This window comes from Paroedura picta, chromosome 16, assembly GCF_049243985.1.
Source record: "Paroedura picta isolate Pp20150507F chromosome 16, Ppicta_v3.0, whole genome shotgun sequence".
Lineage (NCBI taxonomy): Eukaryota > Metazoa > Chordata > Lepidosauria > Squamata > Gekkonidae > Paroedura > Paroedura picta.
The window spans coordinates 9,721,542-9,857,775 of NC_135384.1; the positions used below are offsets into that span (position 1 = coordinate 9,721,542).

Consider the following 136,234-nt stretch of genomic DNA (forward strand, 5'->3'; position numbering starts at 1 on the left):
ATTGGAACCCTGCACAAACTGCCAGGGGACACAGTTGGAGGAGGGGCATCCTTCTCCCCATGCCATGCAGGAGCGTTTTTCACTGTAGCCCTTCTCTTGGTATCCCAGTTTGCCATGGGCAAGGCTGAAAACTGAACCGGCCCCTCTTGGGAAAGCCAAGTTTTGATGTATTTCCCCCCTTCCTTTGAGGCGTCCTGCAGGGAGAAGCACTGCTTGCTCAGAGTTTGAGCTCCCTTGTCTGCAGAGAGCCCTCATGCCAATTCATGTGCCGTGCACGCGTGTCATCGTCTGTTTTCGAGAGCCTCCTTCTCTTTGCCTTCCTAGAGGCGTTTCCCGGCTTCCTCCCCCTCGTCTACTTTCTTCCTTCTCGCTGGCCGGCTTCGCGAAGCCCTTTTTCATCCGTGTGGTTCTTACCGGGATAAATTTCCAACGTCTCACCCGTGACTTTTGAGATGCTTCGGGCAGCCCTAAGCCCTCTGCGTTGGTTTGTTTTGCCACCGGTAGGCGTTTCATGGCTGTTCGCGGTTATTTTTATCTTGGCTCTGTCCCTTGTTTTGAATACTCCGAAATGTGCATCCCTAAAGAAACCGTGCACTGGGGGGCCTGTCCTTGTGCAAATGCACATGTGCGTGCCAGCGGGGCTGTGGGGGTTGTCAGTGGGAGACCCCTAATTTTTAATTTCAAGGGGTCCAGCCTTCTCATGCGCTGGGGAGTCCCCGCCAACACTCTTGTGTCTAGTTCCCTTCTTGCTCCTACCTGCCGGGACACGGAGCAGCTTGACTGAAGAGGGAGGGGCTCTGTGGTCACTCCCTGCCTCTGAGTTCTTATTTTGCTTCTTGGTTTCTCGGCTCTGAGTTATCAGCCTGGCCTGGGGGGGGGGGAATCTGCAGAGACCCAGAAATTAGAAGAGGCGGGTCAACCGCATCCTGCCCAGAGCATGAGCCAGAAGGGAAAGGCGCACGGGCAGCATTCTCGGCCTCTGCTTGGTGCTGCTGCTCCCACGTGGCTGTGGCTCCTCCCACCCCCTCCCTAGCATTCTGGCCTCCCACACCCATATTACAGTGGCCCTATGCAGAAGGGCACCGCTTTGCCAGGAAGCTGTGTTGGAAATGGAGAAACTGGAGACTGGAGCAGTGTAGGACTGCTGGAGGGGAGGGAACCCGCTACCTCTCACTCTTTGCTCACTTGTTCTGTATTTCCCTGCCCCCTTCCCCAAGGATCGTGCACATAATTCTTCCTGTCCCCACAACAGCCCTGCGTGGCAGGCGTGGCTGGGAATGAGTGACTGGTCCCGCCCGATGAGCTTTGTGGCCTAGTCTTCTGGCCTAATCTTCGTGCCTGGGCCTGAGTCTGGATCTTCACCTCCTGACTCAGCCCAAGGCCAAGCATATTGGCGGCTGAGGATCAGGGGGGTGAAGCTCCTGTTGAACGTCCCCAGAGGTCCCCTTCCAGCTCTCACCCCCCACCACCACCACCTGTTTTCTTTGAAGTTTAACTTTTGGGTCATCTTTGCTTCTGCGTAACGCTTCAGCCAGCCGCTAGTTTTATAGGGGGTGGATGATCAGCGCGATCCTTCGTCTGTGACGTTCTGTCGCCCTGATCCCCATTCTCGACGGCCAGATATTTCTCTGCTGCGTTTGGCTGGAGAACACGTAGTGCTCGACTCCCAAACCTGGTGCAGCCGCGCTGGAGAACGAAGTGGTCGAACGGACCTGACCACTCGGTAGCGTGCGGGGGAGATTCCTATCCCGAACGTTCCTTTGCCTCTCCAAACCAACAGAAAGACATTTTTCTGCAGAGGGAAAGCCAGCACGGCAACCTGAGACAGGAGATGGACCATTTCTTCTTGTTGAGCTGGTTTGGTTTTGTTCGTTAAATGCAAAGCGGCATCCAACGCTGGACTCGTGCAGCTGGTGCAGTGCGTTTTGCCCGCTCGTTTCCATGCTTGCTTTAGCCACATGTGCCCCGCTGTGGCTAGCATCGTTGATCCTGCCTTAATTTCCGGTGATCCTCCTCATTCCTATGGCGGACTTGTTTCTGAATGACGCTGCCTCAGTCTTGCGGATCAGTCCTCAAAAGAGAGAACTGTGACTGGTCCAAGGTCACCCAGCTGGCTGCCTGTGGAGGAGGGATAGGGAATCAAACCTGGTTCTGCAGATTAGAGGGCAATGCTACAACTTTCACTTAGCGCAAGCAGATGGGAGCAGTTGTGGCGCTTCTGCTTGTGCAAGGAATTGTGCATCCGTGGCCATCAGGCACAGGTGGCTGCCTTCCACCCCCTTCCCCTGTTTTCTCCCCATGACTAGGCTGTGGGATCTGCCAGCGAGTCTGTGTGTCCGTCAGGGCTGAGTTTGCACAGGGAGCTTCATGGCTGAGCAGGGATTTCCACCTGCCTTTGTTCAGCCCTAGTCCGGTTCATGCTCCGAAACGGTGTTTCCCACCGTCCACCCAAAATGGTGCAAACTTCTTTCATTCACTCATTAGCCTTTATTGGCATTCCGGAATATTCCAAACTGCATACAGGTGAAAGGCAGCACTGGTGAAAATCTGGAGAGACAGCGGCCCAACAGTTAAAACAAGGATACACTGGAAGAGCTTACTTCTGACTTTTAAGTACTTCCGCTAAATATTGCCCAACTGTGGCTGTGATCTCAGGTAAATGACCGTTTCGTGAATATTGAAAATCCCCTTTTCTTTTCTGTTTGGACTGAGTTTGTCGGGCAGGCCCACAAACAGCAGGCCTGCTTGCAAACCCGTTGTGGGATGCGGACAATAAGTAGCGAGTCAATAATTATTGATTCGACCTCTGCTGCATGCCCAGATCTCATCCTCCTGGAAAGCCATCTAAGGGAACAGAGTGATGGGAAGAACTTTACTTCCTAAATTTCGGGCTGCCTTTCGCAAGGACGTTGGCAGCCCTGTCTAAATGTAAACCATTTGTAGACACCCCTGCAACCAAACCAGGTGGGAGACGTCACACGTGCATAAGCTCCGGCTCTTAATGTCTGTTTTTTTTGTAGATGGAGCTAAAACAGGCCCAGCATAGCAGCTTCCTCTTCCCGGCCCTCCCCCACCCCCAGACAGCCCACCTGCTTCCTCTCAAGTTCTACTGTTCACTTCCCCATTTTCTCTGGGGGGTGGGGACGGGAGGGGAAACCACCACCATTGTGGGGGTCTAAGAAAGGCCTGGAAATCCAAACTTGTGAAAAGGGGTGCATGTATTTGGAGGGCAAGGAGGACTTTTGCTCATTACAGACCTCCATACCAGAGGCAGCTGCATTTCACAGCTTCCTCCACATGCAGCCAAATGGGTGACCTTGGACTAGTCACAGACTTGATAATGCTGTTCTCACAGATCAGCCCTGACAGGGCTCTCTCAGCCTCACCTACCTCACAGGGTGTTTGTCGTGGGGAGAGAAGGAAGAGGTGATTGTAAGCCACTTTGAGACTCCTATGGGCAGTGAAATGTGGGGTATAAAACCCAACTCCTTCTTTTTCAGGATTAGGAGCACAAGGACAAGTCCTTTTTCTCTTATCCCCCCCCCCCCTCATGTCGTCACCATCTAGCCTTGGGCAAATCTCACTTCCCTCTTTCTGTAAAATGGGACGAATAAAGAAACTGCCTTCCAGAGCCGTGGCAGGAAGGAGAGGTGTGGGTCCTTGCCGTTTCACAGACCACTGAAATAAGGCCGAGGCAGACATCTGACGCCTGTCCATGGCTGTGGTGGTTAAACTGAAGGGAACAATAAGTGACACGTCCTCAGCAGGACCACGCTTTGGAGACCAGCCAGGGAGATAAGCTGTTTTCTTCCCGCTCCCTGTGGGAGCTTCCCAGAACCGTCTGTCTGGCCCTTTACGGAAACAAGCAGGTGTGTTCTCCAGCCAAGCTGTCTCTCTGCATGGTGAAAGGAGGAGGGGGACAACATGCCGGCTCGCTCCTGGTCAGTGTCTCAGGAGGTGACTGCCATCGTGGCCCATTTGACTTTCTTTGTGTCGAATGGCCCATTCGACTTTCTTTCCTAAACCTGGGCCACCAGTGGCCACCCCTCTGCGCCTACAGTGGCACGGGGTCCAAGGATGAGGGCTGGACATTGCTTGGAGTGACCAAAGACCTCAAAGCGGCCGTTCACTTGATGGAACTTCATTCCGACTCCACTAGGCAATGCTTGTGTATTGAGATATTCCTCCAGAGTATCAGTAGCTGTCAGAAGCTGGCCACATTTCATGGGGAAAGAGCTATGAATGGCTGAAAGGGCAGGATGGTGAAAGGAAGCCTTGCTATTCAAAGCTGGCCTGCCTCTGAAGGCTGGGGATGGAGCTGTGCCTTATATGCCAGGGGTGGCCAAATTGTGGCTCTTCGGATGCCCATGGACTACAATTCCCATGAGCCGCTGCCACTTGGCAGGGGCTCATGGGAATTGAAGTCCCTGGACTTCAGGAGAGTCACAGTTTGGCCACCCCCTGTTATATGCTGTGTTTGTGGCCGTCCTGGACACATTGGGCAGGGCTGCCATTAGACTCAGGGTGTTGGGCTAAGCGACTGTCAGTCCGGCCCTGCAAGGCTACCGTTTTTCTCGTAATACTCCACAGGAGGGAGCAGGGACGGCCCCAAAGTGGGGGAGAGGGAGGAATATACACTTAATTTATTTAGGGATTAGGGATTTTTATACTGCTTCTCTCGGACTCTCCCGTCTCAGGGCGGTGTACGGCTCATTGGATACAACAGATAAAAAATACAAAATCTCAGCTGACTGACGTTAGCACCAACATAAAGCGCTGAAGTCAATAAAGTGATTTCCAGGCGCAAATTGGAGGAAAATAGGGGCAATGAACAGGGGGATGGGAGGTAGGCCTGGCGTTTAATATTGATGTCACCTTATGATCCTGGCTGGCCTCAACCACAGGCCTGGTGGAAGAGCTTCATCTTACAGGCCCGGCGGAACGTGGACAGTTCCGGCAGGGCCCTGATCTCTCGGGAGCTCATTCCACCGGTCGCGGCCAGGCGGATTTCGTGAGGGCCAGGGATCCTTAACTGACTGGTGTTACTAGACCTCAGAGCTCCCTAGGGAATGTTTGAAACCGGACAGTCCTTTGACCTCACCCTCGTTGGGTTAGATTCCCAAACCCTACAGTTTGAGTCGCTTCTGCCACTCATGAGGGGGATTCTGCTCCCAAGAAGCCCATTTGCTGTCGTTTCCTCGGTGGCTCTTTTTCAGCTTGGAGGCAGAAGGGACAGGAAGGCCCCCGCCCTCATCCAGTGGCACTGATCTGCATGCGATAAGGAGCCACCGGGGAGGGGAAGATAACGGGGATGGCGAGGAGACCAGCACAAAGGCTCCGGCTGCAGCTTAAGAGGAAGGGAGCATCGTGAGCTTGAGCCTCTTAGCTTGCTTGCCTCTGAACGGGTGAGGAGCCACCCCGCCCAGCTCTCCTGTTTCACGCTCACTGGCTTATCAAGCCAGCCCCGGCTTCCATCTCCTTCCTTTTGCACCCTGCTCTCTTCCCTTGCCTAAGCGAGCCCTTAGCTCTGAGTTCCCTCTTGAAGAACGCCAGCAGCCCCAATCACTTTCAGCAGCCCCAAGTCTCCCATTTGCGCCCCCTTGACCTACTAGATCCTTGCCCCCCACCCTCCGCCCCGCCTGAGGCTGGTTGTGTGCACATCTGCCTTCCTGCCGGGGTGCTGAGCTGTGACTTCTCATCGCGGCGTGTGTGCGTGGTGGTGGGGGAGCAGGCTCCAGCGCCGCATGGATTGCCTTATATGGGCAGAAATGCGCCGCGGGTGGGGGAGAGGAGGGCGAGGCTTCGGCGCCATGTTGAGAGCCAGGATGTGGTCGGCCTGTGGCTTTCGCCGCTTACAGAAAAGACGTTTAGTTGTGAGCCGGGAGGGAGGGGGGGGCAGTTGTCACCTGTGGGCGCCGTATGCTCGGTGACCCGTTCTGAAAGCCTCCTCACTTGTTTTCAGTGTGTGTGTGTATGTGGGGGGGGGGGCTGTGCATTGCAAAGGCCTTCCCTGAAAGACCACTCAGAGCCAGCGGGTGACAGATGACTCACACACAGGCCATTCGGAGACGGGCGCGTCACAAATGAGTTTCGATCGCCGTGTTTTGCTGGGCCGCGCGGAAGCTGCCTCTTGTGGTTCGTTCGGATTTTTAAGAAATTGTCTCGGTGTCGGTCTTGAGCGCGCCGCGTGGTTCGCTCCGGACCCAAACACAAATCGGGTTTGCCCGGGACTGTGCTCGGACTCAAACCTGCTTGGACGTGGCACACCTATTCTAATGGACCCTCTGGTGTGTTTTTCTGAATGACGGGTGGGGGCAGAATGTGGTATGAAGGCAGAGGACAAAGGGAGTCTTAGTGGGTCCTGTAATAGCTCACAGGGTCCTTGCAGACCTGCAATTACTCCTGGAGACCCCTCCCCAGTCCCAAAGATAGCCATGCACCTATGGTCCGTGTAACAAGTGTGTACGAGGTGGAGGGAGAAACAAAAACCCTTACATTTCTCTCGCACAGGGATGGGGAAAGGGGGAATCCGATGTTCTGGCCCTGGTCCCATGATGGAGAACTTCAGAGCCTTGGATAGCGTTGGTGGTGGTAGTTCTTCATCCTGCCTTGTATGTATTACTGAGTTCTGTTATTATTCCAGAATGGACTTTCGGCAGCAGGATCCAGCCATTCGCAAACTAGAGACATTTGGTTGCTTCAAGAGGAGGAGCTATGTGGCAGAGGGTGCCCGAGGGCCCTTGGGCATAAGGAGAGCCCTGCTGGACCAGGCCATTGGTCCATCTGGTCTAGCATCCTGTCTCACACAGCGGCCAACCAGTTCCTTTGGATGGCTTAACAGGCATAGAGGGCCTTCCCCTCGTGTTGTCCCGACACTGGTATTCAGAGGTTTATTGCCTCTGAATGTGGAGGTTCCCATGGTTAGTGGCCACTGAGAGAGCTAATTCCATGACTGTCTAATCTCCTTATAAAGCTGTCTGTCTTTTGGCAGTGAATTCCACATTTTAATCATTTTTTGCTACATAAACCAGCATTTCTTTTTGTCTACCCTGACCCTTTTGACCAACACTGGATGTTCTCGAGTTTTTCGCTCTTTCTGTCAACTGTCCACCCTGTGCGGAATTTTATAAACCTCTATGACGTTTCCCCCCCTAGTTGTCTTTCGCTAACTTTTTTTTTTTGTGTTCTGTGTTCAGTTTCTGAAGTTGGCGTAGGCTAATGTGGTTTAACCTTCCTGAGACTGAGAGGGGAAAAGATCTCGGGGTCCTAGTGGGTAGTTCAGAGAAAATCTCAACCCGGCATGCTGCAGCAGCGAAAAAGGCAAAAACTCAATTGATTGAAAATAAAATGACCGGTATTGTAATGTCCCTGCATGGGCGTATGGCGAGGCCTTATTTGGAATAATGGTCACCGTATCGCAAAAAAATATAGAGGAGGGCAACCAAGGTGATTAGGGGGTTGGAGTCCCTTCCCTTTAGAGAAAGGCCAAAGAGTTTAGAAAAGTGATGGCTAAGGGGGAACATGATAGAGGTTTATAAAATTATGTATGGGGTGTAGAGAGTTCATAAGAACTCCCTCCTGTCAAAATAACAGCTTGAAAAGGAGATCAGTGCCTGAGTGGAACCTCCATATCCAGAGGCACTAGGCCTCTGGATCCCAGAGCCAGCAGGCCATATCAGGGCTGTCCAGAATAGCTGGTTCACTGCTGTATAGGACACCATGCTGGCTTAGATGGACCATTGGTCTGATCCTGCGGGGATCCTAGTATGTTCTTACATTAACCTTGCAGAGCATGGCGGGGGGGGGGGGGGGGTCTGTGCATGAGTGTCTTTTTCCTTCCAGTGTGTAGCTGTCCTCTAGAAGAAGAATGACTTTTCCATTGTAGGGCCTTCACCAAAGAAAAACCATCAGCAGAGTGACTCTAAATCCAATATAAAACTGTAGAACAAATAAGTCCGGCTTACTGCTGTGGTCTAGCTTCCGGAGAATCACCCGGTCCTGTTCACAGTTGCGTTTGGTTCCATAATCAATGGTCATAAAGTTCCGTTTCATTGAGAAGTGACCCAAGCAGTACGTGCAGGGTGGTTTCTAAAGGGATGTTGCAGATGCTCAGCTAGCTCTTTGGCCAAGTCAGAGAAACGCGGCACGGCGAGGAGGGAGCCGACACCGTGATGGCTCCGCTCCCAGCCACTGGTGATGTGGGAAGCGACGGGGAAGCATCTCATGGGGCTGGCTTTTCTCTACTAGGAGTCTCAAAGCGGATTACAGTCGCCTTCCCTTTCCTCTCGTCCCCACAACAGACACCCTGTGAGGTGGGTGAGGCTGGGAGAGCCCTGATATGACTGCTCGGTCAGAACAGCTTTTATCAGCATTGTGGCGAGCCCAAGGTCACCCCGCTGGCTGCATGGGGAGGAGTGGGGAATCAAACCCGGCATGCCAGATTAGAAGTTGGGCACTCTAACCACTACACCCAGCTGCCTCAATTTATCCTACTAGCCACGGAGAAAGACCAAAAGCCCTGTTCACAGACTATAGTGAACACATGCGCATTGTGCCTGCATGTGCATAGATCTGTTTGTAAGAAAGAGCCAGTGCACATTCACTTTGTGAATGAAACCGGGGACCAGCATCTGGACAAATGTGGGCTTTGCATCACGTGTTCTAGACACGCTTTGAACATGAGACTTGCTCGATGCACTAGAAAGAACAAACATACCCTGTACACAATTGTACATGAGTTCATTGTAAAAATAGCACTTCTAAGGAAGGCCACAAAGTCTTGTCCCTTAACTGCTAGAAATCCTTCTGGTTTCTGATGTTTCACAAGGTCCCCCTTGCGCTTTTGAAAAAGAAAATGAAAGTTGAGCTTCGTTCCCAAAACCTGCACCCAAAATGAAATTCTGTGCTTGCCCGGTGTGATTATGATCAGTCTTTGGGCGAAGGACCGTTTCAAGTGCTTGTTTTCTTGTGTGCAGCTCAGCAACTGGTTTTCAGATAAAAACCGTTACAGGCACACAGCTGAAGCCCTATGGTGTGCATTTTGACTCACGCACGCAGGGGCCCAGCCAGTGCAAGCCAAGTACGGCATGCCCCCCTCTCAGACATTGTAAGCCGTTTCCCTCCCCCAACTGGGGCCACAGCTCCTGCCGTAGCTTTTCCGTGTCACAGTTGATCTGAAACTACACCGACGTCTTCTGCCCACACGGCCTTGCAGCATGAAGCTAACCGCACAGCCAAACGACCGGCGGCAGCATCACAAGGAGACCTGACAGCTCCCTCACCACAGAGGGCCTCAGCTCAGGCCGGGCTACTGCAGCCAGAAACCCAGCGTTGAAAATACAGAAGGGCACGCAGTCACCAAGACGGGCAAGGTTCTACACCGATCTTCTCCGCATTAATCCGTCCATGGGAAATAAATTCAGCCTGGCTCTGCAGGATTAAAAATCATTACGGTGCACTTTCTTTCTCGGTTTGCAGCACATTCCTCTCTTTTCGGTGTTCGATCTTAACCACCCAACAACCTTCCCCCGTCAGGCCCATTTAACGAAAACCCTAGCATTCCCTGGGTCAGGAAAAACCTTTACGTTGCCCGGGATCCTGGAGCATATGTAGTATGGAGCTAGACAGACTTGTGGTGTGTCTCATTAGGAAAGCCAGATTCATCTTAAGTCTTCCATTGCTTCTGCGTATTGACTTACACATTTGCATGTAGCTCTGCCATATTTCTACTCACCCCCATTTGCTTCTAATACAAACCGTGTGAGAAAGGAACATTTCGGATTTGAACTCGGGACCAAGTCGGACACTACCCACTACACCACAGTGGTTTTCCCATTGTCCGTTGCCTGAAAACTAGCTAGCACCCTCTGGCGGCCGGCCCCTCTCTATGCACCCCCTCAAGGGATGGGAGGGGGTTCCGCCCGGCTCCCACACCTCTCCGTTTCACTGAAAGCATCATTTTTTCTCACGGTCGTGCGGGCCGCTTTCAAGTTACTTGGCCTCTTCTCAAATGGATGTACATCATACCTTCAAGAAATGTAGTCTTAAAATCCTGCTGAGATTAGGTGGCCGGGATCCACCCCTCTGGCTGGAATGCATGTTTGCAAGTTGAGAACAGCACCTTGGGTGGTTTTGGGGGGGTGGAAGTGTCTCAAATGTCTGAAATTGGATTAAAAATGCTTTGCTTTATCTCTCCCAATCTATCATATTTTGTTAAAATGTTGGGGGAAAAAATCAAAGAGGTGTTTCTAACTTACCAAGGAGACAGGGACAGCTGCATAGCTTGTCTCTCTGTTCTAGCCCTGTCCCTTTTAGAAGAGGAAAAGTTGTTTTTTTAATATCCTGCTTTTCACTACCTGGAGGAGTCCCAAAATGGCTTACAATCCCTTTTCTTTGCCCCACAAAGATACCCTATGACAGGGGTAGTCAACCTGTGGTCCTCCAGATGTCCATGGACTACAGTTCCCATGAGCCCCTGCCAGAAAACGATAAAATTGAGAAGAATGACATAAGCTGCTTTGAATCCCCGCTTCGAAAATATGGAGAGGTATAAACATAAAAGTAGGTTGGGTGATGGGAAGGAGAGAAGGAAGCAAGAAAGGATGAGGATATGGTGGTTGCCAGGAGAAAGGGAAGAGAAAGTAATGTGGGAAATAAGATATAGGAGAACATTCTCCTCAGAGGTCCTTCTGGTGTCCCCAGCGGCAACAACTGCAAAACTGAGTCACAGTTTTCCTGGGTAAAGAGAATGCTGATTTTTTTTTGGGGGGGGGGGAGCAAGGTGAAGAAAGGTTGCCTGGTGGGCAGGAACTAGAAGGAAGCAGGAAAGAGAGGCTATGGGGGCTGCCAGGGAAGAGAACAGTAGGGGAGGAGAAAATGAGATACTCCACCTTCACAAGCCGCCTGCTTGTAATCTCTACTTGCTAAGAAGGGCATTTCTGAATCCAGAACTGAATTTACACACAAGCTAAACAAACCGGTGGGTGGAGTCTCTAAATACCGAAGAGCTGCTAAATTTCAATGTTACGATACACGTTTTTGAGTAAGCTTCGGGGTCTTTTCATCTTGGCACAGCCTGTTTTAGCTTTTGGCAGACTGCTACGGAAGCACCCTTCCCTGGGTTCTTTAATGGGGGGCAGAACCAATGACAACCAATTCAGTTTCTCTAGACTGCGCAGACATCCTGCAATGAACACCCAGACAAGAGCCTGGCCTTTTAAGGGAGCCCTCTCTCCATCACCTCTTTCAACACAGAGGTGCTCATGTATTGTTCAGAAATGACTTATGCCTCAGAGGATGCATTTAATCTTCCAGCAGCATTGGGAAAGGCCCCGGGGACACAGACTTGGTTTCGTCTCCCATGCTGGCAAAGTTAACGGATCAGCGTGCTTGAAACCCAGCTCGTTCTGAGCCCTGTATTTCCTCAGCATGGAAATACAAGGAGGTAAAAGGAACCGTTATCCTTTCAGATACACGGAACGCCCCATGCACTCTCCCACGTAAGCCCATTGCCAATACAATGTTCCACGTCAAGGAGAAACATTCCAGTTCTTAACACCTTTGGATGCTCTGCCAGTTTCCGGCTTACAGGGCATTAGCTGAGGAAGCTCTGAAACACCTCTCCCCTCATTGCATACAACGGTGGGACCGATTTCTATGCTTCAGCTCTGCAATCTGTGTGTGTGTGGCCCTGCCCGCCCTAGGCCTCTGACTCAGGACGTCCTACGTCTTCATTTGGCAGCATTCCTCCTCGAGAGAAAAGGAAACCCGATGAGCAAGAGGAAAAACACTACCCGTGAGCGGTTTTCAAGGCCTCATCCCGGAGCACGCCCTGTGCCCCCCCCCCCGCCTTTTCGGGTTTCATAGCGCAGGCCCACAACACAAGACAAAAGGGAGGGGGGGAAAAATCCAGCTGAACTTTTATTGTTTCCAAAATCAAAACATAGCTCTGTTGGATGAAATGAGGAGATGCTCTGAATCGGGAGGGGGGGCACATGTAGTCTTGCTTAGAGGGGGGTGGAATCGAAGGGGAGGAGCCTGGGCTGGAGGGGGAGGGGCAGCGCCAGAACTCTCTCCGCCCTGGAGGCTTCGGAAGGGCAAGGGAGGAGGAGGAAGGGGGGTGCCGTGGGACGTGCAGCTCATTCCGCCTCCGGGGACCGCTCATTGCACTGCTTGCTCGTTGGCGCTGCTGCTGGAGTCCTGGGGCTTCATCACGTCGGGGAGCTCGGGAGGGCTGGAGAAGGGCTCGATGCGGAGGGGCTCGAAGGTGTCGTCTGCGGGAAAGAGGAAGGGGGACGTGACGGCTGGCCCGTAGCCGCCCTGCTCACCACAACCCCTGCCGCGTCCCGCAAGCCCCCAGCCAACCGGCCCGCAATTAACGGATTGTTTATATTTGGATTTGTTTTGTTCTCGCTTTCTGGGGACTCGGGGGCGGCTGACATCAAGATAAAATCGCCTCCATCACATTAAAATACAAAACAGAGATTCACGTTGAATGAGGAAGTTATTACAACGAACATTAAGTACGCAGTTTGCCCATCCTGTCTTTCTTGGGAAAAGGTGTGTGGGGGGGATGACATCAAACCCTTCAGATGGGATATGGCTTGGGTGGCTTTCCGGCAGGGAGGCTGGTGGTTTCAGGTGTCATTTCAGGCCCCAACCGTAGGCCTGGCGGAACAGCTCCATCTTGAAAGCCCGGCGGAACTGATTAAGCTCCCGCAGGGCTCTGATCTCATTGGGGTGAGCGTTCCACCAGGCCGGGGCTGAGAAAGCTAGGACCAAAAATATAAATAAGTCCACCAAATATAAATATTGGAATTATATTAACATTGATTGTGCACAACTTATAAAGTTAAACAGTTATAAGCACAGAAGAAGCCCATAGCATAAGCAAACCATTGAAATTACAAAATGTGCATCATACACTGCTACATCTAACATGTTTTGACCCCAAAATGGTCTCCCTCAGAGGTCTAATCCTAAACATACATGTGATACAGAATGCAGCCAATGAGATATTTATCAATTACAAGGGACCTGATAGAAGAGCCTCAGGGGAGGGCGGTATATAAATATGCTAAATAAATAAGATGTCCATTTATCAAAGGAAAGTCTCGTTCTCCACAGCTGCTATAAGTTCTGGTACGTGTCAGTAGCTTCTGTGCAGGTATGAAAGCAAATGACTTTCTAAATCGTGCACAATAAATCTCAGTATCATTTGAATATTTATATCTGGCGGACACCTAAATTTTTGGGTCTCAATTACTGGTTGGTTAGGTGTGTTCTTTGTAACACTATCCCCTTTTTGGTTCTCTTGGGGCCGAAAAAACCCCGGCCCTGGTTGAGGGCATTTTAATCCCTTTGGGGCCGGGATTCTTGAGCAGGTTTCCCCTCAGGTGACCTTAAGACTCTTGGAGGGACATGCGGGGAAAGGCGGTCCCGGCGATAAGGGACCCAAACGATACTCCCAAAAAGACAAGACGCTTGCCTTTTAAACCTCTCTCCATCGCAATGCGGACTAGAAATTTAAGACTCTTAGACATGCAAGGGATAGGACCAGATCTCACAATCCTGGTGACAGCTGGACCTTCACGGCATGGTCAGAGTCCGGCATTAAATTCACGCTCCCGCTATTCCCCACCCCTGGGTTCCAAGTTTAGACTCCAAACGCGGTCAACTAGCATCCAGCCCGCAAGGACAGCGCAGTGCCGCTCACCACTCATCTTGAAGGCCAAGCCGACTGTAGCTGGAGCTTGGGGTCGCGCCGTCTGACTGGTGAAGCCACAGTCTCCGAGGGTTTTGCTGTCGTCCAGCAACTGGTCATCCTGGGGAGGGGGGCACATCACAGAGGGAAGTAAGAAGAAGAGGGCAGTTGACATGGGTTTGACCCCGCGGGTTATGAAGGCAGCTGCTTCTGAGCTGGCATGAGCAACACAGGAAAAGTGAATGGGCTTCGCTGCGATGGGGAGTGACACAAGACCACCCAAAACAGGCCTGACCAAGTGGGGAGGCTTTGGCCTTTCAAGTCCGTTGTAGCTCAGGTCGTATGAACCAGGCTGGGCCAGCAAGGATCAGCAGACCAAGATGCCCTCATGGCTTTGGCCAGAGGTGGCTCCTGCTGCATGGGCATCTCTGGCTTATAGGGCTTTGCTTGTGGTGGGTCTCACAGGTACCTAGGGCGTGTTTTTTAGTGGGGTGTCTTTCCGGTCCTCTTCCACGGTGGCCCAGGAGCAGGGGGGAGCTTGCATCATCCAGCTGCCCCATGTTTTTACTGTGGGGCCTGGGGGTTTGCAGCATTTGTGGTGTGAGTGGGCTGGGGAAAGGGGCCGCTCCTCTTCAGGCAGGGCGGGGGCTCCTGTCCAGCACCACAACACTGGCTCTCCAGTGTTCTCATGAGGATTTGCCTCTGGACTCACCACCAGGCCTTGCAGTGAGCACACACTAACTTGGAGCTTACTAGCTGCTGTCCTCCATCCCGTCTGTGTCTCAGGCATCTGGCATTCCATTTTACGGCACACCTGGCCTGGCTCAACACAGCCGAGCTTTATGTCGGCTCTGGCCCTCGTAATCCATGAGTTTGACACCTCTGCTGTACATGCTGGGTCTCTGGGCCCTTCTCCTGCCTACCTTGTATAGCCTCTGGTCTTCTGGGGGTCTCTTTAGAATCCCCTCCACGATTCTTTTCAGCTCGTACACCGTACTGGACTCCTTGGCATCTGTGAAGATGGTCGTCTTGTGACATCGGATCATTAGAAAGACGTCCTGTGGGGAGATACGGAAGAACCGGAATGGAGATGTCGGTAAAATGACCCTGACCGACTTGTCGCAAAAGCAGTTTTCGGTGAGCCTCTGGCACTTTACCCCCACCCGCCCAGTTGTGACCTGGAAGAAAACAACAACGCTCATTTGCCTGCAGGAAATTCTTGCTTGCTCCAAGCAATCAGGGAAGTGGCTACCCAAAAGCTTAAAACATCTTGCCTATCACCGGCATCCCTAAGATTCCTTAGTAAAGTTGGGGGAGACCATGAGGACACTTCCCCCAAAATGAGGGGAGGGAGGCTGGGGTGTGGCTGAGCGTCCATATTTATGCAAACTTGGCAAACCCTAAAAGAATGCAACAACCTGGTCTCCTCAAGCACGGACTGGATTTCATGTGTGCCCTTCTGGGGTGTGAAATGCAGTGTCCTGGCCACAACGACGGCACGCATGACATTTCCAACACAGTCATGATCACGGGTGCTAATTATAGCTTACATACAGCCAGTTTTTCTGCTGCAGCAGAAGGGAGAAAAGAGTCCACTCTGGCTACCAAAAAGCTGGGGGACCTACAAGATAGAGTCAGTTAAGAGTGGGGGCCTCAAATCTGGAGAACCAAGTTTGATTCCATGCTCCTTCTCCACATGCAGCCAAAGGGGCGACCTTGGGTTAATCACAGTTCTCTCAGAGCTCTCTTAAATCCAGCTACCTCACAGGGTGTCTGTTGTGGGGAGAGGAGGGAAAGCAAATTGTACGCCTCTTTGAGACTCCTTCGGGGAGTAGAAAGTGGGGTACAAAAAAACCAGTTCTTCAGGGACAAAAGACACACAAATTTGGGATGTAGTAAGGAGGGTCATGACTGGGGAAGGCACTGGCAAACCACCCCGTATTGAGTCTGCCATGAAAACGCTGGAGGGCGTCACCCCAAGGGTCAGACATGACTCGGTGCTTGCACAGGGGATACCTTTACCTTTAAGGAGGGGAACTGGGTGAGACTTTGCAAGAAAACAGGCTGCTTCCAAATCCTGAGGTTTGTTAGCCCTGTTTTGCAGAAAGTACAGGAAATAACTGTTTGGGGGTTGAACGTAACATAAGGGTTGGAAACGCAAATCAGCACGAACCAATCTTGACCTACACGCAAACCAAAACATGATCCAGCAACAAAGGCCTGTTCCAAATAAGCAAATCTGCAGTTTGGGTACACAACGTATCTCTATTTTTTTGCAGTATTATTTCAATTCCTAACTTCCAAGCAAAGTTAATATTGTAAAAACATTAAAATAGTTTCATTCCAATGTCCTTGTTCTTGCATGTAAGCCTCTATGGGGTACAATCCAGCGTGACAATAACAATAGGGCCCAGGTTGCACTCTTGTGCACAGTATGAGACGGCCGAGTTAAACTAAGTGGGTCTTACTCATGAGTAAGCCTACAGAGCACTGGGCTACAAGGGCCTTTACTAAACAAGCCCCAAGAGCATTCGCTCACCCTTTTATTTCTAAACCTACTTCTTTTAAATGGGTAAACACAGCATCTTTCCTTTGGGGGATTCACAATCTGAGAACAAAAGGACTCCATCAGAAATAAAGAATCCCTTCAACTGTAAGTGCAAAATACAAATTGCAGTGTTTCAAGCTCACCCAACTGTGTGAAGTTTCCAAGCTGATAGCCTGCTCTTTTTGAAAGGTAACCCAAAGATATTTTTGACCCTCTAATGAAAATCTTAGAAATGATCTTGAAAAGCCTCCTTAGAATCTGAGGGTTCCTTCAAGGCCAACTAGCCTTTCTCCCCATGCACAATGAAAAAAAAAAGGGGGGAAAGGCCACTCCTGTCTGAGGATTAGGTAATCCAGTTTACCAGAAATGAACTCTTCCCAGGTTCTTCGCCCAGGAGATTAAAAACATCTTCCTCCCCAAATTAACTGCTGGTTTGTGTTAAAGCCACAATGGGCAGAATGTCATTTTTTGCCTTCTCTTTGTCCCAGCAAAACATTTGAAAACCTGCTTGACACCCAGGAGCATGATATTCAATTCAACTTCCAGCTTACTCCAGTTTAAGTCTTCAACTACGGTTGTGGGTTTTTGCCACCAACGCCCAAGACAATTTATCCTCCCCATCGTTCTGTACTGAGTATCCAGCCCAACAAAGAGTTATAGAGAAGCTGTTTTGGCATGTTTTAGTTAGCTATGATAAAAGATATTACACAGAAGCATTAAAAAAGTCAATTCCTCCCCCATCTTGATAACTGCTGGATCAAAACAGACAGAAGCATTAAACTGAGACAGAGAAAGGCCTTGGTTCAAAAATCCCTATTTGTCAAGCTTCTGTTTGGGCGACCCAGGTTCAAATCCCAGCTCTATCATGCAAACCTTGGGCCACTCTAGGGTGGCTAGGAGGAGACAAGCGGTAGTGGGAGCTATGACATGCTGAGTGTCTCGGGCGGAAGGGTTTCAGAAAAATGTAATATAATAAATAGAACATGGGAGGGGGTGGGGTTTAATTCCTCCAAGTGCTCCTGGGGATGATAAAATAATCTTGGATAAATAAAATAGTAAATAAACTATAAATAAATAAATAAATAAATAAATAAATAATAAATAAAATACCATAATAATAAATAGTTTTTCAGAACCAAGTGTAAATGATATTCTGCCCTTGTGAATAAATCTCTAAATACTAACTGCAACAACGTCGTCCCAACTAACTCAAGGTAGCCTCAGCTTAATGCATCCTCGGAAAGTTACCCCCATCCTGCTCAAAATTCAAAGCATTCAAAGCCGGTCAAACTCTTTCAGGAGAGCTTCCGCACCCCACCTGCCTCGACTATCACAGCTCACTACTGCCGCCTCCAAATCTTCTGCCCGGTGTTGCCAGGCGAAAGGCCCAAGCAGTTCGGTCGAAGAAGCATCACTGAACTCACTTCCGGAACCCAAGGCGCACCCCTATTAGCACAGGCTTAGCCTACCATGTCGCATCCATCTCTTTGATTTTTCACCCTGCTCTGTCCTCCCCCCCAGAGGGCTACAGTGAGCAATCCCACACCCAAGGCCCATACTTTGCGCACAACCCCCCTGGCGTGTAGTCCATTGGTCACGACCACTTGGAACACACCCAATGACCCCACTGGTGGAGCAGCAACCCAAGGCAGGCAGAAGAGGGAAAGGGACCCAGCAGAACTGGGAACAGGCAAGACCCTGTTTGGGTGGGAAGGGGAATGGCCTTAGGGTGGGGAGGGAGGCTGAAGCAGGCTGACATGGCTTGGAAGGGGATGGGGGTAGAAAACAGAGGGTGGTAAGGCCGCCCAGGTGAAAGGGTGCCCACCCCTCCTTCTCCCCACCCTAAGGAAGATGTGGGGTGGGTGTGCATGGGGGGGGGAGAGCCAGGAGGGCGCCAAGGGAAGGAGGGAGCCCTGCCTGAATGAGGAGGCAGATGGGGGTGGGTGGGTGATGGGTGGGGGTCCCTGCAAAAGCACAGGCCAAGAGGAGGGGGGTTGGCAACGGGGGCGGGAGTCCCCCCCCCCAGGAGTCCCAGCGCTCCTCCCCTCGCCTCTGCCCCACTCACCATCTCCGCAGCTGCAGCCTCTGCCCAGACCCCCCAGAGAGGAAAAAGCGGCCGACCCCCCGGTATCCCAACATGCACCGCGACCTCCGGACGGCGCAACCCGGTTTCGCTGGAAGCCTCCGGCGGCGCATGCGCGCGCGCTCCGGAGCGCGCTGGTTGGTCGAGCGGGGGGAAGGAAGCGGAGGCGGCCGAGGGGGACGCGGAAGCGGACCATAGAGATGGAGGCCTCGGCGGACGGAACGGTCGCCTCCCGCGCCAATCCCCCACCCACCGTGTCTCCGCCATCTTGGGAAGGGCGGGCGAGGTTTCCGCCATGCTTAGGGGGCCAGCGGGCGTCGCTCGGCTCTGCGGCGCCGCCATTTGGGGAAGGTCGACGCTGGCAGCCCTCGACCTTCACCTTCGGGGGCCGGGACTTATTTTAATGTAATGTTTAACTTTATTGTATGTCACCCAAGGAGCCCTAAACACCAGAACCGCTTGAGGAAGCTCGTTTCCTTTTTGCGCCTGCTGGGGCGAGGAGTCTACCTGGCGGCTCACCTGGGTAGAGGGTCCAACACTGCAGGGCTGTTGAGTCACGGCCAGGCGCCAGCTTGAGAAGGGCCTTTTGGAATCCCAGCCCCAATTTTGCCCCCATGGGATGCCGAGTCGCCCCCCTTTCCCTTTTCTGCCATTTGGGAAAGAAAAAAGGCCCTTCTGCCACTCCCTGCCGATTCACTGCCGTGCAAAAGTGAAAAAGAGCCATTTTACGCAGCCACTTTCGAGCGCTGATTTTTGCCTTGGACTGTCCTGCGAGGGTGGCCCGTTGGAGTGCGCCTCACTCAAGGGGAAAGAGAGCCGAAGTGGCCAAACTCTGGCTCTCCCTTATCCCCTTAATCAGAGTCCGAAGGCCTTTGCTGGCATATAAAGAAAGATAACAGAAGAAGCGAATAAATTAGAAAGCATTCATTGTTCTGCAGGTACGGGACCTCATCGCCCGCTGTACAAACTTGGCAACCGAATCAATAACTTGGGAATTTTTGTTTCCAAACAGGAGAATGATCTTTGTCTCATCATCAAGTCGTCGTTGTTTAGAAAGAAGTGGGTTGACTAGCTGCCCAGGAATAATGGTGTGGAACAGACAATAGAAAAACACATGTGGGATGGTTTCAATGCAGCTGGAATTACAGGGTCCTATTCTTTTAGGGGAGGGTCTTTTTGTAAATCTCCCTTGAAGAACAGCTGAGGGGAGAGCGTTAATGGAGACATGTTGATTGTACACAGAATGTTTCCCGGGCCATTCAATCTCAAGTGTATACAAACAAATCCAAATTATTGTTTTTTCCCTATTTAACTTTGGAATCTGGTAATCATTTTCATTATGCTGTGTGGTAATTTACTCTCACACTTTGCCTGGAAGTATGAACTGATTACTTCCATTCCGTGACCCTGAATCTGAGGAAGTATGCGTGCACACGAAAGCTCACACCTTGAATAAAATTTTGCTGGTCTTAAAAAGTGCCAGTGGACTCTAAATCAGTTCTGCAGCTCTCCAGATGTCCATGGACTACAATGACCATGAGCCCCTGCCATGCTGGCAGGAGCTCACAATCATTGTAGCCCATGGACATCTGGTGAACTATGGTTTGGCCACCTCTGCTATAGAGAAATATGCCATCTGTTCCTATACCCTGCAATCAGTGCGGACAAATTCCTCCAAGTGGCTTCTGCTCTCATAAGGAAACTATGAACAAATCTGGCTTATGGCGACACCAATGAATTCATGATCTCCAAAACATCCTGTTGTTTCTCAGGTCTTGTGAACTGAGGAGTGTGGGGTTGCCAGCTCTGGGTTGTAAAATAGCTAGGGATTTTTGGGGGTGGAGCTAGGGGAAGGGAAAGCCTTCAATCAGGTATAATGCCAGAGTCCCCCTTCCACAGTGGCTGTTTTATTCAGGTGAACCTATCTCTGTCACCTGGAGATCAGCTGTAATAGCGGGAGATGTCCAGCCACCACCTGGGGGCTAATAGAGCAAAAGGAAATACAATGGGGAAATTATACCAAGTAACTTACACTGACTTATGCCGTGAATTGCCCTGAGCCCCAGAGGAGGGTGGTATAAAAATGTACATAATAACAACAACAACAGCAACAAAAGAGGATAACCCAATATCTAGGCAAAGGATAGAGCAATTTAATTTCTGTTACATTCACAATTAATTTTTTACAGTTAATTTTTAAAAACTAACAAAGAGCTTTAAAAATGCATTACGTAACATCTGGATTCATCTGCACCAGAATGAACGGACACAATTGCACAATCCATTTCTGGGGTGCCTGCAGAAGAGATGCCCTTGGTGAATTGTGAAGCTGCTGATTTATTGCACCAGCGATTCTGGCAAGCAGCAACCTGTTGTTGTTTACTAAAAGGATGTACTTTGTCCCAGGGCCAGAGTGTACCTTGTCCTGTGTCATTGCATTTTTGTGCTGTAGGACAAACACATCCCTGGTTCATTTCCCTGAATACAAGGCAACACAAAGGAATCAGGCAAAGTTTTTAAAAAACATCCCGAAATAAACCGACCTATTTCTGAAACTGACTAGAACAACTGCGAAGCTCTCTTTTCTTATTGCCACGTTCGAAACAGCAGTGGCCAAATTGTGCCTCTCCAGATGTCCAGGGACTACAACTCCCACGAGCCCCTGCCAGCATGTGTTCATGGGAACTGTAATCCACAGACATCTGGAGGGCCACAGTTTGGCGACCCCTGCGTGGATTCTCTGTTGTGTCATCAGCCACTGTGAAAAAACGGAAAAGTGTCACTATTAATGGACAGATACATTTCCAGTGATGGAACTTGAGAATAATTAAAAGAGAATCTGTCACTACACTCCCTTTGTCTCTACCCAGCTGTGGAGACATCCCCACAAGTGACTGGCTATTCTCAGGCCTGAGAACAGAACTCTGGTCACTTGTGGGATGCATCTGTTCATTCACCTGGACATGTTCTCACCTATTTTCCTGTTGAGAACCCCCTGAAACATTCTTCAGTCCTTGAGAAACCCCAGAAGTGGTGCGATCATGCAGAATATGGTTGGGAAGTACCTCTGTGTAGATGCCTACCCGGGCCCCCTCCCCTTCCCACCCCTACCAGGCCAGTCACTGGACATCTAGAGATGATGTTGACATAAATAAATGAGCCAATAAATGTTTAACAAATCGTAAAAGTATATAAAAACAATTCACTCCCATCCATTCGGGAAACCCTTCCAGGGCTGTCAAGAAACCCCAGGTTTTCGCGAAACCCTGGTGGAGAAAGCTGCTCTACAGCGTCCTTTGGGCCAAAACTCTGTGTAGTGTTCCACAGGCACCCAGGCGGTAAATAATAGTATTTTCCGCCATATGGTTTTATATTTTTGTCATTTTTATGGGTTTTAATAAGATTGCATGAGATGGTACTGGGTGTGCGTGTGACCCGCCACTGGCCGGTGTGCCGAGGGTGGTGAGTAACAAATCGACATAACAACAACAATAACAATAAATAACAATAACAATAACAGGGTTGCTATTACAAAGGACGCCATGGCAGTGAAACTGCAACAGGGCAAAAGCATCCCCAGGCAGCCCTGTGACCTGTGTCATTTGGAAGAACTGGACTCCACCCCGATGGTTCATGTCCCCTTCAAAATGTACACTTGTCCTTGCCCAGAAGCACAAGATTGACTGAGGGCAGAGCTGGCATGACTCAGACAATCTGGGGGATGCTGGCAATTCACGCTGCTGTTTACCAGCGGGATTCCAGGGAAACCTGTTCTTCCAGTGTTCGAGCTCTCGGTTACTCCCATGGGAGCTGTGTGGGGGCAGGGGAAGCCAGGAGGAGACTGGAGGGAAAACTCTGTTTACTCGGAAGGAGTAACTAGAAAGGACAGGGAGCTAAAGCCCTGCTCCAAGGAGCTTCCAAGCTAAAACTCAGGAGAGATGGAAATCCATCTCAGTTTTGTGTGCTTAGGCTTAGCTTCGGGAGGGAAAGGAAGCTGAGGGAGGGTTGGCGATCCCCAAGCGTGGCCTGTAGATTTTTTGGGGATTTCAATTAATCTCTTGACTACAGAGATCAGTTCCTCTGGAGGAAATGGCTGCTTTGAGGGGTGAACTGTATGTCATTATACTTTGTCGAGCTACCTCTCTTCCCCAGACCCCATCTTTACCTGCCTTCACCCCCTAATCTCCAGGAATCTCCTAGCTCGGTGTTCATAAACTGCAGGGTGGCCAAACTGTGGGCCTCCAGATGTCCATAGACTACAAAACCCATGAGCCCCTGCCAGGTGGCAGGGGCTCATGGGAATTGTAGTCCATGGACCTCTGGAGGCCCACAGTTTGGCCACCCCTGCAATAGGTTGCACAAGAGTTGGGAAAAGTGAGTTGTGAGGCGGGTCCTCAAACGAAGAGGGTCAGATGGTCAGTTGTGGTGGGGTGGTTTCACAATCTGATTTTGTTACGGGGGTTTTAATTTGTTAGCTGCCTTCGTGCCCCCCCCCCCCAAGGGCAGAATGACAGGATATAAATTTTGAAAATAAAAATGTCCGGAGCAAAATGACCTGTCTGCTCATTGAAGGTTTATTGGGATGTTATTTACCAGGTGTTGCTATTTTCTGCCATGTGGTAAAAGGCATCATCTGCCCAGCTTTGCACAGTATGTGTCTATCAAGCTGATGGGATATTTTTTCCCTGAAGAGGGGCTTGCGTTATGAAGAAGAGTTGGTTCTTATATGCTGCTTTTCTCTACCTGGACCTCTGAAGGAGGCTCAAAGCGGCTCACAGTCACCTTCCCTTTCCTCTCCCAACAACAGACACCCTGTGAGGGAGGTGAGGCTGAGAGAGCCTTGATATTACTGAAGAAGAGTTGGTTCTTATATGCCGCTTTTCTCTACCCGAAGGAGTCTCAAAGCGGCTTACAGTCACCTTCCCTTTCCTCTCCCCACAACAGACACCGTGTGAGGGAGGTGGGACTGAGAGAGCCCTGATATCACTGCTCGGTCAGAACAGCTTTCTCAGTGCTGACAGAGTGGTTCCTCAGTGGAACAGGCTTCCTCGGGAGGTGGTGGGTTCTCTATCTTTGGAGATTTTTAAACAGAGGCCGGATAGCCATCTGACGGAGAGGCTGATTCTGTGAAGGCTCCAGGGGGTGGCAGGTTACAATGGATGAGTAATAGGGTTGTGAGCGTCCTGCATAGTGCAGGGGGTTGGACTAGATCAGTGGTCCCCAACCTGCGGGCCGCGGCCCGGCGCCGGGCCGCAAAGGCCATGGCGCCGGGCCGCGGCTTCCTCTCCCCGCCCCCCCCCCTTGCAGTAAAAAACTTCCCAGGCCGCAAGCCTGCGGCCCCGGAAGATACTTACTGCGGGAGGGCGGGGAGAGGGAATCAGGGCCGGGCCGCGCCCGTGCAGGCCGCGCCTGCGGCCCGATCCACGGGTGCGGCCCGCGGGCGCGGCCGGGTGCGGCTCGCGGGCGCGGCCCGATCCGCGGGTGCGGCTCGCGGGCGCGGCTCGCGGGTGCGGCCCGATCCGCGGGCGCGGCCGGGCGCGGCTCGCGGGTGTGGCCCGATCCGCGGGCGCGGCTCGCGGGCGCGGCCGGGCGCGGCCCGAAGCGTGGGCGTGGCCCGCGCGGGCCCTGCGGGCGCGGCCCGATGCCCTGCCGGTCCCCAGCCTGATAAAGGTTGGGGACCACTGGACTAGATGACCCAGGAGGTCCCTTCCAACTCTGATTCTATGCTGTAGTGAGCCCATAAACATCTGGAGGATCACAGGTTGACTACCCCTGATCTATACGGTATTTGGGGAGAAGAGGGCGCTAACAGAATTAACTGAAGGACTCTTGAAAGCCAATGTTCCTTCCCCATGGGTAAACTTGCAGGTAGACTGTCACTGCCATCAGTAAATATGCATTCTCTAGTGAGGCAAATAGCTACCGGGGACCCTCACTGTTCAGTCCCTCTCCCTGTGGACAGAATTCCCCAACCAAATTAGGCCCATGTACACTTGACAATTAAGTTCCCAGCAAGCCACTCCTGTACATATTTGTCACACTGTGTTGAGCACATGGGGACATGAGGACTCTGCAATGTATGACACATCCCTTACATAAAAGAGCAGCCAGCTAAAGAAGAAAGGTTGGTTTTTATACCCTGCTTTTCTCTGTCTTCAAGACTCTCTAAGAGGCTTACAATTGCCTTCCCCTCCCCTCCACAGGCAACCTGTGAGGTAAGTGGGGCTCTGAGAGAGCTCCCTTTCATCCTCACAAACACCTGGTGAGGTTATAGTGAGGGAAGATGACTCATCCAAGGTCTCCTAGCAAACCTCATGGCTCAGGCAGAGCCAGGATTTGAACCTGGATCTGCCTCAAGGTAGGCCTCTTGTCCCGACACCGCACTGGCAGCATTAGCAAGGGTATGGATGCGCGCTTTAGTGAATCATGTGAAAAATAGCACCAAGAGAGAGTAGAAGGCGTGTGGGATCTAACTAATTCCTGCAGGTATTTTCCTCGAGGTATTTATACCCTGTATTGCATCTCAGTTTGCTCTGGAGGCCGCTGGCAGAATAAAAAAGCAAGGGAAAAAGTTTCAAGCGGCCAAAATATAAACAATTTTGACAACCCAGCAATGCCTCATCAAAAGGTACTAAAAATGGGAGCATAAAGGACTTGAAGGCTCAGTTAAGTGAAACGTTAACATTGGGGGGGGGGTATGGATGCCAGCCTCCAGGTGGGACATGGAGATCGCCTGGTTTTACAGCTCATCACCAGGCAACAGAGATCGGTTCCCCTGGAGAAAATGGCTGCCTTGGAGGAAGGTTTCCATAGCGTTACGCTGCACTGAGGTCCCGCCCACCTGAAATCCCGCCCACTCCCAGCTCCACCCCTGAAGTCTTGAGGTCTTGCCCAGCCCAGAGCTGGCAACCCTGTTAAATCTGTAAGTTGGAAGGAAGCCAGGATGCCGGGGATACGATCAGCTCTTTATTGTGATCTCAGCATGATGTTATGAGGCAAAATGGAAAGAGACCCCTGAAAAAACCCAGCTTATATACAACCACGAACAATGGATCTTCCCACCATTGTGTGCTATTGGTCGAGCCACCCGGGAAACACGCCCAATAGGACAAGAGACATCTGCTCGAGGGATCATGGTCTGAGGTGGCACCTTGCACATCTCTGAGAAGGATCTGTCCAGCTGCTGCTTGAAGACCGCCCAAGAAGGAGATCTCACCACCTCCTTGGGCAGCCGATTCCACTGCTGAACTACTTAGAATCATAGAATCATAGAATAATAGAGTTGGAAGGGACCTCCTGGGTCATCTAGTCCAACCCTCTGCACTCTGCAGGACACTCACATCCCAATTGCTCATCTGCTGTAACCTGCCATCCCTTTACTTGGACTGGGGAACATCCCCCCCCCCCGGATATCTAGCCAGTACTGTTTAAACCCATTATTGCGGGCCCTTTCTTCTGCTGCCAACAGGAATCGCTCTCTGCCCTCCTCCAACCTTTCAAATACTTCAAGAGAGCCATCCTGTCCCCCCTCAACCTCCTCTTCTCTAGGCTGAACCTTCCCAAATCCCTCAGCCCTCCTTCAGAAGGCTCAAAGCAGCTTAAAATCACCTACCCTTCCTCTCCCAACAACAGACACCCTGTGAAGTGGGTCAGCTCTGAGAAAACAGTGTGGCCCACGGTCACCCATCTGGCTAGGCTTCCTCTCCCCACAGTAGGCATCGTGTGAGGCTGAGAGAGCTCGGGGAAAACTGGATGGCCCGTGGTCAGATTAGAGGCTGCTCCTCATAACCACTACCCACCGCTGGCTCTCTAGGGAGGGATCTCAGCCAGGATGTGGTATCTCAGCCATAGAGTTGGTTGTCATTTTTCTCCAGAAGAACTCTCTAATCCGGATCGCAGTCAGAATGCCTGGAGAACTCCAGTGACCTCCCTCCTATACAGCAGCTTGGCTGGGCAGATCTGGCTCCTCCACGGAAGGCTCTGGCTGCCCTTTTCCCAGTCAGTCAGTCAGTCAGTCAGTCAGTCAGTCAGTCAGTCAGTCAGTCAGTCAGTCAGTCAGTCAGTCAGTCAGTCATAAAATGTATAAGACATATAAAAATAGGGTTTAAAATTTCAACAAAATAATAAAATGGGGTTACATGACCAAACAGATCTTAAAATGATTAAATAAACTATAAGAGATAAAATACAAGGTAGGCAGCATATTATAAAAACATCTTAGTTAAAACTCTGGCAACTAAAATGGTGACCTCTGGGTCTTTGTCAGAGAGCAGAAATTGCAAGGTCATAGATTTACTTACAGAGGGCTTGTTTCCCAGCAAAGCAACAAAGCTGTCATCCCGACACTGCTCATATAAGGGGCAATCTAACAAAATGTGTGAGACAGAGTCAGGGCAACCAGAACCACACGGACAGAGTCTCGCATGGTATGGGATATGGTGGAATCTTCCCTCTAAGACCTTTGAGGGGAAAGCATTCATTCGTGCCAGGAGAAAAGCTCTTCTCAGGGGTGGGACATCAAGGAGATGCAAATATGAAGGCATAATATTTCTCTGCATAATGATGCCAAAGAATGCTGGTGAGCAGACTCGAGGCTGGGTAGGTATGAGTTCCTGCTGCTCATGGTCTAAAATTCTCTGTTTAATAATCCAGAAGATACATTTTTCTTCCAGAGGTAGTAGGGAGTTCAGATCGATGCCAATGGAGACTAATTTTTGTTCAATAGCCTGGAACCATTGAAATTTAAGAGGGTCACTTTTTAGACAAGTTAAAAGGCTGCCAGTTTCTATTCTAAAAAACAGTCTGACCCAAAATTTAAAAGTAGCTATCCAGGCCCTTGTCTCTACCCTAATTTGGCCAAATTCTGCGCAAATGGCATGGTAGGAGACACAGTTGGGAACCCCTGCAATTTGCCTATAGAAAGCAGATTGAACACCCTCAATAGATTTATTAAAGGCAGGAACCCATAAGGGGCATCCAAACAGGAGCTGGGACATTACTTTGGCATTAAAAATTTTAATTGCTGCAGGGATAAATTGGTTACCTTTCGCAGAGAAAAAGAACTGTTTTATCAAGGAAGATGAGGATTTGGCCAGATTGATAGCTCGTTGGCAGTGGGAGCTCCATTTCTGGTTATACTGGAAGGTAACACCTAGATACTTAAATGTTTTGACTTGTTCTATTGAAGTGCCTCCAATAAACCAAGTCATTGCATGCCAGCTCTTAGAGAAAACCAAAACTTTTGTTTTACCATAGTTAATTACTAACTTATTATCTTGGCAATATTGGTAAAAGGTGGATAAGTATCGTTGTAAGCCAACCCTTTTATATGAGAGTATTGTAGTATCGTCGGCATACAACAACAAAGGAATATGCTGGGAACCAAGTTTTGGGGGATGACCATTAATAGGTTCCAGTTTTAACGCTAAATCATTAATGAATAAATTAAACAACAAGGGGGCCAGACAGCCTTGCTTAACTCCAATGGTCATTGAGATCTTAGAGGTTGTCTCCCTTTAAAGAATACCGGACTTGGCAGGAGGTGGACACATAAAGTTTTTGGATGAGAAACACAAGTCTCGGTTCCCACCCCCCCTCAAAGCAGCCATTTCCTCCAGAGGAACTGATCTCTGCCTGCAGGATCAGCCTCATAACCGATAAATCAGGCCTTTTCCTCTGGATCGCTTTAGCTTAGTCAGACCGATAGCCATCTTGAAAAATTCACCTGGTGCCAAAAAAAGAAAAATCTAGGGCAGAGTGGCGTGAATGCAGTCAGCTGGGTGGAGTTTGGACCACCCCCAGTTCTTTTTTTTTTTTCAGGGGGGAAGCACTTCTCACTAATGTTAAATTACACCCCGCCCCCCTGCCAAGTACTCCCAGGAAAAAACTTGTTTAGGTTCAGAGAATCAGTGTTCACAGTGGGGTGGGGCCCCTGTATGCATCCCCCCCTCCAAAAATGGCCCAGTTGTAAGGATTCAGGAACCTCTGCATAGGTTCCCTTCGCCAACCGGCATTCCTCTTCCCCAGAGAATCTCAAAACTCGTTTCACATCGCCTTCCAGTGAGAGCTGGCTTGGCGGCGGACACTAATCCGGAGAACTGAGTCTTATTCCCCAGTCTTCCATCTGCAGCTATCTGGGAGACCTTGGACGAGTTTCCCTAGAGCTGCTCTCACAGAGCAGTTCTTCTAGAGCTCTCTCAGCCCCACCTGTCTCACAGGGTGTCTGTTGCGCGGAGAGGTGTTTGTAAGTTGCTTTGGGACTCCTTCGGGTACTGAAAAGCCAAAGCGGGGGATTAAATAACAGCCCTTCTTTCTTCTTTCACTGGGCTCTGAAGCTGCTGGCTTCTTTCTCCTTGCCCAGAGAAGGTGGCAGGGATGGCCAGAGAAGGCCGGCTTTGCGATGAAGAGGAGGAAGAGGAGGATGCCGCTTGGCTGGCCTCGCCGGGTTCTTGGGGGTGGGGTGGGGAGGACAATACCCACAGATCAGGTTCAGCCTTTTTGGCAGCTCCCGGATTCCCAGCGACGCCAAGAGGGCTGCTCCCTTTGAGTCAGGCACCAATCCTGCCACGGGGTGCTTGGCTCCAGCATCCCAGCCGGTGCTCTCTCTCTCCGTCTCTTTCTCCTGGGGCCTCAGAGCTGGATCGCCTTGAGCTGGCTGGACCATGCGGAGCCTCTGCTACTCTCAGATCGTGCTGCTACTCCTGCTGCTGCGGACAGGTAAGGGGCCAGGGGATTGGGAAGGTCACCTGTGAAGGTAGGGAATGAGCCCAGGCTTCTTGTCCTGGGAGATGACGAAGGCTGGATGGTGTACTTGGCATTGTTAGGAATATGCTCCTCTCTCTATTCTGAGAGAGGAGTGGAATCTAGTGGGTTGCAAGTGGGTAGCTCTAGGAGCAAAGACCGATGGATTCTTGGAGAGGGTTTTTGGGTCATTTCGAAGGTCAGGAGCCAGGGACAACCCCCCCCCCCCAGCATCTCTAGCCACCAGTTCTAGTTGGGTAAAGGAAAAAGCCTCATGGTCCCTCCAGACCCTGAGCTCCATGTAAATGTGGCGGATACAAGTCAGAATCCAGCAGGCTATAGGAGGGAGAGTTCTGGCACACAGCATGCCTGAATGACCTCTTCACCCTTGTTATCATCTCAGGCCCCTGCTCTGGCGACTGTGCTCAGCTGCTCGGCAAGCACGGTGCGATCGTTTTTCTCCTGCCGCAGAAGGCTTTGCCGGTGGGATTTCTGCCTGCCAAGCATCTGATCAACACCTAGGACCCCCGCCAGCCAATATGAATCGTAATCGCGCTTGAGAATTTAAACAGCACCTTCAGGGCCAAGCTCCTGTTTTGAAGTTTGGGGAAAGGTAGCCTTTCAAGAGGACGTTTTTTGCCCAAAGAGCCCCTGAGCCTGTCCTTGCCTGCCCGTTGAGCTAATTGCAGCTTTGCAGGAGTGTTCGTGAAAAAGACATCAGAGGAGAGGGGTTCCAGCAACCAAAACAGCTGCTAATTAACTTAAAAAAACAAACAAACCATCAGAGATTCTGACCACGGGTTATTTCATCCTGCTGTGCTCCAAGTTGTTCAGAGCACTTCACACACACATGAATGCCTGATCCTTACAACAGCCCTGCAAAGTAGGCTATTTCGGTTAGCCTCTTATTTCAGAGGGGAGGGCCTCAAGGTAGAAAAGAGTGGGTTGCCCAAGTCCATGGCAGAGGACAGACTCCAAGGGGGGTCCTTGTGTGTGCTGGGCTACACCCGCACACCTCTAACTCTCTAGCCATCACAGGATCAGCCTCAAGCCTCCAGGATAAGTCTCTGTCCAGCTGCTGCTTGAAGACCGCCGGTGAGGGGGAGCTCCCCACCTCCTCAGGCAGCCTATTCCTCTGCTGAGCAGATTACAGTTGGATTTATGTCTTTGCGCTGCTTCTCCAAAAGCCTGTTTCGGGCTAAACTCTCTGAGTCAGGGCGTGAAACCAGCCCTCTGGCAAACGCTCAGCTGGACCGAGACCACTTTTCCTCCTGGACAACCCACGGGAGGGTCGAGTTACCGCTTTGTTCTCCTTTCTGCAACGCAGCGCTGGGGAGACCGGAGATGCTGATTAGAACGCCCCAGAGACGGATCCGTTGCCGCCCTGGACGATAAATCTCCCTTTGGCGTTCCTCCGTGGATGGGAGAGGCTCTGTCTCGCATTCAGTGGCTTGTGGCCATGGGCCAGAGCTGGAATTTGGGGGGGGGGGGTTGTTCCTTGCAGACTGTGCTTGGTGGGCTATCACGAGACAAACACCACCCCGATCCTTACCTTCCAAAGGCCCTCCCAATCTTCCCATTTGCTTTTCTGACTCCCTCTCCTTTCCTCTTGCAGGTGCTGAAAACAGCTCGCCTCAAACAGGTAAGAAAAATCAGCCAGAAGGGACCCTAATAATGACTTACACAGGGAGACATGGGTGTGTGTGTTTCCCTTTAATGAATCCTAGCCGTCTATAAACAATAGCTGAAGACTTAGGCTGGTGAGATTCCATAGTTCCTGCAATCCGATTTCTGTATGTAGAAAATTCACTTCTATCTCCCTGTAGCCAGAGGGATATTCCTAACTGCCTTAGTCTCTGTTCTCACTTTTTCCCAGCTCTTTTCCTTCTCTAAATGTTTTAAAAAATTCTTGAGATGCTTTTGATCCAAACGTCGAAGAAGAAGAAGAGTTGGGGCTTACACCTTGTTCTTCCCTACCTGTACAAGTCCCAAAGTGACTTACAAACATCCTGTGAGGTCGGTGGAGCTGAGAGAGTTCTGAGAGAACTGTGACTGACCCAAGGTCACCCCGCTATCCTGCTTCTCTCTCCATTGGGGACCCAAAGCAGCTCCCGGCATCATTCCCCCCTCCTGGGATTCGAACCTGGGTCTCCCCGATCCGAGTCCGAATCTCTGATCTCTGCACCACACTGGCTGTCCAAAGCATGTTTCATGTTTTCATGCAAAAAACAGAAACTGGAAGGAAGTACAGAGGTCAGGAAAAAAAGAAACTCCGTGTGTTGCGAGGGATTCTCCCCACACGTACATCAATCGGTTTATGTACTTATCCCATTTAATGTGTGTCATGTAGCCAGGAGATACTAAGATTGTCTGGCTGCCAGGCGAGAGACCTTTGGGGGTCATGACCCTGGCATTCCTTAGAAGTTGTCCTTCCAAGTGCTAGCCAGGCTTCCAAGACTGGAGAGAATCCGGTTTGCCTGAGCTATCCAGGACCTATTCTGCACACATTAGATAATGCACTTTCAATGCAGATTTTCCTGTTCCGCAAAGAAAAACCCAGCTGCCAAAACACACTAAAAGCGCTTTATCCAATGTGTGCAGAATGGGCCTGGGTTGGGTTACATAAAACTGGTTCTCTGCATGGGGTGACCAGACTGTTTTGCTGCAAGAACTTGGGGTTCAGGCAGAGATATTTGTGGCTACTGTTTAGTCCGGGAGACCCTCAATGAGCATGCCCCGAAATACTTCTGGGCTGGAGCACTCTGCATCTCCCTCCCTGTAAGCGTCTTTCCGCTCCACCCGTGCCAGGTGTTCTCATAAACCTCTCATTGACCTGTCTCTTCCTCTGCATGCCCTTCTTAGTTTAGAACGTGCATTTCTCACCCAGGAGCGTGTGGCAACCACGCCCCTCTACCCACATCCACAACCCGCTCTCTGTCTGCTCATCGCAACCGTCTATCATCTGCAATTAGTTAATTGGTCTCGTTGACGATCTGCCCTGCCCTTTAGACGCAGGAAATCCACCGGGATTGGCAGGAAAATGGGAGACATGAAAGACTGGGGTGAAAACCAAAACGGCCTAACAGAATTCCTGGAAGACGTTAAGGCTTCCAGGCAAGCCGTGGCAGAAACTCCGGAGCACCACCTGCAAGCCTCTGGCTACGTGTGCCTTCTGGGTCTCTGCTTGACACGGAGAGGCCGGCATTGCAAAGTGGTTCTTTGAACCCATAAGCCCCCTGCAGACATTATGTTGATGTTTGGCTTATGGGAGAGGGAGTCCATCAGGGGCATATTCCGGGAATTAGGACAACCTGTGGTTTTTCTATGTGGGTACAGCTTATATCACTGTATGCATACCTCTGGCACATTTTTTCTCATCAACGCTTCCCGTTTGCTTTGCTTATTATTATTATTATTGTTACACACTGATTCATTTCCTCGCGTTTGTCTCTCCTTGACACCATCCGTCCATCTGACAGTCCATCCATTTCATAGAATCATAGAGTTGGAAGGGACCTCATGGGTCATCTAGTCCAACCCCCTGCACGATGCAGGACACACACATCCCAATCGCTCGTCCACTGTCACCTGCCATCCCTTTGCCTTCATAGAATTAGCCTCTCCGTCAGATGGCTATCTAGCCTCTGTTTAAAAATCTCCAAAGATGGAGAACCCACCACCTCCCGAGGAAGCCTGTTCCACTGAGAAAACGCTCTCACTGTCAGGAACTTCTTCCAGATGTTTCTTTTGCATTAATTTCATCCCATTGGTTCTGGTCCGTCCCTCCGGGGCAAGAGAGAACAATTCTGCTCCATCCTCTACATGGCAGCCTTTTGAAGATGGTTATCAGATCCCCTCACTGTCATCTCCTCTCTAGGCTTAAACAGACCAAGCTCCCCCAACCTTTCTTCACACTTCTTCATTTCTTCAGTTCCATTTCTATTCATCTCATGTCTGCTCTGGTGAACCTCGCAGAATTGACTAGATATCAGAAAGGAGTGCTTAAGGAACTCTAGCTTCACGTCAAAATGTCCAAATCCAAATTGTGGATACTCAATCATAGAATCATCAAGTTGGGAGGGACCCACTGGGTGTCTGTTGCGGGGAGAGGAAGGGAAGGTGATTGTAAGCTGCTTTGAGACACATGCCGACAGTTGGGTAACCTTGGGCCAGTCACATTTCTCTCAGAGCTCTCTCAGCCTCACCTACCTGACAGGATGTCTGTTGTGGAGAGAGGAAAGGAAGGCGATTATGAGCCGCTTTGAGATTCCTTTGTGTAGTAAAAAGCGGAGCACAAAAAAACAGCTCTTCGCTTTAAAAAAATCTTTCTTTCTTTCTTTCTTTCTTTCTTTCTTTCTTTCTTTCTTTCTTTCTTTCTTTCTTTCTTTCTTTCTTTCTTTCTTTCTTTCTTTCTTTCTTTCTTTCTTTCTTTCTTTCTTTCTTTCTTTCTTTCTCTCTCTCTCTCTCTCTCTCTCTCTCCCTCCCTCCCTCCCTCCCTCCCTCCCTCCCTCCCTCCCTCCCTCCCTTCCTTCCTTCCTCTTTCTCTCTCTCTCTCCCCCATCAGAGGAGAGCCAATATAGGAAAGGGGATGTTAATATTTTCTCTCTGTTTGTCACAACCCTGATTTTACACCCGGTCTCCCAATATTTTGCTTTTGCACATCCGTTAACAGAAGTGGTGCTTTTGGCCACTGAAGATTAAAACCTGTGACTTTGCTCTGACTTTATCCCTGCCCTGTCCAATGATCCAACATCTCTCTCATCTCCTGACAGTCTGTGGCCGGCCCAAAGTGTCTTCCCCACGCATCGTCGGGGGTGAGAAGGCCGAGGAAGGGGAATGGCCCTGGCAAGTCAGCATACGGTACAACCGGATGCACATGTGTGGCGGAAGCCTCATCTCGCCCCAGTGGGTGGTGACTGCCGCGCACTGCTTTGACGGGTGAGCAGAGAGGCTGGGGAGACATTCCCTCCTGTGCGCCACCAGGGGGAGACAGAGGGACGGCAGCGGTGGGTCGGAGGGCCGGCATAAACTTAACAATGGGACCAGTTGTATGGTTGTTAAAATGCCAGAATGGTATAATTTGTGAGTTGTGATGAAAATCATTTGTGACCCTGAAGTGTGGGTGTCCGGGTGAAGGGTTGGCTCATGGGTCCAGTCTGTTTAACTCGAATGCCAAGAGAATGTTTGTGGCATATTCAAAACAATCGCTTTTCTATAAAAATACGAGTTACTGTTTGTAGGCGTCAGGGCGCATATTTTACACAATAGCGCTGGCTAAGGAATTAGCATTTCCTGGCCTTTGGGCATTTATTGGGCCTCTGGCGTTGTGTGGGAAGGCAGATCGGGTTGCCAGCTCTGGGTCGGAAGATTCCTGGAGATATGAGAGTGGAGCCCACATTTTAGCTGCACACGTCAGATAATGCACTTTCAATGCACTTTCAAAGTAGATTATCCTGTTCCGCACAGGAAAATCCAGCTGCAAAAGCACTTTGAAAGTGCATTATCCTATGTGTGCAGAATGGGCGCTGGTCTATCATGCGGTCGTGGAATCCTATTGCCTTGGTGGAGCCAGGGGATTCCTCACAGCTTGGATCATGCACTTTCTTTGCACTTTAGAAGTAGATTTTCCCGTTCTGCACAGGAAAACCCAGCTGCAAAAGCTCACTGAAAGTGCATCACCCAACGTGTGAAGAAGGAAATGGCCCCTTGGGTCCGCGGAGAAATTGCCCCAAAGGCCTCCTGACGAATTCTGAGATGGGAGAGAAGGTGGGCCTCTCCAGAAGATGCTAACTTTCCTCCTGGTCCCCTCCAGACCGCTGATCCCAGACGACTATCGAGTGCACCTGGGAGAGTATGAGCTTCCGAAACCATTGCCCAGCATGGTCTCCTCCGACATCAGCAAGATCATCGTGTATCCGTATTACGCAGGAGACGGGCTGAGTGGTGACATCGCCCTCTTGAAGCTGGAAGAGCCAATCCGTTTCTCCCGCTCCATCCTGCCCGTCTGCTTGCCCAGCGCTTCAGATCCGGAGCCCTTCCCTGCTGGCATGTCCTGCTGGGTCACTGGCTGGGGCAACCTCTACCCAGAAGGTAAGAAGGGATACTCGGCTGGGCCTCGGATGTTTTGAGGGATCTCCAGACGGTCCATTTCTCTGGTGCCGTTTGCTGAGTTGAAGCGTGCAAAGAGGGCGGAGGGCAAAGCTGCTCATGAGAACAAAATAGTTTTATTTAGAAGAGAAACAAACTTTGTATAGAAAGAGAGACGAGAGACAGTCCCGTCTGCAGACTAAATAGAGCAGATTTATGGTAATTGTAGTCCATGGACTTCTGGAAAGCCACAGTTTGACCACCGCTGATCTATGCGAAATAAACATCATTGTATAGAGTCACAAGAGCCTCTTGTGGCGCAGAGAGGTAAGTGGCAGAAATCCTGTCTGAAGCTCTGCCCATGAGGCTGGGAGTTCAATCCCAGCAGCCGGCTCAGGGTTGACTCAGCCTTCCATCCTTCCGAGATCGGTAAAATGAGTACCCAGCTTGCTGGGGGGTAAATGGTAATGACTGGGGAAGGCACTGGGAAACCACCCCATTTTGGGTCTGCCATGAAAATGCTGGAGGGTGTCACCCCATGAGTCAGACATGACTCGGTGCTTGCACAGGGGATACCTTGACCTTTATAGAGTCACAACAACTTGCTGGTAGTCAATCTCCCATCCCCCCAATAGAGCATCTAATAAGGGGAGTGGGAAGAGGTTAATAGATGGTCTTAACATATCTCTACAAGGCAGTCCTAAGCAGATCCTTATAATGGTGCTAGAAGGGTACCATTCTGCTTTCCGCACATGCTGGATAATGCGCGTTGCATGCACTTTCAAAGTAGATTGTCCTGTTCCACACGGGAATCTCCAGCTGCAAAAGCACACTGAAAACACAATGTGCCTATTTTTATCGCCCTACCCAAGTCCCACAGGGGGTGAACATGAGAAGAAATATGGAGACTTTGAGCCCAATCTTGGTTCCCCTTCTCTTTCCTAGCCCCCTTCATCACTCGGACCTTGCAGGAGCTGGAGGTGCCGCTCATAGACGTGGAGGAGTGTGACCAGATGTACCACAACAACACTTCCTCTAGCTCAGAGTATGTGCCGGAAGGCTACAAGTTGATCCACAAAGACATGATCTGTGCCGGCTACCCGGAAGGGAAGAAGGACTCTTGCCAGGTAAGACCTCTGGGCCCGGGTCTAGATGGCTCAGGCCAGTCTAATCTTGCCCGATCTCAGAAATTTAGCAACGTTGGTGCTTATTAGTACTTGGGACGGGAACTATGGTTTGCAGAAGTGGGCAGTGGCCAACCGCCTCTCCTTCCTCCCTTGCCTCGTGGCGAAGGCTTCTCATTTCTTTACAAGCTGGTCATTAAACACAATTAGCTGGTGGGAGATCTTAGAGTTATTTAGTAGCAGAGCGGATTGCATGACAAAAGGGACTGCCTGTAAGTAAGGTAAAGGTATCCCCTGGGCAAGCACCGGGTCATGTCTGACCCTTGGGGTGACGCCCTCCAGCGTTTCCATGGCAGACTCAATACGGGGTGGTTTGACAGTGCCTTCCCCAGTCATTACCGTTTACCCCCCAGCAAGCAAGCTGGGTACTCATTTTACCGACCTCGGAAGGATGGAAGGCTGAGTCAACCTTGAGCCCGCTGCTGGGATTGAACCCCCAGCCTCATGGGCAAAGCTTTCAGACGGCTGCCTTACCACTCTGCGCCACAAGAGGCTCTGTAAGTAAGGAGGGGGAAATGGCTTCTTCTGGGCGCAAGGCAGGTTTCTGGCTTAATGGGAAATCCATTTCACTTTGGAGGTTTGCACCGTACGGAGTGGAAGTGAAGCCTCACCGAGCAGTAGGGCTGCCAGCCTCCAGCTGGGAGAGAGGGCTACGTGGCCAAGTGGAGACTTGGATGGCGGCTGGCAGCCAGACATCTTGCAGCGAAAGAACCGTGACTCGAAAGAGAGTTTTGTCTCTGGAATCAGCAGGGCCGGCCTGCCTGTTATCTCTTTCCTGCCTTTTTACCCCAATGTCGCCATGTCCCCTGTTTTCTTCTTCCTCCCTTTGCAGGGTGACTCCGGGGGACCCCTGGCGTGCAAACTGAACGGCACCTGGTTCCTGGCTGGAGTGGTGAGCTTTGGCTTTGGCTGTTCGGAGGCCAACCGGCCCGGCGTCTACACCCGGGTCACCTCTTACCTGGACTGGATTCGACACACTGTGGCCCTGAACGCAAAGAATGGAAGCGGAGCTCATCTCCTGAGCGCCAGTTCCGGTCTCTTCATGGTTCCCTTCCTCCTGCTTGTGGCCTTGGCCAATAGCATCTCGTGAGGTGCCTTGGCTCCGCCCATCCCCCTTCAAAATGGCCGCCCTGCTTCACTTAGGCAAGACTGGACCGAGAGCTTGGAGGGAGGCTGGATGTTGAGTAGGTTGTGCTTTTATCTACAGGACTTTCGAAAGAGCTCTGCCCCGGTTGGAACGGTCTGTCTTTGAGCCTGCTTATGTTACAGACAAGCAGCCATGAAGTTTAACCGAAAAGGAGATGTAAGGAGAAATCGGAATTTGGGGAAAAGAAGTGCAGTTACTTCCTCCGGGGAGGAACTATCTGGAATCAGGCAAAGCCAAATAAAAAAAAAACAACAACAACACGCAACAACAGCCAAAATGAAAGACGTAGTTCTCTGTCAACCAAATCTATAATGCCTTTTACGGAGTCAGGTCGTTGGCCTAACTAACCCAACACTTCTTTGATAGGACTTGCTGCCTTAACTAGAGATTCCAAGGATTGAACACATAAACGAACACACATGAAGCTGCCTTAAAAGTCAGTATTGCCCACTCAGGCTGGCAGGTGCTCTCCAAGGTCACAGGCAGTGGCCTTTCACATCCCTGGTCCTGCCTGGTCCTTTCATTGGGGATGCCAAGGATTGAACCCGGGACCTTCTGCAAGCGAAGGAAGCATTCTGCCACAGAGCTACACTGCCATGGAGATGCCAGCCCCATTACTGTCCATTTGATCCGGGAGGGGGTTTCTCACGGCCATCGATGGATGCCTGTCCGGCTCTTGAACTGGAGGTCCTGGGGATTGAACCGGGATCTCCATGCCTAGCATATGCTTTCTTGCTGAATTCCTCCTACACATAAGAGTTGCTCATGCAGGGCGTTGTCATGGATCGTGCCCAATAGGCCTTGAAGGCAGGTTTTAGGAGAATGGGCTGGAGAAACTATAACTGTTTAATTTATTTTTAAAAAATGGTATTAGGGGTGGATTTGTAGGGCAGTCTTTCTCAACTTATTTTACTAGTTTGAAACCCCTGAAACATTCCTCAGGCTTCGAGAACCCCAAGAAGAGGTGAGATCATACAGACTAGGGTTGGGAAGCATACCTGTGTACACACCCACCTGAGGTCCCTCCCCTTCCCACCTCCTCCAGGCCCATCATTGGCCAGCTTTTTGGGGGGGTCGACATGGACATTTATGGTCCTCTCACCCGATAAATGTTTAGCGAATTAAAAAATCTATATTAAAAATTAATTAAGCCCTGCCCATTCGTGATGCCCTTTCAGGGCCGTCAGGAAACCCCAGGGTTTCATGAAACTTTGGTTGAGAAAGCCTGTTGGAGGGCATATTTACTTGTGTGTAGGTGTAACTCAAGTCAGTAGTACTTTCCTGGAAGCATGCATGCCACAGAATCAAACTGAACCCATGCCAGCAAAGGGTAGAGCGAAGGCACATACACACACCCACGTACACGCACACACACTCATGCATACAAAAGACTTGTTCATTCTCTTCCCCCAGGGAGATGACAGCCAAGCAATGACCGTGATCCAGAGCCGTTTTTCACACTTAACCCCACTAAAATCAACAATGCTTAAAATCACATCACCCTCATGTAGATTTATGTTCCGGTGGAAATTCCTTAATTGTGTGAATTGCACAGCAGTGAAATGATGGAGGTTGTGGTTGTTCCTTGTGGTTGTTCCTTAGCCGTTTGGACCGAGCTGCTTGTTGGGCTCAAAGACCTCTTTTTGTGACGGCGAATGATATGGGCAGACCATCTTTGTACTTTTGTATTTTCCACCGTGCTCAGCAAGCTGTTGGGACTAGGAGTATGATAGAGGTAGTGGGAGAGGCACACAGTATGCTTCGGTCTGGGGATTACATGCTGCAGTGGTGCCCTATGTAGAAATACTTCCCTGCACATAGAAAGCTAGTGTGTCAGGGAAAAGGCAGATTCCTTCTTTTGGACACGGTAGGTTTTTACAGATACAACTGATGGGAATGAAAGAAGAAGAAGAGCTGTTTTTTGTACCCTGCATTTTACCCCAAGGAGTCTCAAAGCGGCTGACAATCGCCTTCCCTCCCTCTCCCCACGTCATACACCCTGGGAGGCAGGTGAGCTGAGAGAGCTCTGAGAGAACTGAAACTGGCCCGGGGTCACCCAGGCGGCTGTGTGTGGAGGAGGAGGAGGAGGAGTGTGAAATCAAACCCAGTTCTCTGGATTCCACTGCTCTTAATCACTACCCCCATGCTGGCTCTCAGCTCTTGAATGCTTTGCATGAATGCTGAACATAGAACAAAACGCGCAAATTTATTTTCTGCTCAAAGGCAACGAATGGTTCCAGCAGACAGATGTGTCCACCTTGCCTGAAAATCATAGATCTGCACCAACCTTATACTTCCAGCGCCTAAATGTGGAGGAAGAGATGCTCTATTTAACCCGTTCACTAACCCTCATCTCTGGGGTACTGTGCCCCATATGTCTAATATATTTAAAACCGCCTTGTTTGTGTCTGATTATCAGCATACAGTACTGGAGCTTTATGGGTATGTAACTAGCTTATCATTTGGATGTGAGACAGGTGTTTAAAGGTCTCTGCCCCCCCCCCCCTTGGGAAATTCTAATGGCAGTTCAGGGAACTCAGTTGTGGAAAGAAGGTGACCGCCTAAATCCTTCTTCCTGCAAGGCTTCAATGTGGCCAGTTCCCATTGTAGGCAGATGGAAGATCCCCAGGCTTAAACTATGTGTTTTTCTGCACTGCCCTCTGCTGGAGAAATGTGACCTCTCTTTTTTGTGTGCAGGAGAAGCATGCGTAGATATTCCGTGCAATGTTAAAGTACAGTAGAGATACCAGGCCACTGCCTGACTCCTGGAAATGCTTTTTTTTTTTGGGGGGGGGGGTGAGGCAAGAGGCAGACATGAGCGAAAGTCCAGGCACGGCGTCAGCTGATGTTCTAGCAACTCTCCATGGTAATACCATAGAGTTTCTGAAGTGTCACCTGAAGTCCTGAAGTCACAAACCAGATGCAGGGTCAACAGGCAGCCCAAGGCCATTTCTGTCCCCTCCACTGTCATCCCCCTGGCTGCAGAGATGAGGGGCCAGCAGTGGAAGAAAGCCCGACTGAGGCAGGCAACTGGCCTTTTTATAAGCCAGTGACCATGGCTTATAAAGAGCAAGGGCCATTTTTGAAAAAGTCTTATTGCACATGCAGTAGGAAAGAAGGACGTCCGCAGAGAACTTGTGTTCTTTTGTAGATCTGCCCCTAAAACAGAAGCCACGCTAGCTGAAGTGGTTAAGTACGACGGCCTCTAATCTGGAAAACCGGGTTTGGTCCCCCACTCCTCCTCCACATGCAGCTAGCTGGATGACCTTGGACCAGTCTCAGAGCTTTCTCAGCCTCACTGACCTCACGCTGAGGAGAGGGAGGAAAAGGTGTTTGTAAGCCGCTTTAAGACATGAGGCCAGCTGTGTGACCTTGGGCTGGTCATTTTCTTCTCTCAGCCCCACCTTCCTCACAGAGTATCAATTGGGAGAGAAAGGGAAGGCGATTGTAAACGCTTTGAGACTCCTTCAGGTTAGCAAAAAGCAGGGCACACAAAAACAGCTCTTCTCTGGCCTTCTTTAGTTCAGACCAGTGGTCCAGTGGCCAAGACCCCAGAAAGACATCCCAAAACACAGCTGGTTGGCAACAGTCTTCACCTGCCAATGGCTCTCCAGCAGCCTTCTGCTGGGTGAAATATGCCACTTGTAGGAAGTGACAAAGTAGAACGTCCCTTAATATTGTACCGAGACAAGTGAGGGAGAATGCATGTGCACATGCATCCCAAATAACTCCATAAGCAAGTTCCAAAATAAGAAGTCTCCTCAAAGACACTGAGGGGGAAATAATATTGTTCCTCCTGGAAAACTGATGGGAAGTCCCTTTTGAACAGCCTTTAATCTTTCTAGGTTTCCCTTCCAACACTGTCTGTTGAAGGGTAAGTCAAAGTGAATTGCCATGACTGCTGAGTCATACAGTGACTCAAAGCATGAAAAGATTGGTGTGATAAAACGTTGTATGAAGGAAATAAAAATGGTGCATGTGAAGAACCGAGCCATTTTGCTGGATGTGAAGTCTCATGAATGACAGACTGAATCAAACACTCCCCCAAATAGTTTACGGTCAAATTCACAGTTCAGACTTTATCACAGGTTCTGAGGTATCAGCTGTATTTATCAGTTATATCAACTGGCCAGGAATTTAAGAAACTTCATTATAAAAGTCACTTTTGGTGGCATGCAAGGGCCAAATCATATTACATCTATCATTAGATTTCTCATCACATTTTTAACCTGAAAAAGCAGTTGAGGAGGGTGTGACTTGGATCATGCCGATAATGTGGGGTGTTAATCCCACCATGACATTTTCTAGATAGAAATCTCTGTGCCAGCTAAGTGGCTATTCTACTAGGGTAAAAAGACAAGATATGTACTTATCCTGCCTCAGGGGGGAGTTTTATCAGCAAAAATCACATGTAGGGAAGGGCTGAACTCCCTTTCTTCAGTGCTGTGACACCAGCCCAAATCATCTCCTCACAGCTGTTTTTTTCAAAGTTAAAAAAAAAATACACCAGAAGATATGATCATGGATCTTAGACACAAATTTTCTTCATATTCCGGTTCCCAACCGACGTTCTCTGGCTGAGAAATTTCAAGAGGATATGAATTTTCAGCATCTTTTCCAAAGGTTGGTTCCCAAGATTCTCCTGGGTTAGTCACAGGAAACGACTTTAAACCAGGGATGGGCAAACTGTGGACCTCCGGATGTCCATGGACTTCAATTCCCATGAGCCCCTGCCACATGGCAGGGGCTCATGGGAATTGTAGTCCATGGACATCTGGAGTGTCACAGTTTGTCCACCCCTGCTTTAAACCAATCAGAGTGGGTAGCATGCCCGAAGTAATCAGACAGATGTGGGCGCAACCGTCCCATTGCGCATGGTGATTTGGGCTGTAGTGAAATCAAGAAGGAAGTCCTATTGGGTGATTGGTCAGGTCGAAGGCACTGAAATGATCCTCTCACAGGAGAGCAACTGTGAGACACAGCAGGAAAAGCACTGCAGGGAAGGGGTTTGGTGGTCCACCATCCCCTGGACCACTTGGATCTTCATCTCCTTGATCACCTTGATCTTCATCTCCTTCATAGGTGCAGTTCACAAAGGTCATGGTGGGTAAATGTTCAGAGATCCAGTTGGCATAGTAAGGCACGAAGGTGTAGACGCCAGGGCGCAAGCGTAAAGCGCAGCCCTGTCCCCAGTTTACGATCCCAGCCAAGACCCAGCCTTGCTCACATGGACAAACCAGGGCTCCTCCTGAGTCACCCTGTGGAGAAAGAGGAAAGAGAGCATTTGTCTGTGGAAAGGGGACCAAAAGCAAGTTATAGAAGTCCAGTCTGGAGGTGACATCCAACCCCCCAACTTTTGGTTGGAAGAGCAGACAACGAGCATCTGGGAAACATGGCATCCAAAAGGAGGCCCATAATTAGCAAACAGTATGCACAAAGTGCAAATTAGGCATCCCGGATTTGGGGCGATCAGAGTATAGCAATCCTGCTATGTTTGCCCCACAGGGTGGCTTACGGGCTGTCCCCCCCCCTTCTGCACCAAGTTTCATAAAAGGAAAAAGGAAGGTGGCTTCTTGTCAGCTGACATCAACGCCATTCACTGTGGACAAGAAACCAGAAGTGACATCACTGAGTCTGGGCAACGGTGTAGGGCTCATCCCAAACTCTGTGGCCTTAACCAATATGGCCCCTTTCCCACACCAACTCACCAACCCTACCCCACCCCAGACAAGAACCTGGCAAATTTTGGGGCCTCTTACATGGCAGGTGCCCTTTCCGCCTTCTGCATTCCCAGCACAAATCATATCTTCCTTGACTGGATTAGGCCCCAGGTCAGATGGTGGATTGTTGTAGTAGTCGTTGCAGGCATCTCTGCCGACGATTGGGACCTCCACTTCCTGAAGGGTTTCTGGAGGGGGCAAGTTCACTGTCAAGAAAAGACATGGGAGACATTTGCATTCATGGAACAAAGAGAAGAATGGTGTATGTGTGTTGTTTTGAATGAATGGCGTTGATGTCAGCTGACAAGAAGAGTTTTTGGAGAGGGCAAGTTCGCTGTCAAGAAAAGACATGGGAGACATTTGCATTCATGGAACAACAAGAAGAAGTTGGTTCTTATATGCCGCTTTTCCCTACCTGAAGGAGGCTCAAAGCAGCTTACAGTCGCCTTCTGTTTCCTCTCCCCACAACAGACATCCTGTGAGGTGGGTGAGGCTGAGAGAGCCCTGAGATCACTGCTTGGTCAGAACAATTTTTATCAGTGCCGTGGCGAGCCCATGGTCACTCAGCTGGCTGCATGTGGGGGAGCGCAGAATCTAACCTGGCATGCCAGATTAGAAGTCCGCCCTCCTAACCACTACACCAAACTGCCAAGGAGGCAGAAGAATGGGGTTGTGTGTTATTTTTGAAGGGGAGGTGAGTCCCTCAGTTCTTGTGATCCCCAGAAGACAAGGTGGTCTGCATATCCCAATGACCCCAGTTAGGTATTTGATGTGGAACACAGTGGCTTGAATTCAGCCAGATTTTCAACTCAATCTCCCCTTTCACTCAATCTCCCTTGGTTATATTTTTGCTTTCAAGAGTATGTTTGATGTTGTCATCTTTCAGAATTCTGAGGTATTTATCGTTTTCTTCAAAGCCAAATTTGAACAATTTGGTATAGTCGTTAGGAGGGCGGACTTCTAATCTGGCGAGCCGGGTCCAATTCTGCACTCCCCCACATGCAGCCAGCTGGGTGGCCTTGGGCTCGCCACGGCACTGATAAAACTTTTCTGACCGAGCAGTGATCTCAGGGCTCTCTCAGCCTCACCCACCTCACAGGGTGTCTGTTGTGGGGAGAGGAAAGGGAAGGTGACTGTAAGCCACTTTGAGCCTCCTTGGAGTAGAGAAAAGCGGCATATAAGAACCAACTCTTCTTCTTCTTCATGTTGTTGCTTGGCATTATTATTGGTATTTTTATTTTCCTGAGCAGCGGATATTTCCCTGTCTGTATTTATTTACATCTCTTGTGGATACGGTTCAAGTCCTGCCTGGGTCATGTATAGAACTGTGGCAAGCCTTCTCTCCCCCCACATGAAAGATGATACCGGCCTACCTTGCACGGTCATTGTGAGAATTAAAGCAAGATCAAACAGGCGAAGCAGGTGGAACCACTGAAAGCATGACACCCACGCTAAGCATTATGACCAGCCTTGGGCTGTAAAATGACATGCCTGAGAGCTGTGAGAAGAAAACTTTGTCGTCAGGAGAAACGCCCCCAAAGAGCCCCCTCCCCAACCGTCTACTTACTTTCCATTTGAATCCGTCCCCATCCAGTGACCCAACACTTTGTTCCATCTGGGTACTTCACAGAAGACTCTGGCAAGCAGATGGAACCGATGTCACTGGTGAATGTTGTGGGCGATGAAAGTTTCACTAGGCCAATGTCTCCCATGGAGCTGACTTTGCCGGTATAGGTAGGGTGGATGATAAAGTCGCTCACGGCAAATATTTTTGGGTTTCCTGAGAGAGGGTTTTGAAGCTCATAGGCTCCCACCACCACCTGATAATCAGTAATGCTCCTGGAAGTAAGAAAACAAATAGAACGGATGAAGGATGCTTGCCCAACTAGACTTGGAATTCCTGTGAGAGCTCAGATCTTGCTTTATGGAGATTACTCCTTGCTGGGGACAAGGGATCTTGTCAAAAGGTCATCAAGAAGAGACAGCCAGGAGAGCCATGAGCTGGTTGCTGTTTTCAAGTGTTAATTACAATCCTAGGCCCTTGACTACTCAATTTGAGTTGAAAACCAGCGTGGACCAGGACCTTGGAGATTGAGGTTCAATCCCTTCTCCACAGGGCTGCCAGTCCCCAGGTGATGACGGAGAGAGCGACTTGTCGAAATTGCAGAAGGCAAACCACCCATGAATTTCAAAAGTGACAATTAAAAATAATTACTACATTTTGAGATGGAGTCTACTGAGTTACTACATTTTGGGGATACTCTGTTGAGCTAAGATGTTAAGGTATGTTGTATGGACAAAATGTTTAGACCTTTTTCTATGTATTATTTTTTTCTTGTAATCTTTATGAACTTGTTCTCATTACTTGTAACTGGCTACCTTAATCTATTGTTTATGGATTGTTTCAATTATTGATCCGGAAAGGAATTTGACAAATTCCTTTGTAGAATACTGATTTGAGTAGGCACCTGTAATAACGACTCATTAACACTTGTCATAACGTATTTTCACTTTGGCAATTTATACGTGTTATGTTTTATTTATAGTTGCTCCACTGAAGAAAATTCTTTTGACAATGCTTAATAACTGGTCCGTTTTGGCATCATTCTGATTTTTGAACAAAGAAGACTACTTCTATGTGATCAACTTTTGTAGCATTTTGTCAGATTCATTGGTTGCCAACCTCCAGGCTGAAGATCTCCTGGGATTTATAATTTATTGATAGATTTTTATACCACCCCTTTCCAAAAATGGACTAGGGGCAGCTGACCATAACAAAATATTTAAAATTTTGTTAAAAGAGCTTAAACCACAGTCAAATAATCCACCCCCACCACCTTTTGTCTCATGAGAATTGTAAGATCAGGATAGTCTGCTGTCCAGTAAAGCATCCAATCTTAAATAATGATTTCTTACTGTCTTCTTTATTTCAAACAATAAATGATGGAATGTCAAAATGAGGTCCCTGGTACTAATCACCTGCTTTCAGTTTTTCATCCATTATATCCTCAAACAATCATCTTTAGTACTCAAACAATTCAATATGCTTCATATGTCTTAATTGAGTTCATATTCCATCTGTTAGCATCACATCAGCTCTCAACTCATCACTCTCACGGAGATCCCTGGTGCCAACTGCTTTCACAATGGGATCTCATGCCAGACTGGCAATAAGTGTGTGGGGCGGGAGCCTAGAAGAGTAGGGAAGATGATTTCACCCCTCCTCAGCCATAGGCCTGGTGGAAGAGTGCCCTGGTTCTATTCAAGGCCAGGTGGACATCTTTGGGACGAGGGATCACCAACAAATGACTATTTGCAGAGCGCTAATTGGGACAAGTGGTCCTTCAGGTACCCAGGATCCAGACTGCATAGGGCTTCAAAGGTCAATACCAAAACCTTGAACCTGATTTGGAACTGGGGATGTCATTCCCAGGTGGGACGTGGGAATACCCTGGAATTATAGCTCATCTCCAGGCAACAGAAATTGGTTTCCCTAGAGAAAATGGCTGTTCCGGAAGGTGGACTCCATAGCATTATACTCCACTGAGGTCTCTCCACTCAGAGCTGGCAGCCCTATCTGGAACTCCACTGGCAAACAATGAGGCTGATAGAGGGCAGGTTGAATATGAGCTTTCCGTAGGATCCTCATAAGGACCTGGGCAGTGGCATTTTGAACCAGTTGTAATTTGTGGGTCAGGAGCAAGGTAGGCCTGCATTGGACGAGTTACAGTAATCCAGACTCACAACTGATCTCTGGGCAAAAGATCTCCCCACTTGCCTCAGGCTCCACTCCTCCAAAATCTCCAGGTATTTCCCAACCTGCTGTTGGCCACCCTAGGATTCATGATCTGCATCAGATACTCACCCAGTCAAGCAGTGAGCTGTTGTCAGCACCCATTGTTTGGCTATGAGGGAGCCTCCGCAGAAGGGCTGGCCTAATCGCAGGAGGCTGACCTGCCAGGGCCATTCTCCTTCCTCAGCCGCCTGCCCCCCAACGATGCGTGTCGAGGACCCTTTCTTCCCACAGACTGAAAAGCGAAGAAGAGGAGTGTGTGAGGGGGAGGGGGAAGGGGAAAAAGCAGGGCAGACAGCAATAAGCATGCCAGGGAACTGTTACAAGGCAGAAACTAATCTCAAATCAGAGTTTCGGAGAGGAGCAGAATTCATTCGTCAACTGCACGGGAGGGAAAATCCATAAGGCTGATGAATTCATATTTATAACAGAAAGAAGTGGGCGGAGAAGTATTACAAAGGCAGGCTGGTTTTTGCATAGAAACATAAACACATTGGCTTATGGAAGTACCCCCCAGTGCATCTAGAGACGTGAGCCCTGGCCCTGGCTCACAACACTTTGTGCCGGTGTAGAGTTTGTTTGTCTTTAAAGTGTCACTGGACTTCAGTTTTGTGGCTACCTCCCAACAGGGCCACACCTCTGGGACTAGCACTGAAGCAAGAAGTGAAGCACATCAGAATACAAACGCTCTTCTCATTAATTTTCTTCTGAATATATGTTGTGGCATTTTCAGAGAGTTCCATCAGGGGAAGCTCTTGAGGCCAGTTGGGCTTTGTGTCTGGCAGCTGTGCTGCATTCATAATTGCTAGTGTGTCTTTTTAAAAAAAGTGTGACCCTCCAAAATCGCACTTCGAAACTGTTGTATGTCAAATGGCAAAGTCAGCTTCTGAAAGTTCAGCAAAACATTTGGAGCCCGTGAGGCTGCTAAAACCGTCGCAATTTACCGGCGCTGCCCCGAATGGCACTGCCGGTATGGAATCAGCCTCTGTCATGCTGTTCTTTCCAACCTGAATTACTCCTGGAAGCTGCTCTGTATGCTGTTTGTGGCACAGGTGACATCTAAAATGGGGACTGGCTGATGTGTGATTCAGTTGCTCAATGTTAGCTGCCATGCTACAACATTAAAAGAACATGAGACTCTTGGATCACACCCCAGGCTCTGAACAGACATCCTTCAACAGGAAAACTGTAGCCACAGGCCCATGTGGTAGTCCTCAGGAAATGCCACCAAGACCAACAAGTGTGTTGTAGCTTCAGCTTTCCTCAAAGATGATGGGAAGATATTGTTTCTTCTGGAAATGTGACAGGAAATCTCTCCAGTTCTCACTTTTGAACAGCCTGTAGTCTTTTTGGCTTTTCCTTCCAACACGGTCAGTTGAAGGGTAAATTAAAAAAAAATTTCTTTGACTGCTGAGGCATTCAATGGCTAAAATTGTGAAAATTCTGATAAATGTTATGAAATCTATGGGGGAAGTAAAAATTCTGCACATAAAGAACATGTAGAGCCTCCTGTGGCACAGAGTGGTAAAGTAGCCGAGATGCTGTCAAGCTCTGCCCATGAGGCTGGGAGTTCAATCCCAGAAGCGGGCTCAAGATCGACTCAGCTTTCCATCCTTCTGAGGTTGGTAAAATGAGTACCCAGCTGCTTGCTGGGGGGTAAAATGGTAATAATTGGGGAAGGGAATGGCAAACCACCCCGAATTGAGTCTGCCATGAAAACGCTGGAGGGCGTCACCCCAAGGGTCAGACATGACTCGGTGCTTGCACAGGGGATACTTTAACCTTTACCTTTAAAGAACTTGTAGAGTAGGGCTGACCTCCCCTTCCTCAGTGCTGTGACCCCAGCCCAATTCATCTCCTCACAACTGTTTTTCAAAGTTTAAAAAAGACAACAAAAGATCAAATCTCCAATCTTTTACATAAGTCTGACCCCAGCACATTTTGTCATATTCTGGTTCTTTACCAAAGTTCCCTGGCTGAGAAATCTCAAGGGAAGATGAATTCGCAGCATGTTTTCCAAAGGACTGTCCACAAGATTCTTCTGTGTAAGTCACAGGAGATGGCTTTAAAGCAATCAGAACGAGAAGCATTCCCAAAATAATCAGACAATTTCTGCATTGTGATTTTGGCCAAAGCAAAAAACCAACACCTTGAAGAAGGAAATTCCACTGGTTGGGTTGTCCTCACCTCCTTGATCTTCACTTCCTTGATCTTCACCCCCTTGATCACCTTGATCTTCACCTCCTTCATATGTGCAGTTCACAAAGGTCAGGGTGGGTAAATGTTCAGAGATCCAGTTGGCATAGTAAGGCACGAGGCTGTAGACACCAGGGCGCATGGGTAAAGCACAGCCATCTCCCCAGCTTACGACCCCAGCCAAGACCCAGCCTTCTTCACATGGACATACCAAGGGTCCTCCTGAGTCACCCTGTGGAGAAAGAGGAAAGAGAGCATTTGTCTGTGGAAAAGAGACCGAAATCAGATTTGAAGAAGAAGAAGAAGTTGGTTCTTATATGCCGCTTTTCTCTACCCAAAGGAGGCTCAAAGCGGCTTACAGTTGCCTTCCCTTTCCTCTCCCCACAACAGACACACTGTGAGGTGGGTGAGGCTGAGAGAGCCCTGATATCACTGCCCGGTCAGAACAGTTTTATCAGTGCTGTGGCGAGCCCAAGGTCACCCAGCTGGCTGCATGTGGGGGAGTGCAGAATCGAACCCGGCATGCCAGATTAGAAGTCCGCACTCCTAACCACTACACCAAACTGGGACACCTGTTGGAATTGGCGGTGATGGAAAGTTACGTCAACTCTCTGTGCGGTTTTCAAGGCAAGAGATGTTCAGAGGTGGATTGCCATGACCTGCCTCTGCATCACAGCCCTACTACTTTTTGGTGGTTTCCCATCCAAATTTGTTCATGGTGATTTTGGCCAAAGTGAAATACTGGCACCTTGGAAAAGGAAACTCCATTGGGAGAGTTGTCCTCACCTCTTTGATCTTACCTCCTTGACCTCCCTACTTAGCCTCTGGCCACCCTGCTTAGCTTCTGACAAGATCATGCTAGCCTGAGCTATCCAGGTCAAGGCCTTGCTGAAATGAGCTTATCTTTTGCTACGCTGGGATCATAAAGCTGGAAAACCATGCAGAGCAGTTGTCAGAATTACTTATACCCACTGCTTTAAACACCGTGAGGCATACTGTTCCCCAAACAGTAATGTGGACCTCAATTTTTTTTAAGGTATTGGATGAAAGCTGTTTATACACCTAGGCTCAGGGTAGATTTTAACCGGAGAACCTTTTTCAAAGCTGCTTATGCTGATTTCTGATCTTGTTTCGGTTTTAGTGGGATGCCATCTGTGGTCTGGGCCCTGCATATCTGACGGACTGCCTCTTATGCCCCTTGCAGGGCTCTTTGCTCTGTGGGTTGAATCTGTCGGTGGTCCCTGGCTCACAGGAAGTACGCCTAGCCTTGACCAGGCCAAGGGTCCTTTTGGTCTTGACCCCGACCTGGTGGAATGAGCTCCTGGAAGAGTTGAGGGCCCTGATGGAGCTATCACAGTTCCACAGAGTCTGCAAGATGGAGATTTTCCATCAAGCATTTGGGTGAGGCCAGGCTGTGGAAGATCTGGGGTTCCTCCTCAGGATGCCCTGAACAACTAGTGCAGAACGTGCGCCTCCCCCCCCCCCCAAGGTCGGCCAGCCATGTATTATCATTATCATTATCATTATCATTATCATTATCATTATCATTATCATTATCATTATCATTATCATTATCATTATCATTATCATTTAATTTTTAGACCGCCCTTCTCCCAATAGGCCTCAGGGCGGTTTACAACATAAATAGTTAAAACACAATAAAATCCCCATAAAACCCCAATTAAAAGTTACATATAACATATAGCGGCGGCGGTCACAATTCTGATCTTAGTTCAGCCTGGAGGAGAGAATAATGTTCAGAAGAGGGTGGCACCAATACAATACATCTAACCATGATCTCGGTGTTAGAGATCTCAATATTGGAGGGGATCCTATGATGGATTAGTGGGAGAGCTGCCCTGGCCTCAACCATATGCCTGGCGGAAGAGCTCCGTCTTACAGGCCCTGCGGAAAGCTGGTAGATCCTGCAGGGCCCTTAGCTCTTCTGGGAGCTCGTTCCACCAGGTTGGGGCCAGGACTGAAAAGGCCCTGGCCTGGGTCGAGGCCAGGCGTACATCCCGTGGGCCCGGGACAACCAGTAAATTCAGTACGCTGGTGTTGGGCTATTTTGGCATGTGTTGGAATGCCGAGTTGGGTGGGGGATAGAACGGGGTTATGCTGCCCGGAGATCTTATGATTTCTATTTTTAACTGATGTTTACTGGGGTTTTATTGTAAACTGCCACTAGCTGGCTTGATCCCGGAGTGGCGGTCAATAAATTCAAATAATAAAATAAATAAAAAACAAGAGGGAAGAGAGCATTTGTCTGTGGAAAAGGGACCAAAAGCGAGTTATAGAAGTCCAGTATGGAGGTGACTTCCAACCCCCAACTTTTGGATGGAGGAGCAGACAACGAGCATCTGGGAGACATGGCATCCAAAAGGAGGCTCATAATTAGCAAACAGTATGCATGAAGTATACAGTATTAGCAAACAGTATGCATGCCTAATGCTGGGAGCGATCGAGGGCAAAAGAAGAAGGGGACGACAGAGAATGAGGTGGCTGGATGGAGTCACTGAAGCAGTCGGTGCAAACTTAAATGGACTCCGGGGAATGGTAGAGGACAGGAAGGCCTGGAGGATCATTGTCCATGGGGTTGCGATGGGTCGGACACGACTTCGCACCTAACAACAAATGCGTGAAGTGCAAATTAGACATCCTGGATTTGGGGCATTTGGAGTATAGCAATCCTGCTATGTTTGCCCACAGGGTAGCTTACCGGCTGCTCCCCCCCCCCATTCTGCACCAAAGTTTCAAAAAAGGAAGGCAGCTACTTAGCAGCTGACATCGACGCCATTCACTGTGGACAAGAAACCAGAAGTGACATCACTGAGTCTGGGCAACGGTGTAGGGTTCATCCCAAACTCTGTGGCTTTAACCAATATGGCCCCTTTCCCACACCAGCTCACTAACCCTACCCCACCCCAGACAAGAGCCTGGAAAGTTTTGGTGCCTCCTACCTGGCAGGAGTCCTTTCCACCTTCTGTGTTCCCAGCACAAATCATATCTTCCTTGACTGGATTAGGCCCCAGGTCAGATGGTGGATTGTTGTAGTAGTAGTTGCAGGCATCTCTGCCGACGATTGGGACCTCCACTTCCTGAAGGGTTTCTGGAGGGGGCAAGTTCACTGTCAAGAAAAGACATGGGAGACATTTGCATTCATGGAACGAAGAGAAGAATGGTGTATGTGTGTTGTTTTGAAGGGAAGGTGAACCCCTCAGTTCCCAAGAAGACACGGTGGTCTTATCTCCCCACCAGTTGGTTATTGGGTGTGGAACACAGTGGCTTGAATTCAGCCACATTTTGTCACTCAACCTCCCCTTCCTATGACAGTCCCCACTCACACAGGTTTTTCTCATGCATGACCCCCAGTATAGCCTTTTTGGGTGTGAGACCCACCCCCCCTTCCTTCTTTCTTCATCAGCAGACCATTTGATTGTCGTTTTCTTCAAAGCCCAGTATTTTGATGTTGTTGCTTGGCATGATTGTTGGTATTGTTATTTTCCTGAGCAGAAGATATCTCCCTGTCTGTATTTATTTACATCTGTTGGGGATATGGTTCAAGTCCTGCCTGGGTCATGTATAGAACTGTGGCAAGCCTTCTCCCCCCCCCCCCCGGCGTGGAAGATGATACCAGCCTACCTTGCAAGGTCATTGTGAGAATTAAAGCAAGATCAAACAGGTGAAGTAGGTACAACCACTGAAAGCTTGACACCCATGCTAAGCATTATGACCTGCCTTGTGCTGTATAATCAGAGACGACCCGTCAGCTGAAGATGAGTAGACAAGAAAGAAATTTTCCAGCTGGCGATGGCAAAAAACTTTATTCAAAGAATAGAATGGGTTCTGAGGTATAAAACCTCATTTTCGTATTTTACTTCATCAGTGAACTTTCTTTTTCAAGGATACTATTGTTTGAATAAAGTTTTTGCCATCGCCAACTGGAAAATTTCTTTCTGGTCTGCTTGCGCTGTACAATGACATGCCTGAGAACTGTGAGAAAGAAACTTTGTCATCCGAAGAAACCCCCGAAGAGCCCCATCCCCAACCATCTCCTTACCTCCCATCCTAATATTTCCCCATCCAGTGACCCAACACTTTGCTCCATCTGGGTACTTCACAGAAGACTCTGGCGAGCAGATGGGCCCGATGTCATTGCTGAATGTTACAGGTGATAAAAGTTTCACTAGAGCTATGTCCCCAGTAGAGGCGTCTTTGCCAGTATAGGTAGGGTGGATGATAAAGTCGCTCACGGCAAATATTTTTGGGTTTCCTGAGAGAGGGTTTTGAAGCTCATAGGCTCCCACCACCACCTGGTATTCAGTAATGTTCCTGGAAGTAAGAAAACAAAATAGAACAGATGAAGGATGCTTGCCCAACTAGTCAGAATTTCTGTGAGAGCTCAGATCTTGCTTTATAGAGATTACTCCTTGCTGGGGACAAGGGATCTTGTCAAAAGGTCATCATGAAAAGCAGCCAGGAGAGCCATGATCTGATGACTGTTTTCAAGTGTAAATTACAATCCTAGGCCCTTGATCCCTCAATTTGAGTTGAAAACCAGCGTGGACCAGGACCTTGGAGATTGAGGTTCAATTCCTTCTCCACAGGGCTGCCAGCCCCCAGGTGATGACGGAGAGAGTGACTTGTCGAAATTGCAGAAGGCAAACCACCCATGAATTTCCAAAGTGAAAATTAAAAATATTTACTACATTTTGAGATGGAGTCTACTGAGTTACTACATTTTGGGGATACTCTGTTGAGCTAAGATCTTAAGGTATGTTTTATTTAAAGGTAAAAGGTAAAGGTATCCCCTGTGCAAGCTTTATTTAATCTCTCTCTGCTCCCCCTTCATCCCGTCCCCCCAGTGGGGTCCTCATAAGGACCGGGCAGTGGCATTTTATACCAGTTATAATTTGTGGGTCAGGACCAAAGGTAGGCCTGCATAGGGTGAGTTACAATAATCTAGACTCACAGCTGATCTCTGTAATCCAGACTCACAGCTGATCTCTGGGCAACAGATCTTCTCCCCTTGCCTCAGGCTCCACTCCTCCAAAATCGTCATGTATTTCCCAACCTGTCACTGGCCACCCGAGGATCCATGATCTGCATCAGATACTCACCCTTTCAAGCAGTGAGCTGCCGTCAGCACCCATTGCTTGGCTATGAGGGAGCCTCCGCAATAGTGCTTCCCAGAGTGCTGAAGGCTGACCTGCCAGGGCCACTCTCCTTGCTCAGCCGCCTGCCCCCCAACGATGCGTGTCGAGGACCCTTTCTTCCCACAGACTGAAAAAAGAAAGAAGAGGAGTGTGTGAGGGGGAGGGGGAGGGGAAAAAGGAGGACAGGCAGTTCCCACTTTTGAACAGTCAGTAATCTTTTGGAGTTTCCCTTCCAATTGCTTATGAATGTTATGAAATATACAGAGGAAATAAAAATTGCTGTCCTCCCCTTCCTCAATACTATGACACCAGCCCAAATAATCTTCTCATGGCTGTTTTTTCAAAGTTTGAAAAAGACACCAGAAGATCAAATCATGGATCTTTTACATAATCATATATCTTTTGCATAATTTGAAGTTTTCTCCCAGCTCTTTCCTTCATATTTTGGTTCCTAACCAAAGTTCCCTGGCTGAGAAATCTCAAGGGAAGATTAATTCTCAGCATCTTTTCCAAAAGCAATCAGAATGGGAAGCATTCCCAAAGTAATCAGACAGAGTTTGTGCATGGTGATTTTGGCCAAGGCAAAAAATCGACACCTTGAAGAAGGAAAATCCACTGGGTGGGTTGTCCTCACCTCCTTGATCTTCACCTCCTTGACCTCCTTGATCGCCTCCTTGACCTCCTTGGTCTTCGCCTCCTTCGCCTCCTTGATCACCTCCTTGACCTCCTTGATCTTCGCCTCCTTGACCTCCTTGGTCTTCGCCTCCTTCGCCTCCTTGATCACCTCCTTGACCTCCTTGATCACCTCCTTGATCTTCGCCTCCTTGACTTCCTTGATCACCTCCTTGATCTTCGCCTCCTTGATCGCCTCCTTGACCTCCTTGGTCTTCGCCTCCTTCACCTCCTTGATCACCTCCTTCACCTCCTTGATCACCTCCTTGATCACCTCCTTGATCTTCGCCTCCTTGACCTCCTTGATCGCCTCCTTGACCTCCTTGCTCACCTCCTTGACCTCCTTGATCTTCACCTCCTTGACCTCCTTGATCACCTCCACCTCCTTGACCTCCTTGATCACCTCCACCTCCTTGACCTCCTTGATCGCCTCCTTGACCTCCTTGGTCTTCGCCTCCTTCGCCTCCTTGATCACCTCCTTGACCTCCTTGATCACCTCCTTGATCACCTCCTTGATCTTCGCCTCCTTGACCTCCTTGATCACCTCCACCTCCTTGACCTCCTTGATCACCTCCTTGGTCTTCACCTCCTTCACCTCCTTGACCACCTCCTTGACCTCCTTGGTCACCTCTTTGACCTCCTTGGTCTTCACCTCCTTGACCACCTTGATACATGCACTTCACAAAGGTCATGTTGGGTAAATGTTCAGAGATCCAGTCTGCATAGTAAGGCACGAGGGCATAGATGCCAGGGCTCATGGGTCTCCCACAGTCATATCCCCAGCTTACAACCCCAGCCAAGACCCAGCCTTGCTCACATGGGCATACCAAGGGTCCTCCTGAGTCACCCTGTGGAGAAAGAGGAAAGAGAGCATTTGTCTGAGGAAAAGGGACCAAATACAGATTTGGGACACTTGTTGGAATTGGTGGTGATGGAAAGTTACATCAACTCTCTGTGAGGTTTTCAAGGCAAGAGATGTTCAGAGGTGGATTGCCTCTGTATCACAGCCCTACTGTTCTTTGGTGGTCTCCCATCCAAATTTGTGCATGGTGATTTTGGCCAAAGTGAAATACTGGCACCTTTGAAAAGGAAACTCCATTGGGAGAGTTGTCCTCACCTCCTTGATCTTCACCTCCTTGATCTCCCTACTTAGCCTCTGGCCACCCTGCTTAGCTTCTGTGATCTGTCAAGATCATGCTAGCCTGAGCTATCCAGGTGAGGTCCTTGTTGGAATTAGCTTCTTAGTTATTTCCTTCTGTTCCCTTCTTTTGCTACGCTGGGAAGATAAAGCTGGAAAACTACGTAGAGCTGTTGTCAGTATTACTTCTATCAATTGCATTAAATATTTTGGAGTGTCCTGTTCTCCAAACAGTCACATGGCCATTCATTTTATTTTTTTTAGGTATTGCATGAAAGCTGTACAGTCTGATATTCAGACACTATATAATAAATATTGAATTTCTTATTTGATTTGATTTCTTGTAGCTCGACCCCCTTGACAGCATAGTAATATTTTGGATTGCTGGGACTATAATGCCCTAGAATCAACTGTCCAAAGCAGCCTTTTTCTCCCAGGAAACGGATCTCTGTAGTCTTGAAATCTCCTGGAATTACAACTCTCCACTGGAGTTTGGCCACCCTATCCCCAACCTTTGGATGAAGGCGTGGACAGAAATCAGCTGGGAGACAAAGTAAGCAAAAGGAACCCCATAATTAGCAAACAATGTTTGTTTCTTATACATGCATGGAATGCAAATCAGGCACCCTGGATTAGGGACAATGGGGATATAGCAAAATCTGCTATATTTGCCCCTTCCATTTCTAAAAATGGGAAAGGGAGGCCGCTCCTTGGCAGCTGACCTCAACACAATGTCACTGTTGGCAAGAAACGAGGAATAACATCATTGGGTTGGGAGCCACAATAAAGGCTTCATTGCAAACACTGTGGCTTTAACCAATATGGCCCATGCCCCACCAGCTCACCTAGCCAGTTGCTAGCATCAGCTGGCAGCCCTACCTCAGCCCAGACAAGAGCCCTTCCAGTTATGGTGCCTCCTACCTCGCAGCTGTCCTTTCCACCTTCTGTGTACCCAGCACAAATCATATCTTCCTGGATTGGATCGGCCCCCCTGCCAAGGGTAGGAGCAACTCTGAACAAGTCATTGCAGTCATCCCGGCTGATGATTGGGACCTCCACTTCCTGAAGGGTTTGTGGTGGGGGCAAGTCCACTGTCAAGAAAAGACATGGGAGACCTTTGCACTCATGGAACAAAGATACAGGAGATGGATGTGGGTGTGTTTAGAAGGGGAGGTGAACCATCCCCCCGCCCAGTTCCTGTAACCCTCAGGAGACATGGTGGTCTGCTGATGTTTGGCACTATTATGGGTATGGTTGTTTTGTTGAGAACCTAAAAGGCTTGAGGAAGCTGCGCCTTTATATAATATAAACGTATTTCGTTTGAATCTTATTTATGGAGCTCACATCTATAAAAAGGTAAAGGTAAAGGTATCCCCTGTGCAAGCACCGAGTCATGTCTGACCCTTGGGGTGACGCCCTCTAGCATTTTCTTGGCAGACTCAATACGGGGTGGTTTGCCAGTGCCTTCCCCAGTCATTACTGTTTACCCCCCAGCAAGCTGGGTACTCATTTTACCGACCTCGGAAGGATGGGTCAACCTTGAGCTGGCTGCTGGGATTGAACTCCCAACCTCATGGGCAGACAGATTCAGACAGCATATCGCTGCCTTACCACTCTGCGCCACAAGAGGCTCTCACATCTATAAAAGTATTTAAAACTTTTTCTACAGGTCGTGCATATATAAGTTAGTTATTATATCCTAATAACCAAAGTCCTAGCATATTTCGACCTATGCAAGTCTTGGACGTCCATATGAAGCACACGCAACTGCTTTCAAACACACCGATATACATAAAATATGTTTTTATATCACTTCTCCATCACCAGCTTCTCTCAGAGCATGTTTGATGTTGTCAGCTTCTAGAATTCCAAGGTATTTGTGATTTTCTTCAAAGCCCAGTGCAGGGATCTGGTTGTTTGGCACAATTATCGGTATTGTTGATTTGTCCCTGAGCAGCAAAGTTCTCCCTCTCTGTATCTATTTGCACTAATTGGGGATACGGTTCATGCCCTGCCCAGGCCAGGTACTCCTCAGTATACAACTGTGGTAAGCCCTAACTCCTCCCACATGAAAGATTACCCCCGTCTACCTTGCAATGTTCTTTTTGAGGAACAAATCAAGATCAAACAGTGGAAGCAGTTGGGCGCTTCGGCCGCCGAAGTGGCCGTTCGCGCCCGAAGCAGTCTGTGCCGTAGCGCAGGGGGTAGGGGCAGTGCGGGCACGCCATCGGCACATGCCCGCAGGCACAGAGGCCAACTGGCATGCCAGGGCCTCCCCTGCCCCTCCCCTGCACTGTGGCGCGGACCGATGCTCCGGCGGCCGAAGCGTCCAACCCTAGGAACAACTGAAAACACCATATGAAAGCTAATTATTATTACTCCCCTTGTGCCGTACAATGACATGCCTGTGAGCTGGGGGAAAGAAACTTTGTCGTCAGAGCAAACCCCGCGAGGAGCCTCCTCCCCAACCATCTCCTTACCTTTCTTCAAAATATGCCCCCATCCAGTGACCCAACACTTCGCTCCATCCGGGAAATGCACAGAAGAATCAGGCAAGCAGACGGGACTGATGTCATGGGTGAACGTTACAGGCGATGAAAGTTTCATGAGGCCAATGTCCCCACTGGAGTCAATGTGGCCAGTGTAGTCAGGGTGGGAGAGGATGTCGCTCACTTTGAATATTTTTGGTGGTTCGGAGAAAGGATTTTGAAGCTCATAGGCCCCCAGAACCACCCGATAATCTCTAGCATCCCTGGAAGGCAGGAAACAAGGGTCAAAATATTTACGGATGATGGATGCTTGCCCAACTAGACCTGGGATTTCTGCGAGAGCTCAAATCCTCTCTTGTGGAGTTTACAAGTTTCATTACCTCTTTTGTGGAGTTTGCAAGCTTCATTGGAGGACCCCCCCCTCCCATGCCTATGTATATCTGGCTCCTCGCTCCCAGCGGAAGAAAAATTGGCCCTCCCGTTGAACAGGGGAGGAGGAGGGAGGGAGGGGACTGGAGATCAGATATGCTGAGTCGCTGTCTATTTATTTGTCTATTTATAGTTGTAAGGGGTTTATGGGGTTTTATTGTATTTTAAAAGTCAGTACCAAACCTTGAAACTGACCTGGAGCTAGACATGTCAGTCCCCAGATGAGACCTGGGGATCCTCTGGGACAATAGCTCATCTCCAGGTGACAGAGATGAGTTCCTCTGAAGAAAATGGCTGCTTTGGAGGGTGGACCCCACAGCATTGTTCTCCACTGAGACGTCTTCAGGTATTTCCCAACCCAGAGCTGGCAGCCCCATTTGGAACTCCACCAGCAACCAATGCAGCTGTTGGAGGGCAGGTCAAATTTCCATGGGGTCCTCATAAGCAGGGGTAGTCAACCTGTGGTCCTCCAGATGTTCATGGACTACAATTTCCATGAGCTCCTGCTATCAAACGCTGGCAGGGGCTCATGGGAATTGCACTCCATGAACATCTGGAGGACCACAGGTTGACTACCCCTGCTCATAAGGACCTGGACAGAGGCATTTTGTACCAGTTATAATTTCCAAATCACGGCCAAGGGTAGCCCCCACATAGAGCAAATTGCAGTAATCCAGTCTTATAGCTCAGAGGTAGTCAACTTGTGGTCCTCCAGATGTCCATGGACTACAATCCCCATGAGCCCCTGCCAGCAAATGCTGGCAGGGGCTCATGGTAATTGTAGTCCATGGACATCTGGAGGACCACAGGTTGACTACCACTGTTATAGCTGATCTCTCGGCAACAGATGTCTTCCTCCTCAGGCTCCACCCTCCCCCAGTTCTCCAGGTATTTCCCAACCTGTCGCTGGACATTATAGGATTCGTGGTTTGCATCAGATACTCACATGTCCAAGCAGTGAGCTGCTGTCAGCACCCATTGCTCGGCTATGAGGGAGCCTCCACAATAGTGCTCCCCTAACACCTGGACGCTGACCTGCCAGGGCCACTCTCCTTGCTCGGCCGCCTGCCCCCCAACGATGCGTGTCAAGGACCCTTTCTTCCCACAGACTGAAAGGCAAAGAAGAGGGGTGTTAGTGTATGTGGAGAGAGGACAAATCAGGGGAGAAGGCAAGAAGTCTGCAAGGGAACTGTGACAAGGCGGAAAATCCTCGAATCAGAGTTTCGGAGAGGAACAGAATTCATCCCTCAAATGCACAGGAGGGAAAATCCCAAAGGGTTGGCTGATGTGGAATTTAACCTCTAAACATTCGCTGCCATGCTACAACATTAAAATAACCGGAGACTCTTGGATCACGCCCCAGACTCCGATCAGACATCGTTAAACGATAAACCGTAGACCCAGGCTCTATCGGAGCAGTCAGGAACACCCTCCGAAGACTCAGCAAGTCTATTTTAACTTCAGAATTCAAGGGCTGGAGCTGATTTTGTCAGAAGCATCAAGTGTTGCCTTCAGCTGGCAGACCAATCTATGCATATAGGAGGAGATGAGGCCAGAAAGTGGAGCTCTCTCCTGAAGTACTGATTACTTGATGGAACATGGATGGACATGAGTGATCCCGTCCAGGGTGCCTTGGCCGCTTTTGTGGACGCCTGAGGCGGCCAGTGCCGTGGTGCGGAGGGGAGGGGCGGCACACACCTGTGTGCAGGTGCCAGCAGGTGCCGCCCCTTCCCTCTGCACTGCGGTGCTGGCCGCCTCGGGATTCCGTGATCACGAAGCGGCCGAGGTGCGCCGGAGGGCCCAACCCTGATCCCGTCAAATGGGGGAAAAGATCCCCTGTGAATGGATCTCCTCACAGGGGGATGAGTAATTGGAATAGCCACAATAATAATAGCCATAATAATAATAGTAATAATAATGATAATAATAAGCACTGCTTTTTTGTACCGCACGTTCTGCTACTCAAAGTGGTTTACAATTGCCTACTCTTCCTCTCGTCACTGGAGACGCCCTGTGAGGGAGGTGAGGCTGAGAGAGCTCTGAGAGAACTGTGAGCGGCTCAAGGTCACCCGCCCGACCTCCTGAGCCTCAAAGCGGCTAACAATTGCCTGCTCTTCCTCTCCTCACAGCAGGCACCTTGCGAGGCAGGTTGAACCGAGAGAGCTCTGAGAGAGCTGAGAATGGCCCAAGGCCACTCAACTGGCTGGATGTGGTGGAGGAGTGGAGAATCAAATCCAGTTCTACAGATTAGAGCAGGGGTAGTCAAACTGCGGCCCTCCAGATGTCCATGGACTACAATTCCCACAAGCCCCTGCCAGCAAATGCTGGCAGGGGCTTCTGGGAATTGTAGTCCATGGACATCTGGAGGGCCGCAGTTTGACTACCCCTGGATTAGAGGCTACTACTCTTAACAACCACATCAAGCTGAACGTACACTGCTCAAAAGGGACAAATGACTTTCTGTGGGGAGCCAGCCACTTCTTGTCCCCACTGAGACTGCCGGCCTGCCACGTCTCCCTAAAGAAGGGAGCAGACGGCAAATGAACAGCTCTGTCCCTCTCTCCAAGAAGGTCCGGTCTCCAAACCAGTCCCGAAACAGCCTACAGCTCTTCCTGGAGAACAGATAAATGGACCGGCAGAGGAGGACATAAATATACAAGATGACTCATTGTTCGCTGTTTGTGCAGTTCAAAGGCGTGGCTCCTCCACCCCCCAAAACACCTCTCCGTACCCCCCCTCCATCTCTGATTTCCAGTAAGAGCATCAAAAGCTGTTTCCCGTGCCAGGTTATGCCTTTGTTTACCTGGAAGTAACCACTCCTTTTGGGCTGTGCGCTTTTGTTTTGACCGCTCATCCGCCCGATTTTCCCTTCCTCGTGTTCTAATGGCATTGCTGTGATTTTATGTGGCCTTTAAGGGAATTTTCCCCCGAGGGCTCCTGTCCAGGTCTGGACCAGGCCTGTCTTCACTTCAGCGGCCTCCACAGAAGGACCTGAAATGGTTCCTTTGTAGCCGCAGCAGCAGGAGGAGGAATGAGCACAGGAGTGGATGGTGTCTACTGGGCTGGAAACTCCCCAGAATCGCAACTGTCCTATATCCGGCAAAGGGAGCTTTGACTCCTGGAAGCTTATACCCTGCTCAAATTTTGCTGGTCTCTCATCTAACTTGGTGTAGTGGCAAGCCGGGTTTGATTCTGCACTCCCCCACCTGCAGCCAGCTGGGTGACCTTGGACTAGCCACAGCACTGATAAAGCTGTTCTGACCGAGCAGTAATATCAGGGCTCTCTCCACCTCACCCACCTCACAGGGTGTCTGTTGTGGGGAGAGGAAAGGGAGGGCGATCCTAAGCTGCTTTGAGACTCCTTCGGGTAGAGAAAAGTGGCATATAAGAACCAACTCTTCTGCTTCTTCAACTCTTCTAACTGGCATCCCCAAATGAACCAACTCTTCTTCTTAACTAATCTCAGAGCTCTCTCAGCCTCACCTCCCTCACAGGGTGTCTGTTGTGGGGAGAGGAAAGGGAAGGCGACTGTAAGCCGCTTTGAGCCTCCTTCAGGTAGAGAAAGTGGCATATAAGAACCAACTCCTCTTCTAACCGGCATCCCCAAATGGAACCCAAGTCTCCAGGATTGTATTCTGATAAACTAACCATTACCTCACTGGGAAAACTGAAGAGGGCAAATGCTTCCAATGCCTCAGACTATCAGGACGGCGTTCCAGAAGGAGAAAAACTGAGAAAACCAGAACGGGTTTCTACCGTCTTTCAACTCCTGCCGTTGAACACACATTCGAACGGATTGGCTACACCAGTTTTGCAAACACCGCTCTTTAGCACGTCACCCCCGCCCCCCTACACTTGTGAATTCTCTGTGTAAAAGTTAAAGGCCTGTTAAATCCTTCCTACCTGCTTCTGAGCGAGCAGCACCTGAGGGAAAAACCAAAAGAGAAAAGACATGTCAGTGGAGACCCAAAGCGTCGAAGGAGATGCGTTCTTTCCCCCTGCCTCTTCATAAAATAGTTGGCATTAGCAAAAGCAAAAGACTACTCTTAGAAAAGCCAAATTCTTGGCTCTGAGTAGATTCTTAATAAGGAGGCCACCCTCCAGGGCAGGCCTGGAGGTTCTCCCTTCCTCAGTATTACAGCTGATATCGGGACTATAGAGCTCAGTTCCCCCACACAAAATGGCTGCCTCAGAGGCTGGGCATCATGGCATTATACCTCACTGAGCTCCCCTCACTCTCAAACTCAGCCTTTCCCAGGCTGTTCCCCCCCCAATTACAAGGAATTTCCCAGGCTGGGGTTGGCAACTGCAGTTTCTAATCCTGTTCAGGAGTCATACAGTGATTTTAACCCCCCCCCTTTTGGGGGGGTATTTAGTTGCCGAAGCCACTATGAAAGCTGAGTGTGACAATCCAACCCAAGTCAAACCAGCAGCTGACTTCCATCTTCTGTCATTCGTCTCTTCTCGGGCTTCTCCATGGCAGATCGACGGTGGGACTGGCCATTCCGATGCTTGGGACTGAGGGGAAAGGACCGCAGCCGAAACACAGGCCTTCCTGGAGGCCTCCACACTCCTGGAGGACTTCCTACCTCTTAGAAGGAAGGCTGTAATGAAGAGTTGCCTTCTAGCCACCAACCATCTTCCTTTGCTGGGACTCGCTGCCCTCTCAGGGCTCGGGGAGAGGAAAGAGGCCCCTTTGTATCTACTTGACCATTTCTCCTCCATCCTGGATTTAAGACCTCCCGTCTAATCCATCCCCTCCATTCTTTACACACCCTCCCAAATGAGAAAAGACTCCAAGCATGAGTCTCCCATGTTCCGTTGACCCTACCCCAGTGCCCATCACCTTGTAGGCCAGCCAGCAGAAGCAGTCCCACGGCCAGGAAAGGGCCTGCGATGGCCATGATGCCCCCTTCTGCTTCTCTAATCCGTCTGAAATGTCTTTGCCAGTCGCTCTGCTCCAATCATCTCTAGGAAACTGGTGTCGAACTGCCGTGTGTCATTCGTTAATGTGTGTTGTAAAAATCTCATAGCCAGGGCAGGGCTGTGGGACTTCCCTCTTCCTTGAACGGAAAGGTGCAGCCTGTATCCCTCAATCCCTAAATTCTCCAGATGTCAGCAGAACCCCAGAATCTTGTCCGCTTCTGATTTCTAACACTGACATATTTTTTGGGGGGAGGGTAGCATTCCTGTCCCATTAAAACAAGAAGGCAAAACAAACAAACAAACCCCTCATCAATTTGGGGAGGCTAATAAAAAAATTCAGTCGCTGAAATTTCGTTTTGCGAAGCAGGTAATAAAAGTATAGGAACCCTTCTAGGGGAAAGGTGGCAACTCCACCTAGTTTTTTTTCTCGCTGATCCCCACTTTGTGTCCAAATACAGAACCTGGGAGTTTTGTGATCCAATTCCCCCTTAGGTTCTCTGGTCCAGGCTTTCTCAGCCAGGGGTTCGGGAACCCCTGGATTTTCTTGACGGCCTCAAAGGGTTTCCCAATGAGAATCACAGAGCTGGGAGGGGCCTCTTGGGTCATCCAGTCCAACCCCCTGCACAATGCAGGAACTCACAACTAAACGAATGGGGGTTAATTAATTTGTATGTATATATATTTACACGTTTTAAACATTTATTGGGGGATAGGACTATATATGGTCATGTCAACTGCCCTTCCCGCTCCCCAAGGCAAATAACAAGCCATACGTTTACACAGCTTCCCATCTGTATCCTGCATTTTCACAACTTTTCTGAAACTTTATTGTACCCTGAAGAATGCTTCAGGGGTTTCCTCATTGATAAAAAGGTAAAGGTAAAGGTATCCCCTGTGCAAGCACCAAGTCATGTCTGACCCTTGGGGTGACGCCCGCTAGCGTTTCCATGGCAGACTCAATACGGGGTGGTTTGCCAGTGCCTTCCCCAGTCATTTCCGTTTACCCCCCCAGCAAGCTGGGTACTCATTTTGCCCACCTCGGAAGGATGGAAGGCTGAGTCAACCTTGAGCCGGCTGCTGGGATCGAACTCCCAACCTCATGGGCAAAGCTTTCAGACAGCTGCCTTACCACTCTGCGCCACAAGAGGCTGATTGGTAAAAAGGTGATAAAGGCCATAGTCTGCTGTTAAAGCATTCTAATATCTCCCTTCCTTGTATTAGGTGACTATTTCTAGGTTGGAGAGACTGGCTGGCAGCGGCTGTCACTCAACGACCTCCCAGCTTGGTAAGGAAGGCTTCAATCGTGAAGGCTTGTGGAGACTTGTTTCGGATTGAGCCCAGACTGATTGTGATCACCCCCACTGTTGTCCTCCCTAAACAGTTTTGAATCGTCCCACCCCAGATGCCTTGCAGTTCCTCCAAAGAGAAGAATATGCCAATTAAGTCAACAGTGGACTTATGATGATAGGCAAATCCTCCTTCCTGGGTAGCCTGGCAGCAATATTTACTGCAGGTTTCCACTGAAGACGGGAAGTAATAATCTGGCAACTCTAGCTCAGCTGCATGATATTTAACACATAGTTAGTCTCGATGTTGTGTTTTTCAGCCTGGTAAAAAAAAATAGCCGTATCAAAGCCGTATGATGCTGATGGGACACAGTTGGAAATACCAGGGGGTACAATGTGTAGTGGTGTGCCATGGTGTGTAGTGCTGTACTGTTATTCAAGATGGTTGGAACAGGGAATGTCCGGTGTACAAAGAACAAGACAAGAAGACCTTGCAGGGGGCAGCAAGATGACAATCATATAGGTCAGTGAGGTAAGGACCTTTTCATTCCCCATATGTCTCCACATATTATATTTCTGGTAAGGCCTTGGAGGAGGAGCATGTCTCATGGCTTAAGTGCCACTGAGCGCTTCATACCCACTCAGGGCAGCTGTCCCGCCCCTGAGTGACTCCTCCTCCAATCAGATTGCCTGTGTATCCAATCGCCTTCCATCCCCCATCCCTGACCACCCCCTCCTCCTTCCACTTCCCTCTGAGGCTTGGAGGCTGCAGATCCCTGCTGCGTGAGAGATGCCCCTGTTGGTGAGTGCCCTTCCTGGGGGGCTCCAGCCTGCAGCCTTTCCAGGTCATGGGGGAAGGCAGAACCCAACCACAGAGTTCTTACACACACACACACACACACACACACACACACACACACACACAATTTAGCACCCATTGTATTCCTGAATGCAATGGGCTTGGCCCCTAGTCAAATATAAACACATATTTACTCCACGGATTTACTCCCAACCAGGGTGCCAGAGAGGAAACGTCAAGGCATTAACTAACCAGATTGAGGTTAGTGCCTTGCTAAGTCCATCACCCTCCCTGTTTCCTATATGAACTTGTAACATTTGTATGAACATAAGGACACAGACATGTTGGGTTATATGCCTGTTTGTTCTAGGTTGTTGATTCTGCCACTGGAAGATTCAGGCACCTTCAGGGAGCACTCTGCGAAACTGGAGAATGAGTCGGCTGCCCGTTGGTTGCCAGGATTGCTATGCTACAAGGGAAGTTTAAAATGCAAATATTTATTATAATAAAGTGCACAAATTAAACATGAAAAACACTGATCAATCAGGATTATATACGGCATGTACCTTTCACAATAACACATGGAACTGAGACCAAACATGTTTCGACCCTCAGAGTCTTCCTCAGAGGTCAAGTTATTTTAAAATGCACTAATGCAGCACATTTTAGATATTTGCATTTTAAACTTCCCTTGCAGCTCAACCTTTAGGATCCAAACTTGTCCAATTAGGCTGGGTTTTGTTTCCCTTTTTGGTTGTGTGCCAGGATTATGAAGCCTTCATAGTGCAAGGAAATTCCCTGTTGTCAGCTGTTTCATTGTTAAGACTTAATTTTTCTTCCTTTATTTTTTCTTTCCAGCTTGCGTGTGTTTTGGTTACCTCGCCTTTCCTCTGGAAGGAAATCCCTTCTTCTTAGTTGTTTGATTGTAAAGGCTCAATTTGTCATTTAGGCTGATTCTGCATTGAGCAGGAGGTTGGATTGGATGGCTCGTCTGGCCCTTTTCCCACTCTATGATTCTATGTTTGTAAGTGGGATTTCCTGTGCAAGAAGGAAGAGGAAATGGAGCAAGTCAGGCACACAAGACCAGCATTAAACAAACAAACAAAAAACAAACAAACAAACCAAAAACACTTTATTTGCAGTCATTCAATAGAATAAATACAGCGGAACTGTAAAAAGAGACAAAATGTTACTATATTAGTTCATTAGTTGGGTGAATTTAAAAACTAAGAATCATAAAATGACAGGCAGACAATATATTTATATAAAATTTGTAAATCTATAACTGTTATAATAAATGCACCAAGATTTATTGCCCTGTGAAATTTTTCTGCTTCTTATTGGCACAGAATTTGGCAGTAAAAAGGTGATTAGGGGTTCTCATCATTTCAAAGTTTCTTCACCTTGCCTTTTGCTGTTGGACTCGAGTACTTCTCTAACATACTTTGACCAGCATTAAGTAAAGGTTTTGCATGTCAGTTCAATAAAGTGCTTGAATGTCACCTATGTAGATTCCATATATTTTATTAAATAGATGAGAGTTTCTTTAGGGGTAGCATACCACGTGGCCAGAATATAGACAGACACCACCAGTAACCCCCCTGGTGTGCACACAGGAATCCAATAATCTGTACTGATGCACAAAATGGTGAGGACCCCACTGCCTAAAACTTGCCCCTAAACTCAGGGAAACAGGACAGTGGTAGCTTCGTATACCATTAGCATGGGTTACCAACTATAACAGGTCATTTCTGTTCCTAGTAGGAATGCCCATTCCACCCCAGAAGCTGCTTTGAGTAACATGAGTGTTCTCAGCCTCACCCACCTCTAAGGGTGTCTGTTATGAGGAGAGGAAGGGAAAGGTGTTTGTAAGTTGCTTTGAGTTACATGAGGTCTACTGGGTGACTTTGGGCCAGTCACAGTTTTCTCAGGACCCTCTCAACTTCACAAGGTGTCTATTGTGGGGAGGGGAAGGGAAAGAAAATTGATTGTAAGCCACTCTGAGAATCCTTTAGGTACTGAAAAACAAGGTTCAAAAAAACCTAGCTCCTCTCATCTTCTCCAGTTCAGACCAGTGCTCCCTTCAGTCCACCACCCTTTTCCTGATGGTGGCCTAAACCCCAAGGAGACATCCCCAAGCAGAGCTGGTTGGCAACAGTCTTCACCTGCCAATGGCTCTCCAGCAGCCTTCTGCTGGGTGAAATATGTTACTTACAAGACAAAGTAGAACGTCCCTTAATATTGTACTGAGATAAGTGAGGCAGGGGCAATGCATCCCAATGAACTCCACAGCAAGTTCCAAAATAAGAAGTTTCCCCAAAGACACCGAGAGGTAAATTATAATTTGATGGGAAGTCCCTTTTGAACAGCCTTTAATCTTTCTGGGTTTCCCTTCCAACACTGTCCGTTGAAGGGCAATTCAAAGAAAATTGCCATGACTGCTGAGTCATCCAGTGACTCAAAGCACGAAAAGACTGGTGTGATAAAACGTTGTTCGAAGGAAATAAAAATGGTGCATGTGAAGAACCGAACCATTTTGCTGGATTTGAAGTCTCATGAATGACAGATCGAATCAAATACTCTCCCTAATAGTTTGCCCCAAAATTCAAAGCTCTGGATCGATCACAAGTTCTGAGGTATCAGCTGTATTTATCAGTTATATCCACTGGCCAGGAATTTTAGAAAATCCAATATAAATGTTATTTTGGGGGACACGCAAGTGTCAAATTGTGTGTTATATGGGACATCTATGATTAGATTTCTTACCACTTTTTTTGACCCCAAAAAGTAGTTGAATCATTGCATCATGGGTATTAAACTTCCTGCTCATGACATCTTCCAGATAGAAAGCTCTGTGCCACTCGCTCTACTAGGGTAAAAAGACAGGATGTGTACTTATCCTATATTTTTCTCCTCATGGTCAACAGGAGCTAGGATGGGGGGGGGGGGAGTTGTGCAGAAAAAAATTAAGGGATGACCTCCCCTTCCTCAGTGCTGTGACACCAACCCAAATCATCCCTTTACAGCTCTTTTCCCCAAAGTTTTAAAAAAACACCCCAGAAGATCCGATCATGGTTCTTTTACATAATCTGAAATTTGACCCCAACATTTCCTTCATGTTCCAGTTCCCAACCAAAGTTCCCTAGCTGAGAAATTTCAAGAGGAGATGAATTCTCAGCATCTTTTCCAAAGGACAGTTCACAAGATTGTTCTGGTCAAGTCACAGGAGATGGCTTTAAACCAATCAGAATGGGTCGCATGCTTGAAGTAATCAGACAGATGTGGGCGTAAGCTTCCCATTGTGCATGGTGATTTGGGCCGTAGCGAAATGCTGGCACCTTGAAGAAATTCATTCCTTTGGGTGTGTTGTCAGGTTAATGCCAGTGAAATGAGCATCTCACAGGAGAGCAAATGTGAGACACGCCAGGAATAGCTGCAGAGTCAAAGTCATTGGTGGTCCGCCATCACCTACCAAGGTGATGTTGGGTATATTTGTAGAGATCCAGTCCGCATAGTAAGGCAAGAGGGTGTAGACGCCAGGGTGGTTGGCTTCAGCACAGCCCTCTCCCCAGCTTACGACCCCAGCCAAAACCCAGCCTTCACCATTTGGACAAACCAAGGGTCCTCCAGAGTCACCCTGTGGAGAAAGACAGAAGCCAGCATTTGTTTGTGGGAAGATACTGAAATCAGATTTGGGACACCTGTTGGAATTGGTGCTGATGGAAAGTTATGTCAACCTCCTGTGAGATTTTCAAGTCAAGAGACTTTCAGAGCTGGGTTGCCATTGCCTACCTCCATCTCACAACTCTACTGACCTTTGGTGGTCTCTCCTGCAAATATGAGTCAGGCCAACCCTGTTCAGCTTCTGAGATCTGAGGAGAACATCCTAGGAGGACCTTATTGGGATTAGCTTCCTATTTATTTGTTTCTCTTACCTTCAGTTTTGCTACACTGAGATGATAAAGTGGGCAAACCGTACAGGGCTGTTGTGAGAATTACTTCTATCGACCTCTTTAAACATTCTGGGATATACTGTTCCCCAAACAGTCATCTGAGCCTTGATTATGTTTTTTTTTTTTTTAGGTATTGGATGAAAGCTGTTTATACACCCAGGCTCAGGGTTGATTTTAACCGGACAGTCTTTACCAATACCAAGCTGGTTATGCTGGTTTGGATTTTGTCTGGATTTTAGGGGGTGGTATAATTACATTTTATTTTATATTAATTTTTGTCCTACTTCAACTACTTCGATCATCTGCTGGAAAGGCGAGGTGTGCATTTAAAAAAAAACCCACATGGATAACTTGAAACATAAATGATGAAATCTCTCCATTCATTATTATTCAGAATAATTTCCCCTCTTTGGAGCGTAGGAGAATCTTGAAGTTCAACTAGACCCAGGTTGGGAAGAACTGGCCTGCAGGCTAGGTTACCCTGAGCAGTTTTCTGGGGATTTCCCAGTTTTACAGTTCATTTCTAGGTGACAGAGATCAGTTCCCCTGGAGAAAATGGCTGTTTTGGAGAGTAATTATATCCCATTGAGGTCCTTCCTCGCTCCAAATCCTGCCCACTTCTGGCTCCACTCCCAAAGTCTCCAAATATTTCCCAATCCAAAGTTAGCAACTCTAATAATAAACCCTTAATATATTCCAACACCTCACTTCATAAAAGTGAGGACACAGTAACAGGGATATCCAAAGAGGTATACTACCCTATCCTCAACTTTGGGGTGAAGGAGCAAACAAAACGTACCTGGGAAATAATGCAACCCCCCCAAAAAGGTCCATAATTAGCAAGCAATATTCACATCAGGCATCCTGGATTGGGGGCTAGGGGAATATAGCGACCCTGCTGTGTTTGCCCACCCCAAAGCAGCTTATTGGCTGCCTCCTCCATTTCCCACTGCCATTTTGAAAAAGAAGAAGGCGGTTCCTTGTCAGCTGACATCAATGGTACATCACTGCTGGCAAGAAACCAGTAACAATATTGTTGAGTTATGGCAACAATGTAGGGTCCATCCCACACTGTGAGGCTGTAACCAGTATGGCCCCTGCTCCGCCAACTCACCAAACTGACATCCTATCTCACGCCAGACAAAAGCCCTGCAAGTTATGGTGCCTCCTACCTGGCAGGAGTCCTTTCCACCTTCTGCATACCCAGCACAAATCATATCTTCCTTGACTGGATCGGGTCCGAGGTCAGGCACCGGAGCTTTGCTGAAGAGGGCATTGCAGGCATCTCTGCTGATGATTGGCACCTCTACTTCCTGGAGGATTTGTGGCGGAGGCAAGTTCACTGTCAGGAAAAAAAAAACAATGGGAGACCTTTGCACCCATGGAACAAAGAGGAGACGGAGTGTGTCTGTCTGTTTTTGAATGAGAGCTGAAGAAAATCCCAGTTCCTGTGATCCTCATGAATAGGCAGGAGACAAATTGGTCTGCAGATTAGAAGTTAGAGCCCCTAACCACTACACCAAGGCCTAGTCTGCACACATAGGATAATGCACTTTCAATCCACTTTAGAAGTAGATTTTCCTGTTCTGCACAGGAAAATCCAGCTGCCAAGGCACATTGAAAGTGCATTACGCTATGTGTGCAGACTAGGCCCAAGGTGGCCTGTATTGCAATATTCTTGTGAGGGTTAAACCAAGCCCATGTACAAAGGCAGATGAGGCAGGGCACGCATCAGAATTTCGTGGCAGCCTGCAAGAAAGGGACTGTTAACTGATTAATTGATATTTCCCATCAGATCCCTTTAGATTGTTTTTGTCATCCTAAAAATAATAAGTTCTCATAATTATTTGGGCGCTTTATGTACTCTACAATGACTTGTCGGTGAGCTGTATGAAAGAAACTTCATCTTCTGAAACCGCCCCCCCCCAGGGCCCCTTCCCCAAACATCTCCTTACCTCCATCCTGGATCCGTCCCCATCCAGTGACCCAACACTTTGTTCCATCAGGGAACTGCACAGAAGACTCTGGCAGGCAGATGGGACCGATGTCGTTGGTGAATGTTACAGACGACGAAAGTTTCACTAGGCCAATGTCCCCCATGGAGCCGTCATAGCCAGTGTAATCTGGGTGGGAGATGATGTTGCTTACGGTGAATGTTTTTGGATCTCCTATGAAAGGATTTTGAAGCTCGTAGGCTCCCACCACCACCACATATTCCTCAATTCTCCTGAAAGTGAGATAACAAAGGTAAAAATATAATGGATGAAGGATGCTTGGCCAGCTAGACTTGGAATTTCTGGGAGCTCTGATCCTCTCTTGTGGCGCTTAAAAACGTCTTCACCTTGAGTTCCTTCCTGAGGATGCCCAAAAGAACAATGGATTTTGTCAGAGTGTCATCATGGGTAGACACCTGGGAGATCTATGAGATGATTACCGTTTTCAAGTTTACACTCCTGGGCCTTTCATCCCTAAATTTGAATTGACAGCTAGCATGGAAAAGGACCGTGGAGACTGAGGTTCAAATCCCTACTCCACAGGATTGCTAACTGCAGCTGGTAGTTGGAGATCTCCTCAGATATATTGATTTCTAGTTTGACTAGGGACATAGCTCGTTGCATTCAGGAATACAATGGGCACTAGATTGGGAGCATGGGTTGGAAGAACTCTGTGGATGGTCTCCGTCCCTCCAGGACCTGGAAAGGCTGCAGGGAGATGTTAGGGGACTCACCATTAGGGGCAGCTCTTATGCAGCAGGGATCCGCAGCCTCCGAGCCTCGGAGGGAAGTGGAAGGAGGAGGGGGTGGTGAGGGGTGAGGGATGGAAGGCGATTGGCTGGCCGCTGGACAGACAGGCAAGCTGGTTGGAGGAGGAGGCACTCAGGGGCGGGACAGCCACCCAGAGTAGGTGTTAAGTGCTGAGTGGCACTTAAGCCATGAGACCAGCTCCCCCTCCTAGCCTTTCCCAGAAATATTAAGTGGAACAGATTTTTATACTGCTCCTTTCTGAAAGTGGGCTTGGGGCAGTTTACAATAACAAAAGAATAAGGAGGCCTGTCTGAATTCAGACCACCATAGCTTCAGCCTGGTAGAAGAGTGTCCTGGCTCTGGTTGAGGCCAAGTGAACATCTTTGGGACCAGGGATCGCCAGCAAGTTAATATTTGCAGGGTGGGGAACATGCTGGGAGAAGTGGCCCTCAGATAGACAGGGTCCAGTCTGCATAGGGCTTTAAAGGTCAGTATCAAAACCTTGAACCTGCTTTAGAGCTAGAAAGGCCAGTCCCCAGGTGGGACCTTGGGACCTCCTGGAATGCAGCTCATCTACAGGCAACAAAGATGAGTTCCCTTTGGGAAAATGGTTGCTCTGGAGGGTGGACTCCATAGCGTTATACTCCACTGAGTTCTCTCCAGGTATTTCCCAACCCAGAGCTGGAAGCCCCATCTGGAGCTCCACCAGCAACCGATGAAGCTGCTGGAGGGCAGGTCGAATAGGAGCCCTCCGTGAGGTCCTCATAAGGACCTGGGCCGTGGCATTTTGTACCAGTTGTAATTTCCGAATCACGGCCAAGGGTAGCCCCTCATAGAGCAAGTTGCAGTAATCCAGTCTTACAGCTGATATCTGGGCAACGGTTCTCCCTTCCCTCCCTCCTCGGGTGCCACCCCCCTAATCTGCAGGTATTTCCTAACCGGTCGCTGCCCACCCTAGGATTCGTGGTCTGCATCAGATACTCACCCAGTCAAGCAGTGAGCTGCTGTCAGCACCCATTCCTCGGCTATGAGGGAGCCTCCGCAGTAGGGCTTGCCTGATAGCTGGAGGCTGACCTGCCAGGTCCATTCTCCTACCTCGGCCGCCTGCCCCCCAACGATGCGTGTTGAGGACCCTTTCTTCCCACAGACTGAAAGGCAAAGCAGAGGAGTGTTTGTGTGTGTGTGTGTGTGTGTGTGTGAAGGGAGGATGAAGCAGGGCAGATGGCATCAAGTAAGGAAGGGAACTGTTACAAGACACAACAAAAATTGAGTCCCATGGCACCTTTAAGACCAACAAGGATTTATTCAAGGCGTGAGCTTTCGAGTGCATGCACTCTTCGTCAGACTAAATGAACAACCATCATAACCAGGGGTAGTCAAACTGCGGCCCTCCAGATGTCCATGGACTACAATTCCCAGGAGCCCTTGCCAGCATTCGCCAGCGAATGCTGGCAAGGGCTCCTGGGAATTGTAGTCCATGGACATCTGGAGGGCCGCAGTTTGACTACCCCTGATCATAACTGTGGAGATGTGAGGCAAAAGCAAATTGTGGCAAATTAGTAATAATATCCCAATTAATCCATATGATGCCGTAGGATAATTCTTTGCTAAAACAGCTAATCAGTCCTTTTGAGTAGAAAAGTTGTAGTTCGCAAAAACATGGGAGGAAGAAAACTGTCCGTGTTTGTGATTTTATGCACGAGTGCATTTCTCATAACGATTTGACCACCGAGGAAGACCCTTCAGGGTTGAAACGTGTTTGGTCCATTCTGTTGGTCTATTCCATGTGCAGTTAGAAATGTGATATTTTAAAATTATGATGACTATATTTTTAATGTGTTGAATTCGTGCACTTTGTGTAATAAATATTTGTTACATTTAAAAATATCTATTTGTGCAGCTCATTCTTTGGCTTCCCAGCTATCCCCAAATGGAATATTTTAAGTACTTCAAGTATTTAAAAGGCTGCCATGTAGAGGATGGAGCAGAGTTGTTCTCTCTTGCCCCAGAGGGACAGACCAGAACGAATGGGATGAAATTAATTCAAAAGAAATTCCGTCTCAACATCCGGAAGAAGTTTCTGAGAGTCAGAGCGGTTTCTCAGTGGAACAGGCTTCCTCGGGAGGTGGTGGGTTCTCCATCTTTGGAGATTTTTAAACAGAGCCTAGATAGCCATCTGACGGAGAGGCTGATTCTGTGAAGGCTTAAGGGGGTGGCCAGTTACAGTGGATAAGCAATAGGGTTGTGAGTATCCTGCATAGTGCAGGGGGTTGGACTAGATGACCTAGGAGATCCCTTCCAACAATATGATTCCATGATGCTATGGAACCCAGGTCCCCAGAACTGTAATCTGATAAACTAAACATTACTTCACTGGCCCCACCTGGAAAACTGAAGAGGACGAATGCTTCCAATGACCCAGTCAGGGCAATTTCTGCCATCCCGTCAGAATTGCTTTCCAGAAGAGAAACTCCCAATGAAACTGAAATGGACTTTTACTGCTCTTTCAGCTGCTACCTTTGAACTCACATGCAAATGCTTGGCCACACCAGTTTCCCAAACACTCCTGCTCAAGCCATCACCCCCCCCCCTCCCCAGCTTGTTAAATCTCTGTGTAAAAGTTCCCTCCAGTCTGTTCGTCTTCCTACCTGCTTCTGAGCACGCAGCACCTGAGGGGAAAAACAAAAGAGAAAAGACATGTCAGTGGAGACTCAAAACACTGAAGAACAAGCAAAAGGGAACGGCTACTTTTGTAAAAAAACAGATTCTTGGATAATAGGCTTTGAGTATATTTCAATTAATGTGGGTACCAATAATGTCAGGCTTGGAGATTCTTAGTATTACAGCTGATCTCGAGGCTATAGAGCTCAGTTCCCACACACAAGATGGCTGCCTCGGAGTCTGGGTCACACCCTATGGCGTTACACCCCACTGAACTCCCCCTGCTCTCAAACTCTGCCTTTCCCTGGCTGTTCCCCCTAATTACCCGGGAAATTACCCGGCAGCCATTGGCTACCCCAGTTTCCAACTATTTTCAAGATTCATACAGTGATTCAATCCCCTTGTGCTTTTTTTGGGAGGGGAGGGGTTGTTCTTTCATTGCAGAACCCACTGTGGAATCTGAGTGTAACAATCCAACTTGTCAAATGGTCAGCAGCTAACTTCCCACTTCTGTCGTTTTCTATTCTTGGGCTTCTCCATGGAAGGCTGACAATGGGATTGGCCACTCAGATGTTTGGGATTGGGGGGAAAGGACCGCAGCAGAAACACAGATCTTCCTGGAGGCCTCCACACTATCTTTTAGAAATGAAATCCAAGGTTATGGGACTTCCGACTACTGAGCAGAAATGCTGTAATGAATGTAGCCTTCTAGCTACCAATCATTTCCCTTTAAATGTTAGGATCTCAGGGCTTTGGGACAAGAAAGAGGTCCCTTTGTTTCCACATGAAACTTTCTACTCCATCCTGGATTTAAGTCCTCTCTTCTACTCCACCCCTCCATTATTTATGCCTCCCCCAAGTGAGAAAAGAATCGAAGAATGAGGCTCCCATCTTTCGTTGACCCTACCCCAGTACCCATCACCTTGTAGGCCAGCCAGCAGAAGCACTCCCACGGCCAGGAAACGGGGTGCGATGGACATGATGCCCCCTCCTGCTTCTCTAATCCTTCTGAGGAGTCTTTCTCAGCTGCTCCGCTCTAACCATATCCCGGAAACTGGTGCTGATCTGCCGTGTGTCATTCGTTAACCTGCATTATAAATATTGTATCGCTAGGGTAGGGCTGCTGGAATTTCCTCCGCCTTCAAAATGCAAGAGCAGCCGGTACCCCTTGATCCCTGCACTCTTGAGATGCCAGCAGAACCCCAGAATCCTCCCTTCTCTTCTGATTTCTAGCACTGACCCATCTTTTAGAAGGGGGGAGGGTAGCATCCCTGTCCCATTAAAACAAGAGGGGAAAAAATCAATTCGGGGAGTCTAGAAAAAATTCAGTCTCTGAAATTTCGTTTGGTAAATTCATAGGAACCCTTCTAGGAAAAAGGTGGCAGCTCCACCAAGTTCCCCCCCGCCCCGTTATTCCCACTTTGTGTCCAGAGACTGAACATGGGATTTTCGTGATCCATTTCTCCTTCAGATTCTCTAGACCAGCCTTTCTTTTTTACCATTGGGAAACCACTGAAACATTCTTCAGGCTTCGAGAAACCCCAGAAATGGCACCATCCTGCCAAATTGGGTTAGGAGGCTGAGCCGTGGACACACCCACCTGGGGCCCCTCCCCTTACCACGCCCTCCAGGCCCATGACTGGCTATTTTCAGAAGGGTTGGAAGATGGAGCAGGGAATGTCTGGGTTACAAAGAAGAAGAGAAGACCCTGCGGGGGACAGCAAGAAGACAATTAGGATAGGGAGATCAGGACCTTTTCCTCTGTTAAGTATCATTCCTTGTCTGTCTCCATTTCCTTCTTCTTCTCAGAAGTGCCACAGTCTCTCTCTCTCTCTTAGCTAGAGATGTTGTTAATAACGTGTCTCTGTGTCTATGTTGCCCTATCAAGTATGGTAATTCTTGAATAGACTCATATCGACACCAGGGATTCCCAATTAGGGTTACATGAAAGCTCCCAGGGGGTTCTGTGGCATTTCCAAGAAGTTTGGATGGCTGACGACATCACTAGATGACATCAGAGGCCACTTCTCCTGTTGGTCTACAGGCCTAGTTACTTTCTCCACCACAGAAACAGTAAATGATCGATCGGTTGATTGGCTGGCCCCCGCATTATACTTCCATGGCCATCTCTCTGAAGGAGAAGGTCACCACTTCCAAATTTCCTCAAAGTTTAAAAATATTTTAGGGGATCCTCCACTGTTTGAAAAAGGCTGATCTTTAATCAGGTTATGCAGCCTCACTGTATTAATTGCTCTGTCAGCAAGTACGACATTATCACATTCTGCCACATGAAATCACGGGACCCACCACGACATCATCAGGTCCAGTCAAAAGTCTAAGATCTAGGAAACTGTGACCCTTTCCCTTTAGCATACATCTCTCCCTTTTACTGCTACATTTCTGGCTACGGGACAAGAAATTCGGAGTTGCATTCCGATTCAGAATCCCAGCTTGTGGATGGAAAAACAAAGACTGTAATACTGAGAACACTTTCCTGGGAGCAAGCCACCATTGACTAAAATGGTACATACTTCTGAGTAGATCTGCTTGTGTTGATGTCAGAAGGGTCGATAATAAAAAAATAAAATATTTATTATAAAGTGTGCACATGTAAAATTAAAAACATTCAAGGTCTGACCATCAGATTGTACAATTATAAACATTCCTGGCTGATGAATATTTCCTATGAATCACATGAAACCAGGCATGTTTCGGCTTCTACAGACTTCTTCAGTGGTCACAAATGCATTAAATAAACATATCACACATTCATGGAATATTATATATTTTTTACAAGCAGGTCTTGTTCTCTTCTATGCTGTGTCGTTAAGCCCATACAGATTTGTTTTATTATGATACTTGACCAGGATGCAGAATATGTACAGATAAAATGCATTAAAACTGTGTTATTAGGCAAAGAATTTCTTATATATAAAGCCCTGGTCTCTATCTACCGGTTGATGTTACACACACTGAGAGCCACTGGAAATTCCATAGCAGATCGAAGTACTCTAAGTACAGGCAACATGAGGAGGAATCCATGGTGTTCAGATCACTAATGTTTTGCATTTTATATGTGCACGCTACATAATTAATATTTTAGTTTTTTAATCTGTTGTAGCTTGACCCTGTAGACACAACTTGGAAGATTTTGGGGTTGAGTTTGCTCCCCCTCTCTTGCTGTCAGCTTAGATCTGCTTAGATCTGTTTGTTTCCAAATTCTGTTTCCCGGCACCCCCTGCACATTGTAGGGCATGGTGTTATGTTTGTAAGTATAGCCCCTGGGCTGGTGTTGCACCTGGGCATTGCCAGCTAGGTCCTCTCTCCTCCCCGATAGTGGGTATCAGTCTTGGGTGTGGGGCTTGTTTTATTTATCGCCTGTTGCTGTGTATTTTACATTTTATATTGTATCAATCTGTCCTTTTAATGGGGATTTTAACGGGATTTTTAATGAGGACATTGTAACCCGCCACGAGCCATTGTATGGGGGTGGTGGGCAATAAATCAAATAAATCAAATTAATAAATCAAATAAACAAACAAACAAACAAGTGGGATTCCTTGTGCAAGAAGGGAGAGGCAAAGGAGAAAGCCAGGCACACAGGACCAGCACTAAGCAAAGTTCTTGCATGTCAGTTCAATGCGAGGGGTAGTATGCCACATGGCCAGAATATAGGCAGGTACCACCAGTAAACACCATGGTGAGCACATGGGAATCTGATAATCTGCACCAATGCACTAAATGTTGAAGAACCCACTGCTCCAGTATTGCCCGTAAACTCAGGGGAACAGAACATAAGGCCTTCTTGTACATTGACATGGGTTACCAACAATAATTGGTCATTTCTGTTCCTAGCAGGAAAACCTCACCCACCCCAGAATCCTGTCTACACCGCCTTTTGCTTTAAGCACTCAGTAGAACTGCTTTCCCTGAAAGTTCGAAACAGAATCTGTCATCCATTCCTCAAATTTCCCCCTTGCCGCGATGAGTTGAGGAAGCTCTTTTGGTTGACATGTGTTCCTTCCCCTTCCTTGGCTTTGGATCAATTCAGCAGCTTAATAGTCAACGCAAAGTAGGTATTTAACCTTTAGACCACAAACTCTCGGAAGCTATAAAGTTTCCGTTGGAGAGAATTAGGTTTCAAAGAAGGACTCTCATTAAATCAACTTTCGGTGACATTTTAGTCCCTCCCCTAGAGTTACAGTTTTAGCAACTCAAAATCCCGAACATAATCCTCGTAAGATCTTTTAAGGGAACCTTCTTTCAGACCAACACTACTGACAACGATTTCTTCCAACCGAACCTGCTCATGCCTTCCCAAACAGAAGAAGATGGCTTCATTATTTCATCCTACCTTTGCCTCTCTCTCTCTGGAACCTTCTGAAAAGATTCCACGGAAGGCTGTACGTTTCCGAGAAGCAGAGGGGAAGAAAGCCATCTATAAAAACAGAAACTGATTATTTCAATAAGATCATGTTACATATTAATCACTTGAAATAATATGCGCTCGCTTCCTGGTTTGAGCTCAAAGACTTCCTTCTGATTTTTTTTTAAACTGGAAAGAGTGTGACTCAGCATGTGCAGAGTGTTTTTGCTCTGACAGAGTGAATTTTTAGAAATATAGATCTCCCTCACCATTCAGAGGGGAACCCCCTGGAGAACGGGGAAGCCCCCCAGAAACAGGTAGCTTAAAATACCAGCTTACTGTGTGTTGTCCTTTGTCCTTAATAAATAAACCATTAATTCATGCCCTAGCTTCTGGATGTGAATGAAAGAGGGAAGAGAAAGGTCATTTGATAATAGGCTGGCAAATCTAGGTTTCGCCTCAACATCTCTTGCAGCGTGTGCTGTAGTGGGTAGGGTCTTGGGCTAGCATCTGGGACACCCCGACATAACCATGAAGCTTGCTGGGCTGGGTTGTCAATCTCCAGGCAGGGCCCGGAGTTCTCTTGGAATTACCCACCCCAAATCCCACCCTCTCCAAGCTCCTGGAACTCCCCAACCTGGAGTTGGCAACCCTATTTCTGAGTGACTTTGGCCCAGTCATGTTCTTTAAGCCTGAAGTACCTGGAAGGGTTGCGGAGATGAAATGGAGGAAGGGCGAATGATCTGCTTCATCAACAGGTTGAGAAGCTGTACGGTGTTACCAGAAGAGACAAAACACAGCCTTTTCCACAGTGATTAAAAACTCTGCGGCAGCACCCATAAAGCTCTGTGAAATTTTGTTACTTTTACACTAAAATCTCCAGATTTGGGTGCAGCGTTGAACACACTCCATGTTTGTGAATCCCCCCAAAAACGTGATCCCCCCCCCTCTCCCCCGGATGGAATTTGCAGAAACCTAAAGGGGAAGCTCCAAATTTGCATTTCTGGCAGCCATAACTTTTCTTCAGTCCTTTCCCCTTTATGTGGCATGCTGGGGATTGAGCCTGTGATTTTCTGAATTCACCGCCATTTAAATGATGGAACGAGGGATGCTAGATTCTACCACCTAGCCTCTTCCTTCCCTGCCAAATGCTGCATCCACTTATGCTACAATAACCTTTCCGGACCTCCAAAGCAGATGGCATAAGTCAATGGGCCAGAACAGTTCCCTAAAGCAGGGGTAGTCAACCTGTGGTCCTCCAGATGTCCATGGACTACAATTCCCAAGAGCCCCTGCCAGCAAACGCTGGCAGGGGCTCATGGGAATTGTAGTCCATGGACATCTGGAGGGCCACAGGTTGACTACCCCTGACCTAAAGGATGTTTACTAGAATGTTTGATCTCACTGTTAAGTCTGCTTGTACTTACGAGAAACTAGCTGTGACTTTATAACACCTGCGGTTGGAGCAACTATTTATTGCCTGGGTGTGTGCACGAAAGAGGAGTGCGCTGTAGTTTTGAATCTTAAAATGCACGTTCTGACAGGCAGTAAAGTCAGAGCTGTTCAAGGAGAGCGGAGGGGAGGGGGGCAAACTGTGGCTCTCCAGGTGTCCATTCAGCATTCAGCCAGCACTCAGGTGACAGGGGCTCATGGGAATTGTAGACCATGGACCTCTGGAGACCCACAGTTTGGCCACCCATGAACTAGAGAAAGCCAGTATGGTAAAGTGAAAGTGCTCCTCACTCTGTGGATCACGGAGAGCCATGTTGCCAATTCCTATCGCCCAAAAGGATGGCACTGCTACTAGGTATAAATAAACAAACCGATGGACCACCTTGATGTAGTGGTTAGGAGTGCGGACTTCTAATCTGGCATGTCAGGTTCGATTCTACATTCCTCCACATGCAGCCATCTGGGTGACCTTGGGCTCGCCAGGGCACTGATAAAGCTGTTCTGACCGAGCAGTGATATCAGAGCTCTCTCAGCCTCACCCACCTCACAGGTGTCTGTTGTGGGGAGAGGAAAGGGAAGGCGACTGTAAGCCGCTTTGAGACTCCTTTGGGTAGAGAAAAGTGGCATATAAGAACCAACTTTTCTTCTTCTTCTTCTTCTTCTTCTTCTTCTTCTTCTTCTTCTTCTTCTTCTTCTTCTTCTTCTTCTTCTTCTTCTTCTTCTCCTCCTCCTCCTCCTCCTCCTCCTCCTCCTCCTCCTCCTCCTCCTCCTCCTCCTTTTTCTTCTCCTTCTCCTTTTCCTTCTCCTTCTCCTTCTCCTTCTTCTCCTCATGCCCATCCACAGGCACACTAGCGATCCCAGTACCTATAGAGATCAGTTCCCTTGGAGAAAATGGCTGATTTCAGCAGTAGACTTCATAGCATTATACTCCACTGAGGTCCCTCCGTTCCCCAAATCCTGCCCACTCCTTCCACCCCCAAAGTCTCCAGGTGTTTCCTAAACCAGAGCAGGCAACCTTAATGAATACACATGACTCCTTGCAGATCCCTTTTCTTGAACATCTTTAGTTCTCGATTCAAATGAGTAGCCGTGTTGGTTTGAAGTAGCACAGTAGAGTCCAGTAGCACCTTTAAGACCAACCAAGATTTATTCAAGGCCAGCTTTCGAGGGCAAGCAGAGTTCTATGTATCCAATGTCAAAAGGTCACACTGGAAAACAGCTTCTTGTCTGTGGAACTGAAACCCTTTGAGTCCTCGCCAACTCTATTTGTCATTGTTTTGCTGCTGAATCTAGTGAATAGTAATTAAAAGATCAGACTTGAACAAGAACAGCTTGGAACATCAGTTGCCTCAAGCTAACGAACCACAGAAAATCCTCTGAAATCTTTCATGTGAAATCTTGGGAGTTGACAGTCTTCATGGCCCGAAGAGGAGTTGGCTGTGTTTCCCGAGTGTCAGAAGGTGAACTGAGCTTCAAGTTGCCAGCTCTTAACATATACGTTTAACAAGTTCTGGGATCTGGCCATGGTGCTGAGAGTTGTGTCCCTGGGGTCGAGCTGGGGTCAACCGGATTCCGGTGGCCCAGTGGTAGAGCTCAATAGCTTCTGGTGGGTTTGGAGGTAGAATCTGGCACCAAACTATCGATTCATCTCAGGTTGGCCATTTCCAAAACCTGAGGGGGAGAAACAAAATGGTCCCTTGTTTTTATGATAACTGGCTGAAAGACAGGGTTGCCAACTCTGAGTAGGGAGATACCTGGGGACTTTGGGGGGTGGAGCTGGGAGTGGGTGGGATTTGGGGCGGGGCGAGACCTCAATTGAGTAGAACGCTAAGGAGCCAAAGCAGCCATTTTCCCACCGTGAAACCAATCTTTTTAGTCTGTAGATGAGCTATAATTCCCATGGACCCCCAGGGCCCATGAAAGATTACAAAAAGCAAACTAGTCACTTCCAGTGACATGTCATTTCCAGGGTGTGTGGCAGGGAGTTCTGGCCAGCTGACATAACTTCCGGGGTTCCTCAAAGACCAAAAAATCATTCCACTGGCTCCTACAAGGCCAAAAGGTCGGGAAAAGCTGCTCTATGGCAGGGGTAGTCAACCTGTGGTCCTCCAGGTTGCCTACCCCTGCTCTATGGCCTTGCATCCCTACTGAGGTCCCTTGTCTCCCCAAACCTCACACTTCCCAGGCTCTACCCCCAAATTCCCAGGAATCTCCCAACCTGGAATTGGGAACTCTAGCATAGATTCTAACCTCCCCCCACTTCTGCTAATTCATATTTGCCTGCAGGATTCACATATATATCTGCATAATTAAATTATTTTCCATGTATAATGATGATGATGATGATGCATAAAATCTTTTTATTTTTCCATCCCGCCCTTCCCATAAGGCTCAAGGTGGGTGACATCAGTCATAAAACCTTAAAATTTAAAACCAGAACGTACTTATAAAACAGTTTACGATATTATTATTTATAATTTATGTAGCGGCAGGAAACAGTAGCAGTGAGTAAGCAAAAGGTCCCTTACTTTGCATAGCTGGGTGGGGAAGGGTGACTGCTTTTAATACAGTGTACATACAGATGATAAGGGCAAACTGGAAGACAAATGTCTATGTTTCTATGCTGGCGGTAGTGACCAGCTCACCTTAACTGTAGAGGGTTAGATGCCCAAAGAACAGGAAGAGGAGAACCTGGAAGAATTTCTTCCGATGGCTAACGGCATCTTGTGACTCATAGGTAAGTGCTTGATCTAATCCTACGTCTAGGCTGGAAGCTGAACGGCAAAGAGCAAGCTCTGCTGAAGGGGAGGGTGGGTTTGGGAGGGGGGACTTGAAGCAAAGAGGGATCTGTTGGACGCATGACACGGATCACCTCATTTAAATCTTGGTGCCTGACCTCCCTTTTACATACCTCGGTCAATCGGAAACACGTGCAACTATAGCCTAATGTGTTTCAAAAGTTCAAGCTCTGTCTGCCAGCCTGCCTGTCTATCTTGCTGTAACGTCGTGGCCAGCTTGTGGTGACCCTGTGGGCTGTTCAAGGCCAGTGGTGTCCAGAGTTGATCTGCCATTGCCTGTCTCTGCGTGGCAACCTTTCCTGGGTGGTCTCCCATTCCCTGGGTGGTCTATCGTTTGAATACTGGTCAGGGCTTCTGAGATCTGATGATATTGAGCTAACCTGGGCTACCCAAGTGAGGGCAAAAATCACAGACGAAAGCATATTTGTTTTTGGAACCCGTGCACCTTCTTTCTCACAGACCCTCTTTTTCTGTAGCCCACTCTACTTGACTGCTCCCAGGGGCTGGCATGGGGGGGCACCTGCCCCTCCATTTGTTCCCTTCTGGAATGGGAGAGTTCCCCCTCCCCACATCGAAAGACTCCAGCAATAGAAAAAGATCTTGGGGACAGACTCTCACTTCCTGATTGGAGAAATACCCTGGGGGAAGCAGTGGTCTTTCAAGCGTCCATTGCACCATACCTGACTCTCCGACCAGGAAATAGGAGTCTTGGAGACACAAACTGCCTCTCATTTCCTGATGGAATGGTTGCTGGGGCTGGGGGTGGGGGGTAGAGAATAGACTGGCATGAGAGAACTCCAGCCTGACTTCAGTAGAAGAGATGGAAACAACTGCTGAGCGATGAGAAACTTCTGCTAAATTTTGTGCGGCCACTTTGAAGTTACACATTAATCTTAGTGCATATAAGGATATTTGTATACCGGATCACATGGATTTATGGCCTCTGTTTTACTGTTCCTAGGTTCCAGCAATTTATCAATTACTTCACTTGATCTCTATTTGATTTATAGATATATTTCTATGTTTGTTTTGCATTTTACCCAGTGTATCGTGATACAGCATTGCACTGTAGCTTGCATTGGGCTAAATGACCATTAATAAAAATTAATAAAAGTTGTTGGCATGAGAGAATGGTGCTCCACTGGCCTTTCCCGAACATTTGTTTTATTGGGGGAAAGACACATCAATGAAAGAGATTTCATTGAGAAATCCCAGAGGTTCCATTGGAGTCACAGAGAACTATAGGTCTACCACGCATTTCCTGGTTGTTTATATTGTTTAGTATGACAATAAAGGTGCTTCTGTTATTGCTGCTATAGTTATAATTTCCTGGCTGGAAAGATCACCGGGAGAGTTGCCAACCCCCAGGTCAGGCCTGGAGATCTCCTGGAATTACAAATGATCTCTAGAGGATCCCACAGAGGAAAGGGAACTCTAACGGGGAATAGAAAAGCAGATTTTCAGCTGCTTTTAGCCCTGCCTTAGAGAGGCCAGGAGGTAGTGTGAGAGGCAGAGAGAAGAGAAGAGTTTAGTGGGGGAGCACTGGAAAGTATTTTTGCCAGAATTCCTCCCCCTTCCCAAGACCTCGCTCTGGAGCTGTCCCTGCCACTGTTTCTCTCTGACTCCTGTCTGATTCTTTCCTCTGTCTTTTGTAATAATGTTAATCCTCCTTCTTCCTGTTCATTTTTTTTAAAAAATAAGGTCTATTAAACTGATTTCATTCTAAATTGAAATTGTTTAATGTTTAAACAAGGAAAGGGCTGATACAGGTGAGAACTGGTTTCCAATGTGAGAACCAGGTGCAATTTGGCACGCTTTCCCTGGCTTAGAACCTGGGAATCTTGATCCAACCATACCTGCAAACACCCCCCCCCCACCACCCCTGCCGGCTTTTTCATAATTCTGCCATTGAGAAATCTCCCAACTCCCTCTAGGCTTTTTAGTTCTTCTCTCAGCACCCTCCCCCACCACCAGTGTGTGCTCCCCACCATTATCCCTCCACCTATATGCAATTCTTCTGTAAGCTCATTGTTCCTCGTACTGGGTTTCCATACTGACCTTTAAGTATCCATCGCAAACTGGTCTGTGATGGGTGGCGGCCAGGACAGGATCGAAGAAGCATCTCACAAAGAGTCTGTTTTAAGTGGAAGCTTGGGGATTTAGAGGGCCGAGGCAGGAGAAGGGACCCAGAACTTCTGGTGGTAAGTTGCAGCACATCCTTGGGCAGGTGGGAGGGAACTCTGTAGACACCATGGATCAGAGCACAATCCTATGAAAACCAGAATTCCTGAGCTCTTTTGGAGGGGAAGTATCTAAAAGTTGTGTGTGTGGGAGGGGGCTAGGATAGCTAGGTGGCCTGTGTGGCCACTGAATTAAAATAGGGAGCCAGTGGTTGGGTCCAACCATTTCTCCTCCTGATGAGAACCCTTACCTCACATGGCTTTTATTCATTCAGATCCCCATCATAACCTTCCTGGTGGTCAAAGGGAGCCCCCCCCTCCCTTTTGCACCAGCCCGAGAGCTGTCTGGATCCAATCCCAGGAGGACGGGTGGCTTCTGCCATTTGCTGTGGAAGGGGAGATGCAGAGGCTTCAGGAAGGGAGCCAGGGTCCCTGCTCCAAGTTTCTTCAAACAGGTTAGAAGTACAGGAGCCTTTGCTTTTGCCACCTGGCCTTTGGTTGGACCCATGGACCCTTTCAGCCTTGGAGGAAGAGGATAGTAGCTCCCTCTTCTTCTGGTATGGAAGCTTTGTTGTTCTGTTTGTGACCTTGCTTATATATTTCTGCTTGGAAACGTCTTCTCATTCCCCCATCCTGATTTCAAAATGTCTTCCAGGGACGTTGGCTAGACAAGGGAGGAGACAGAGAGCATGGTCAGAAACCAAGTGGTCCTTCTGTTACTTCTGACACTGCCACCACTGAACAGTGAGTTAAAAGTTGATTTTGAGACTTGGGTGCCAGTCGCTGGCTGTCTCATCTTGCTTCCCTCATAGTACTCTACTCTCAACTCCAGCAGCAAGTATCAATAGCTACCTTGCACCTAGGGACTGAACAAAAGTGGTATGCTCAAGCGCTAGGGATTGTGGGTAGGATAAATGCCCCCCCCCACAGCATTTGTTTGGATAATCACTGTTTGTGTTGAAGAATTTCATTGTCCATCTTTCCCACTGGATCAGCAAAAGAGAGTGTAGCAAAATGGATATTTAAGAGTTAACTGGAACATGATTGGGAGTGGAGGAAAACCCAATATCAACTAGGTGATTAGTCACAAGGGAGCAGTATAGAAATCCCTAAACAAACAAACAAGGGCTCTGTTTCTGGTGCTCTGTCTCTGATGCTACGGGCCCCACAAATCCTTAAATCAGGCCTGGATAGAGCAGTTATAGAAAATTGAGCCAATTGTATAAATTCACCACACAACACAGAAGGACAAGCAAGATTCATGGGTTTACTTTGAGCAAGGAAAACACTAAAGGCAAACTGAGACTTTTGAGTGAGAACAGTAGAGCTTCAGTAGCTCCCATCTTAAAGTTAAAGAAAAAAAGACATGTTCCACCCTGTTTCATGTTTTAATTCTCTTAGTGGGAGATGTAAAAATACTTCCGGGAGATCACGCAAGGCTTTTAAATGTGTTTGAAGACTGATAGTTTCTTTTGAAAACAGAGACGTTTTCAGTTTTTAAGAGTGGTGTCCAGCCAGGGTTTTTTTCCCACGCGGACATTTTGCTATGTCTTGGCTTCCTTCAAACAGCACTAATTCCAGAAGAATCCACATATTGTCATAATGTCGCTATTTTCCCGATTTCTGTGTTTGCGCTGGAAATGTCATAGTACCTTCACAATTCTGCCATTACCTCATCTTTCCCCCACTCTGCCAGTTACCAGCCAAGCCTCATAACCCTAGATTTATTTCGGCTTTGCTTCAGGGCATCAACGTTTAGCAGTGGGATTGACATGTGAACCTCAGCTAGTGTCTAGCAATGCCAACCCCTGCACTCATAGACACTAAAATGCACATAGGAATTTCAGCCTAGTCAGAGGATTCTAGAAGTTTCTGTAGGTCATGAGGAAACGGCTCCCTTTCAGTGTAGTTAAATTGGAAGGGGTAGCAATTCCTCAAAGCCGTAAGGTCGTCAAACACTTTCCTGTTTGAGGAGCAAACATACATATAAACTTAGCTCACAGTGACCCTCTTCCTCTCAAAAGGTTATTTATAGCTGCCTCTTTTGCTTGCAGACCTGTTTAACGGGAGAACTGCTTCTGCCTGTAAATCCATATAACCATTATAGGTACCTGAGCCAAATCTTTCTTTGCATCTGGCCACCTTGATTACATGCTGCAAATTTTTATTATCGTTTCTGTCACGTATACTCTCGGCCTCTGGGAATTTCCCCTCAGAGGTGGACCAAAGCACGCCCTGTTTTTGAAGCCTGAAGCGAGAAATCTGGATAGAGTGGCGCTCCATCAAAACCTTAAGCAGCATAGAATGCACTGCCTGAGGGAGACCATTTTGTGTAGGCCTTCTTATTTGAGAGCCAGTTTGGTGTAGTGGTTAGGAGTGCGGACTTCTAATCTGGCATGCCAGGTTCGATTCTGCACTCCCCCACATGCAACCAGCTGGGTGACCTTGGGCTCGCCACGGCACTGATAAAACTGTTCTGACTGAGCAGTGATATCAGGGCTCTCTCAGCCTCACCCACCCCACAGGGTGTCTGTTGTGGGGAGAGGAAAGGGAAGGCGACTGTAAGCCGCTTTGAGCCTCCTTCAGGTAGGGAAAAGCGGCATATAAGAACCAACTCTTCTTCTTTTTCTAGTGCATGAAAACTCCAAAAATCACCACACACAACTATCTATGACAGATTCAGCACATCCATTCGCTCTTTTTATTTTATTTATTCATTTTGTTACATTTTAATTACATTTTAATTACATTTTATTGCATTTTTATACCGCCCTCCCATATGGCTCAGGGCGGTTCACACTATGAATCACAGCTCACAAACCCATCGTAATGCTGGCACAGTACAAAGTCGAGGGTGGACGTATGTTGACATTGCGAAGATTATCACAGCATAAATGTTTAAACCGTTAACTACATAATTGTATGGATGGGATGGCTGGACTAGGGCTCGTCACCTTGTGCTGCCTGATGGGCGTATCCGGTGATGGGGAGGGGGTTTCTGTAGTCGGAAGTCTTGTTTTCATTGGCCTCAACAAAAAGCTTGGTGGAAGAGCTCTGTTTTCACACTGCAGAGCTCAATTCCTGTGGAGCAAATGGCAGCTTCGGAGGGCAGAGTATACAGGATATCCTAGACGATAGAAGAAATCTTAGGGCTGATCCTGCGTTGAGCAGGGGGTTGGACTAGATGGCTTGTATGGCCCCTTCCAACTCTATGATTCTATGATTCTATGATTCTATAAATCCCTCCCCCAATTTTTTCTTCCAGAGGCATGATCCCCAAACCTCCAGGAATGCCTAGCTGGCAAACCTATACGTTCCGATGCAGTCACCATTTTGTCTGAGTAGGCATCGCATGTATATTCTCCTTCACAGCGAGCGTGGAAGCTGAAAATGGGCATTGTGCCGTATTCAGATGAAACAGCAATTGTGAAGATTAGGATGGGAAGGGCAGAGGTTTAACTCACAGCACGTCTGTGCAGAGTTGTGAGACCAAGACAGTATTGGCACCTACGGCTCTGTGGTCAAAGCCACCCATTTTATTAATTACATCCTTTCGGTTTTGATAACTGGGGAAACAAGCAAAGAATCTGTGGGGAAATATTTCAACAAAATCTTGATGCTTTGCTCCCCTCTAAATATTAACACCTTTCCCCCAATTCTTTTCCAGGGGCCAATACCATGTCTTCAGGTAAGAAAGATTTTGGCTTTCATTGTTCTCCTTAATCCCACCATTCTGTGCCATTGATCACCTCTCCTGTTTCCCCCAAAGTGTCCTAAATGTAATTAAAAATCACTGTTATAACGTTATAACATCACAACGCTTCTGTGTAAGACTGCAAGACTGCTTTTTAAAAAACTTCGAAACAGCACTGTAATGCCTGAAGAGGCAAATTTCAGTGCAGAAACAGACAAAAATCTTTAAAAACGCTTTAAAAACACAAATCTGAATGATATCCCTAGTGTGTAAACTGTCTGCTTACTTCATTTTTACCCTGCTTTTTGCCCTGCTTTTCTCCCCAGCAAGGATCCAAAGCAGCTTTCACTGTACTCCTCTCTTTCCTTTTCTCCTCATTGTGGCCTTGTGATCTATGCCATGCTGAGACCTCCTGTGCTCTTCTCTCTCTCTGTCCCCCTAGTCTGTGGCCAGCCGCTAGTGACGCCTCGAATTGTGGGCGGCCAAAAGGCCAAGATGGGAGCCTGGCCATGGCAGGTCAGCATCAGCCAGCGTGGGAGACATTTCTGCGGCGGGTCTCTTGTGGCCGAGCAGTGGGTGTTGTCAGCCGCTCACTGCTTTTCGTGAGTATCTGCCAGGGTTTCTGTCTGTCTCATGCTGGAGGCCATTTTGCTTTGGGAAAGCAATTCTTCTGTGCTCAGGACAGCCAGGACTGGTGGCAGGCTTTTTCTAGGCCCATTGGCAAAGATAGCCCATGGGACCCACCATGCAGGTCTGTTCTCCTCTTACAGCCACCCCCTTCCCGTAGGTTTCTATCCTCATTCCCAGAAGTGGCCACCTTGACTACAACTTGTCAACTCCAGACTGAGGAATGACTGGAGATTTTTTGGGTGGGGGGAACGGGAGGAGGTGTGTGTGCAAATGACACAGCGGACACAGAAGTCGTCATACAAGCAAGCCCTGTTATGATTAATCCGTACACCATTAGTGTCTTTTCCATCAGAGGAGGCTGGGTCGTTCCGCCAGGCTTACGGCTGAGGCCATGAAATTCGCACCACGGAAACACTGGCCTTCCTCCCGACAAAAACGGAAAACACACTGTCCAAAAAAACCACCAACTGCCCCAAAAAATCAGGCCCCCTCCAAAAGGTGAAGAAGGCCTTTCATGGATATAATGTAATATCTTTTAATTAACATAATTTAATTGTTAGAAACGGTTTATCAGTGTGAGGTTAATTGTATGAATCCTGTTGTTACTCGCAATTATAAACCAAAAAAGGAACAAAACCTTACTCGCAATTAGCCAATTGGGGAGGGGCAGGTTATAAACGGAAAGGGCTTTTTATTATTATTATCATTATCATCATTATTATTATTATTATTATTATTACTGCTACTACTACCACTACTACTACTACTACTACTACTACTATTATATAAATAGGTATCCCAAAGTAAAGGCCTCACAATTACAAACATTCTAGAAGCATTCTTCACAAATTTCAAACAGCCTCTACAAGATGGAGCTCTTCCACTAGGCATTCGGTTGAGGCTGGGGATGGGTGGGTTGTCCAGAGTTCAATCTGGGGTCCCACCCTAACTGAGCATCCCTTGTAATACAATACAACACCTAGTACTGAATCGTTTGGCTGGACTCTGTAGACTGAGTTGGGATAGTTACTTCTGCCGTCTTGTGGATTGTTATATGTATTGTTCTTGTTTTCATGGGGGTTTTATGGGGTAGCTGTTCAGGGTGTTAATTGTAAGCCACCTCGAGGCGACAAAAGTTGTGAGAGGTGGGATATAAATTTAAGAATAATAATTTAAAAAAAGACAAGCTTTTTAAAAGGATGTTTAACTGGAAAAAAGGGCCCCTGACACTTGACAGTATCTACGATCAGGTCTTCTGCCTCAGACATAGTTCCTTTTCCAAGCTGCAGTGCAGTTGTGATTTGCCTTCTCTCTGTTACCCCAGGAAGGACCGCTCAGACATCACCGTGACCCTGGGAGCGTACGAGCTCCAGAAGCCGAATCCCAATGCCGAGACGATCCGTGTCACCGCCGTCATTGTCAACGCCGCATTTGCAGGCACCGGATCGCAGGGGGACATTGCCCTTCTGTGGCTCCCGAGGCCCCTGAGATACACCACCTACATCCTCCCCGTGTGTGTGCCGGATTCCTCAGCTCAGTTCTCTGCGGGCGAGGGCTGTTGGGTGACGGGATGGGGACATATCAAGCACGGCGGTGAGAACTAGGGAAGCCAGGCTGGGACAGGGGATGGGCCTCCACTGAGGACGAATTTGAAAAATTCGTATCAAATACTTCTGATATTGGGTTGATGACTGCGGCTGGGGAAAATGGGTGAGGAGAACTGAGAACTGTAGTATGGAATTCAGTTGTAATTCTGGTGGTCTACAGGCCTCACGTTGAGGCAGGCAATCTGAGAGCCAAATGCCAATAAATGGCATATATAGGTGTCCTAATGGGCATTTTGGGGAAGGCACTGGCAAACCACCCCGTATTGTGTCTGCCATGAAAACACTGGAGGGCATCACCCCAAGGGTCAGACATGACCTGGTGCTTGCACAGGGGATACCTTTACCTTTAATGGGCATTTAGGAAGGTCTCCCTCCCAGGTTCTGCAAAGAACTGATCCCAGCCTCTTGCTAAGCAACTCTGGCGTCTCATAATGTGACTGAAGTACAATCACTTTCCGTTGAACCGTTTTAAGTTCTAGCGAGCCTTTATTTTAGCTAGAACCCAACTAATCTGTCTTTTGGGCCACTAACCCACTAACCTCTCCTCTGGTACTGCATTTCAATCGAATCTGCTTTCTTCCAAAAATACTTAAAAGGGTCACACCTTAGAAGATGATTTTATTTTTAAATTATTTTTGGAATGTGCCGTCATGTGCACTTGGCTCAAAGGATCTTGGACTGCATTACTCTCCGTATTCTCCTGTCCTTCGATTCGTCTGATCTTAATAATCAGGCTTCTTGCAGTTTCCTTTCTTGCCTTCAATGTTACCGTGGCAACACCATCTTCATGTTGGCCTTCATCACAATGTCTCCCTCTCTGGCTTGGCTTCTGCCTCCACTTGTGACCTGCTGCTTCCTTGCCGAGACAATTCTCTGTGTGCTGAAATGGAAATGCAGCATCTTCACCGACGTTTCCTCTATGTTTCCCCTTTCTCTCCCCCCGTCCGTAGCTGTTATTCTCCATTCCACCACTGGAGGGCTGCTGCTTCCTTAGTAAGAATATAGCATATTAGAAAAGGCTTTCTCAACCCCGGGGTTTCTTGATGGTCCTTGAAGGGTTTCCCGAATGGGTGGGAGTTAATTAATTTTTAAACTATATTTAAAGTTCATTAAACATTTATAGGGTGGATATGACCATATGGTCATGTCGACCCCCCCCTCCCAAAATGGCCAAAGATGGGCTTGGAAGGGAAAGTCACGGTGGGCACGGCCACAGCTTTGCTTCTCAACCGATGCTGCCACTTCTGGGGTTTCTCGAAGCCTGAAGAACGTTTCATGGGTTTCTCAATGGTAAAAAAGTTAGAAAGTTCCAACAGGTGTTCCTGCATGAGTATCAGGAATAGCTAGACCAATGTAGGATTAGTCCATTGTAATGATGTTTTGTAACAATGTACTAGCTCTTAGCTTTGATTTACAAAGTGTCTAACCCTTTTTGTTGCACAGTTATAAAGAGGAATGTGCAGTCAGTACCTTTCCAACATTTTTTTGTTAGCGAATGAGCTAAAAACATTCAGAACACAAGAGAAGTCATGTTGGATTGAACCAATGGTCCATTCAGTCCAATGCTCTTAAGGGAGGGCCTTTCCAGGTGAAATCAGATCACAGAACAGGTTATAAGGAAAACTGACTCCTGGGCCCAGGGTTTAGAGCTCTGCAGGTCAATTCCAGTGCTACGATTTGTGCCCCAAAATCTAACAGGCAGCAGCCTTTCAACACGGATTTTCCTGAGCGTTAGCTCTAGAGAATAACTGGATCGTGGCCTATTTAAGTGCTGATGCTCCTTTCCCTCTCTTTTGTCTTTCTAGTGCCGCTGCCTTCCCCTAAGACACTGCAAGCAGTTGAAGTCCCCTTACTTAGCAACAAAAAATGCAGCCAGCTGTACAACACGAAACGCCCAAGTTCCAAAAATTCCACGCACATCTTGGACGACATGATTTGTGCTGGCTATTTGGCTGGGCAAAAGGACTCTTGCCAGGTAAGTTGCTTTGTCATGTTTCCTGATGGGTCAGGCTCTGCGGGTCTTTTGGGAACAGTCTAGATGTTCCAGATACATCTCTATGGCCTATTAGCCTTGGTAGGACCTAACACAGCTCTCCATGTAAGCTTGGTTTGCCAACCTCCAGGTGGGAATAGAAATAGTAAATCGCTGTGAAGCTATATCACAGAATGGAGAAAAGCAACAACCATCATTAAACAGTCTTTATCAAACAGACATCCAAAATAATGTGTTGACAAAAGTGAAAAGAGAATATAAAACTTGCATCGCAATATCCAGCTGAACTGCTCTGAAACATACATGAAAAAATACTTGCAGTCTTGTAAACTCAAAGGCAGAAACACAGAGATATAACAATCCTGGATTTACAGAGTGCCAAATATGTGATGACAGACCTCTCAGGTTTATTTTGTCTGTTTCGAATTTTCTTAATCTCAAAATGTTCAATAAGTCACTGTCTTAGACTCTGTGACATTATACTAGATGGCCAAGTCCCCCAGGTAACCAGCAGGTGAGGGGAGCCCTCACCAGGATGCAGTCACATAACTGGCAACACACTGATGTCACTTCCTGTGTGGACTGGAAGTGACATCAGCAAGTCACTGGTAATTAACCATAGAGGTTTGCTGAAATACTGGTGTCCCCAGCATCCCTCCCCTGGTTTGCTGATGTCACTTCCAGGTGAATGGGGAGTAATATCAGCATGTTAGAGCTGACAACCCTGACCTTGGAACTAGATGTATGGTTCTGATTCGAGCTGAAATGAATTATAGTGAGTAGGTGGATGAGACTAAAGGGATGAGGTCCCTTTCCAGTTCAAGGGCAGCTGATAAACTCTCAATATTATTCTCCATTATTCTTTGTTCCTAGGGTGATTCTGGGGGGCCCTTGGTCTGTGCCCAGAACAATTCCTGGTTTCTGGTCGGCATTGTGAGCTGGGGAGAAGGCTGTGCAAGCCCAAACCGCCCTGGCGTCTACACCAGAGTCACGAGCTACATGGATTGGTTGCAACTGCGTATTCCAGGACTGCATTTTGGAGTTGTGCCAATCACTTTATATGGGGGAGGAAAACGTTTGGATTTTTTCTCCGGCGGTCCGCTGCTCATTTGTTCTTTTTCACTCCTCCTGTTTTCCAGCTAGAAATCTTGGGGTTACAAGATTATTCAGTAGGGGTGTGTATGTGTATCTGTGGGGCAGGTTCACCTTGCAAGCTGCTCCCTACAGAATCAGAGTCAAATCGGGCATAGAGATGGCTGCTAAAAGACTGGCTAGCTTGGGGAGAAAGCAGTTCTCCCCCACACTGAATGCAAAGCCTTTTTTGTGTATGTCTTTGGAAGTGATTTTGGCAACACACCACCTTCTCCTTGTGTAGCAAAAAGCTACTTGTGCTTAACTACTATTGTTGTCTGACACCTCTCCCATGTTCTTAGGCCTTCCAGCATTTAATAGATGAAAGTGGACATGCTACGAACACCCTGTAGTTTTTACACATCAAATTATGACCCCAAACTCCCTGCTCAATTTGCACATTAGCCCTTTTCATATGCATGATGGATTGCACCTTTAAGAAACTTAGATGTGCTCTACAAACAGGTAACGGACGGGTTAATTCTTTGCAAAGCCAGAGAGACTTGAGTGACAGGCATCTGACAGGCATCTGCTACAAGGAATCTGTTTGGTTAGCATGAGCTGAACAGAGAAAGATTTCAGAATTGGATGTTGAGGGTAATGGAGTCAGATTTCAGTCCTAGCTGAGAAGAGTTGATTACTGACAGTTTCGAAATTTAGCTCTCATTGGGAACAGTTTATCACAGACTGAGAACTGGGGGAAAGTTGGCAAGGAAGTTTGGGAAGTTTGCAAAGACTCACATTTGAGCCAAGGAAAGGGGATAGAGCTTCTAAAGAGAGAGAGAGAGAGAGAGAGAGAGAGAGAAAACATCCCTATTCAGTCAAGCAGAGAGTTAGCTCTGAATAATTTAGAGATTCCTGGCCTGTTGTGGTTAGAAACTGCCTTTAGTGACTTTAAGAGTCAGTTAAAAACTGAAGACCGGTACTGGTATTTCAAGAGAAGAGAGTCGGGTAATGGAAAAATGTACCAGCCTTCTGACAATGCAAAGAATCAGAGAATACTAAAAATACTAAAAAAAGGAGCGTTTGGGAAAACACTGGAACAAAAGACTCTCAACATAAAGATTTAAGTAGTTGTGAAAAACTTAATAAACTCCCATTAGCCTCAAACCTAAGAACTAACATCAGTGCATGTACTTGTTTACCTCAGAAATTTAGACTCCTGATTTCACCTGACCTTTCCTCTCATTGTTAAATAAAATATTTTGCTATTTTTGAATTTTTAAAATGCCTTGAGTGCCATTTAAATTGTTTAAGATAAAGTGGGCTCCTGATCCTTCCTTCAGGTTTCTGGGCTGAGTCAACAACCAAAAAATTGTACTGTGACAGAGTGGGCAGAGTTCTTCATTAAAGAAAAACACACATTACTAGAGTGGCTCAATCAATAAAGGGAACGAAAAGCAGAAGGAAAATCTTCCCTCTGAGGGAAGGAATTTGGATAAGTTACAGTGAACGCATGTTCAATCCACATGTAGCGTACATGTAGCAAATCTCATGTCACATCCAGTGCAAGTACAGCTAAAGGTGTGATACAAACCCCATATTTATCCAAATATTGGTTCCCCAATTTCTTTTAACAATAATGGCTAAAGGCAACCTCTGTGTGGAGTGCCAGATTATTTCTGAGTAGCAGTTCCTTGGTGGGGGGGGGGGGGGAAGAGGAGGAAAGCTATAATGGAGAGAAACTTGGACTTCTGTGTCCTTCTTATAGGCCTCCTGACTGGAACCATCTGGCTAGTTTCTGAGGATGGCTTCTTCCTCCCTGTATAAAAGGGAAGCACGTCTACAGAGTTTATTTTGAGTCACCTGGGATTGTGAGGCTTTAAAATGTTGTGCCATACATGTGCAATGTTCACCATCTTGGTAGTGCTGCCTAGCAGTTAAGGACCTCTTTTCTGTACTCACGAGACGTTGAGCTCTGCCTGAATTTATTATGGTCACGTGCAACTATCATACAACTGAGGAAGTCCGACGAAACTAGTTCATCCCTAGGATACTAGTCTTGCTTATTATGGCGGAATTCCTGTCTTCAGTTTTAAAATTCAAACTGACTGATGTATTTTGACTATCTCTGCTTATCTTTGTTTTATGCCATCAAAGATATTGTGTGATGGGGAGGGTTGCTATTAAAGATGTCAAAGACAAGATATTTTTCTTCTCGCTCGGCTTCACGTTCACCTCTGGTTGAAATAGAAGACATTATTGCAGTTGAAACAAATTCTTTGGAAACTTACAGGATGTATTGAGCTATAAGGTTTTTTTGCTTGTCTCTACATATCCTGCTGTCTGTATTTACACCTTGCTGTCTTGCTATAGTGGTTAAAGAAGGCAGGCTGGGAAGCTAGCGGACGTTGCTTCTTTAACCAGTCAGGGAGAGGACTGAGGAGCCTGTTGGATATTCAAACTCATTTAATTAGTTATCCATTCTCTGTGCCATCCTTGGCTGATTATAACGTTTCTCACGAGAAACTGGCTTGAAAAAGAAGCAAGGAACTCTGGGAGTTCTGTCAAACGTCTCTGAGGAGGGAACACCATCTGGCAAAAGAAAGGCTTGATAGTGACTCAGAACAAAACGGATCTCTTTCTTCGAACAGGACCTGGTTTCTTGAAATCCGGGCTCCTCCAGGTCCCTGTCGATACCCACAACAATACCGGACCAGGCTAGGAGGGGACAAAGAGCCTGCAGGGCGTGGTTACCTGAAGGGGGACAGGAAAAAACGGCAGGGTGGGAGGACAGGTTGAGTCACATTCTCCCCAGAGGCTGCCAAGAAGTGGCTATACCTTTCGCTACACTTCTCGCTTATCAGAGAAGCAAACCTCGAAGGCTTTAAGTTTAAGACTGCCCTGCCCACGGGGAGGGGAAGCAGGGGCCCTCCCCACTATGAAAAGCCCCCTCTCCCCTTTCTTGTGCTTCGGTGTGCTTTTCCTAACACAGGGTAAGTAACATTGCCTATTGCAGGGGCTCCCAGCCAGGCGAGGGAGGGAGAGGGAGAGCCAGGAAAGTTTTTAAAGGAAAAGTTGTTCTTTTAAAAACTCAACACCTGGGCAGTTCTGACTAGCCAAGGAGGAGGGGGAGTGTTGCCTAATGGTTTCCACAATTAGGAATACAGTCTATTGGGTAGGAGCGTGATTCCCCTCCCCCCCACTCTCGAGACACCTGTTTCACACAGGAGTGCCTCTCTAGGGCTGTGTTCTCTATTCCCTAGAGGCATGTTGGCTACTTCAAGAACAGCATGTCCTACATTTGGAGGGATGACGGTTAGCTGTCTTGTGAGTGGGGCTATTGGGTCAAGCAGGCACAGTGGAAAAGCAGGACTCCTTCGTTCTGCCCCAGATATGCGAGGGAATGGGGTGGGGCATGGGTCAGTTATCCAGGAGGGTTGGAGTGCTGATTATTTAGCCCACATTTAGACTCAGGGATGTGGCGGAGGCAGAAAGGGGTAAATAAGTTGGATTTTCCTGCTCTTTTGACAACTGGGAGTATAATGCTATGGAGTATACCCTCCCAAGAAGCTTTTTTCTCCAGGGGAACTGAGCTCCTTAGTCTAGACATGAGCTATAATTCTGGGGGATCCCCAGGCCCCACCTGGAGTTTGGCATCCCTATGCATGTGTGCATTCTGTGCAAGCACCTGCAGTTGGAGGGGAAGGGGAAGTGTGGGTGAACAGGAAGTGACTCTGGGAAAACTTAAAACAGTCGCCCTCCACACTTGCCAACTCTGGGAAATTCCTGGAGCATTGGAGTGGAGGCTGGGCACAAAACGTTCTTTGGGTAATAAATTACCCCTCAAGTTATTGCAAGAATTTATGAAAGTGACAATGATAACTGTTGGGAACGTCAAATTATAAATACATCACTTTACCATACGTGGTGGATTTGTCATAAGGAAAGAAAATATTGGGTTATGATTCCTGCTGAGACACAAATGGTATTGAAAGTTAAATTTGTGTTAGATCCAAAATGTATGTTATATGGTACCAGCTAATGTTACAATGGATGAAGACCTTGTAAAATACATGGTACTAGCTGCTAGGATCCCTTTATGCATCAAGATGGAAAAAAAATTCATTGCTAGACATTATGGACTGGCTAAAGAAATTGACAGGATATGGGACAATTGCAAAGCTTGTTTAATACGCAATAAAGCAACATTGGAATTGGAAAAAACGGAGGCCGATATTAGAATATATAGAACAACAGACTCAAAGCTGATTTCAGTCAAAGGGTTCATATAACATTTGCGCTGTAACTTTTAGACGATGTAAAAAAAAAAAACCCAAGATATGAACTTTTAAGCCTATGTTCTATGAAATTTGGGGGGTTGTTCTATGACCAGCCCATAGTGTATAATTTTTTCTGTATACTTCAAAACAACAACAATATCAACAACAATAGGAACTGATCTCTGCCCATTAGCCCTACTTCTAGGAGAACTCCAGAGCCCACCTGGAAGTTGGCGACCCTGCACTCCTAACCCTGTTCTTTGCAATTACTGGCAAGGAGGAACTGATCTGGTCATTCAGCAGCCAGCTCCTAGCGCTCACCTCGTTTCCATTATGATAAGGTCATTACGGGACATAATGCAATGTAACAGACAGCTGGGCAGTGACCAAGAGGGTGGAAGATTGGCAGCAGTCTGAGCCAATCAGGCTACTTGGTGGGGGTGGGATGCCTGCCAGGGAACCTGCAGTTGCCATCACAAGTTGCCCCAGTTACGACCAGGTTGGCGGTGACTGGCTTCCAGCTGCAGCATGCTAAGGAGCTGTGGTTGGGTGGGCTTGAGTCACGGGCTGCTTCTCCTAAGCTGGGCTGCTCCTGGACGTGAGTAGAAGGGCAGCTGTAATGTAAGACATTGGCAGCAGAGCAACAGGGACTGGCTACAGCCTGAGTCAGTGAGTTCCTTGAGTGAGTTGTCCTGCCCAACTGTAGCATTGCCAACTTCCAGGTAGGGCCTGGAGACCCCCCCCCCCCTGGAATTAGAACTTGTCTCCAGGCAACAGCAGTGATTTCCCTTGGAGAAAATGGCTACTTTGGAGGGTGGAGCTCTATGGCATCCTGTCCCACTGAAGTCCTGCTCCTCTCCAAACCCCTCCTCCCCCAGGACCCACCCCCTAAATTCCCAGGTATTTTCTAATGCAGTTTGCAATTTGCTGTGAGCGACCTCAGACCTCAACGTGGGTGTGTGGCAGCGGAGAAACACGACGTCAGCCAGTGCTTTAACAACACACACATCGCGGGGAAGTAAGGCATTAGTTCCACACCAGGAGTCCTGGGTGGCAGTTTGGAGGCAAAGGAAAGGGAGGGAAATTATTCTGAAGTGATTAATGAGAAGCACCTCTCCCCATGGGGGCTGTCAAACATTAACCAAAGTTCCCCTGAAAGCGGTCGGTTTTGTCCGGTAGAAAGGGTGATTTTTTTGGTCACATGTTGGAGGATGTGTTGATAGAACTCGTATCTTTTGGAAGGGGGCGTCCAGAATAAAGTTAAAGGCATTAACGCTGATCTTTCTTTCAAATTTGATTTTGAAAACACTGAATAAGAGGGTTACCGGATCTCCCTTGGCCAATGGCCGGGGTTGGGGGTAGGGGGAGAAAGGTTGAGAAACTCCTGGAAATTTAGGACTGGAACCTGGGGAGGACAGGGACCTCGGGGGGGGGGGGGAGATACCACAGTCTACCCTCTAAAGCAGCCATTTTCTCCAGGGGAACTCATCCCTGTAGCCTAGAGATGAATTGTAATTCTGGAGGGGATCACCAGGTCCCATTTGGACCCTAAATTATAATTTTATATAATTATATTTTTCATCCCTAAGTTATAATTCATATTTAGTGTTGTCAATGTTCAAATGACCAGCAGGGATTCCGGATACAATTTTGCTTGCTTTTTGTTGTTGTTGTTGTTGTTCTTAAAGGATAGCAGCAATAGGTGTGTCACAAGATATCTAATATATCCTGTACTTCTTAGCTACAAATGACTCAGGGATATCACTTGCATGGCCGGGTGTCAGCTGGATTCTTGTATCACGTTTAGGAATGTGCAATTTGTTTTGGATGGTGTGAAAAGTACCTGAATCAATGTTGATTCAGGCACTTTTGGGACAAATCTGGTCCTAATCACACTTCCCCTGTAGGTAAACTGTCTGCATCAGTCTTGGCTTAATCGCTGAACCGTGATTCGGGCAGTTTCAAGTAACCAAAATTTCCCTTTTCTGTCTATTTCATGGTATGGGGGTGGAGTTCGGGTTTGAGGCAGAGGTGCAAAGTTCACAGTGTAGCTGCAGGAGCCTCTCCTCAAAAGAACTCCCAAGATTTAAACTGGTTGCATCAGGGGGTCCAATTCTATGCCTCAAAGAGGCTGCCCCCAACCAACCTCCACTGTTTCCAATGGTGAGAAAAAAAAGACAAGAACAGAGCATCTCTTTTTCTTCACCGCTGGAAACAATGGAGGTTGGATGCCCATAAAATTGGACTCCTTGATCCAATCTTTTTGAAACGTGGGGGTTCTTTTGAGGAGAGGCTCCGGCAGCTACTCTGCAAAGCTTCGGCTTTTACCTCAAATATCTGCTCCCTCAAAACACAGAACAGACAGAATGGGAAAATTTCCCATTGACTTTAATGGTGCTCTAGGCTATTATGGCTTTGAATCTGAACGATGGAAGAGCACTTTGGATGCTTTGGATTTGGACTGAATTGATCTGGGCAAAATCCAAAATGGTCCTTTTTTTTTTTTTTTTTTTTTTTGCACATGCCTATTTGGAATTCCAGCCAGGCCTGAGACTTTCCCCAGGAACTCCTCCAAAATATTTTTTTTTGCAGTCCTCCAACACTTTCCATTTTCTCCCCACACTCAGTTCACGGGCTAAAATTCAAGAGTATTTTGTCTTTTGTTGCCAGAAGAATGCCTAAGAATCTAAGCCACATCAGAACTGTTTTGACTCTGGTTTTGCTGTTGTGCCTGTTTACTTACAATACTGGTTCCTGTGCATCGCCTCTGACATCCCTTTTTTCATTATTTATCCAGGTGTCCTAGAAAATGGTGCTCAGAACCGTGAGTATCTCAGGTGGAAAGTTTTCAATCTGCCATTGCTGTGCTTTACGAAGCACATGCAAATGGACGCCCTCATAGAAGTTTCTCTGTAATCATCGGAAAAAACAGTTCAGTTTCCTGAAAGACACTGTTCTAGCTATGATGATATAAGGCTATAAGGAGGGTTGAAAGCACTGGGATAGAAAATGCCTGGAGACTTTGAGGGTGGAGCTGGGAGTGGTCAGGATTTGGGGTGGGGAGGGGCCTCAGTGGAGTCCAATGCTATGGAGTCTACCTCCCAAAGTAGCCATTTTCTCCAAGGGAACTGACCTCTTAAGTCTGGAGATGACCAGTAATTCTGTGGCATCCCGAGGTTGGCACACCCGGAGGTTGGCACACTAAATTCTAATTATTGGGCAATGCTAATGGGCATCAACATTTGAGGATCATACAGGAGTATAAGAAGGACGGTCTAATAATTAAACCAAACAGTGAGAAACAGACCTATCCAATGGCAATACAATACATATATCCAAAAAAGAAAGAAAAGTGTCCTATTTTTTGTGTGTGTAGTTTTCCTTATTTCTTTATTCTGTTGGACCTTCCTAACCATGTCTCTATAGTTTACCCTTCACTAACGTTATGACATAATGTAAAAGTTCCCCATCAGGGTACACAGTTCAGTAAATCGTATCCCTAACCTGAGAAATTGCCGATAAGAAATCTCAATATTTTTCTCCATTATTGTGGATGAAAATTAAGGTCAGATTACATTGATTCATTATTGTGCCTTTTAAAAGTATGTTGCCATGTTTCCCCCAGCTCTGACGCTCCCACTAAACATAAAATCTCTCCATCTGGTAACAGAGATGATATGACACTAATCCTAAACTGAGAATTTATCCTGGTAAAACACCTAATTTTTTCACTATATTGAATGAAAAACACAGTCAGAAGATATTCACTTGTCCTTTGGACAATGTCAAACTTGTCCCCATGTTTTTCTCTACCCTAAGATTCCCATTAAACCTAAAAACTCCACATCTAGAACCATAGATAAGGTAACCCTAACTAACCCTAACCCTAATCCTAACCCTAACCCTAGCCTAACCCTAACCCTAACTAACTGTAACCCTAACCCTAACATGAGAATGTAGCACGATAGAAAACCCTATTTCTTTCTCATTATTTTTTAATGAAAATGGAGGTGTTCCCATGTCTTCACCAGTATAACGTTCTCACTAAACCTAAAATGTATGATCAGGAACCACAGTTCAGCTAACCCTAACTTTAACCTGAGAATATAACCCGGGAAAATCCCTCATTTATTCTCAATATTTTTAATGAAACATAAGCCCATACGGCATTTATTCATCCTTTTGCCACTCTTAAATATGTTCCCATTTTCTTCCTCTGCCCTAACGCTCCCATTAAACCTAGAAATTCCCCAACTGGAACCACAGTTAAGTTATCCCTCACCCTAACATGAGTATATACCCTGACAGAAATCCGTTAATTTCTCGCTCTAGAAATGCCACTCTTAAATATGTCCCAATTTTTTTCAGTTCAGTGAATCGTAACCCTAACCTGAGACATTGCCGATAAAAAATCTCAAAATTTTTCTCCATTATTTTGGATGAATATTAATGTCAGATGACATTGATTCATTATTGTGCCTTTTAAAAGTATGTTGCCATGTTTCCCCCAGCTCTGACGCTCCCACTAAATATAAAATCCCCCCATCGTGTAACTGAGATGATATGACACTAATCCTAAACTGAGAATTTACCCTGGTAAAATCCCTAATTTTTTCACTGGTATCCCCATACCTATGTGAGCCTGTGGCCGGTATTATACTATTTTTATATATAAGGACTTGTCACTGATGAAAGAATCTCACTGAAAACGGAAATTACCTGGATTCCATTTTGACAGAAGTCCTACAGAATAAAGAAATAAGGAAATCAACATTTGAGGAACTTGACCTAAAGGGGTTTTTGTCTTAACCAGAGCAATCAATCGCATTTTCTTCTCTTTGTGTTTGTTTCTAGGAGAAGTTGAGAATGGCACTAAAGCAGGTAAGTGTTGTGGGATGGCAGGGAGGATGGTTCTTTCGGTGAAATTCATAGTCTGCCTTGTAAGGCCGGGGATGAGCAACCCTTGGTGATATCCCCCCCCCCCCCTAATTGCATAGTTGTAAAAAGCACAGGGGCCCTGTTTGGGAATAAAGTTGGCAGCTGGCTGGTGCAGAAGTTTCATTTCCTCCCTTGGTTTATATTTTAGGAAGAAAGTAGTACTGCGCATACATCTCAAAGTTTTCAGAACGGAGAACAATTTCCCTTAATTCTCTCTCATCCAGATGTGTTTTCAAAGGGCGAAATCTGATGAGCTGTAGACCCTGGGAAGGAGGTGGAGTCTGAGAAGGGAGGGGCTGAGATTTCAGGGGGAGGACATGATCAGAATCCAGTGAAGCTTTGCAGATGCTAAGTGGGCTTGCCAACTCTGGGTTGAGAAATACCTGGAAATTTGGGGGTGGAGCCTGGAGAGGGTGGGACTTGAAGAGCAGTGGTACCTCAGTGGAGTATAATGCAGTAGAGCCCATCCTCTGAAGCAGCCAGTTTGTCCAGGCCCCACCTGGAGGATAGTAACCTTTTGGTATTGCACCTCTCAGGCAAGGGAGAGTAATTGGCATAGCACATGGTAGGTTCGAGTTAGAGCCATAGCAAAAGCTCAAGCCTGATGCAATTTCCTTTCACTGTTATAGAGTGTGGAAGAAGAATGGGGTAGGCACTGAGTCAAGTAATTTCCCTTTGCTTCCGCACCTCGCCTTGCCAAGTGGCTCCTTTGCCCAGATGCCCTAAGAAAGTGTTGACAGAGCTGAAATAGGCAAAAGAGAATAGAGAAAGAATAAATACCTAGCTGTATTGAGAAGAGAAGCAATGATGTAAAGAAAGAGAGGAGAGAGAGTGTGTCTTAACAGTCTAACTGACTAACTTTTGTTCTTCTGGAGGCAATCAGGGGAGAGGTGTAGTGGTTAGGAGTGCGGACTTCTAATCTGGCGAGCCGGGTTCGATTCTGCACTCCCCCACATGCAGCCAGCTGGGTGACCTTGGGCTCGCCATGGCGCTGATAAAACTGTTCTGACCGAGCAGTGATATCAGGGCTCTCTCAGCCTCACCCACCTCACAGGGTGTCTGTTGTGGGGAGAGGAAAGGGAAGGAGACTGTAAGCTGCTTTGAGCCTCCTTCGGGTAGAGAAAAGCAGCATATAAGAACCAATTCTTCTTCTTCTAAAGAGCCAGTCAGGACACAGGCGGAAAGTATTTGAAAAATATCAGGAAGTTCTATTCTCACTATGCTAACTACACATCTCCTCTGATGCCCCCTGTAGGATATTCTTCATATACTGTTGAGTCACTCACAGTAAAGATCTTGCACATTCTCACAGAAAAGAACTAAAGCCCTGAAAGTTCTGGTCAGACCACTGGCTTATGGTAACTCTGGTTTCTCTCTCTCTCTCTGTCTCCAAAACACATATATTCTGCTAGTGTGTGGTCAGGTAATGACCCAGGACCGTATTGTAGGGGGACAGGATGCATCTCGGGGAGCGTGGCCTTGGCAAGTCAGTCTCCAGTATAACGGACAGCATGTTTGCGGAGGGACCCTCATCAGTACTGAGTGGCTGCTGACGGCGGCCCATTGCTTCCCGAGGTGAGTGGCTGGGAGAATGCCTCCCCCCTGTCAAACACAGAAGGCTGAAGACTGGACCTGAGCATTCAAAATAACCTGAAGTGTGCCTCTGCAAGTGTTCTGCAGCTGCTGTGTGTCCTGGATACTGGTACGGGTTAGGGGGAGGTAGGGTTGCTCATTCCAGGTTGTTGAATTCCCGGAGATTTGGAGATAGGGCCTTTGCAGGACAGGGGTTTCAATGACCCTGTGCACTGGGAACTTCACTGCCCCAGCTCCTGCGCAGGAACACAAATCTGGGCCGGATGAGGTGCACCAGACCAAATCCTCCCCCATGTGGGTGCAGGAAGAGGTGGGGCAACCTGCCACGACTAAAACTCCAGTCTGCAGCACAGCATGAAACCTCCAGTGCATAAACGGTCAATGTGATACCATAGAGCCCCCCCCTCCCAAGCATTCATTTCTAGAGGAGAGCTGGCCCCTGTAGTCTGCAGAGGAATTGTAATTTTGGGATACCTCCCAAGCCCAACCAGGTGACTGGCATCCCTACAAGGCGACTGGAACCAACTTGTCTGAAAGTGCCTAGTTTGTCCCAGTTGAAATTCTGGCTCTGTTGTGAAGCTCACTGGGTGATTATGGAAGAGTCATTCTCCATGAGTTCAAAGGCACCAGTTGTCATCCGGGTTAGGACAGGTGATGGCTAAGGCTGACATGTCAAGATGTATGTTTGTCATGATAGATCATTTTGGACCCAATCCTACAGTATTCTCTTTTCACTTGGAATCTCGAGAAATCTTGACTCTTGGGTGTTCCTCCAAACAGGAATCTAATCCTTGAGTACTTTCAAGCAAACCTCAGGAACTATCAGCTCTTGAACTCAGACCCCGCAGCTGTGTGGCTGAGAATTTCCCAGGTGATCATACATGGGAGGTATGCTGGAGATGGGACCAGTGGTGATATAGCTTTGGCCCGGATGGAACGTCCAGTCAGCTTCACCCCGCTCAGCCTTCCAGCTTGTCTTCCGGATGCTGATGTCCAGTTCCAGAATGGCACCTTATGTTGGGTGACGGGATGGGGGTACCCAGAATATGGAGGTGAGGATGGCTTGTTGGTTGTAGAGTTATGAGACCAGGGAGTGAGAAAGTGGTGGCTATGGGGCCCAGGAGAGCGGTGAGATACGCAGATTAAGGGGAACAACCATTGTGGTAAAATGGCTGAAGCATTTTTGGAATGGGTGGAGTTTAAGGTTCTCCCTTGTGTGTAGCTAGGGGATGAGCTTTGAATGGTATAGAGCTTAGAAGAAGAGAGGTGCTTATCTATCAAAGGAAAAATGGAACCACTAGTAAACTAGTAGTAAGTAGTAATTTAAAAGTAAATTAGAAGTAAAGAATTAGTAACTGTTTAGGCAAGTTGATTGGATAGTGTGGATAGGGGAAGGGGATGTGACTGATGCTGGGGTGGGAGTTGGAGTCCATCACTTACTTTGGCTTGCTCGGTTTCCTGTCTCCTTCCCTTTCTTCTGTCCTTCAAGTTTCCCTTGGGGCTCCCCAAACACTGCAACAGCTCCAGCTGCCCTTGATAGACACCTTAACCTGTGATGCCTTGTACCACATTGGCACGGGCCTCAACCCCAGCAAGCGAGAGATCCAGGATGACATGATCTGTGCTGGCTATGCCAGCGGAAAGAAAGATGCCTGTATGGTAAGAGAGAACTCTTCAGGTCCGTGGCCGGATAGTAGCGAGGGTGCAGGGAATTCCCAAGTATGGAACATCATAAGGTGCTTGATGGAGGGTGGGACACATGAGTGTTAGACCTATCAGTAGAAGCAGTGGTTAACTTTGGAAAAAACATACAAAAATCTGGGGATTAAATTTACCAGGAAGTCATGTCTCCCGATTCCAGGCATGGGCAGCCATCTCCTGATTCCAGGCATGCCCTCAGCCAGGGCAGTGGAGAGGGCACTCTGATTTGGTGTAGTGTTTAGAGCAGGGGTAGTCAAACTGCGGCCCTCCAGATGTCCATGGACTACAATTCCCATGAGCCCCCTGCCAGCATTCGCTGGCAGGGGGCTAATGGGAATTGTAGTCCATGAACATCTGGAGGGCCGCAGTTTGACTACCCCTGGTTTAGAGTGTCAGTCTAGAACTAGGGATGACCAGCTTGGAACTGTTCGCTCAACCACAGATGTCCACCAGATGACCATGAGCCCATCACAATCTCTCTCTGCCTAACGTCAGGTTTGTTGCGGGGAGGATTAAGCAGAGGAGGGGGAAACAATGCGAAAACCTGCTGCATGCACCAACCAGGGAAAGAAGCAGGGTATAAACACCAAACCAACCAACCAACTTCTGCACACGTACAGTGGCAGACCGGGGAAAGGGATAGTTACCCTGGTATGTTTCAGCTGGGTTAAAGGAAAGGTAATGGAGAACTCTTTTGGGATATCTTTATGTATGGGAAGGACAGTGGATTTGGAAACTGTCTTGGCCTAGATCCAAGTGCATCAAAGTCTCCCTGTCTTTCTCTTCCTAGGGTGACTCCGGGGGCCCTCTGGTCTGCCAAGTAGATGGTGCCTGGTTTCTGGTAGGCATTGTGAGCTGGGGTGACATGTGCGCCATACCCAACCGCCCAGGGGTCTACACCCGAGTTGGTTTCTACCAGGACTGGCTTAAGAGACACCTACCCAATGCGCGATTTGGCCTGGTGAACATCACTGTTTACCCTCTGCCGTCGGCCTCAACCAGCACCCGCAAAGATTTCTGCTTTGTGCTTCTCCTCGTGGTCTCCTGCCTCACCAGGACCCTTCAAACGTAGAAGAACAGCATGGTGGACCCGGTGATGCTCTCACCACAACTATCCGTGAGGATGAAAGAAAAATCAGTACTTTCCACTAAAATGATTCTGGAGATTATGGGCAATGAGGTTGCTTCAGCTTCTCCTGACACATCAGGAGGCTGGTTAACGTCATTGGCTGCCTGGTCCTTTTAACTGGAGCCTGGGACCTTCTGCATGCAAGGCAGAGGTTCTGTCACCACGCCACCACCTCTCCTTGAGAAGATACTTTCTGGTCTGCAAGGTTTCAGACTGGTCCGTGATTTCTAAACACGAACGATATGGTGTTTTATGAGCTTGGTTAAATGCATCGTTGGGATCTAAAAGGTGAGGTTGGGAATGGCATTTTCCCTTGTGAAGGAGCAACCCAGAGCACTTTATAGCAGGGGTAGTCAACCTGTGGTCCTCCAGATGTTCATGGACTACAATTCCCATGAGCCCCTGCCAGCATTTGCTGGCAGGGGCTCATGGGAATTGTAGTCCATGGGCATCTGGAGGACCACAGGTTGACTGCCCCCTCTTGCTCTTCTCTCATGCACTGCTTTGGAAAGTAAGAATGTGGAGGGGGGTCTTACCACCTTGGACATGGCAGCTGAAGATTACTGCTGGGGAGTGTGTGTTAAATTTAGCACAGACTGGTGCTATTATTGGAAGAATATCATTATTGCGTAGGGTTGCCAACTCCAAGCTTGTAGATTTTGGCGGTGGAACATGGAGAGGGAGGGGATTTCAGTGGGGTAGAATGCCATGGAGTTCACTTTCCAAAACTGAACTGATATCTAAGTCCTGGAGATCAGATGCAGTAGTGGGATCTCTCCAGCCACCACCTGGAGGCTGGCAGCCCTATTATTGCAGGGCATTATTGTTCAAGTGGAAGCTCGTAACAGCCCGGTTTCTGTGATGTCTGATTAGTCATTCTTGCGAGTGGAGTGTCTGGGGAGGATCTGGGATCCAGTGGATGGGAGATGTCGCACTTGGTTAACCACAAAGTTGTGATGAGTAAGAATCAGCAACTTTACCGAATTCCTAGGCCAGGCTTTCTTAACCAGGGTTTCACGAAACCCTGGGGTTTCTTGAAGTCCTAGAAGGGTTTTCTGAATGGGTGAGAGTTATTTTTTAAAAATATATTAAACATTTATCAGGTGATATGACCAAACCACCCACCCTCCCAAAAGGGCCTGAAGATTGTGGGGAGGGGAGGGGCCCCAGGTGGTTCCCAATCAAATTCTGCATGATTGCACCACTTCTGGGGGTTCTCAAAGCCTGAAGAATGTTTAAAAAGTTGAGAAAGGATGTCCTAGAACAGTGGTTCTCAACCTGGGGGTTGGGACCCTTTTGGGGGTTGAACGACCCTTTCTCAGGGGTCACGGCAGGGCAAGCAGCTTGGTCGGGAGGGTGCCATCTACACAACATCCTTGCGGGGTAGGTCAAGATAGAGCGTTCGTCTGTCTGGAGCAGCGGAAAAGAGCAAGGTCAGCATGGTGGGACAAGAGGCAGAACTGAACTGAGAAACCCCGGGGAAAAAACAATTTATATACAATCATGAACCATGGATCTTCATGTCATTGGTCAGTTTTGGTTTAATTTCTGAGAAAGAACACTTGCCTCTTTTTATGGTTGGGGTTCACCACAACATGAGGAACTGTATTAAAGAGTCACGGCATTAGGAAGCTTGAGAACCACTGTCCTAGACTGTATCCATTGATATGTTTAGTTATATCAGTCCTGTTACAGTGCTGTACGTGGGAAGGATTTGACTTTAAGAAATGTCATTGAACTTACATGGCCTGGCTCTAGTCCTGATTTTGCCCCACTGGATTTTGCCCCACTGGACTCATCAGTTATGTCAGTGCCAAACTACTGTGGCTTGACTTACTAGTATTACCAAAAAAATGTCAGTGAACGTGCAATACTTACCGTAGATGGCTCCGAAACCAAAGAGATAAGTTGAAAGAAAACAGTGATGCCCAAGAAGAAAGGAGGCTGCAGGGAGGAGTATGCAAGTTCTCCAGATGTTCCTGATCCACCAAACCACGGTTAAGGGTTGGGAATGACCCAGGTTGTCCTTCTGTAAACTGTACATTACAGTATTATAGTTTCTGAGGGCTCACCACTGAAGTCTCATGCAGCCTCAGTTTGCCTTGGGGCTGTGCGAGGAAGGGAGGGAGGGCTTTAACATCTTAAGCCTGCTCAGGACTTGTGCTGCTAGTAACCTTTTAAAGGAGAATAGCGATGTCCTTTAAAAAGACTTTCGGCCTGCTATGAAGCCACTAGAGTTTCTGCTGCTAATTTCCTTCACAGGGTTAGAAACTTCCCTCTTTCAGTTCATCGTCTGAGGAAGAGCGCTTGCACTCGAAAGCTCACACCTTGAATAAAGCTTTGTTGGTCTTAAAGGTGCCCCTGGACTCTGATTTTATTGTCATACTTTTGTGGGTTCGAACATGCACAAAGAAAAGAAAGGGGGGGGGACAATCTCAAAAGTGTCACAAGACTTCTCTCTCTCTCTCTCTCTTTGGGAGCTGTTGCCTGACAAAGGCTGGTGTAGCAACATTATCCTCAATCCAGCCTCCTCAAGATAAGAGTTACCTCAGGATAAAGAGAAAGAAACCTTGCTCCATCCAGAGTTCAAGGAGTTTATTCAGAGGAAGGCAGAGAAGCAGCTGAGCAGGGCCACGTAAGCAGACTTCCCTGAGGAATTGCACAACGGCATTATATTCTTTAAAAAAAAAACACACACATCCACTGGGCATACAAACAATAAATAAGTTCACAAATATCCCCCTTGCAGAATGCTAGGAGTTCAGCAGACCTTGAAGTGACATAATAAAGGAGAGCTGGTTTTTCGTACCCTGCCTTTTACTACTTGAGGGAGTCTCCAAGCGGCTTGCCATTGCCTTTTTGTCCCCACGACAGACGCCCTGTGAGGTAAGTGGGACTGAGAGAGCTCTGAGAGAACTGGGACTGCCCCAAGGTCACCCAGCTGGTTGCATGTGGAGGAGGAGCGGGGAATCAAACCCCATCTCCAGATTAGAGGCTGCCGCTCTTAACCTCTACGCCCCCAACCGGGTACGAATGTTTGGGTAACAGAAAGCTGGCTTCCGGAGCAGCATCACATCCCAGGCAGTGAACAGTGGCAGAGTCACGAGAGGTTTGCAGTCTTTTTAAAAGGAAAGAAAACAAAGCGATCCTGAGTCTGACCCTTCAAGGTCAGTCAAAACAGACTTCGGGCATCAAGCCAGGCATCCAACCGGGGCTGCAGTCCCATGTGCCCCTTCAGGCAGCTTTTCAACCCTCTTTCCAGCGGCTTTGCAGGCCTTTGCCATACGACGAACCCTGAAAATAACCTTTCATTTGCAGTCAGGTTTATAACACTCCTCTAAGGCCCTCCATGCTTAATCTACGGTTGCCAACATCCAGGTGGGGCCTGGAGTTTTGGAATGACACATCTTGGAGATCAGTTCCCCCGGAGGAAATGGTAGCCTTGAAGGGAGGGATCTAATGGCATTTCCACCAAATATCTTCCCCTCTCCAAAGTTTGCTCCTTTCACCTAGAATCCTAGAATCCCCAGGAATTTTTCTACATGGAATTAGCAACCCGGAACTCTGGCCCAGTTTAGTTGAGACCCTTTTAACCAAGAGACTGAACCTGGGACCTTCTACATGCCAAATGTGTGTCTTATTGCTGAGCCGTGGGCTCTGGCTGTTTCGTTAACGCAAGGCTCTGAGCCTGTGGAACTCTGCCACAGTGATGGGATGAAACACAAAATGGCTCTCACAGGAGGCGGAGCCAGTCACAAAATGGCTCTCACAGGAGGCGGAGCCAATCACAAAATGTCACGGAGCGAGTTAACAAGTAACTCTGATTCTGGCTTTTTGGTATTTCCGGCAGAAGTCTTGTTTAATAGAATGTTTGTTTTTGTTTTTCAATTAACACATTGTTTTCAATTAACACAGTAGTTTCCTGCGTATGCACAGGTATATATCTTGTCCTAGCTCATCTGGCAGTAACTGGAAGATCTCCAGTGGCCCCACCCACTTAAAAAGAAACGGGGTGCTACAAATAGTGTTGGTGGGCTCCATAATGGGAACCCTTTCTCAACCTTTCGACCATTGAGAAACCCCAAAAGATCCTACCAGTTTCGAGAAACCCAAGAAGTGGTGTAATCATGCAGAATATGTTTGGGACGCATAGTTGTGTGTGTACTCACCCAGGGCTCCTCCCCTTCCCACTCCCATCCAGACCCATCATTGGCTATTTTGGGATGGGGTGGATGGATCAGCGTGAGCATATGGGGTCAAATCACCCAATACATGTTGAACACATTAAAATAGACATATAAAAATTAGTTAACTTCCACCCACTCAGGAAACCCTTCCAGGGCCATCGAGAAACCTGCTTTAAGCAATTCCAGGCAATTTCATAGTGCAAGTCCTTCTGTTCCAATCCTTTGGAACAAAATCACTTCCGGAGGTGAAGCCTCTATGCCACCAGAGGCAAAACAATGGAAGAAGTTCCCCCAGTTTCTGCAGTTCTCTCGGATGTTTAAACAAGGAGTTTGTGGTTCAGTGAATACTTCTAGATTTCCAGCAGCGGAACCCGAATCTTCCTTCGTTTGGCGGTTCTGATCCGTGTCCTCTTCTTCTGAGCTATGGGACAAGCCGAGAGTCCATCCCAAGGAAGCAAGCAGCTGCCCTTCTCTATAGTATACACTCAGTAGACACCAGCATAACGATGGTGCCAAGAATGACTGAGGCAAGACTAAAACGGAACACCAATGCCCTGTTCTCGATCCTTTTGTTGTCCACGGTTGGCCCGTGACCCTTGCCTCCTGTGCTTGTGAACTCCAGTTCTGGTATATGTTCGTGTATCCACGGCTGGTAGAAGGTGAGACGGGCATAAACGCCGGGACGGTTCTTTTGTGCGCATCCTTCACCCCAGCTCACCACGCCAGCGAGGAGCCAGTTGTCGCCTATCTGGCAGGCCAGAGGTCCTCCCGAATCACCCTGTGCAGAGAGAGGTGGGTTAAGGGAAACACTGCTATAGTTAATAGCCTGCTAATAACACTGGTTTGCTGGAGGACTAAAGGGATGGTGTATTCCATCTCTAGTTTCCCCATCCCTGTCCCACAAAATCTGGTTGTTGATTTCTGTTTCTGCCTCTGCCTTTGCTTCTGCCTCTGCCTCTGCCTCTGCCTCTGCCTCTGTCTCTGTCTCTGTCTCTCTGTCTCTCTGTCTCTGTCTCTGTCTCTGTCTCTGTCTCTGTCTCTGTCTCTCTCTCTCTCTCTCTCTCACTGTCTCTCTTGTTTCTGTCTCTGTCTCTCTGACTCTGTCTCTCTGTCTTTGTCTCTCTCTGTCTCTCTCTGTCTCTCTCTGTGTCTGTCTGTCTCTATCTCTACCCTAACTTTTCCACATTCCCCTGCCACCCGAAGACCGCAAAGCGGATCTCAAAATTTATTTATTTATTATTACATTTGTTGACCGCCACTCCCAGTCCAGCGGTCTCATGGTGTTTTACATCGGAAGATTAAAAATACAAACCCCCAATGCCAACAAAACTGCAACCCCCCCCCACTCTTCACCCCTCCTGTCAGACTCAATGGGCCACACGAACCCCAGGCCACCAAGAGGGGTGTTCAAAGGAGGGACCAACAGATGTTCCTCATCCAGGCCTCAACCAAACACCTGGTGGAAGAACTCCATCTTACAGGCCCTGTGGAGCTGTGATAGCTCCGACAGGGCCCTTAGTTCTTCCGGGAGCTCATTCCAGCATCCAGGGGCCAGGACTGAAAAGGCTCTGGCCCTGGTCAAGGCCAGGTATGCGTCCCGTGAGCCAGGGATCACTAACTGATTTAGATTCACAGAGTGAAGAGCTCAGTGCGGGGCACAAGGAGTGAGACACAAAGGTAAACACAGAGAGCAGAAACCGGCTAATCACACTGTCAGGGAGGGGGGGACGATGACGACAGAGCAGCCCAGTTGAAAGGCAGGAAAACCCCAAATGCGGAAAAGCCCCAAGGGGGAAGATTCTGTGGGAAAGATGAATGGTCTAGCTGTGGCCACTAGAGGGCAGCCAAGCTCTGAAGCTTTTTCATCTGAAAATGAGCTGGGCGTCTCACCTGGCAGGCATCCTGTCCTCCGTCAGCATAGCCGGCACACAGCATGTCATTTTTGATGTCCCGCGTCCACTTGGGCTCCTCAGAGTCCAGGCGGTAGAGAGCGTTGCACTTCTCTGTGCTGATGATGGGGACCTTCAATTGCTGCAGTGTGTCAGAGATCTGGGGGTTTGCTGCTAAGAAAGCCAGATTAGAGAATCCCATAAATACAAGGCAAGAATCCTGAGAAATACAAGGAGAAGATTGGTCAGCCTGACCTGGAGTCAGTATGATGTTGTGGTGAAGAGCAGAGGAATCGGATCTGGAGAACTGGGGTTGGTCCCACCACTCCTCCTCCACATGAAGACAGCTGGGTGATCTTGGGCCAGTCACAGTTCTCTTGGAACTCTCTCAGCCCCACCTTCCTCATAGGGTGCTTATTGTGGGGAGAGGAAGGGAAAGTGATGGTCAGCCGCTTTGAGACTCCTCAGAGTAGGAAAAAACAGGGTATAAAAACCAACTCTTCTTCTTCTTCTACAAGAGCCTGGGTTGGTGTAGTGGTTAGAGCAGCCTTTCTCAACTTTTTTACTGTTGAGAAACCCCTGAAAACAGCCTACAGGCTTAAAAAAAAACCCAGAAGTGGTGTGACTGTGCAGAATGCGGTTGAGAAGCAGAACTGTGAACATGCCGACGTGGGGCCCCTCCCCTTTCCACCCCCTCCAAGCCCATCATTGGCCCATTGGAGTGGTGGGAGGGGAGGATCAACCTTACCATATATAGTCATACCACCTGATGAACGTTTATGCCTGGTGCTTCACTTCCCCTTTGCAAATTTAAACTCGGCCCACAAGGACAAAGTTTGAGCCCAGTGGAGACCCCTCTTCTTTTTCAAGTGGCCAAAATACAGTTATGTGTGAATCGCTTCCATCTGCACTCACTTCTTCCTTTCGGATCCCCCCAGCCGGTGACCCAGCACTTGTGGCCAGGGGGGAAGTCGATGCTGGCATCGGGGACGCAGATGGGGATGATCCGGTAGGAGAACTTCACCGGCTCCTCCAGCTGCACCAAGGCGATGTCTCCGACCCTCTGCTCTCCCTCGTACTCTGGGTTGAGGATGATCTGCCTTACAGCAACGGTGACGGCATAAGGGCCTGGGCGCGAGAACTTTAGAGCCCCGAGCAGCACAGAGAAATTGGAAGGTACGTTGAACCTAAAGACGCACACAGAGAGAAGAGTTGTGTGGGCTTGCTGGGTGTAAATTAAATGGCCTAGTCCAGAGTCCCGGCCTATGACAAAGGGTGTTCATGGCTGTAGATCAACTATGGCTCTCCAGATGTCCATGGACTACAATTCCCATGAGCCCCTGCTGGGAGGGGCTCATGGGAATTGTAGTCCATGGACATCTGGAGAGCCACAGTTTGGCCATCGCTGCTGTAATGAATGTGGCGATGAACGGCGTCAATTAATTATGCACACTGTGTTGAAGTGCTGTCTGTCCTGAATTGGCCCGTAAATTTCATCGGGTGATTAGAATCACGGAGAACAAAGCTCCCTCTACTTTCTCCCCACCATGTGGAATTTTATCGGTCTCTATCATGTCCTGTCCCGAGTTCTCTTTTGCTCAACTGGAGCGTTCCTAAACCCGCACGAGAAATGTTCTCCAGGGCCGAACACACGAAGCTGCCTTCTGTTTAGTCAGATTGTCCTTCAAGGTCACTCGGGCGTCCAGGAGTTCTCCAGGGTGTCTCAGGCACATCACAAAATGGAGATGCCGGGGTTTGAACCTGGGACCTTCTGCACGCCAAGCAGATTCTCTGCCTCTGACCCACAACCCCTCATTGCAAAAGCAGCACCCCTACTCACAGTTTAAAGCAGTGCGATGCTGTGATGATCCACTGGTCTGTAACCAGGGACCCTCCACAGTGATGTACCCCGTTCATCTTGATGCTGACCTGCCAAGGCCATTCTCCAGACTTGGAGTCTTTTCCTCCGATGATCCGGTTCATGGATCCCTGCTTCCCGCATACTGAGGGACAAATGATAATTTCTTTTAACATGGATTTTTCTGCAAAGGCCCTTTTAAAATCTTATAATGGAATAATCTCAGAAGATTGATAGCTCTTGCTGTTTTCCGGTTCTGGACAGGCAGAGGTTTTGGACAATCCAGTGTTTTCCCATACTGTCTTTTAAATTGGAAAATGTTACTGGGATCTTTCCCCTCATTAACAGTGTCTACAAGAAACAAACAAACAAGCACTCACATCTCGAAATCTCACTCGTCTTGACACCTAAAATGGAAGAAATCAGAGGGAAGATGTAAGAGTGATCGCTGAAATATCATTCACCTCCCTCCCTCGCTCCCTCGCTCCCTCGCTCCCTCGCTCCCTCCGTCCCTCCGTCCCTCCCTCCCTCCCTCCCTCCGTCCCTCCCTCCCTCCGTCCCTCCGTCCCTCCCTCTGTCCGTCCGTCTGTCCGTCCGTCCCTCCCTCCCTCCCTCCCTCCATCCATCCATCTATCTGATTTTTATACCACACTCCCATATGGCTCAGGGCAGTTTACATATAATATCATGGGGTTATAAGGCCAAAACAGAAGCACTATCATAATGATTCCTGATTCCAGAATTGTGTTGCTATGGTTTTCAGCTATTACAGCTATTGCTTTGCACATTTATGCATATCTCCAAGGGGAACCTGAAGCAGCATACAAACATCCTTCTATCTGCCTCCATATTGTCCTCACAACAACAATCCTGAGGTACTATAGACTAACGATCCCCAACCTGTGGGCCGCGGACCACATGTGGTCCTTCAACTAATTGGAGGTGGGCCCTGAAGGATACCTTCTCCCCCCCCGGCCCTTGGCCTTTTACAACACACTTTGGGTGTCATTGTCTCCCATCACTCCCAGATGGGACTATCTCGTTGCAGAGAAACAAGCTCAGGATTCCCATTGATTTGTCATTGTCATGAGTTAAAATTTCCATGAAAATAAAATGTTCCTTATGTTCATGGTTGTGGCGTGTCTGTATCTTATTTTGAAGGGATGTTTAAACATTACCATAGCGATCAGAGAGCGTTAGGGCAGTGGTTGAGAGTAGAGGAGTAATCTACCCCCCCCCCATCGGGCCTCAGTAAAAGGCATTGAGTGGTCCCCGGTGAGTGGTCCCCGGCGTTGAGTGGTTCCCGGTGATAAAAAGGTTGGGCACCACTGCTTTAGACTGAGAGAGTTTCACTTGCCCTGAGTCTACCAATGAGCTTCCATGGTAGATTTGAAGATTCAAACCTGGGTCTCCTAGTCTGAATAATTGCTTTTCACTACCAGAAGAAATCTCAAAGCTGCTTACAATCACCTTCACTTTCTTTCCTCCAGCAGACACCATGTGAGGTAAGTGGGGCTGGGAGACCCCTGACGGGACAGCTCTGTGAGAACAGCTCTAACAGCACTGTGACTAGCCCAGGGTTACCCATCTGGCTGCATGTGAAGGAATGGGGAATCAAACCCAGCCTCTCCAGTTTAGAAGCCATCACTCTACACCACCATTTGGTTCACTCTGGATGGGATTGCTGTCAGTTCTGCTTCAGGATTCAAGTTTTCTTCAACCCTTACTTCTTTCTCACACATTTTCAACACATCTTCCCTACAAGGTTCTCCAGGTTCTCCTCACATCCATTATACGCTCAATATAACCCCCTGAGGTAAATTCACCTGAGACAGTGACTGACCAAATACGCCTCATGGCAGGATAAGAACTGGAATCTGGGTCTCAGCACACCACTGGCCTTCCTGCTTCCCCACACACGACTCTTCCCCAATGGACCTCTTATTGCAGTTGCCTAGCAATCACTTCTCCTCCTTCCTCAATCCTGCCAAAACCCCACCATAAACATTGACGAAAAGAAGGTGGTCATGGTGAATGCGACTCTTCACATCCCTTGTACGCCTGACGCCTCTAAAGGCCATATTTTCTCCTGCCCTCAGAGCACATCTGACAATTGTGTCCAAAAGCATGGGATCGCTTGTTCCCATATGAGCACTGATTTCCTTCAGAGGTTGTTTCCTCATTCTCCAATCTGAAGTAACATGGCTCGCCACTAGAGACAAGGCCTTCTTAACAGTAGCTCCTTGACTCTTGAATATCCTCCCCACATCACCCTTGATAGAGAGTCCCAAGAACAGAAGGTGACGCAAGTAGCCTTCTGGCTGACTTGGGTCCCTGTTCTATCATTCAGCCACCTGACCAGCTCATTTTGAGAGAATCAGGCCGTAGCAGTTTTTCCCATCATGCCTTTTTCTCCAGAATCCCCTCTTTGGGTGGGGGTGCTCTGGGAAGAAAGAAACCCTCAACCTTCCACTATCTAGATGACATCCAACCACTGGTTCATCAGAGACTCCATGGACACCCCTTTCTGCCCCCTGCTGGTGAGAAATATTCACTCGTCCATCACTTACCCATTGCCACCTGCAGAAGCAACAGCAGAACCAAAACTCTGTTCCTCTGGCTTGCGCTCCATGCTGGCATTTGATGTCCCATGTCGTTTTGGCTTTTGCTCTAGAAACACCACCAGAGGCGTGCTGTACTATCTGGGCAAAGTAAGTTGCAAATACTTATATATATATATTTATACACCACGCCCTGAAGGGCGGGTTCACACTGGGAATACTGCCAAATCAGGGGAATGTTCCAAAACCTGTTGGGTAAATGTGGCTTGATGCTTCTCACCTGTCTCCTTCCTTCCGAGCTTCCCCGTTTCCTTGTTCCTAAGCCCGTTTCACCCTGATTTCCAGAATCCCTCCTTCCCGGTCATCACAATGCCTTCCACTGTCCACATAGGTTGCCCATCCTGTTCAGTGTTTCAGCCCTTTACAGATGTTACAATCGGGCATACTGGGAACCTACTGAATGCACATAGATACTCTGGTCACTCTGTTATGTGCAAAGTGAGTATTTAGAAGAAAAGCAGGGGGGAGCGCTGGTAGGAACTCGGTTCCTCTCCCCTGGCAGCCCTCCCTCCAGCACTCCCCCGTGGTCCAAAAAGGCCTGTTGTGGCCTCACCAAGCCTTTTTGGGGAAGGGAACTCACTTATTCCCACCCCCCTGGGCAGCCCCATTGACCTCCTCTCCTGGTGGTGGTCAGGGGCAGACTGGTGGCAATTGTGTCAGACTGTCCCTTGCCGGGTTTGTTGGGGGCTGGTCCGGCCTCTGTTTCTGGTCCACGGGCCAATCAGGATTGGCCCACGGACCATAAACAGAGGCTGGACCAGCTCCGCCCAGGAGGCTGCTGCTCAAATATTAAGAGCAGCTAAATGTTAAAGATAGTAACAACTTTATTTGTATAGCCTGCTCTTCCTAGTTCACTCAGGGTGGGTAACAACAAGAAGTATACAAGTAACTAAGTTACATGGATCAACATTTTTAAAAAATGCTTTCCATTAACATATATCGGCTAATTCATAATATTAAACAGCCTCCTTTAAGCCATTACAATCACTTTCCGTCAGATGGGTTGGTTCGGAAGGGTATCTCTGCACACCCGCAATGGGGTTTAAGAATGCTTCTTGCCCCTTCCCGATACTTCAAAAGCTGTGTGTGTGGGTTCATTTTTGATACATTGTGGTGAAATGACCCGTCACCAGTGCCAGTGTAAAGATTTCCCACTTTCTGAAGTTTGGATCTACACTTTGTTGAAGCTCAGGGGTTAAACTGCCCTGACAGGCTGCCCAGCAGAACAAAAGGCAGGCAGGACCGGTGTGGCCAAACACCATATAATCCGTCCGTCCGTCCGTCTGTTGGGCTGAATAAATTCCTCATGGCAAAAACAAAGGTCCACATGTGCCATTTCACTTTCTGTTCCCCTTGTGCTGTTAGGGAATATCCCCAGTTGCAAATGTTCCAGAGATCCCAAAGAATTGGGGAGGGGGGTTCCTCTGAGCCCCATATATATCTGTGGCCCGTCCTCTGTTACCACAAGAAATTTGAGGGAAAACTGAGGGTTTTTATTCACCGTTATAAGGTTTGTCGAATCCCTCTTGCTTCTTTAAACTTGCAGATCGACTTGAACACAAAACAGGTGATGCCCTCACCTCACAAGATGACAGCTCAAAATATTGTTTCAACCTTTCCCCTTGTGAACAAAGAAGACAATAAACTTGGAGGATTTCTCTTTCCTCCTTCCCGTCGCTTTATTTTTGGGCTAAAATAGAGGAGGGGAGAATTATTTGGTAAGTTGCTGTGGGGGAGAAAATGCCAAATAAATAAATGCACTCGAGTTCTCTTACAACACATTCACAGCAGTGCCACAAAACTCCACGTCAACGGCCTTCCGTAATGAGACTGTCAAGAATGGCTAGCGGCCCAGTCCATTTACAGGCAGTTAAGGAAACATCTTTTGTTCGCCAGCAACAGGTTATGCTAGTACCTAGAAAGAGATTTTGCTGGGAGGACAGCTTTAACAAATTGGGACATGTCTGGACTTACCCGTTCAGAAGATCCCTGAGCAAAATTTAGGCTGTTCTATTCCTCCAGCATGTAAGAAAACCAAAGTCATCTTGTTATTGCTGAATCTCAGGGCTGCAAAGTCATCCAAAACTACAGGCTTGGCCCCATTCAAGGAGGAGCAATTCCCCCTTGGTGACCCAAAAAGGTTACCGGGTGCAATAACAGAAAAGAAAAGCTGGATTTCTGTATCACAAAGCAGCTTGCAACTTCCTTCCCCTTCTCTTTCCACCACAAGCATCCCGTGCGGTAGATGGGGATGACAGAGTTTTGAGAGAACTTCTTGCTTAACAATGTTTGGAACTCTGTACTTCTCCTTATTGAATTGCACCTTGTCCTCATTTGCCTGTTTTTCCAGCATCTCGTTGAACTTTAACTCTATCATCTGGGGTGCTCACTACTCTTCTCAATTTGGGGAAGGGAAGGACCTCAAAATGGTACAGTGCCATACTGTCCACCCTCCAAAGCAGAGAGCCAGTTCTCTCAGAGCTCTCTCAGCCCCACCTACCCCACAGGGTGCCTGTTGTAAGGAAAGGAAAGGGAAGGCGACTGTAAGCTGCTCTGAGAATCCTTCAGGTAGTAAAATGCGGGGTACAAAACCCAACTCTTCTCCTCCTTTCTATCACCTCTGCAGAGCCTTCCTTGGTAATCTCCCTTCCCCTGATTAGCTCTAGAGTTGCCAACCTCCAGGTGGGGCCGAAGAGAGACCGACTATCCCAAAAGGATGCAAGCCGAAAAAAGAATCTCCAAAAGCAACCCAATAAGCCATTTATTATAAATGTTTCATTAAATGTTCCATATGTAACTCAGCCAGAACGTAAACCTAGGTTTTGTACTTCACTTTCGGAAAAAAACCTTCCCCAGTGGCTATATGCTTGCAATGTGTTACTTAATGTAGTCAAAGGCTTTGAAAAATGGCCCAAGCCAAAGACGCTTAAAGTATCAATTGTGCTGTCTGCTCCCAATTTCACACAGAGTACTGCTCCTCTATAATGCTTCTTTCCCTACCCTGTGCAACGAGCTACTTAGAACAGTCAAAATGATCAAGAAGCAGAAGTCTATCATCATCAGTGAAATTTGGGGAGGTATTGGACAGCATTGAAGCAGGGCCCAGACTCCTCCAATCTATAGGGATGCCAGCCTCCAGGATCCCTCGGTTTTACAGTGCATCTCCAGACTATAGAGGCCAGTTTCCCTGGAGAAAATTGATGCTTTGGTGCAGTGGTCCCCAACCTTTTTATCACCGGGGACCACTCAACGCTGGGGACCACTTACCGGGGACCACTCAACGCCTTTTACTGAGGCCCGGTGGGGGGGGGGTTAGTTTACTCCTCTACTCTCAGCCACTGCCGTAACGCTCTCTGATCGCTATGGTTATGTTTAAACATCCCTTCAAAATAAGATACAGACACGCCACAACAATGAACATAAGGAACATTTTATTTTCATGGAAATTTTAACTCATGACAATGACAAATCAATGGGAACCCTGAGCTTGTTTCTCTGCAACGAGATAGTCCCATCTGGGAGTGACTGAGGGACAAAGGACACCCGAAGTGTGTTGTAAAGGGCCGGGGGGGGGGGGGGGAGAAGGCGTCCTTCAGGGCCCACCTCCAATTAGTTGAAGGACCACATGTGGTCTGCGGCCCATAGGTTGGGGATCGCTACTTTGGTGGATGGAGTCTTTCACTTTGTACTCCACTGAAGTCCTTGTCCTCCCTGGGCTCCAGCCCCAAATCTCCAGGAGTTTCCCAACCTGGATCTGGCAACCCCATCCTGCCATTCCCAGCTGGTGCCCGGGGGATGATGAGACCTAATGCCAGGGATCTGTGCATGCTCTGCCGAGACATCTTGCATCTCTGCAATAGATCAGTTCTCTCTCCATCTTTTATATTGCACCTGTTTCTGTTTTGCTTGGAAACAATTCTCCTTCTCCTTCTCCTTCTCCTTCTCCTGCTCCTGCTCCTGCTCCTGCTCCTGCTCCTGCTCCTGCTCCTGCTCCTGCTCCTTCTCCTTCTCCTTCTCCTTCTCCTTCTCCTTCTCCTTCTCCTTCTCCTGCTCCTGCTCCTGCTCCTGCTCCTGCTCCTGCTCCTTCTCCTTCTCCTCCTCCTCCTCCTCCTCCTCCTCCTCCTCCTCCTCCTCCTCCTCCTAACAAGAACAGCCGAAACAATTCTTGTTCCCTTTGGTGAATCACTCGATTCCTCCTTTTCAACTGAAAGAAGAAATGAAAAAACACCCTGAATTCCAACCAGGTGACTCAGTGGGGCCAAACGTCCCCAGTTACCCAGTCCTTTGACTCTTCCACCAGGGCTGCTGGCAAAGTGCCTGCATGGCAAGCCGTGCGGCTTAAGCTCTGGGTGTGTGGAAATCCACCGCAAGAAAGATGTTCTTTTTCTCGTAACCGTCCTCCGGGAAACAGCTCACCGCTGATTCACTGAGAGAAGCATCTGCCTAGGCCGTCGTGCAGATACCCAGCTCTGTGCAACTAGGCCAAAAGTGTTCTTGCAACGGCCTGGCCGTGACTCAGCTCTCCAGAGCAAACGGAGAACGGGATTGCAGAGACCTGCGGTGCCTCAAGCCAGAGGCGTGTTGCTGCATCGGGGGTGTTGTGCATTCTGTGACGTCGCCCGTGTGGCATTGAGGGCACCATTCTGTGGCCTGAGGAATCACTGCTTTCTTGCATTTTGCTGCATTTTGAAGCAGGTTTCTAGGCCGTAGGACTGAAATAAGGTTTGAAGAATGTAGGCTAGTCTAGGCAAGAACCCATCCCAGGTCAGGGTTGTGAGGTCTGCATAGGATTTATGCTTCGACGCCCTCCTTAGTCTATTGTTCCATACCTCTCTTTGCATGGCAACGTAAATAGGGGAAATGAAGCTGATGCATGTTGTAAGGGACAAGATGACCATGAAATATGCTAGGGCAGGGGTGGCCAAACAGTGGCATGCCATATGTCCATGGACTACAATTCCCATGAGCCCCTGCCAGCAGGGGCTCATGGGAATTGTAGTCCATGGACATCTGGAGCGCCACAGTTTGGCCACTCCTTTGCTAGAGATTTTTAGAGGCCAAATGAGTGCTTCCTTTGGACCAATATATACCAGGCCTTTCCAACCTTCTGATTGTGGAGGAGCCCCTGAAATATTTTTTCAGCCTTCGAGGAGTCCTGGAATCAGATCAGAAGTGATGTCATCTGGCCACTGTGACTCTCCAGATGTCCACGGACTACAATTACCACAAGCCCCTGCCAGCATGGTAATAGTAGTCCATGGGTATCTGGAGAGCCACAGTTTGGCCACACCTACCATAGGGGCTTAGCAAACACCCTCTCTGGACCCCAACTTTAATTGACTAGTATTCCAAACGTGCTAGTTAAGAAAACACTTTGGGTAGTCAAAAAGGTTCTTTGCCCCCTGTCCCAAAGAAGCACCTCTGCAATCTGTTATTCAGCATATTCCATCATATTAGGTGTGATATGACTTGAATCTGGCTCAGGTCCTGGCGGCCAGCTCCTTGTACAGTTAGGGATTCTGGGTGAAGGAGAGGATTAGGGCCTACTGTGCCATGTCACAATCCACTTAAGTGAAAGGTGAAAGAGAAGCAGGAGAAAGTTCAGGTGGAACCAGTGCAGGGTGGACGGTTTGTTCTCCAATGGTTCTCCTAGCTAAAGTTCACGAACAGCAGTCCTTCTTCCCACCACACACAGAGCCAATAAGGTTGTTGCCCAGAAGAAACTGAGGGAAATCCCACCTCAGACAATGTTCAGTCTATTCCTTCTTCTGAATGAATTTAGAATCATTAGAAGAATCTACCCCCTTCTGAATTGTTAAGTTGTTGGAAGGGAACGGACCAATCCTGCCTGAGGAAGGGTCCTGCAGAAGCTTGTTCGCAAGTGTTTTGAGTAAATTGCTGAGGTCATGAACCATCTCAAGGTACGGTTAGTTGGTGCTCCTGAAGCCACCCTTATGTCTTACTCAGTGTTGCCTGCTGTGGGGCTTACCTCAGATCTCTCCGTGTTGCAGGTTTGAAGCCACCTCAGTAATGGTCATCTCCACGGGTTGCCCGAGGTATAAACTCACTTTGGAACGTGGCCACTGGAGATTCTGCCACACATCACTCTCCTAACTGGAAAAAGACCTCTCAGGTTTCCTTTAGCCCAGTAAGAATGTATTTATGTTCCTGTACTGTGTGCGTAAAGTGCCCTCAAGTCACAGCTGACTTATGGTGGTCCTTTGAGGTGCCCTCAAGTCGCATTCTCCTTACGGTGACCCTCGTAGGGTTTGCAAGCCAAGAAATGCTTGGAGATGGTTTGCCATTGCCTACCTCTGCGTAGTGATCCTGAATTTCCTTAGTGGCTTCGCATTTGAGGACTAACCAGGGCTGACCCTTCTAAGCTTCCCAGATCAGCTGAGAGCAGGGAAATCACACGCGTACACAAATCTTCCATTAGAACACATTGTTATATCCACACACTTACGCATACATGTATGTACAATACTTTAAAGGAAAATGCAGGGATTTTTTTTATTGATGTGGAAACTGGACTACAACTGATCTTACTGACCCCAGGGAAAGTAAAGACAAATTTGCACTTAGCAGTGAAGTGATGTTCTTCCTAGCAGAAGTAGGGCAGGCTTGCAAACCCTGCTAAAGCAATTGCTTTCAGGAGATTGTTTAGATAGGCAGCTCATTCCGATTCTAGACTCTCTCCAAATTTATTTCCTCCCCCCGCCCCATCTGTTATATTGTAGTTATTCAGGCTCTGTTGCAGTTCGAAATTGGAAAGAGAATCAAATTGTTTTTTGCAATTTGCAGACTTAGTCTGAGCAAAGCAGAACCCTATGATCTTAGATGGTGATATTCCGAGACTGGTAGCTGGTGAGAAGGGGGGGGGGGACATAAAAGTCATCATCTACTGGTAGAAGATGATGATAGAGAGACAAATAAATATTCCTGGAAAGGGGGGCACTATAACTGAGAAGGAGGAGGAGGAGGAGGAGGAGGAGGAGGAGGAGGAGGAGGAGGAGAAGGAGAAGGAGAAGGAGAAGGAGAAGGAGAAGGAGAAGGAGAAGGAGAAGCCGAAGCAGAAGCAGAAGCAGAAGCAGAAGAAGAAGAAGAAGAAGAAGAAGAAGAAGAAGAAGCAGAAGCAGAAGAAGACAAATCACGATTGTTCTAACAGTTGGTTCCACTTTCCTTGGCTGCTGTGGGCCCAATCCCCCACCCCAATGTGTCACTATCAATGTTTCTTCCTTAGAGCACAGGGTTTGCTCACCCAACTGTGCATATTTTCTCAAATGGCTGGCCCCTTTGATTCACATCATCTTCTTCTGAACTCACCCGGTCCCCCGCAAAAGCCCAAAGCCATGCTCTTGTCTGGCTCCCTGTAACTTACAACAGGCGTACTCAAGGATAGCTACAGGCACTCCTGCTGGAATGCAACTGGACTGCATGTGACTCACAAAAACATGAAAGCTCATCCCCTGCCAGAAACTTGGTTAGACTTGCAGGTACTACTGCTCCTTTCTACGGCTAAGGGCAACTTAACATGGCTACCCATCTTGATATATAAACGACCAGCTCTTTTTAAAAAAAGCATGGCAAAAATTTCACCCGTTTCAAGGGGGAAAGGCCTGGTGGACACAAAGGTATATAAAAAGCCTATAGCACCACATATGTCAAGAGAGGTTTTCAAACCCACACCTGCCCATCTGCAGAGTGCGTCAATCAACACGGATTCCAGCACAGACGCCTTGGGGAACAACTGGCTCAAACATCTAATATGAAAGCAGAATGCTGGAGGGTTTCATACCGATGCTCCCCTAAACTCCACTTTGACCGTTTATGCACTGGAGGTTTCATGCCAGGCTGCAGGCTGGAGTTTTAGTCGTGGCAGGTTGCCCCATCTCTTCCTGCACCCACACGGGGGAGCATCTGGCCCAGTATGCCTCATCTGCCCCTGATTTGTACTCCTGCACGGGAGCTGGGGCAGTGAAGTTCCCAGTGCGTAAACGGTCTTTGAGAGCCAGGGTGGAACAAATCCACCCTGAGGAACCAGCCTTGTACCGATGGGAGCACTCCAAAGAGTGGGAAACTTCTTATGTGGCTGGAAGGATACCTTTGGGTCCAACACCATCATTTAGATTCAACCCCTTGGATATAAAAGTTGCTTGTCTCAAATTGAGATACGGGTCTCTTGCAGGTAGATCATAAGACTTAAGAGCTGGGAGAGCAGGGAGCTTCCCCCCCACCTCTCACCTTATTCATTCCAAAGGGCCTAGCTTGACCCGGACATGGTGGTGGCAGGAGCAATGGGGACCTTTGCCTTCTCGACAGGCCTTGCCAGAGGTCAGTTCTGAACAAAGCCCCAGCCTTGGGGTCCACAAGACTTTGAGTAATTTAATAGCAGATCCAACTTTGCAAAATCTAAGAATTGCACATCTTGATATTTAAGGTCACGAGCGGCTGCTTTTTATAAGATGTTCTAAATTCGTCTGCTTATTTTTGAAGATTTCTTCTTTCTGTCCCACTTTTCCTGCTTGTGACATGAGCTCTTGTTGATCTCCTCTCCTTGTCATAGAAAAGTCACTAGGCTGGCATTTCTTAGTTCACTGCTTTCTGTTTCCTGTTGGCTGTTCCTTGAATATTGTGTCATTTGTTGTCTCTCTGCCCTGATTTCCTCAGCAGGGATTCCTTTTGCTCACCCTGGCAATCTGACAAATGCATAAATATCTACTCGATGAGTGATATGGACACAACCCAGGCCAGGCTCTGATCCCCGTCCTATTAGGCCACTGATTTCTTAGTGACAAACCCAGAATCTCAGCAGCCTGATCCAGAGGGATCTCCCACCTCTCCAAAAGATGGCTAACAGCAGGTCAAGTCTTCTTCATGGCCCCATTCCCATGTCCAAGAAAGCCAAGCTGATGCATGCATCTTCTTTTTGAAGAGGGTGTCTGAATGAATGCATGAAATGAATTACATTTTTAGCCAACCTTTCCTCCAAGAGCACAGGCCATCATTTAAATAAGTCCCTCACCATTTTTCCTCTCTTAACAATTTTGTGTGGTAGTCTATGCCTGCTTGCTTATTGGCTAAAATATTTATACTCTGCCTTTCCATTGTGGCTCAAAGCAGCTTACAATTAAAAAAAAATCGGAAAGATTAAAAATATAGTAAAATGTAATTTAGGTTGAAAGACGGTGACTGAGATTTAATTTCATCTATATACTTTCCTGGGGAGATCCAGGTAGATTTCTTTTTCCTTAGGATTTCCTAATTCCCATCCTTATTATGGCCTCCATTTCCCACTTGGCTTTTGTCCCTGCAGGTCCCATAATCTTCAGCATCACATTGTGAATGGTCAAAGAGTACCCCCTCCCCTTTACTTTTTTTTGCCAGGGGAAAGGTGGTTAAATCTCACCCACCCATTTGCAGTTCCTAGTTTCCCCGTTGTATTTCTGTCTCTTTCTAATATAGTTGACCCGCTGAATCCCTTGCTTTCCGCCAAAGGTTTTCCACAAGGATTTAGCATGCCCACTTTCCTCCGTTGGGCTGTGAAGATTTGCATTATGTTCCTGTCATCTGACTTGAAATGACTTCATGCCTCTGTTATCACTTGCGGTCAAAAGACACATGTATACAAGAGATGTGTCAGCGTGATTAACTTGAACATTCCAGCTCAGGGTCAAATCCATACTCAAGCAGCATGAAGAAGAAAACCTTCCACCGCCTTCTAATGCTGGCACCTGGCTTAAGTCCTACAAGTGATGGAAAGAAGCTCCAGAACACTAAAAGGTAAAGGTAAAGGTACCCCCTGTGCAAGCACCGGTCATGTCTGACCCTTGGGGTGACGCCCTCCAGCGTTTTCATGGCAGACTCAATACGGGTGGTTTGCCAGTGCCTTCCCCAGTCATTACCGTTTACCCCCCAGCAAGCTGGGTACTCATTTTACCGACCTCGGAAGGATGGAAGGCTGAGTCGACCTTGAGCCGGCTGCTGGGATCGAACTCCCAGCCTCATGGGCAGAGCTTCAGACTGCATGTCTGCTGCTTTACCACTCTGTGCCACAAGAGGCTCCAGAACACTAGAGGCCATCTATAACTAAGGCTATTGCTGCACCATTGCTGCACAGAGGACGCAAAACTGCCCTGTTGTTCTTTAAATCTCTTTTTACTTTAGAGAGAATTGGCAGGCCCGAAGGACAAATGCACTTCTTGAGGCAGCAGATGATGCCAGGTGAGCCGGATTCTTAGCAAAGGGAAATGTCATCTTTTCTAGCCCTTTTCCAGACCAGAGCAGGTAGAGTTTGTTATCAGTGACTTCCTCCTCAGGGTCCGAGGTTCCTCGCCAGCTCATACTATGCTCAGAGGTTTAATGACTGGGTAGAGGGTGAGGATTATCACCTGCTTCATCTGGCAGGCAGGTTTGACCCCCCACACACACACTCTGCTGTGGCTTGTGTCACAACCTGGTGCAAGAGGAGGGAGAAAGGAAATCGTGGGTGGCTTTGGTTTTGTTGTGACAAAAAGCCCGCAGGCCAGGGAAAACGGGATCTGGTCATTAGCTGGATCCCTCATAGCCGAGGAATGAAGATTTGTGGGGATCAATTCTGCCCTCTACTGGGGAGAAAGGAAGTTGAGAATGACATGCACCCATGTGTGTTTGTGTCCGTACGCTTCCCTTGTTTGTATTCCAAGTGAACGGAGGAGATGGTTCAATACATCCCTCCACCACCCCCTCCCCCCAAAAAAAGCATTCTTCCAAGTGGTTGTAGGTCTCATCCACTCTCTATGTTCATCCTCACAAAAACACATGGTTTTGCATGGTAAAATCCAGCTGTGAAAGAACACTGAAAGTGCATTATCCAATGTGTGCGGAATGGGCTAAAGATAGGACCAAGGAGGGATTCATGGTAAGGGTTTGGACCTCTGGTCTGACCGTCTGATCTGATTCCATATTAGCTCAGTGAAGAAAATGTCTGCTGGGTGTCTGTGCTGACAACCAAAAAACAAAACAAAAGAAGAAGAGTTGGTTCTTATATGCCACTTTTCCCTACCCAAAGGAGGCTCAAAGCGGCTTACAGTCACCTTCCCTTTCCTCTCCTCACAACAGACACCCTGTGGGGTGGGTGAGGCTGAGAGAGCCCTGATATCACTGCCCGGTCAGAACAGTTTTATCAGTGCCATGGAGAGCCCAAGGTCACCCAGCTGGTTGCATGTGGGGGAGTGCAGAATCGAACCTGGCATGCCAGATTAGAAGCCCGCCCTCCTAACCACTACACCAAAATGAAGTACATTGTGTATAACAATTATACAAAAGAACAAAACCCACTGTGTAAAGACAACACAATAAAAATTGATATGAAATGAAGAAAAGCTTTATCCAGGGCACTGAACACACAAACAATTCACGGAAATACGGCACAAATATTAAAAAGCTGCAGGAATGCCGCTGGACATGCCAAATCCAAACGAGGAAATTTCTTTCCAGATTTTTATATGTTTATGAATTGTTGCTCCACAATTCAACTATGTTCAGTAAAGTTTTTGTTTGGGTCCACCGAGGAAGCACTCACGAGCAAAATGCAGGATTTACCGGTTCCTCCTTCGGATTTGGAATCTCCAGGGTGCCCGTGTTGGGCAGACAGGTGTCTGTTTACGAAAATGATTAAGCAGCCAGAAAGGTAGCATTAAGAACAAACATTCCCCAAAGCCCATGGGTGAACATTTTAACCTCTCTTTGCCTCAGATGCTTTAGGGCTGCTATCCCCGGGCCAGCTGGATTTGGGTGGATGTCTAGATTGCGAGATGGAGGAACAATACTTGATTCAGAACTATGACTGGATCAGTCATGGCCCAGAGAGGGATTAAGAATTTCTCCGCACACCACGAGAGCTGCAAGCCACACTGTTTTTCTACCCTTGGCTTCCATGCATGATCCCGAGAGATGAATGTCCTTTTAAGAATTCTTGCATCAACATTTGGCCACGTGACCTCCTCGGCTTGCTGCTCACGCTTCCGCTGTCTGCGTATAATATTGTTTTTGCCTTAAAGGTGTGGTGGGCTAAGAGTTTGCATTCCGTTTGGCTTGTAAGTCTCAAGATTTCACCTGGGTGAGCCTGAAGGACACACCCTCTGCAGAGGGAAGCTATCGTGGGGTAGCCATCCCACATCCTGCAATGAGATCAGGTATGGTTTTCTTCTTTGTTCTTTAACCTTGATCCTTAATTTAATTTTTTGTTTTGAGAGGGAGATGCCTGGAGGGTCAATGCAGGGTCCATTGGTACTGTCTTCAGTACCAGCTTGGTGTAATAGTTAGGAGCGCGGACTTCTAATCTGGCGAGTTGGGTTTGATTCTGCGCTCCCCCACATGCAACCAGCTAGGTGACCTTGGGCTCACCACAGGATTGATAAAGCTGTTCTGACCGAGCAGTGATATCAGGGCTCTCTCAGCCTCACCTACCTCACAGGGTGTCTGTTGTGGGGAGAGGAAAGGGAAGGTGGCTGTAAGCCGCTTTGAGACTCCTTTGGGTAGAGAAAAGCGGCATATAAGAACCAACTCTTCTTCTTCTTCTTCTTCTTCTTCTTCTTCTTCTTCTTCTTCTTCTTCTTCTTCTTCTTCTTTCTGAGTCCATCGGTGCTGCCAGTATGAGACAGGGAGCACTTTCTGGGAGAGGGGAGGAATGTCGCAATGTTCTGACATCACTCAGAAGTTATGCTGGTACATCAGAGTCATTGGAGGTGACGCTCTGGCTTTTGGGCAAAACTCTATGGCAGAATATGCTTCTAACCATTGCATGTTGCCCCCAATGACCCTGATGTGCCAATGCCCATTCTGGGTGACACCAGCATGTTGTGTTATTCTTCAGCATCCTTCTGGTTTGGGTGGAGTTGGGGGGGGGGAAGCAGAGGACCCCCCCCTGCCCAGACCAGTGGGCCTGGCAACCCTCTCAAGCAATCACATTCCCAGAATCCATTGCTTTTCTCCTCATCTTGTCCTTCTTGCTGTGAGTTAATTTGGGCGTTTGTCTTTTGTGACTCTCATTGGCTTATTGTTCAACAGCAGAAATCAATATATATATCTTTTAAATGAATGAAATCTGGCAAGGTTTTGGTGTTCTGAACCTCACCTCCACATTGCCTAGCTCCTTGCTGCCTGTGCACTCTTTTCTGCCGTCCCTCCTACCCATTTGGCTGCCCCTCTTTCAGGAATGTCATTCTCACCTGCTTGCACTATGAGCCAGAGCAGTGTAGTAGTTAAGAATATCTGGCTAGGATCTGGGAGCCCAGGTATTATCATTATTTTTTAAATTATTCATAGTCCACCTTTCTCACTGAGACTCAAGGCTGATTACACAGCTTAAGTCCTTGATTACTTGGATGTCTCATCCTGTTGATTGCAAGGTAATAAGACAAGGATTACAGGGATCTAAGACAATGTGCAAAGTATTAGACACGATACGTTACTCAATGCAGAAAATGGCATTACGTAAGTGGGGAAAAATGTAGTGAGAGCAGCATAATACATACAGCAACCAGATTAGACATATTGTAGACCAGGGGTAGTCAAACTGCGGCCCTCCAGATGTCCATGGACTACAATTCCCAGAAGCCCTTGCCAGCGAATGCTGGCAGGGGCTTCTGGGAATTGTAGTCCATGGACATCTGGAGGGCCACAGTTTGACTACCCCTGCTGTAGACAGTGGTAGTCTACTGTCCTGTTCTGCATAGAAAAGTATCTTCCTGAACCATTTGGCTATAATACAGCCTTAAGAAAAGCCCTTTTGAAGGACTCGGTTTTATATAGCTTGCAAAAGATCAGGAACATGGGAGTCTTCCTGTCTTCCTTAGGTGTGCTATTAGAGACGGCGGAAGCCGCAACCAAAAATGTACCTGAACGAGCAGTTGTTTAAGTTGCCAATTAGAAGAGAGGTGCTCCCCGAAGGCCCTGTTCAGATGCAGGAAAGTGTCTCGGTGAAGTCTAGGAGAAAGGCTGTTCTAGAAATGTAAAGGTCCAAGAGGATGAGGGGCCTTGTAGGGGATAGCCAAATCTTTGAACAGAACCCGGTGACTGACAGGCAGCCCATGGAGTGACTTCAGAATGCATGTAATACTTGTGCTCAGTCTAGCTCCTGGTAATAACTCATCTCTGGCATTTGGTAGCAACTGGAAACTCCAACTTGACTTCAAGGCCTGACTCATGTGGAGAGCATTGCAATAGTCAGTTGTGAGGTTACTCCGGCGTAGATCCAGAGGTTAGCTAGGTCGATTCAAGTCAAGTCAAGTAGGCTTTGTTGGCATTAAAAAAAGAGAACAGTAACATAATATACAATCAACAAGAGTGCCACAGAACTGAGAGATAAGAGCATATAATTAATACTTGTCAGGTCGAATAATTATAGCATCATCAAGGAACTTTGCTACAATTTCTGTTATTTCTTGATCTGTATTAGGTTGGTTGTTGTGGCAAGTTCCCTTCTCCAGTGCTCCTGTTCCCTGTGACTGCTTGATATGGCAGCAGGAGCAAAAATGGAGAGGGGAATGGGCATTGTGGCATGCATTTCGAATACAGACCCGAGATGGGAGGGTGGAGAGGCCATTCCTTAATTCTATTGTGTGGGGACTGGAAGCTTCCCTTCATAGAAATGCCCTCTAAACCCTGCTCCATATAACCTGACCATAAAAATATTGGACCGCTATCTTATAGCCAGTGCTCAGAAATTGATCGGCACTTCGGCTCTATTTCCTTCAGGAGCCCATGTTTTCCAGCAGGTACCAGAGATCTTGCAGTTCAGGCTCCTGGCCACAGGGAAGCAGCCTAAGGTCATAAATGGGGATGCTGTCACTGCTGCTGCCATCTGGTGGAAAGAAGGGGGCAGGGCAGGAGGAAAATGAAAGAATACCTGTGTTTCTAAGCTGGTACTTGGACTTTTCTTGCGATGAATGGTAGGAGGGATGGTGTAGGGGTGGAGAACTGGTAATTTACGGAGAGGGATAGTGTAGGGGTGGGAGAGTGGTAATTTATGGAGAGGGAGAGGGTAGGGGTGGGGAATTATCATTTCTGGAGAGCTGGTGAGTGGGAACTAATTCTTTGTAAAGAAGAGTGAAGTCCAGGGGTAGGGGAAGTGGTAATTTGCGGAGACCTGGTGGTAGGAGGGACGGGATAGGGCTGGGGAAGGGGTAATTTCCAGAGAGGGACAGGGTAGGGTTGGGGAAGGGGTTAATTTGCAGAGACCTGGAAAGTGGGACCTAATTCTTCTTAAAGAAGGGTGAAGTCCAGGATAAATATTTTGGGATGATTCATCAACAGCTTTATTAATTTTTCAAATATATACAATACAAGCAAGGGACTAGCAAGAAGAAGAAGAAGAAGAAGAAGAAGAAGAAGAAGAAGAAGAAGAAGAAGAGCTGTCTTTTGATACCCTGCTGTTTAATACCCAAAGTAGTCTCAAAGTAGCTTACAATCGCCTTCCCTTCCTCTCCCCACAACACCCCCCTGTGAGGTAGGTGGGACTGAGAGAGCTCTGAGGGAACTATGACTAACCAAGGTCACCCAGCAGGCCTCATGTGTCTCTAAGTGGCTTCCAATTGCTTACCCTTCCTCTCCCCACAACAGATACCAGGGGAGGCAGGTGGGGAAGAGGAAGTACTCAAGGCTGTGAAAAGTTGGCCTGGCGTCCAGCCCCCTCCCCATGTCTCCTAGTCCAGCTGTGGTTTCCTGGATTCTGGTCTTTCCTAACCTTCCAAATGACCTCTCTGAATATCTCAACACCTGGAACTCTTGCCAATCCCAAGGCAGGAGGGAGAGCACCTGAACTTTTGCCCTCGCTTTTCGTTTTTGACGTACAAATTGTCTGGCTCGTCTTTTCTTGATTGGCAATAGTTTATTGTTATGCCGAGGGGGCTTGGCCGGGTTTCAAAGCCCACACCTGCACACCTCCATAAACACAGGTTCAAAGGCCTGATTGCGACTGGGGCACTTGGAGGTAAAGGGTGTGAACTCAAGAATCTTGGTCGGATTCCCGAGCGGTGGAGGGATGCGCAGGTTAAAGCTGTTCGACGTACGTTGCCTTGCCGTTCCAGTGGTTGCCTTGTTTCCTTCGCTGGGAAACGAACTCTGCAGAGCTGGCTGCAGTTCCAGGTGGGAAAAAGGGAAATATTTTGAAACGTGTTCAGAAAAAGATGCAGAACAGCTGATCACCTGGGACAAAGGCAGGTAAACCCTGGGCTCATTCCACACACATTGGATAATGCACTTTCGGTGTGCTTTTGCAGCTGGATTTTCCTGTGCAGAACAGAAAACTCTGCTTCTAAGGTGCATTGGAAGGGCACTACCCAATGTGTGTGGAATGAGCCCTGGAGCAAATGCTACCCTTTATAATTAAAGGGGGACGGGATGGTGAGAACCAAGCACCTGGACTTTCCACCTCAAATGTCCTTGGTTGACAATTTGAGCAGCAATCTTCCAATTCAGAGATTTCTTTTCCAATATGAATAATCCTACTTAACATTTGTATTGGGATGTGGGATGGCATACCCCAATCTCGTCAGATTTCGAGACTAAGCAAGGTTGATATTTGGAAGGAAGACTCTCCAAGATCAATACGAACAGGCTGGCGACCCCTGTCCCAAAAGATGTGTGCTTAGCCTCAGCCAGGGACAGGGCACTGACCTGGGCCCATTCTACACACCTTGGATAATGCACTTTGAGTGTGCCTTGGCAGATGGATTTTCCTGTGCGGAACAGGAAAATCTACTTCTAAAGTGCATTGAAAGTGCATTACCCAATGTGTGCAGAATGGCC

General features: G+C 48.0%; 5 protein-coding genes across 9 annotated transcripts; 2 read left to right on the forward strand and 3 right to left on the reverse strand.

Annotated features, from left to right (window-relative positions):
- Positions 1 to 11,901: 11,901 nt before the first annotated feature.
- Positions 11,902 to 18,589, reverse strand: ELOB (elongin B). The gene is made up of 4 exons (XM_077314831.1): positions 18,316 to 18,589; positions 14,626 to 14,760; positions 13,715 to 13,823; positions 11,902 to 12,272 (listed from the first exon to the last, which is right to left on the reverse strand). Exons 1-4 carry the CDS (start codon positions 18,316 to 18,318, stop codon positions 12,160 to 12,162), a joined length of 360 nt encoding a protein of 119 aa, XP_077170946.1. The 5' UTR covers positions 18,319 to 18,589; the 3' UTR covers positions 11,902 to 12,159.
- A 6,064-nt stretch (positions 18,590 to 24,653) lies between these two features.
- LOC143826209 (serine protease 33-like) lies at positions 24,654 to 37,797 on the forward strand. Of its 3 annotated transcripts, none has more exons than XM_077314884.1 (7): positions 24,654 to 24,961; positions 28,967 to 29,049; positions 30,689 to 30,715; positions 33,846 to 34,011; positions 34,886 to 35,163; positions 36,106 to 36,287; positions 37,177 to 37,797. In XM_077314884.1, exons 2-7 carry the CDS (start codon positions 28,995 to 28,997, stop codon positions 37,432 to 37,434), a joined length of 966 nt encoding a protein of 321 aa, XP_077170999.1. In that variant the 5' UTR covers positions 24,654 to 24,961; positions 28,967 to 28,994; the 3' UTR covers positions 37,435 to 37,797. The 3 variants fall into 3 exon arrangements, with proteins under 3 accessions (XP_077170999.1, XP_077170998.1, XP_077171000.1); XM_077314883.1 differs by having other exon boundaries at positions 24,655 to 24,819; XM_077314885.1 differs by having other exon boundaries at positions 24,713 to 24,734.
- A 4,649-nt stretch (positions 37,798 to 42,446) lies between these two features.
- LOC143825135 (transmembrane protease serine 9-like) lies at positions 42,447 to 79,269 on the reverse strand. The gene is made up of 23 exons (XM_077313159.1): positions 77,985 to 79,269; positions 77,054 to 77,161; positions 76,376 to 76,540; positions 75,441 to 75,461; positions 73,778 to 73,940; positions 72,004 to 72,275; positions 71,221 to 71,390; positions 69,497 to 69,732; positions 63,931 to 64,016; positions 62,988 to 63,008; positions 60,031 to 60,193; positions 58,647 to 58,918; positions 57,088 to 57,257; positions 55,693 to 55,876; positions 54,909 to 55,658; positions 54,321 to 54,483; positions 53,261 to 53,532; positions 52,161 to 52,327; positions 49,192 to 49,432; positions 47,077 to 47,239; positions 44,779 to 45,050; positions 43,251 to 43,417; positions 42,447 to 42,749 (listed from the first exon to the last, which is right to left on the reverse strand). Exons 3-23 carry the CDS (start codon positions 76,431 to 76,433, stop codon positions 42,447 to 42,449), a joined length of 4,314 nt encoding a protein of 1,437 aa, XP_077169274.1. The 5' UTR covers positions 76,434 to 76,540; positions 77,054 to 77,161; positions 77,985 to 79,269.
- A 4,597-nt stretch (positions 79,270 to 83,866) lies between these two features.
- Positions 83,867 to 111,246, forward strand: LOC143825136 (transmembrane protease serine 9-like). The gene is made up of 15 exons (XM_077313160.1): positions 83,867 to 84,008; positions 86,905 to 86,993; positions 89,917 to 89,937; positions 90,386 to 90,545; positions 91,898 to 92,166; positions 93,986 to 94,155; positions 95,047 to 95,311; positions 95,770 to 95,854; positions 98,008 to 98,240; positions 102,325 to 102,351; positions 104,382 to 104,408; positions 105,878 to 106,040; positions 106,839 to 107,110; positions 107,548 to 107,717; positions 108,550 to 111,246. The coding sequence occupies exons 2-15, from the start codon at positions 86,939 to 86,941 to the stop codon at positions 108,829 to 108,831; spliced, it is 2,199 nt and encodes a 732-aa protein (XP_077169275.1). The 5' UTR covers positions 83,867 to 84,008; positions 86,905 to 86,938; the 3' UTR covers positions 108,832 to 111,246.
- Positions 111,247 to 111,473: 227 nt separating this feature from the next.
- Positions 111,474 to 121,604, reverse strand: LOC143826207 (serine protease 27-like). 3 transcript variants are annotated; one of them, XM_077314880.1, is made up of 7 exons: positions 121,418 to 121,604; positions 119,393 to 119,492; positions 117,203 to 117,229; positions 116,805 to 116,967; positions 115,880 to 116,151; positions 114,966 to 115,138; positions 111,474 to 113,853 (listed from the first exon to the last, which is right to left on the reverse strand). In XM_077314880.1, the coding sequence occupies exons 2-7, from the start codon at positions 119,472 to 119,474 to the stop codon at positions 113,548 to 113,550; spliced, it is 1,023 nt and encodes a 340-aa protein (XP_077170995.1). In that variant the 5' UTR covers positions 119,475 to 119,492; positions 121,418 to 121,604; the 3' UTR covers positions 111,474 to 113,547. The 3 variants fall into 3 exon arrangements, with proteins under 3 accessions (XP_077170995.1, XP_077170996.1, XP_077170994.1); XM_077314881.1 differs by having other exon boundaries at positions 114,966 to 115,135; positions 119,393 to 119,524; XM_077314879.1 differs by having other exon boundaries at positions 119,393 to 119,524.
- Positions 121,605 to 136,234: the final 14,630 nt, after the last annotated feature.

What these genes read in the sequence shown, in the direction of transcription:
- LOC143825135 (XM_077313159.1), bottom strand. Translation starts at nt 76,433, where the DNA reads ATGTCCATCGCACCCCGTTTCCTGGCCGTGGGAGTGCTTCTGCTGGCT. An exon ending in GCAGCTCACTGCTTGACTGG is followed by an intron (nt 72,276 to 73,777) that starts GTGAGTATCTGA and finishes TCTCACTTTCAG; the next exon opens with GAGAATTGAGGAATATGTGG. An exon ending in GCGGAAAGGGCACCTGCCAT is followed by an intron (nt 42,750 to 43,250) that starts GTAAGAGGCCCC and finishes CTTTCTCCACAG; the next exon opens with GGTGACTCAGGAGGAGCCCT.
- LOC143826207 (XM_077314880.1), bottom strand. Translation starts at nt 119,474, where the DNA reads ATGGGACATCAAATGCCAGCATGGAGCGCAAGCCAGAGGAACAGAGTT. An exon ending in GCATCGCACTGCTTTAAACT is followed by an intron (nt 116,152 to 116,804) that starts GTGAGTAGGGGT and finishes GTGCGTCTTTAG; the next exon opens with GTTCAACGTACCTTCCAATT. An exon ending in GAGGACAGGATGCCTGCCAG is followed by an intron (nt 113,854 to 114,965) that starts GTGAGACGCCCA and finishes CTCTCTGCACAG; the next exon opens with GGTGATTCGGGAGGACCTCT.
- LOC143825136 (XM_077313160.1), top strand. Translation starts at nt 86,939, where the DNA reads ATGGTCAGAAACCAAGTGGTCCTTCTGTTACTTCTGACACTGCCACCA. An exon ending in TGCTACAAGGAATCTGTTTG is followed by an intron (nt 95,855 to 98,007) that starts GTTAGCATGAGC and finishes GGTTACCTGAAG; the next exon opens with GGGGACAGGAAAAAACGGCA. An exon ending in GCGGCCCATTGCTTCCCGAG is followed by an intron (nt 106,041 to 106,838) that starts GTGAGTGGCTGG and finishes TCCTCCAAACAG; the next exon opens with GAATCTAATCCTTGAGTACT.
- ELOB (XM_077314831.1), bottom strand. An exon ending in AAGACCAGAGGCTATACAAG is followed by an intron (nt 13,824 to 14,625) that starts GTAGGCAGGAGA and finishes CCCCCTCCCCAG; the next exon opens with GATGACCAGTTGCTGGACGA. An exon ending in CTTGGCCTTCAAGATGAGTG is followed by an intron (nt 12,273 to 13,714) that starts GTGAGCGGCACT and finishes TCTTTCCCGCAG; the next exon opens with ACGACACCTTCGAGCCCCTC.
- LOC143826209 (XM_077314884.1), top strand. Translation starts at nt 28,995, where the DNA reads ATGCGGAGCCTCTGCTACTCTCAGATCGTGCTGCTACTCCTGCTGCTG. An exon ending in ACTCCTGCTGCTGCGGACAG is followed by an intron (nt 29,050 to 30,688) that starts GTAAGGGGCCAG and finishes TTCCTCTTGCAG; the next exon opens with GTGCTGAAAACAGCTCGCCT. An exon ending in GGAAGAAGGACTCTTGCCAG is followed by an intron (nt 36,288 to 37,176) that starts GTAAGACCTCTG and finishes CTCCCTTTGCAG; the next exon opens with GGTGACTCCGGGGGACCCCT.